Below are 126,641 nucleotides of genomic sequence, written 5' to 3'. Positions count from 1 at the left end.
TTAAAATTTAATCGAAACCTACCTTAGAATTAGGACATTTTTTATTAGTAAACTTGGGATAATGTTTTAGTCTATCATTTCCAAATATTTTCAGTTTCAATTGAATCTCAAAATATTTTTAATATTTTTAATGTTAGTTTTTTGCAAAATATAAAAATTTGGTCGTTCTTATAGAACATAATACTAATACTAAGAGTAAAAATAAGATGGAACATAAACAAATTTGTAGAACATTCAAATTTTATTCTCATAGAAAAATAATAACTTCTGTGTTTCTTTTATAGGGAAAGTCGGCCGATTCTGTAACCGTATGCACTCAGACCCGACAAGATAATGGCCGCGCACGAAACCACTTGCGAACCGACCCTAAAATACCTTCTCCGTTATCTTATCTATATTAAGATACTAACCCTTTAAGATACTAACCCTACCCAAATAACAAGATGTAAATTCTTGACCATTCATTTAGAGCAGAGCTTCAAAGCAGTTCTGCACTTGGTTGGCCGTCCAAGAAAGGCCATTGACAAGGCAAACAGCTTTTTTATATCAGAAAAGTCCTAGCATTGTACGGACAAATCCAATATCACTGTTAGCGGCCGAGATTTTCACAAAAGTAAAACAAAATCAGAGATCCACCAATCATCTCAATCTAACTACAAAACAACAAATCGCCTACAGAGTTGAAGCTCGCAGTACCACACCGATAAAATATTTAAGAAAAAACACACAATTCTTCATTAAACCACAAAGATAATAAGTATCTTCCAAACTGCAAAACTGAACTGAATCAACGCGTTAAAGTAAGAAGCGACGACCTTCGGGTCTGGACTTAGAACAACATGCATGAAAATGAACAAGAACATTGGCCGAATGTTGGTATGTTTTGGTCCTGTTCAACAGTCATGTTGACTGCTAATAGCAGCTTTCCGGCCCAATAGGTTATGAACATCAAGCTTATTGATCTTGGAAGCCAGTATGAAGTCATTTTCAGTCAGTCCACCTGCCCAAAAGCTAATTACGTCAACGCCAATAGCACACAGTTCTAAGTAAGAATATACTTCAACAACTCGGAGGTAAACAAGCCAGGAAACTAGTTTGCTTATGGAAGGAACCAATCCAGAAACAAGCTAGATGAAGAAACCATCGAATGGAGAACGAAAAAAATGTTGATTCTCAGCCCGATTCTAAGATACGAACTGAAGGCTTTTACCCTATTGTTCATTGAAGACTGGCACTAAAAGCTTACATTACTACAGGGAAATTAAAACATTTTTGCTATGTGAAAAATTATTTAAACTTCATTATTATACCATGTTGTTCCAATTGAGGAGTTTTCCCTCCTCCTTTTGCCATTCACAATATGAGAAAAATGTTTCAATATACAGGAACTAGTGATAAAATTTAAGAAAGATGGTCTCTTCACGTTAAAAAACAGGCCATTAAAATTATGAGTGAAACAATTATGTCTATGTTTAATGTTTAGGGGAATTTTATTTATTGCTACATAAACAATAAATCGTACCTACTGCATGTGTCCATATCTCAATTGTTACATTGTTCCATCCAACTAGATGAAGATCAGGGTGATGGCCTGCATTGAATTATAGAACTCAGGTTTATAGTTCACTAAAATTCATATTGCAACGAAATGAATTGTGGCGATTCATGAAAACAGAAACAAGTGCATCATATATTTCGTATATGGAAAGCAAGATACCCTCTGCTTCTGCAACTTCAGCTATAAGTTTAAACAAGTCCATTCCTTTAAGAAAACTCTTCACCTTCAGTGATCGGTTCAACTTCAGCTTACCATCTTCATTAATAAGGTTCCACTCAGCCAGCTATACGAAAATCATAAAATGAAATAAATGAAATGAAATGCATAAGATGATAGTTTTAACAAACAGAGATAATATCGCATACCTCTCGAATCAAATGTTTTGCTGCATCCTCAGTCATTGGACGTAAATCCTTCGAGTTGCAAGGAACACATTTTTTGGTGGACAAATCTGGCACATACAAAATGGTCAATTATGTCACATAAGCAACGATGTATAGGCAAAAAAAGCAGCGTGTTTTAGACATGGGACTGCGAGGAGGCCACCATAAGAAGAGATCCAATGGGTTCCCCTGACAGTGGAAGATATGCTACACGCACCTTCGCCGGTACAAAGCATTCTAAATCCAGAAAGTGGTTTCCTAGTTGATGATAAGCCCATATGCTCCCAACATATCCCAGTAATTCGAGAAATTGAACTGTACATACACAAATTACCTCTGTCTGAATCTAAAACGAAACACATACAGATGAAACTTTAATATTGTATTGCTATTCATACAAACATTACAGCAAGTATCCGTTCATTACTGCAGATCACAGAGAAGACAAGTTTCACGCAAAAATTTCGACTCAAGCAATCAAATGAGCGAGTCAGTCATATATACAAACACCTAGCATGCAATAAATTTTGACACAAAAATTACGATTCACAAAGAGTCGTTCCCTCTGGACTTGGAGATCATCAACATGCCATGAAATGATAAAACAAGAGACGCGTTTGAATTGCGAGAAACAAATTACCGTCCATGAGGCCGACGGATGGTATGAAACAGCGACGGAAATGGGACCTGCAAATTCTGAAATTAGTACGAAATCAGCAGTGGACGGATTAGAAGATTGTGATACGACCTTGGTTTTGAAAATCAAGCGCAGCGGAGAGTGAGAAAACACAAACAGGGTCATTGCGATTTGCAGATCAAAGTGTATCCGAAGTTCCCTCGCACCGCTCCGAACTTCCGACTCAACACGTGCACGGAGGACCCACAAAAGTTGGAATTCATAGCCACGCCCATAATTTATTTATGTATTTATTATTAGCTTAAAATACCATTTTTTTAAATTCTATTTCATTTTCAATCAATTTTTAATAAATCTTAGCAGTAGTTAATATTTTCCAAAACTAGATAAATAATAAGATTTATAAATGAGATATAAGAATATACTCAATTTATAAAATAACATATTTTATAAATTTATAATTGAAAGGCTGGTATGACTATATTTTTTAATTATAATAACTCGAAAAAAAATTATATGATAAATATATATCAATTAGTTGAATATAATTTTAATAACGTCTAAATAACATCTAATTATTAATTAAAACTTCAGACATATTCTACGAGGTGTTTTAATCTTTAAAAAAATATATATTATTTTAAAAATTTTATGAATATTTTTTAAACAAATTATATTTTTATTTTTGAAAAATGAAAGAGTATTTATTGAAATAAAATATAAAATTTTGGTAAATTAAATATCAATATTTGGATAATTTAATGGAAACAAGATGCCAAAAAAAGTGGAACAATATTTGGAATTTGAGGCACGACCTGGAGGTCCGATACGCGCTACAGGGAAAAGGTGGGTCGCGCCACATAAACGCAACCGAGGAAATCTGTAGCCTCGTTTTCGCTCTGCAGCTTATACGAAATTATTGAACTTCAGTTCTACTGACTGCTACCACGATCCTCGAAGCAATGGTAATTTCGCCAATATCACCTTCATGTTGTCGATTCATTTTTAGTGTGTGGAAACCCTGCAGTTTGCGATGTAATCGAATGTTGCTTCAACTTGATTTTACCCTATTTATGCTAATATTTGCTTTTCATTGCTTTGAACCCCGCTTGACCAAATGTGGGTCTCTCCGTTTTGCTTCAGCAATATTTCTTCTGTTCCTAATCGGGGATTGGCTTTTATCTAAGTTGTTTACTTGCTTTTTCCCCCTGCTCGTACAAGAATTCTTCAAGATTAGGATTAGATTAGAAACTGTTAGTCCATTTTCAGGTGAAATATATGAATATATCTATAGACCAGCTCATGCGTACGCTACGCATATAGTAGTTAGTGGTTTTTGGATTTGAAAAAAATTGATTTGATACATTTATGTTCACGCTGCAGTTTGTGCCAAATGAAGCGACATAGGATGTTTTGTTCATGTCTCATTACTGCGTAAGGGTGAGAAGGGTTATATATGTCATGTATGTATGTCAACTTTACTTGTTGGATGTCAAGAATGGTCATTTAAAGGGAGAAAAATCTCTATTTTAGTTAGTTTCTTCCCCCATCATTTTTATTTTGAACAATCAAAAGGTTATTGATTACAATAGAGGACCATTAAAAATCTGTTGCTACAACCTTACCAAGTGATTTCAATCTTATAACTTATAAGTTCGATTGCTTAGCTGCTTATATTATCTAAGTAGCAAGTGCCCATGACTTTCAATTATATTTGGCATCCGATAAACTCTTATCTTTTCTTTTCGTGCCATTTTCTTATCTAAGTTGAGTTTTAAATTGAATAATTGACCCTCATATAGGATGATCCTGAACTAGAAGCCATCAGGCAGAGAAGAATGCAGGAACTCATGGCCCAGCGTGGCGGGGTAAGCTGTAATTTTTTTGTTTACATACGTAGTAACTGCTTACTTGATCGTGGACATCTTTGCTGACTTCTAATGATGATTAGGGAAGCCAAAATAATCCTGAACAACAGAAGGCCCAGGAAGAAGCTAAGAGGTTCTCACTTTTATTTTCATTAGTTTTTAGTTGTTACTTTCATTATTCAAGTCCTGCTTTATTGTGCATATGAATGATAACAATTACTTTCACTTTCAGTGAAGCAGAGGAACGCAGACAAATGATGCTCAGTCAGATTCTGTCAATGCAAGCTAGAGAAAGACGTAAGTATATTCTTCAACTTTGGAGTAAGCTAGTTTCTTATATCTATGTGATCTTTGACTGTCTCCATATGGATTTTTTCCTAGCTATTTTTGTTTGAAACTCTGGACCTAACTCACATCCTAAGTTAATCATGAAATTAATGTAAGTTTACATTTGCGATGCTATTAATGTGTGGTTGAATATTGAATTTATATGGTAACCTATGTGTCGATTTGGAATTTTGAAGCTGCTTCAAGTTCAATCATTTACTGGACTTGAAAGTAAGGGTAGGGTACAACAACTTTGCGGGCTGCTGTTAGTGGGAATTGTGGAAATGAGGTCAGGATTGATATTTCAATACATTTGCAGCTTTCATTTTGTCTGCAAGTGCGAAAGAGTTCTGTTATTTCCCTTCATTTTTAACACGACAGTTGAGATTTGCTGTCATCTTGTCCTCTTGCAGGATTTGGAGGCACAGTCTTAGCCTTTCGTGCTCTCCTTCATGAATACAATTATTGTTTCTGGATTTGACCGTGATTGGAATTCTGTTTACTGCACAAGTACACAAGATGTATCAATATGATAACAATGTTGGCATCAATATGATAACAAGGTTCCAGGAAACCCACCCATGTACTCATTCTTACGCCAATAAAGTTAGAAATGCCGGCAAATCATTTTTCTAACCTTTTGCTTGAGTTGCGTCTGTTAGTTATTTAGGAGAAAGAGAAACTTTTGTTGGCCATGGATTTTAGGAGTGCAAAAGTTTTCTTGTCTCATGCTACCAAGGCCATCGTATTAAGCACTATGACTGGAGAGAACACCCTTTTTTTTCTTTTGAATGAGAAGCGGTGTATGGATTGGGTTGAAGCTTTTAACATAGCTAAGTTTTTTGTTAGTTCAATTTAGATCTACATTGGTATGGAGACTCGGAGAATGGGAGGAAGTGGGTTTTAACCTACACATATAATGCAAAAACTGTTTCTCACAAAAGCACTCTCAAAAGGTCAAGAGAGTGACGAAAACTATCCCTCGCCCTTAGAATAAGGCTCACACTTTGTATTACTCAACCTTAGCGTGCTTGTAGATAGTTTCCTTCTATTGACAAATTGTACTTTTCCTCATCCATCAACCCCACATTGACTCCCCCTCCCTGAAAGAAAGAGAGAAAAAAGATTCTCTGAATTGGATTTAAATCTCATTGGTTCAGTTTAAGGATGAATTTCATTGCATTCTTTCAATTCTCGGACATTCTTCATTATAGACCATCCTCTTGATTAGAATTTTTATGCTGGTCGTAGATAACCTTGTCATTTTTCTAAGTGGTTACTGATCCTCTCTTTTAAATCACCATTCACGATTCTCAATTCTTTTGTATATTATTGTTGCTTAGTTGAAGTTGAATACCTGTCAAGTGTACGTTTTGCAGCTTTGCTTGTGAGTAGATTTGTGGTTTTTTGGGTTGGGTATTTGTGGTTTTTTGCTCGTTTTTCCCTATTCATACTTTGGAAAACTAGGTTATTGGCAGTTTTGCCCTATTCATACTCATTTTTCCCCTGTGCTTTTATGCAGTTGCTCGAATTGCATTGGTTAAACCTGAGAAGGCGAGAGGTGTCGAAGATGTTATACTGAGAGCTGCACAGATGGGCCAAATTGTAGAGAAGGTTCAGTAATATATCATTTTAGTTTCTCTGACAAAATTGTTGCACCTACATTTAATTGAGAATATGGCAACACCAGTGTGTCAATGAAGCAACGGGCCATTTTTTTTCAGGTTTCTGAAGAGAGGCTTATTACATTGCTAGAACAGATTAACAACCAGACCACAAAACAGACGAAAGTTACTGTGAGTTTTCATTGCTTACTTCCGCCTGCTGAATTTTGGTATGTTCATGTCCTGATGGTATTTGTATATTCTCATTATTCTTCAGATACAAAGGCGTCGGAGCGTTCTTGATGATGACGATTAGAAAGTGAGATGGGTTGCACACCTTATATGATATATGATTATACCCGCAGTCTTGGTTGTATGTTTATTGCTTGTGCGGTACAATATCTTCCTTTTTATCTATTTACTTTATCATGATCCCCCTCATATTCTCACCTCAGAATTCAAGAGCTCCTCGCCACTAGCTGGTATTACACCATTGTTAAGGTCAAATTCGCTAAACTATTAATCTGTATGACAGAGTATCAACCTTGAATTATTATTTTTCTTTCTTATTTGTGATTGCTCAGAGAGTGATCCATTGAATATATAGCTCTTGATAAAGGGGTGATTTGGATTGTTGTTTATGAGTTGAAGTACATTTAGTAACCATGTAACAACCCTAATTTCTAAAGGGAACTAGAGTCATTACGAGTTGGTATTAGAACCAGGTTTCAATCCTCGGACTTTTGGGTTATAGACCTACCATGCTTCCGCTGAGCCTCAAAAGAGGTGGACACTGAATGATGTGCCAGCGAAGACGTCGGGCCCCAAACGGGGTGGATTGTGAGATCTCACATTTATTGGAGAGAATAACGAGTGCCAGTAAGAATGTTGGGTCCCAAAGGGGGTAGATTGTGAGATCTCACATTGGTTGGAAAGGAGAACGAATCATTTTTTATAAGAATGTGAAAATTTCTGCGTTTTAAAACCTTGAGAATAAGTCTATATGGAAAAGTCCAGAGATGACAATATACCAGTGGTGACTTGAGGACTTGGACGGTTACAAACCATCTACCGTTTCTGAAACTAACAAGTACAAATCCTTATAACCAGAAAACTTGTAACATATGGTTAGTACTTTAAGGTTGGGCCCAGAGAGCATTTTCCCTTGTCTCTTTGTACAGAGTTTCTGTTCCTATCCATTAGCTTTTGATTTGTTATGTGATGTGTTTATACTGATAATACCAAGTCACATCAATCCATTTATGACTTTGATGTGGAAACTTTTGATTGAAAGCATGGATTTGGATCTCTGTAGATAAAAAGATAAGATGTTTGAAAGGGTTACTCAAAAAATTCCTCACAAAACAAGAATATTCCTGCCTTCCATGTCAACCTTCAGTATTCCTATCCTTTTTGCAATAAATATGAATGTAATTATTGCATATTACAATTATGTGCTTATTTTATAATGTTGTATTTATTTATTTATTTATTTTGATAGAAAAAATAATAATCTTTTCATTGATTGAGAATACAATCTTCAGAAGGAAGAGAAACTCCATCAATTATGGTGTTTTTCTAACCATAAATAATTGTCCTTGTTTATTTATTCATGGATTCATCGTATCTTTTCTTCTTTAATTTTTTTAAAAAAATCAAAATGGGATTTAATATTATGCTGACATCAATATTTTGCATCTTATTTCTGTCCACTATTCAATTTTATTCTATTTGAAACTCATACGTTATTCAATAAATTTTATTCTAGACAGAGACATTGATAAATATTTATTTTACTTTATTAAGGAGGGCCTCTATAATAAAAATTAATGAATTATACAATAGAATCAGAAAGTAAGATAATTTGGAAACTGCATACAGAATATATATATATATACACACTTTTTAGATTAATTTTTTTTATTTATTTACCAAACACTTTATTTTATTTGATAGCTTAAAACATACTTTTTAATATGTGAATATTTATTATCTTCATAAAGTATCATGTGAAGTGTAACAAATTAGATTTCTTAAAATTTTGGCAAGAAATTATAAAAAGTTCTAGTTATCCACATTTAATTCTTTTAAAATTCTCAAATTTATTCCATAGAAATGATTTAATATTTTATCTAATAGATTAATTAACTTTTTTTAAAAAAAAAATTAATTGGTTAACAAGATAGGAAGATGTAAGTTTAAGACCAACATTTATAATTTTAACTTAATAAAAATAAAAAATAAAAATTATTCTAAAAAAAATGTCTGGAATATATATGTGGTTCCGGAGCTTCTGGCTGACAGTTTATGAAGCTATTTCTGAAATGTTGGATAGGTACAAAAAAGAAGGAAGAACAGCAAAGGAGAAGGGAAAAGAAATTCGATTCCAGTTGGGTTGGGTGATCAGCTGTGGATGATCAATGCTCAAGCTCGAGTGAATTGGGTTTCTTTTTCTTCATCGGATCGTGCCTCATTAATCGCTTCTTCGTTAATCCTTCGTCTTCCTCCGTCGTCGCAGTGCGTATGCTGCTACGGCGCTGTGTAATGTAATTATGCCACTGGGTTTCCCCCGTTCTTCACCCTTTTGGAGGCATTCAGTTTCTGGGTCCCAACAGTTTACTCCCATTTGAGCTTTCGCTCTATCTATCCCACGTTTTCTTTGTGACTTGAAATTCATTCACCAAAATCGTTTCCTGGGTTTTCATTTTGACGCGTTCTTCTTCTTGTCCTACGATTGGACCCAACGCTGCTGGTTGCACTGTGGCCTCAGAGGTTAACCAGCATCATATCTGAATGGAGAAAGAGCCTCTTCTTCCGTATATGAGCCCAAGGGGGAAGCCGCTTCCTCCACCTCCTCAATTATTATGTCCACTCCCTGAAAACGATGAAATTACTCTCCCTATGACACCCACGGAGTTCAAAGACCGCCTGATCTTCGGTCCTTCATCGTCTCCGCAAGACACTTCTCCCATATTCGACGCCTTGACGCTCTCCCTTTCCTCCTCAAGACCCTCTGCTTCATCTTCTCTTCAGGACCCATCTACACCTTTGGCCCCAAAATCCCAATCGCCGTCTCAACAGGCATGGCTTGTGGATTCCAATTACTCATGGCACAAAAGCAACCTCCACCGCTCCAAAACCGCACCTGCGATGGCCGTCATCAACGATGTGAACCATTCGCAAGAGCCCAAACCACAATTTGGTAAGCAATCTATTATCCGCCAAGCTGTTGTTCTTCTAATTCTTTACTTATCATTGGGCGTGCTTATCTATTGGATTAATCGTGATAAGTTTTCGGCTCACGAGACTCACCCTGTGGTCGATGCATTGTACTTTTGCATAGTAACTATGTGCACTATTGGGTATGGAGATATCACGCCCAATAGTGCTGCGACGAAGCTGTTCTCCGTATTGTTTGTGTTGGTGGGATTCGGATTTATTGATATATTACTCTCTGGAATGGTCAGTTATGTGCTTGATTTGCAGGAGAGTTATTTGTTAAGGAATGTAAAGAGAGGGGTGCAGCGTGAATCTGGGAAATCCTATATTATTGATGTGAAGAAGGGAAGAATGAGGATTAGAATGAAAGTGGCTCTGGCCTTGGGCGTTGTGATTCTTTGTATAGGACTTGGCATGGGTGTTATGCATTTTGTTGAAAATCTGGGATGGTTGGATTCATTTTATCTTTCAGTTATGTCTGTCACAACAGTTGGATATGGTGATCAGGCATTCAAGTCGATGACTGGTCGTATTTTTGCTTCGATTTGGTTGCTTGTATCGACCCTTGCTGTCGCTCGGGCGTTTCTTTATTTGGCAGAGGCAAGGGTAGATAAGCGGCATAGGATGATGGCAAAGTGGATACTTGGTCAGGATATGACTGTCTCTGAGTTTCTTGCTGCTGATACTGACAACAATGGCTGTGTGAGGTATGTTTTAACATTATTCTTTCAAACTAAGTTTAGAGAAGTAGCTTAGAAAATTGGTCTGGATGTTACTGATTCTGCTTGCTGAGATGTCTTACTTGTCTTGTTTCATGAACACGCATGAGCATTTTTTTGCATAACTTGTATGAAATTGCCTACCCACTTTGCTGTGTTTGAAGAGCCATAGGGGTTAACAGCCCAAACTCACTACCAAACTCACTACCCCTAGCAGAAATTGTCCTCTTTGGACTTTCCTTTCAAGGGCTCCTCAAGGTTTTAAAACGCGTTTGTTGGGGAGAGGTTTCCACACCCCTTTAAGGAATGTTTCGTTCCCCTCTCCAACCGACGTGGGATCTCACAACTCACCCCTCCTTGGGGGCCCAAGATCCTCGCTTGTACACCGTCTAGTGTTTGCCTCTGATACCATTTGTAACAGCTCAAGCCCACTGCTAGCAGATACTGTCTTCTTTGGGCTTTCCCTTCAAGGGCATTCCCTCAAGGTTTTAATACGCGTCTATTAGAGAGGTGTTTTCACACCCCTATAAGAAATGCTTCGTTCCCCTCTCCAACCAATGTGAGATTCCACAATTTCCTATAAGGAATGTTTCGTTCCCCTCTCCAACCAATGTGAGATTCCACAATTTAATACGTGATTTAACTGTTTGGTAGGTAGGTTCAAAAGTCCACGGTTGAATGAATTCTGTGAGTGTAGTTTGTTAGCCTGTAAAGGTTCTGGCTTCTGAATACCAAATAGTTCTTCATTTGATACAAGTTGAAAAAAGACATCTGAGAAATCTCTCTCCCATGGGTCTCTTCTGGCAGGTCTCTCACTTCTTTTCTTTAACACGAAATGCCTCCTCTTTGAAATAATGAAAAAAGAATAAAAGTTCAAGGGAATTGATAGGTCATGTGCTATGAGAATTGGGTGCATGTGCTATGAGAATAGAGAAGAAACTTGGACAAAAAGAAACGAAGTGACTTAGACAAATCTTTTTTATCGATAACCTCAGACCAATCAATCGAATGTTGATTAATACGTAATCGAGCGAACACTACTTGGAAATGAAAATGGCTCTTCTGCTCAGAAATGAAATGTTCCTGGAAATTCTTGCTCCCATTGGACCATTTGTATCTATGTGTTCTGTTATGAGGGTGGGTCATTAGTTAGCTATCGATGCAAGCAGGGCCGAATAAGAATATCGTTAAAAACTTGAATACGCTAGCTTGAGTCGGGTTCTTATTTTTGGCATTAAGTACTGGATTTGGTATCTCGAGAGATGGGAATTCTGGAATTCTTTGCTGACAATGAACCTATTTTCTTATCAACACTAAAAGAGTTCTTCTTCATCCTGATTCTGTACACGTTTCCATTGACGAATTCGTATGCTGTGCACTCCTGCTAAACTTGTTGGAATCTTATTTCATGTCTTAAGTCAACAAGGCATAAGATCTTTGTCTCAACTTTTTTATATCTTCTGGTTTTACTCTGATTGAAACACGCTGCAACTTAGCTCATCCAAAACTGTCCATGATTCTTGTTTGAACATGTCTTTGTTCAATATGTAATTCAATCTCTATTTAGATTTCTAGTACCAGTTTGAGTTCTTTTGTTGAGAAAATCTATGTTAGGCATTCCTTCCCGTCCTGTACGGTTTGGTCCATGTTCTTCTGTCAACTTAAATATCGCAGCCATGTAGGTTTGGCTGGTACCTCAATTGGCACGTAGCTTATTTGGTACACATATCGATCTTGTGAATCAAGTCGAGTAATATAAAACAGAACAACAAAACTGGGTGAGCTGACATTGGGTATTTGATGTTATCCATGTTGCAGTAGGTCAGAGTATGTGCTATACAAGCTGAAGGAGATGGGTAAGGTATCAGAGAAAGATGTGATGCAGATATCTAATAACTTTGATAGACTAGACACTGGCAACTGTGGGAAGATTACACTGGCCGATCTCTTGGAAAGTCATCACTGATATACAAACACGATACCGACAACGATTCCCTCGGCATTTGGATTCGGAAGGATTCGAGTCGTGGATAGAGAGAAAGAGCTTGAATTTCCTACATCATTTGTTTTGCCCCATTCATGTGATGATTCTGTACAAAGTTTTGATAGCATAGGAACTAGGAAGAATCTTCTATAGAAACTAAAAGATAATCGTTTGAGCTTGTTGAACTCTAATTTGTTTATTGGTTTATATCTTTGTATGTGTCCATTGTTCAACACATGACACAATCACTCGTACCCAGAATTCAGATTAGAATTCGGCATGATCACATTACTTACTCCTTGCTTCTAAGAATGAAGACTATTCCCACATACCAACATGAGTACTTTCAGCATGATTTGTCCTCATTCACATGTATCTTAAGAACTTTTTCAAAAGGTCACCTAATGAGTTATTATGATTGAGTCACCGAAAAAGGAAGATAGTAACTTTCAACTCTTATTTTTTTAGTAGCACACTAAGCATCAATCTCCAACCCCAAACATAACTTAACTAGTTAAAAGCATATGTCATCAACTAAGAGGTCAGAGAATTGAATCCTCCTCTTCTCACTAGTTTGTAGATCCAAACGACCGCTATCAAATTAGTCAAACAAAGGACACTTGAGAAAGAAACAAACTAGCACGATCGAACCATCTCCTTTGGGTCCAATCGTTGAGGCTTCTTTCAAAATAAATCCTTACATTTCAACACAAACCTTCCAAAACCATATGCTAAAAAAAGAAGCCATTCAATCTCAAATGACTTGACTAGCATCCTTCATTCCAAGTCAAGCCTATGTCCCTCACATAACTATATATATATATATATATATATATATAAAAAGGAGAAAAATAGAAGACCAAGTAAACTCATAATCATAATGGAAGTCTTTTGAAATTGCTTGGCTGATATTTTTGAATGGATTTGGTGAATTATCATGAAAAAGAGGTCATTTTTTGATGCTGCAGTTTAATAATATAAAAGTTCAGTTGATAATAAGTTCCAGAACTATTTGAATTGGTAAATATATATATATATATATATATATATATATATATATATATATATATATATATATATTTTTTTTTTTTTTTTTTTTTTTTTTTTTTGACTTTTGAGAGAATCTCCTTTTATAAAACCCTTTCACATCTGAAATAACATGGATTGGATCGTGACATTACTGGATTAGAGATAAAATTTATGTTTAATCAGCTTTAATTCTTTAATTTAATCGCCCATTTGAATTTTCCTTAGTGGAGTAGATATGGTTCCTTGTTTTTATATTTTATTCTCTATTTTTAATTTCTTTTAATATTACGTCATGCATACGAAGGCCGAGATTTAAACTAACTAACCCAATACCACTTAATTATATTTTAATATAAATAATTAAAATGACTCGTATTTACTTCTTAGAGTGAAAATATATAAATAAATCAAGACTATAGGAAACTTCAAAATTAATTATTAAGATAAATGTGACAAATTATTATATTAAATAAAATGTTTATTAAAAAAGTACTTATCTTTCTAAAAAATGGGAATAATTTGCTCATCACTATTCTTGCTTATCTTCGAATACAATTTTCTTTAAATGTCAACAATATCAAGCGAATTTGCGTCATATTCACGCTTATTTAAATTAGTTAAATCATCTTTTTTGAAGTAAACGTCGATCTTATTCAAATTTCTCTTTTAAATTGGTAAAATTTGATTCTAATTCAACAAATCAAACAAAATTTATTTGACTCGATACATAATTAGGAGAGGATCATTCATCCCTCTTAAATGTTCTCAAATATACAGTCCAAAATAATAATAATAATAAACCATCATTATTTAGAGAATTTTCTATGAGTTTTCAATATTATGATATCATAGTCTTATAATTATTTAATCCATTTGTATGAGCGAGCTTTGAGGAATATAATACTTATGACGTAGGCAACACCTACTCATGCAGTCATACTATTTTTCTAATACTCTTAATTTTTTAAAAATAATATATTATATACTTTTATTCATAAATTTATTATTACGTGGGTAAGATTATAATTATCTCTTTTAACGAGAGATTTGATAAAATTAGAATATAAATAGTTTAAAAAAAAAAACATGTTGGAAGATAATAGAAATATGTTTGAATGTGTATGAAAGGAGAAAGTTTTGTTGATAAATGGGGTTGGAAAGCAAGTAAATAAAGCCTCATTTTTTGATAGTGTAAAATGGAACACTCTTTTTTCTTGTAATTAATTAAAAAGGCAGCAGCAATTTTAGTGGTCAAAAGTGCATATCTCAACTACTAACAATACCAATTATTTATTAATTTATTTATTTAATTAAACAAAATAGCCATTTTTTTTAGTAAACGCAAAAAGTCCATTCAATTGCATACAAAAGCATGTATTAAAATTTGGGAGTACTTTTATCCAACATTAAAATAAATAAATAAACAAATAAAAAGATGAATTAAAGGTAACAAAAAGCCAGCTAGGTTTGGTCCGAAGACAAACCAGCTTTTTAACCTTTGAATATTCAAATATAATTGGTGTTTTTCTGACCAAGTCAAACCTAGGTGGGCTGCCTTGTCACAATGTCAAACACATTGTCCGATGCCCCCACTATATTATGTTTCCCAACATTTTCTTCTTATTTACTTTATTAAATTAAATTACAAATCTAAATCCATACATTCATACGTATAACACACCTACATTAAAATTAATTCAACCACTCGACATAGGATAAACATACGGAACCTTTACAATCACATTTAATCCAATATATATATAATAAAACTGTCTGTGTATTATTTTGAAATTCAAGTACCAACCCACTAATTATAATTTATTCTTAGCACTAAATTTAAATGGTATAGAATTAAGAATATAAAGAATATATGGTCATATATATACGGAAGATTGAACATATATATTCTAAATCACATTATTCTTTTTGTTTAATAATTGATTATATTTGACGTTATAAAGGTAAAATTTATAGGTTAAAAAATATGTTTTTTAAAGGTTAAATACATAAAATGTTGTTTTAAAATAACTATAATAAATGAACAAAATGTAATTTAAACCAATTAAATATATAATTTTAAATTCTGAAAAAATTATTGAAATAAAAATAGTAGGCACGTTCTGTCGTTTTGGAGAGGCGTGTAAGGAAAGCGGCAGCGGAAAAAGGCTCAGTTAATTTGCCGACATGTAGTTTCATCCACGGTCAAATGACGGTGCCAGTTGGGGCACGTGTAACTCTCAAACTCCATTTTCCCTCAGTTCTTTTTTTTTTTTTTTTTTTTTCTTTTTCCTAAATCAAAAGTTTGAATTATTGACCAAAGACTCGATTTAAAGCCCCTCGTGACTGACTATTACGCATGCCACCCTCATCCACTCGCTCTCCTGCGACGTATATTTCACGCGCTACCTTCCACTTCTGAAATTGTGCCTTTGACCTTTTCAAACTCAAAACTTTCTCCTTTATTCTCCATTTTATCATTTTACATTAAATTACACAATTATTTTTTAATTTTTAAACTTTAAAATTATTCTAAAAATATAATTACAAATTTTTTTATTTATGAATGATATTGTAAATATTGTTTTAATTGAAATCAACAATAGAAATAATTTTAATACTTTATAACAACAATTCATATTCACTCATCCCTACCAAATTAATAATATTTGTTACCATTTAACAAGCTTTGAAAATGTCGATTGGTCCAGCCTTCTAATTTAGGAATTTGCTGACATATTGAAGATATATATATTTTTTTTGTAAGTTAATATTTTTTTAAAAAAAATATTTATAAAATTGAAATATTGCGTTTAAGTAATACTCAATCATTATCAAACATGCTTAAATTATTAAGATATGAAAAAATATATTTAAATTATATATAGAAAAAGGTCAACTATGTTTTTCTTTAAATGAGCCAAATAATATTAATGAAATAAAAAGAGAGAAATTTATTTGTTTGGAAGTTATTAAGTCGAGTTTAAAGTTACATAGGCCTTCTTAGGCGTAATAAAAATTAATTAGTCTTAATTAAATAGCCCTTAATACACCAAACTTTATTTTTCATATCTCTACTCATTAAAATTAAAAATTATTATTATTAATAACAATCGCATATAATAAACTCAAAATAATATGCATATAAATTACATTGCGTGTAATAATTAATTTTGTTAACCTAATTTTAATATTGATTGATATATTAGCAGAGGTTAAAGATTATGATCCATAATACTCTAATTAAAATTAATTAATTTGACTAAACATTATTTTTTTGTTTTCGAAAATGAATATATTTTCAAGACCTTAATAATAATAAGAAGAAGAATATAGTTTTAATTAATTTATTAATAATAGAGTCCAGTTCGTCAAAGGTCTTTATAGAATGATTATTATTGCTAGTCTAATTCAAACCTAAACACTTTTCGTTTTCTAGTTTATTTATATATTTATATTTATATATATATATATATATAACAAGAAGACGATCTAACCCTGAAGCCTGGACCAAAACCCTCAACCTCATAGCTTCTTCTTCGTCTTCTTCTTCTTCTTATACGTCGTCGTTTTGGGTCTTCTTGTTCTTCTTCTGTCTGATTCCATGTCAGATGAAATGTTTAAAGATCTATTTTTGTCGAGCCCTTTTGGATACGGTGGGTTGGGTGATTCAGAAACAGGCTTGGATGAGTACGAGTCTCTAGCCAGAGCTTTTGAGCTGTCCTCGGATTACTCGAATGAAATTTCGGGGACTCCCATGAATTCCTCTGCTTCCTTCTCCTCCTCTGATGCTGGAGCTGACGAGGATGATTCCCTCAAAGACAAGGATAAGCAGATCAAAGACATGGATGACGGCGGAGAGAGCTCCAAGACCGCGTATGTCTTTTTTTTTTTTTTTTTTTCTTTTTTTCTTTTTTTAATTAAATTTAAAGGGTTTAGCTTTTTTTCATTTTTGGTGGGTGGGTGTTCTTACCAACAGGGCTAAATCAAAGAAGAAAGTAGAGAAGAAAGAAAGAGAGCCAAGAGTTGCTTTCATGACCAAGAGCGAGGTCGATCATCTTGAAGATGGGTATCGATGGAGAAAATATGGACAGAAGGCTGTCAAGAACAGCGCTTATCCTAGGTTTGATTTGATTGTTCTTCAAAACTTAAATTAAATTTTGGGTCTAAGGGTTAATTTTAAAATTGTCTGAAATTCATCATGAATTTATAAGTAAGGAATACATGTACGTTATTTGTAGGAGCTATTACTGATGAATTTCATGAGTAAGGAATACATGTATGTTATTTGTAGGAGCTATTACAGATGCACGACGCAGAAATGCGGAGTGAAGAAACGGGTGGAGAGATCGTATGAAGATCCATCCATAGTAATTACGACGTACGAAGGGCAACACAATCACCCAATTCCCGCGACGTTAAGGGGGAACCTGTCGGCAGTGAGCGGCGCGTTTCCGCCGTCCATGTTGGCACCAATGCCGGTGGTCGGTGGCGTGAGGTATCTTCCACAGCTGATGAACAACACTTCCGTCAACAACAACCAGCCCATCGGAGGTGGTGACACCGTTTATTCACAAAGCAGCAGCTTCAATTATCCTTATAACGGACGGCAACAAGACTACGGACTTCTGCAGGACATTTTTCCGACGGCGCCGCCGTTCTTGAACCGACAACCATGAATGAGGTTTTGATGACAATCTCATGTCGTGTACATATGGTCTGATTATCGTTGTTGGGATAAACATAAAAACTGGCAAGATCGATCTTGCATGCATTTTACATACAACAATGGCGCCGTTTAGATTTGGCGTTGTGATCAGAGATAGAAATTAAAGTTTTGACATTTGGCTCTGATGTAGGGTTTTCAATATTATTATTATTATTATTATTATTATCGTTATTATTTATGGCTCTAGTTGAGTTTCATTTTATTTATTTATTTTCTTCAATTTTTTTTAATTTAATTAAGCGGAGGCGTGTGAATTTTTTTTAATAATTAATTAATTGATAGGGGGTGACAAAAAATCTCGTGGATCGGGTCGGGTCTTTGCTCCCACCCATGTAAATTGGAGCCATGGTTGGTGATGGGGAATAATGTTCTTTTTAAACGATTGAATTGAATTCTCCGTCTTTGACTCGATTTTTGGGGATTTTTTATTTTATTTTATTCATTTGTTTAATAAAAAGCCTCTTTTTTTTTTTTTTTTATTTTTTTTTTTTTCTGTTGGATTCCGATTATTATTATTATGTGCGTAGACGATTTAATTGTGTTATTATATATATATATATATATATATATATTAATTATAGGATGATGATAAATTATTTAGTTATTTGATGTAATAAATAGAGAAGTATTAATTTTCTCTTTCCTTTGACATAGTTTAAGATCTAGGGATATGTATTGAGTATCAATTAATTTCTAGATTAAGAGTAATTAAGTGATGGAGATAAAAATAAAAAATATTATTGAAGTTAATAATTAAATTTTTTTTTTTAATGATGAAAACAAAAAAGTTGTGACAAAAAGGTGGGTTAGCTTTTAATATTAAAATATTAATTTCCCATAATTTAATAATAAAGAGCTTATTTTTTCTGATAAGAATATTAAAGAGGCTTAAATGATTAGTTATTCCCTAAATCTTAGATATCTAGCTATGGGTAAGTGGTAACAACATTTCTTGTTTCCTCTCATAGATGGCCATATTAATTTTTTATTAACAAATAAAATTGGATAAAATTCAATAAATGTTCGAACAAAATACGATTTAAATTATTATAAGATGTTGTAATTCATGTCACATAAAAATTTAGAGTTACGGTGTTTCTTTAATGTATTTTAAGACTTTTTATTTACTTCAATACTACATTTACACGATGGCTAATTAAAGTAATAGAATATAAAAATTGTGTTATAGAAAGTCTAGAGTTTTAATTTTGAAGCTCAGTTATATTTGTAATCTCAGTAGTTAGTTATATTTAGAATTAGAATTATTCAAGCATGACATAATCGATCTCACTTTAGTATTATTGTCTTAAAGATTTTTTATCAAACGTTGGGGTGATTACTTATAAGAAAAAAACTTTTAAATTAACGTCAAATTATTATTATTATTATTATTATTTTGGAGGTCAGCCTAAGAATTAATGACTACAATACCCATAAAAGGTGAATCAAAATATAGTTTGATTAGATGGGCATTAATGTGTATTATTAATTTTTGGGGAAAATATTTTATTATTTTTTCCCTACGCAATTAATGCAGCTTATTTGTTATTTTAGTGGCGTCTAAATGAACGGTGCAATTATTGTTGATAAACAAAGGGATAAATGTATAATTCCTAGAATAATGTCTTTATAAAATAATAATAAGAAATTTTAAATTAGATTATTTTTATTTTGATATATGAATATTTAAAAATGTGAGATAACGTGTTAGTATTGACATGATGTTGAATACGATTATTAAGTCAAAAAAATAAAATTATTTAAACATATATTAAAATTAAAGAACTAAATTAGAGGAAACAATAAGTTTAAAATCTTTTATTTTTTTTACATAATTTTTAAAACTATTCGGGCGATTTTTCGCCCTCTTCCTACTTCACTGCGAGGGCTTTTTTTAGAAACGTCAAAAAAAAAAAAAAAAAAAAAAAAAAAAAAAAAAAAAAAGCTCATAAATTACGTTTTTAATCCATTGTCACTTTCTTCGCGAACGTGCGTTCTTGGCTTGTATTGTAGTAACTTAATTCTTAATCTGTAGCCGGAGAAAAAAAAAAAAAGGAACGCCGGCGAGCTTTGTGAAATAGGAATATCAACTGTATAAATTGTCGTCGGAACGGAACCACATCGGGATTGGCGATGACAAGATCTGAGGAAGAGTGAAAACAACCAGCGACCCACTGCAGAACTACCGTCGCAACAACAACAATTACGACCCACCATCGACTTCTCTTTACTCAATCTTGAAGCAAAGACATTCCCTTCTTTTTCTATATCACTGGGGAGTGTTGGATCTTTGCCCCACTAGCCAACTAGGGTTTGTTTTTTTGTTTTGTTTCTCTCTAATTTTATCCTGGATGTGCTAGGCTCTAGTTTCTGCATCTGATTACGCTTGTGTATTTGTGGTATGTGGCATTCTCGATCTGCATTTCCATTTCTTGGTCTCTTATGAATTTTGTTGCTATGTTTGTTGCTTGGAGTTTGGGGTTTTGTATAATTCTATTTCAGGCGATGGGTTCCTTTTTTGATCAATTTGATTTTGGCAGGTTTTAACAGGGATCTCGAATGGAGGATTCGGAGGGAATCAAGCCTGGCCTGGTACAATTTCTCGCCCTGCAACTGTCTTTAATTACTTCGTTATTTACTAGATTAATCGAAGGAACTTTGAGTTTGTTATTTCCGGGTGCTGCTTAGTTGTGTAATTTGTCCATGTATGGTACAGTTGTAATTAATATTATCGGACGGGGAAGTATTTATTGTGTCTTTGGATTGAGTTGGTGGTGATAATAATGTTTGACAATTTGATGTCATAGCTTCGACTTTTTGATTATTGGGAAGTCTCCGCTTAATTTCTTCATATCTCAAATGAAATCAATGTATTTATATCGATCTTGGCGTGAAAATTAGTTTAGATGCCCAATGCAGAAACAACTAATTATGGAAACACTGCAAACTACGCAACATGAACATGCTCTGAAATAAATCCTCATCCTCTCCATATGTTTATGTTGATGTGTTTTTTTTTTTTATCCGCCACTTGCTTTTGTTAGTGATATCAGAAGCTATTGTTCTGTTTCAGGTTTCCTTTTTGTTGGGCGTGATTCCAGTTTTTGTTGCCTGGGTATATTCAGAGTTTCTAGAGTATCAGAAGGCTCGACTGCTTTCTAAAGTGTGAGTAATTTTCTTCGATGCACGCCATGGACGATGATATAAGTTAGTTCATTCATTCTTGAAAAGGCTGAGCTGGAACTTAGTTATTTCTTTGCTCGCCCAATGCATTTGTCAGATCTGCTACTTTTATCAAGTCTTCTGGTCATGGGTCTCTGAACTTGTTGCTTTCTTTGATTACAGTCATTCAGACATTAATCTTGTTGAATTGGGTGAGGAGAAAGGAGATAAAGTTAAAGATGATGAGGCTGCTTTGCTGGAAGGAGGCCTTGCAAGATCAGCCTCGGCAAAGTTGCATAGTTCATCAATTAAAACAAACTTAATCAGGTTATTTTCTATTTCCTGATATATTTCTTTACCTCTTTCTCTCACACACCCTTCAAATACCATCCTTACTTCTCAAACTTTATAACTCAGGTTTTTGACATTAGATGAGTCCTTCTTGCTGGAAAATCGGGCTACATTGAGAGCAATGTAAGTTGTTAATTTAGCATTTCGCAGGTAGTGACACAAAAACTTGTAGCTTACAGTCACATACTTGTCGACCATTGTTTGTAGATCTGAATTTGGGGCAATTCTTGTGTACTTCTACGTATGTGACCGCACAAATATATTGGGAGATTCTAAGAAGGTGCTTGAACTTGATCTTATCTCTTGTCCAATGGCTACCTGTATTTGGATTTTGATTATAATTCATTCTATGTGGCAATCTAAATATTGTTCTGATAGTTTGAGTTTGAGAAGTGCACCGTGTCTTTATTACACTGGTGTAGTGATGTAAGCTTCTTTGCTTTATATTTTCCAACTTCCATAAACTTGGACTAAATGTTATGCAAAAGCTCTTTCAGATTAATTATCAGGGTTTGGCTTTCCAATTCTTTCTTGGCCCTTCCTAGATTGTCTCCTCCCTTCCATCCTGCCTTTTTTCTGTACTTGATGCACATATATTTGCACTATACACAATTAAATAGGGACTTGATTTCAACCACTTGTTTTTGCCACATATCCATATAACTGATAGATTTCTCACATTACCATGTTTCTTAGAGAATAAGAAGGGAAACAATCATACTTACTGATAGATGCTCTTGAATCTCGATGGAATTTAGTTTAGTCAGCTAACTATCGATGGTTTTTTCTTGAGCAGAATTACAATCGGGATCTCTTCCTCTTTCTTTACATCCTTCTCATCATTGTTTCTGCAATGACGTCTTTGAAGAAACACAATGATAAATCAGCATTTTCTGGAAAGGCGATACTTTACCTAAATCGACATCAAACAGAGGAATGGAAAGGGTGGATGCAGGCAAGTTCTCTACAATGAGGATATGACCCGTTAACAAATTACCTTAAGAAACCATGGGTGCAAGTTTAAGTAAGAAGTGTGAGGGGCCGATGCTTTTTGTCATTTCTTTAGCAGTTGTAGCTGTCAAAAGATGTATTTCTTGCCTTAACTGAAGATGTTTTCATATCTCTTATGTACAATGCTTAACCTTTATTAGATAATTTTAAATGTAGTGTTGGGATCTTCTTGGTCAAGACGTTAAGGGACAGGTATATATTGAAGAGAAATTTCCCCGTGATGGAAAAAAATGATATATTCCAAAGAGAAGTTACCATCTGATTTAATTTAATTGATTCTTTGTACTAATTGCAGGACTTAGAGCTTCCATATTTGTTTGATTTTAAGTAACCTTGTCTCTGGGCAATTCTAGCCCGTGCTTGTTGCTCTCTTTTGTATTAATTGTACATATCAATCAGTTTATTGTGCTTCTCAACATTGTGATTGCCTTCATACATTTTTTGGTTTTTGCAGGTTCTATTTTTAATGTACCATTATTTTGCTGCGACGGAAATTTATAATGCCATACGGGTATTTATTGCTGCTTATGTGTGGATGACTGGATTTGGAAACTTCTCCTACTATTATATTCGAAAGGATTTTAGCTTGGCACGCTTTGCTCAGGTGTTTTCCCCCTCTCTCTCTCTCTTTTCTTTTGATAGAAATAACCAGCGCTGCATAATTGTTTCACCCTTCAAGTTTTTCTAGAATTTCTACCCTGAACTTCCAGGATACCAGCAGTGCTTGACTTTTTCTAATTGTTGATGCAGATGATGTGGCGACTAAATTTCTTTGTTGCCTTTTGCTGTATTATTCTTTCCAATGACTACATGCTGTACTACATCTGTCCGATGCATACACTTTTTACTCTCATGGTGTATGGAGCTCTTGGAATTTTTAACAAGTACAATGAGATAAGATCAGTGATGATTGCAAAGATCCTTGCTTGCTTCCTTGTGGTTATTGCAGTTTGGGAAATTCCTGGAGTTTTTGACATCATCTGGAGTCCATTTACATTCCTTTTAGGTTGGTCTTTTTTTTTTTTTTTTTTTTTTTTTTTTTTCATTTTTCCTCCAACGGATGAAGGTAATAATTTGATAGACATCAAGTAGAAAACTGTTCTGAACGTAGTTCCTGTTTTTGTTTTTAAAATTATTTCGAGAAAGGTGTGATTGAATAACTTGCAAAAATTGATGTTTGCACTCATTGAAATTTCTATCCTTAAGTCCGTGATTTTGAAAAGAACGACAACCGCATTCTTAAAAGAAAGGGAGAAAAGAATCTAAAATATGTTATTTATGAGAATACATCCAAAACACGTTTTCCCTTTCCATATATGGCTGGGTTAACTGGTCATTTTCGTGCTTTAGTGTAATTTTATCTAGTGAATTGTGCAACTTATGGAATATGGTTAATTTTGGTGATCCCAAGACAAGTTTATTTGCGAAGTGCTACTTCATCTGCGTATCTGATAATGTGAAGTATAATGATTCTTTTTCTGTTCTTTTTATTGACAGGGTATACTGATCCTGCAAAAGTTGATCTCCCCAAACTGCATGAGTGGCATTTTAGATCTGGTCTAGATCGCTATATATGGATCATCGGCATGATATATGCATACTATCACCCCAATGTAAATTAGTAAACGTTTGATGACATCAGAGTTTCATGGATCTTGCTGTCTTGGTCCTTCAGGTACTGAATTTTGAATTTTCTCAATTTCCAGGTTGAAAAATGGATGGAGAAACTGGAGGAAGCTGAAGCAAGGAAGAGAATTTCGGTCAAGACAAGCATTGTTACTGTTTCTGTTATAGTAAGTGGCATAATTTGGAGTGCTTTTATCTGCTTAGGTTTGATAATCTGTTTTCATACTTTCAGTACAATTGATCTTATTCTAATTTCCATGATTAGGCTGGTTATATGTGGTACGAGTACATTTACAAGCTGGACAAGGTGACTTACAACAAATATCATCCCTACACATCGTGGATTCCTATAACGTGAGTATTGAACATCTTATATTTACATCAATCAATATTATAATCTTTTTTATCCTCCCACACGATGGCTGGCAAAGACGGAATTTGGGTGCATTGAAATTGCAACTATCTTAATGTTTCGTTTGCTTTCTGTGGTTCCAGTGTTTACATTTGCTTACGAAACTTTACTCAGCAATTGCGAAGCTACTCTTTGACCCTCTTTGCGTATGTATTTTCTCGTCTGTCAACTATAAAGCTCAGATTCAATTGCGTTAATCCTCATTTTGCACGTTTTATTTGATCATTGTGTTGTTAGGTGGCTTGGCAAGATAACGTTGGAGACCTATATTTCACAGTTCCATATATGGTTGAGGTATATTAAGATCATTGTATAACTACTCAATCATTTACTTTTTTTACCAAAGTCTAATCTTAATTAAAACCTGGAAGATAAGAATTGTTCTTACATCGTGCTGCCTTCAACTCGCATTTGTTCATAAATTCTTAATTTTAAGCATTTAAGAAGTTACTACCATACTGCTGAAACAATCCTTAGTTTTTTTTTTTTCTCTAAAAATCAACTTGTTCCATGGATAAATATTCTTTTTGGTTTTAGAAAATGTACGTGATGATTTTTAGGGTTTATTATACAAATAGTTTATTGTACTTGCAGTCTAATTTATGCTTGTGGCGTACAGATCGAATGTGTCTAATGGACAGCCAAAGTGGCTTCTCTCGATCATCCCAGAATACCCGATGCTCAACTTCATGCTTACAACTGCCATCTATGTCATAGTAAGAACATTCGCAGTCTAAAATCTTCGAGGGCCTTGCTTAACACTCACGATCGATCTTGCATTATCTATACCTTTTCTGTTTTGCAGGTGTCCCTCCGGATTTTTGAATTAACCAATACACTGAAATCTACCTTTGTACCTACAAAAGATAATAGACGGTTGCTGCATAATCTCCTTGCTGGAGCTGCAATTTCTGTATGTTTATATTGCATCTCGCTGGTCATTCTTTTCATCCCTCATTAAATGGTAAGTCCATATTCTACAATGAGACGAATCCAGAAGGCTTGGAATTTTGATTCACATCATCAATATTTAGAGTATAAAGATTGCAATAATTTTGATTACCACATCATCGTATGTCTCAAAATCAGCAAAGATTAAATAATTTGCTTGCCAGCTGATTGTGATGTGGGAGGGACTCAAGAACTGTTAATTAATTCTACAGCCAAGTGGTGAAGCAAGACTAAAGATAGATATAGAAAGGAATTATGTTGAACCTCTGCTTTTCGACCACTAGGGAAGACTTCTGGAGGGTTGCTATTGCTTCCAGACAGACAGATTATGAAAACAAGAACTCAGGTGGTTGAGGGGAAAACTCCCCCAAGCTGGATGAGTTAGTTGCCAATTGTCTCCCTGGAGTTTGGAAGAGCCCTTTAACTTTACAATATATTTTTTTTTTTGTTGTAATATTCTCATTATGTATCATTTCGTTTTTTTTTTTTTTTGTTATCCCATCCACACTCTCAACTGAGTAAAGAAAATCTGTGCATAGAGATGTGTTATCTGATGATGATCAACTGAACTTGATTGTTATTTCTAATGCATTCATCATTTTCACTTCTTTCTCTTCTAATTTGCAAGCAAGAGAATGGTAGATTCGATTTTGATTTTCGACTTGTTCAAGCTTTCTAAGAGTGAAAGTTTGTATAAAATGTTTATTTTCTCTGCCGATGCCCGACTTGTTTACGGTATGCGCTTCTATGCCTGACTTGTCTGTATAAAGTGTGGTAGGCAAATGCCTTATCTCTATTACTTTACCATCTCTATTTTTCTTGTAGACATTAATTCCAACCTCGACCATCTTGGTGGATGATATATGCTGAAATATCGGTGAGTTCCGCTCAAAATTGATTAATATTAGATAATTAACCTGTAATTTTAGTTCATGAATGAAGAAGAACAATAAGCAGCACAAAATTTCACACAAAAGCACTTAATTCAGTTTCAACTAATGTACACCAATAATGAACTCTCTTTTTTTACATATTTCTCTCACTTTCCAGGGACAAAGTTTGTGGCGTAGGCCCATGCATTGTTGTTGACTGGGTCGGCAAGGTGGTCAGCCAGGTTTTCCAAAGGACCCTTTCCGGTGACAATGGCCTGAACGAAGAATCCAAACATGGAGAACATGGCGAGCCTTCCATTCTTTAGCTCCTTAACCTTCAATTCAGCGAAGGCCTCTGGGTCGTCAGCAAGACCCAACGGGTCGAAGCTTCCACCTGGGTAGATGGGGTCGACGACCTCCCCGAGTGGGCCTCCGGCAATACGGTAGCCCTCGACGGCGCCCATCAACACGACCTGGGTGGCCCAGATGGCCAAAATGCTCTGTGCGTGGATCAAGCTGGGGTTGCCCAAGTAGTCGAGGCCTCCCTCGCTGAAGATCTGAGATCCAGCCTTGAACCAAACAGCCTCGCCGAACTTCACGCCATTGCGGGACAGAAGCTCGGGGAACACACAGCCCAAAGCTCCGAGCATGGCCCATCTGGAGTGGATCACTTCGAGCTCACGGTTCTTGGCGAAGGTCTCGGGGTCGGCTGAAAGTCCAGCAGTGTCCCAGCCGTAGTCACCGGGGAACTCTCCGGTGAGGTAGGACGGTGGCTCGCCGGAGAATGGGCCCAAGTACTTGACACGGTCGGGGCCGTACCATGGGCTGCCAGAGGAAACTGACTTGCTGGCGGTCTTCCTCATGCTGACTCTTGCATTGCCCTGAATGTCAGGGGTGTTGGGGGAGAGCTTCACGGCCTTACCAGCCAGTGATGGAGAAGAAAGAGCCATTGTGGAAGCAGCCATTGTTGGAGTTGGAATGAGCTGTGTGATTAATGGAGGGATGTTTTTGTGGTGGGGAAGTGGTGGGTTTGGTGAATTTATATAGTGAGCAGAGAGAATAGATTCTTATCCATTCGTATCTATATCTTCAATCCCATTGGATTTCAGAGATTTTTGCTCTGTTTTTCTATCCATGCCCACATGGCTCTCTCTCATCCACCAACTGTTTCAGATTCATATCACTATACACTGAATCTAACGTTTAGATAGATCGTCCCTTTCTTTGATGCAAATTATATCTGCAATTTCATGCATTTGGATAGGTGCTATCAACAACCCACATGTCAAAGTTTCATTGGAAGGAAGGTGAGCCCAAGGATTTGCCTAAGATTTTTAGAGCTGTAAAGTGGCACAGGGGAAGCCACCTGGAGCAAGGAAATCAGCCATAGGAACCTCAACCAATGAGGAAGCTGATATTAATTTCCCTGGATAAGGACCCTTCCTCCAAGTTCATGTATATTATGCTCTGTTAAGCCCATCCACCGATATCAGCTTCCCTGCACTTCAAACCCATTTCAGCTTCCTTCTGAATCATACCAATGGCTGCTTCTACAATGGCTCTCTCCTCCCCATCTCTGGCTGGGAATGCCTTGAAGCTCTCCCCCAACGCCCCTGACATTCAGGGCAACGCAAGAGTCAGCATGAGGAAGACCGCCAGCAAGTCAGTTTCCTCCGGCAGCCCATGGTACGGCCCCGACCGTGTCAAGTACTTGGGCCCATTCTCTGGCGAGCCACCGTCCTACCTCACCGGAGAGTTCCCCGGTGACTACGGCTGGGACACTGCTGGACTTTCAGCCGACCCCGAGACCTTCGCCAAGAACCGTGAGCTCGAAGTGATCCACTCCAGATGGGCCATGCTCGGAGCTTTGGGCTGTGTGTTCCCCGAGCTTCTGTCCCGCAATGGCGTGAAGTTCGGCGAGGCTGTTTGGTTCAAGGCTGGATCTCAGATCTTCAGCGAGGGAGGCCTCGACTACTTGGGCAACCCCAGCCTGATCCACGCACAGAGCATTTTGGCCATCTGGGCCACTCAGGTCGTGTTGATGGGCGCCGTCGAGGGCTACCGTATTGCCGGAGGCCCACTCGGGGAGGTCGTCGACCCCATCTACCCAGGTGGAAGCTTCGACCCGTTGGGTCTTGCCGACGACCCAGAGGCCTTCGCTGAATTGAAGGTTAAGGAGCTCAAGAATGGAAGGCTCGCCATGTTCTCCATGTTCGGATTCTTCGTTCAGGCCATTGTCACCGGAAAGGGTCCTTTGGAAAACTTGGCTGACCACCTTGCCGACCCAGTCAACAACAATGCATGGGCGTTCGCCACAAACTTTGTTCCCGGAAAGTGAGAAGTCGCAGGATTGAGAGAGTGAGAAAGGAACATGTGTTTGGTTTAACCATTGATTTGATGGTGATGTAAATTACGGGTTCAAACAATTGAGTGCTTGATTTGAATGGATCTCATTCTGATTCTTTCAGTAATAACAAAGAGATGATCTTTTTAATGGAAGGATGAAGATTTGAATTAAAATAAAATTGGTGTTCAAAGAGATAACTCAGAGTTCATAGTTTGAGTAATTCTGAGTGAAAACAAGAACCTGGAGAGATGAGAGGAAACGAGCCTCTTGGAATCAGAGCCACAGATAATGGCAGGCCAATTGCAGTTATGGTTAAGAGTCCGTCGAAATGGATGGAGTTCTTGAAGGCCTCTCAAGGACCCCCTGGTTCCCGGGCGATAGGCTTTTACGACTACCTCTCCAGCCGTGCCAAAGGCATCATTTGAAAATATATGTGTACAGAAAGACTATGTAAATTAGGATCTTTAGGCTCTCACCCAACACTTATTAGTTCAATCAATCGTACTTCTCAGGGTGGACTGCTCTACATTTAGCCACGCAATCAATTCAATTATTCCATAACACAGCGGGATGGGGTTGGACAGTTGACATGAATTGTAGATAAAATTATTTGTTTATTTATTTTTTTTAAATAAAAAAAAAAGTACAATAAAAAGTAGGGCTCCTACCAGCAGCATGTATAAGGGCCGAAATGAGGGATAAAAAGAAATTATAAAAATACGTATTTTTAAAATTAAGAAACAAAATTATAATTAAAAATACGTAAGCTATATTTTAAAAAAATAATAGTCAAAACCAAAATTAATTTTTTTTCTTTCTTTCTTTCTTAAAATCCCCACACGAGGAGTTGTTTTCAGTTTCACGATACGCACTTGTCAAACCATGTGGACCCCACTGCTCCATCCGATCACGCGTGCTTGATCCAACGGTTCACATAGCATCCCATGATATACGGAAATCATTTCGATCCAACGGCTCTCAGTTCACTGGGTTTGACCATTGTCTGTCTCAATACACGATTCACAGATTCACACAAAAACCCAACTAAAAGTTTTTAAATACTCTCTTACCCCTCGATCCCTCTCTCTCTCTCTCCCTCGATCTCTCTCATCTTCCTGCCAGATCTTTAGCTTGCAGACCAAATCTGGGGACTGATCTACCGAACTCTTACGAAAATCGTCCGATCGTCTTCGTTTTTCTGCCTCATTCAGCTCTGGAATCACGTGGGTGAAATTTTTTGTTTCATATTTTGAGGAAACTTGTTTGTTTTCCGTTTCTTTTAGCTTGCGGTAATGGGGCTAGGGCACGTATACTTCTTTTGGAGTTCGTTTGATTTCTGGATGCGTACTGCGAGAAGTTAATTTTCGAGTGATTTGTACTTTCGACAGATCGTAGTTCTGTTTTGTTTGTTCTTTCTTTACTCTGATCATTGTTAGTGTCTGGCGTTCTCTTGCGATGGAGATTTTCGAAATTTAACCTTAAATTACTATGCTATCGATTCTGTTCTCGTTGATCTGTCATTTTTTTCTCAGTGTTTTTGGGCTGTTTTGCACTTGATTTTTTTTCGTCCCGTGTATGGATAATGAGGAAATTCGGTAAAATGAACGATTTGATGAACTCTTAGGTTCTGTTCAGGGGAGGACGTCTAAACCAGATTAGCGAGTACCTTTATCTTTTAACTTCTAAAAATGTATAAACACGTCGTTTGCTTAACTGGTTTTGTTCACTGGGTGTTCTGTCTAGGGAGTTCATGTTTTTACGTTTGTTAAGTTGTACTGATTGCTTCTCCTTTGTTTGCTTTACCTTTCAGTTTAGGATTGGGTTCGTCTTTATATTAAGTGGAATTGGAGAATAGAATCAAGATGCCGTGGACAGCCTCCTTGGTGAATTACTGCAGCAAGTGTGTTCGCTTGGTGGTCTTCTTTCGTGTCATTCTGTAATTTGATTTGCATTGGTGAGATTTTTGGAACGAATCCAATTATTTTGATTATTACCATAATTGACTAGACATGTAAGAAATTGTCTTGGAGGAAGAATATTTTTCTTTTTGGTAGGTCACATCAATGATCTTTCACTGGCCTTGTATTCACTTGCCAAGGCTAGGAATTTGTTGGGCTCCGCCAGATTTATCTTTTTGAGGATCGCCCATAGAAAAATACGACTGATCTTGTGTACTTGTTAATATTATTATTGTGCTTGTAAATTTTGTGAAGTTTTGAAGTTATTTGCTTATGGCTGTGTGCAGAAGGAAATTAAAACGTTGATTTTGCTGGTCTTACTTTTGCGGCTGTTCCAATATTATATTACTGGTTGGAGGAGTGAGAATGTACATTGGTATTACGGGAAAGAGAAACAGAGCTGTGAAGGAAGTTGGGAAGGTTAACATGAGTGTTGGAATCATTGCCTACTACCAAGTGATGCAAGTTTGTCAGGTAAACCATAACTGTAAATTTTACTCTGCGGTGATTGTTTGTTGTTACAGCTCACACATTTGAAGTGTCTGAAATTTCATATTAGTTGTCTCTTTATTCATCCCAAATCACTATCAACTCTAAATTGATTTCCGAAGTATTGATAAAAGGGGAGTTTTTACTTGCAACCATGTTACAGATAATATGGTGTTTAGTTCCATCTTCTATCTTTTGATTGTTTATTAGCTAAACCAAGGTATTATAGTATCAAACATTAAGTTTATATATGCATTTTTTCATGTTGAAGTTAAGTTTTTTGCTTTCTCCTCTCATCTTCCTGGCTGCCTTGAGATTATGTTTACTGTATCTCAATGAAGTAACTTTGTTTCGTAGCTGTTGTCGTTCCTTCGGAGTTCTGGATTTGTATGAATTTTATATTTTCAAAAATTGGTTACTGGTACATTTTATTGTATGAACTAATAATACATTTTGGATTCACTTGACTGTCTGTACTGCTTTCATTGTTGGACTGTTAAAGGGCATCTTTAAGTGCTTTGTTTTGATGCCTTTCAATTTGTTCATTACAGGCCGAGTATTTTCGCCAATTGCTAAAACCTGTCACGTAGGAGAACATTGCGATAAGCATTTGGACATTGGGGAGTTAGGTGGACTGGCCTCCAGTTGTGCTAGAAGTGAAGAAATGAAATATTTCTTTCCTGTCTGTCTTTAATTTGATATAAAGATCTCGCTTAAATTTACATGGCAACATATAGAGTTGCTGTGTAGTCTTCTCATTAGTTAACATCCCATTTTGATTTTCGTAATACAATAGCAAGCTTTCCTGAGAGAGAAGACACGGTAACTTGAAGTTTGGAGAGTTTCCCGTTTGTTTGTTTCTTTTACATGGACTTTATGCAGAGTGACCTCAACTGTTACCTCAAAAACGCGATGCTTCCAACAGCAAACCAAGGGGGTGATAATCACATGCAGATTCCTCTGTCATCTGCCTTTCCTTCTGTTTTACCTCCTGGGCGAAACAACTTGGGACCTTTCAATACTGTTGAGTTTCAACCTTCTGAAGTTTGTCCCCAAAATTTCATCATCTTCGACCACACTGATAATCGAAGCCAAATCATGTTCCATCCTGCAATTGCCAACAAACTTAGTGGTCCTACTGCGAATATGTGCTCGAAGTACATCCAAAAGAACTTTTACGTCAATGATGAGCATAATGATGATAGTAGAGAAATATCATCTCCTTTGATGGAGGATTTGGATGACATCGATGCATTATTGAGCTTGGAAGATGAAGATCACGAAGACATTGATGGGTCTGAAGATGAAGAGATCAGCACTGCAAGGTCTCATTTGAATTATGGGAATCAATCCCCTGATTCTTCATCCTCCTCTTATAGTTCAAAACCCAGGAAGAATCAGTCATTTAATCCTGTCCACAAGTTGTCAAGCAGTGGAAGAAGCAGCCGCGACAGTGACATGAAACAGTTAAAAGTGAAGAAAATGGTGAGAAAGCTGAGAGAGATTCTACCTGGTGGTTACCAAATGACAACAGTCACCGTTCTCGACGAAGCTGTTAAATACCTGAAATCTCTCAAAGATGAAGTGCAGAAACTCGGAGTCGGGGGCTTGGAGAACTAATGCTCAAAGTAAGCCTTCTGGTGGCATCAGCTGTAGAACTCTGAAGGATTCTCATATCATTTGCTTCTCCTCGCCACCTAGTAAAAAGGTTCTTTGAATGTTTTGAATTTCAAATGCCTGCGGTAGATTTGACTGTGGAACCAATATTTCTTGTCAGGCTCCTGGACTATGTTATTACCTGTTTTGTTCATGTTTTACTTCGGTGTCTGGAAGTTCTGAGATTGATCTGCCGCTTCTATCAGCATCTGTTATCTTTGATTTAAGACTGCACTGTACCTTCTTTTTTGTCTTGAACGTCTATTATCAATCTATTCCAGAATCATTGACTGTAAATGGTATCCTTATCTGTGTCTGGAAATGTGGAAAAATCTCTTAATGTTCTTGTGGTTTCAGAGAATCTAGGTACAGAAGAAATAGAACAGCGCTCTGTTTCGCTTGACCTGGAGAAGATGATTGATTTGATTGTCTTCTTGAAATCATTAGCTCTGGTATGTTTCATTAACACCAACGCTGTTAAATTGATATATTGCACTAAGTCAAATACTTGATCAATAAAGAGGAACTTCTAGACTGATTGATTAAGATGCATAAGGTTTCTAACTCATTTAAGCTGAAGACCAAAATAACCCCTTCATTCCTCCATCCATCCATCTTCAAAATATTTTCTTTCTCAGGAGGCTGCCGCCGGCAATAAGAAGCAAACAAAGGGTCACCAAAATATTGAGATGAAGAAGATAGTAAAAGAAGATGATCGGCTAATAACATTATCAGGTCAGACGTTTACAATATTTTTCCTAGGTTTAAAAAATACTCATAAAATTTTAAAAGTAGCATTAGCATCTCTATCTTTATAAAAAAAAAAAAAAAGTTAAAAAATTCTTACTATATGGACGAAACCTATCTATCGACACCTTATAGATTATTTAGGAACTTTAATGTTATTTTGAAAAGATTATGAGTATTATTTGAAGTGTGGTACTAACCGGAAATATATTTTTAATTTTTTTAAAAAAGTTTTGTTTTTGAAGTTGCATAAGGTATAATTTTTTTTTGCTAGAGGGTGTTTTTTAAAACCATTTTGAAAATTTAAGAGTATTTTTTGAATAATATGTTAACGATTTCTATTCAAAACTAATAATAACGATATTTTTGAACTTTAGAGTTCAACGTTGGTGTATTTTACCATGTCCAAATATTTAATTATATAATTTCATAATTTAGAGATTTTTTCTATAGTAATATATCATATATAAATATCTTCGATTTCAACTAGGACAGATGATCAAGATGGTTCGTTCTTTACCGAAACTATTAAAACCTTTTAAAATATCTTGATAATAACCTTTCAAAAATATCTTAATAATTCAACATTTATATATTTTAGAAATATAAAAAATATATATATATTGAAAATTTTAAATAGACTTGAGATTTGGAATAAAATGCAACTAATTTTTATGTTAGTTAAAAATGGAATTGGTGGTTAACCTTAAAAAAAAAAATGATAATTAATTTATATTTTATATACTAAATCATATTTAGGTTGAGAAATGAAACTTATATAATTTTAAAAGTTTGAAATAATTTTAAGTTCTATAAAATTTAAATCTGTGAAAAATAAAAGCTTAGAATGTGATGTAAATGGAATACTCTATATATAAAACAAGCTGTCACAATTTCCAAAATTCCTCTTCCTTTTCGATATTTTGCATTCGAAGCCTTTTGCAAAAGATATATACTCTCTTTTAATATACAAAATTTCTAACTCTAAATTATTAAAAAATAGTAAACATATGAGGAAAAAAATTATTATTATTTTTTTCCGATTTGTGACTCAAACATTTAACATTAATTGAAGGGATGTGTAAGAGCGCTAGTCTACTGTTAGCCGATATTGTCTGTTACGATTTTAAAACTTGTCCTAGAGATGAGTTTCCACTTCCTTACCCTCTCCCATCAATGTTGGATTGGAGCCTAGCATCCTTACTAACACATAGTTCGGTGTCTAGCTCTGATACCATTTGTAACAATCTTAGCCCACGACTACTAGATAATATGCATTTTAATCAATTGTTTAAGATAGTACGGCTAGAACTAAACATTTGAGTTTAATTTGGTTAAGATAAATATTTTTATTAATAAAATATTAAAAGTTTAAATCTCTCCATGTTAGTTTATCTAAAAGACTATGATATGTAGAAAAATTTTAAAATAAAATAAATTTTGCGTATGGTGGATACCTAAATTTATAATTTTAGAGAATCCGTGAAATTTATAAAATATTAATCCCTAATTTAACCTAAAAGAAATTAACTTGATAATAATAAAATTAATGGGAAAAATGAGAATTAAAAATAAATATGCAAATTGCGAAATTAAGAGGGACAAATTTGGAAATTTCAATATTCATGGACAAACAATTAAAGCAAGGCAGCATAATGTGAAGGCTTTGGCATCGAATCTTTGAAAAAGTAATTGAAAACATTATCTTTTTAGAATATTTATCAAATTGTCTCCCTTTTTCGGCATCCAAACCTCACCTCAATTTCCGATTCGTAAAATTTAAAACAATTATTAATTTTTTGTATTTAAAATTGATTCTAAAATTAAATATATCCTATTAACTATAAATAATAAGAAATATATTATTATTTCTATAAAATGTCTAGTTAATTATTGATTTATTATTATTTTAGTTTAATTTAAACTCTTCGAATTCTAGATCGATAAAATATATCATAATTTTTATTATTTTTGTCTGACCATTATATTAAATCTCTAAATTAAAAAATATATATACTATTCCCTTAACTTCACATAGAACACTTAGTTAGATACCGTCGTTATCATTTAATTAACATGAAGCTAAGATCATAAGGTCCAGATCATTTTTTCTAAAATTAAGATCTCATACTAATGGTTTATTTCTCGATTTCTTTTATTTATATATAATTAAACATATAATTTATTGTATTTATTTATTTTTTTGTTGAGCAAAACATAAAAGTTCAATTATGTTTGGATTAATATCCTAACCACATAATTAAGCTAAATGGTATGAAAAATGTTTTTATAAATAGATTATATGCTTGAAAATGGGAAGACCAGGTCAAATTAATTCAAATTTTTTTAGGAGTTTGGCAGATTATGGTTCGTTAATTAACCATTAACGATAAGAATTAAAATAAAAGATGGAGAAGAGAGAGACAGAGATAAGGAGCAGAAAGAGAGAGGAAGAAGAGAAGGAAAGAGCGAAAGAGAACGGCGGCTAATTGACGATTACGCGCCGCGAAATTAGAAGTTTCTGTCGAAGTCAGCCGTCATCTCATACGAAGTGGATAGGGCCCTACAAATACAATTCTACTCATCCCTCTTTTTCATTATTATTATTATTTATAAATTCAACCATGCATGTAGGTAAGTTTTAATACTCTCACAATTGCACTTTTGATGGCAGCGGACTTGCAATTGTGCGACACTCACTTTCCAACGATAAGTGAGCTAAACCAATTCGTTCTTCCGTCGCCTACGGGCGTGCGATGTACGCTCGAGTCTCTGACCTCGGTTTTAAGAGAAGATTTTAGAAAGCGAGAGAAGAGAGAGATTTTCGAAAGAGACGTTATATAAGCAAGTAAGAGAGAAATAACAACCACTTACAATATATAACCTTGGGTAGAAAGAAGTTGACAACTAGTCATCTCACACTCTTGTAAGGAATGTTTTGCTCTCCCTTTCAATCGATATGAGATTTCACAATCCTTTCAACTAATGTGGAATCTCACAATCTACTCCTGTATGAGTCCAACGTCCTCATTGGCACACTACCCAATATTTAACTCGAATACAATTTGCAGGATCTATATTTAAAAAAATAACCCTAAACTCTAAATTTACATGATTACAATTTTTACATTATTTTATGTTTTATGTCAATTTTAGTGTTAAAAAAAAAATAATTTTAAAGTTGAAGAATAAAGAGGAGACTTGAAAGTCGATCCAATTTTTAATGGTATTTTTTGTTGAATTTAATAAATAATAACGAAACTAGGAGTGGAAGGAGAAAAACTTCACGAGGGTGGAAATAACAAAGTGCCAGTCCTTGTACACGTTTGACCAATCAAAACCGCGGAGACCAACGCAATAACTCGTCCAAGTGTAAAGACCAAAATACCCTCAAAGAATAATTAGAAACCCTTCCAAAATCCAATTTTATTTAGGCGCCTTCCTTACCATTTTCGTTTTCTTTAACAATGGTTGAAATGCTTGATGTTGAGTCGTGAGCCTCAAGCAAGTGGAATTCCCCAATCCTCCTCTGTATAAATAAACGACCGCATACAAACCGAGTCGATACCGAGTCGAAGAAAGAGAAAAAGAAAGAGAGAGAAAGAGCACTGATGGATGATGCAATCGATAGGAAGAAGACGAAGAAGAGGAGAGCATTCAGCATCCAGAGGCTAAGAGATTCGTGGAAGTGGAAATTCCTTAAGGATTTCAAGTGGAAGAGATTGAATCTCCACATCGGTTTCTTAGATGCTATAATCTTCCGAATCGCTTCTCTGTTTGAGGCCATTGCGTTGATAGGCATCGCCGGCTTCTTCTTCCTCTGTTGTGGCGGTTGCCGCTTCTGATCGATTCTGCCAACTCAATCGGTCAATTTCTATGTTCTTCATCCTAACTTCGTAATTAACCGAATTCTGTATGTATTTGTTATATAAGTTTCTTTCCTCTTCAGTTTTTCTTTTCCAGTCGTTCTTAATTTGTTCATTAATTTGTTGTCTCTGGCCAAGCACTGCAACACAAAATGTAGATCGGCTTTCGAATCTCTCTTCTCTATTTGAATCGTTTTCTCTGTGGCTTCGATCTGACGAACTCGTTAATCTAGCAAATTCAATTCATTATAAAATTATATTGAAGAAGTTTGTTGGTATGGTAGATTGGCGAAGGGTAGAACTAAGAAGAATTCATCTGCAAACAAAGGTGCGGACGAATTTAGATTTTGCTTGGAGAATCAATATCATTTTCATGCGAGTGGAGAAATGAATAACTTAGGTCAGAATCTTACTGGAAACAAACTGGCCATCGACGGCTAAGAAGGAAGAGTGACAATCCTGGAAGGATTGAATAATCCTCTTCCAACTGTCTTGAATTATTCGAACATTAGAGCCTTTCACGTTTGTGTCTTCTCTGGCAACATTTACTTCTCTTAATTAATTAACGAATTGAAGAAGGATCGATTTATTCAAAGTCATAACTCTTATTTGGTTTAAATTAATGCTCCAAATTTCATTCCTTAAAGTTTGACCAGCACTTAAGAATAGCTTGCATTATAAGTTCATCGCAATTTGCAATATAATTTTTAATTTCCAAGTACTAACCATTTCTCTATGGCTCTAATTTGTTAAATCAAATACTCAAAACAGGGGAGAATCCACCTAGGCACACCTACGGGTACTCTCACGAAAGCCTAAGTCAGTAATTGAGTAAGATAATTATTCCTACACCGGGGAAGTGCAGTAAGCAATTAGGCCGTGCTTTCATTTGGTTGCTTTAGTGAAATCGTATTCCTCCTACCTGTTCAGGTTGCCAACTTGCAGACTCGTTTCCTTGTCATAGTTCTAGGCTCATTAGACCCTCTTTTTTATGCCAATACTCTCATAATGGACACAAGACCACTAGAAATAGTTAGGAAATTGAACACCTATAATAGTTCAAGTCAGGTCCACATCTGTAATTTAGGGAAGTTAACTCACAGTTTAAAAATGTATATGTTGGGAAGAAGTTTCTAGATTTGAGATATCACAATCCACCCTCCTTAAATGGTATCTCACAAATACACTTAATTAGATCACTCTCTCCGAAATAGAATTTCAAATAGAATTTCAAATCTTCACTTTGAATCTAGGTTTGAACTGGAAGATTATAGCCTTTCAATCAATTAAAACCACATTTCACCTGTAACCTCTCAATCATTTTCCTATTGAATTAGTCCGTAAAAAAAAAAGAAAAAAAAAAAGCACTTTGAACTTCAAAATAATGTTTTGTAAAGAAAGTTCAGGTAAATCTAATTTAACCGTGACAATAAAATACTGTGCATTTTTCGAACTTCAATGCATAAATATCTTCTTTATTCGGAGCAGGTTGAGCAGTAGAAGATAACTGCCGAAGCCACCGTTTTCTTATCCCTTCCCGCCCGCTTCTTCTTCTTCATCATCTTCAACCTCGCCTCCAAAAACCCTTCTACAGAGAAGAGATGCAGACCTCATTCTTCTCCCCATCTTCATCTTCTTCACTTGCCATTTTGAAGCTCAACCAAAACCCTCTTCTGGGCCATATTGTTTCTACGCCGCGTTTGCCCCTTAAAAGAAGACCCACTTCCACCACTCGCGCACTTCTCTCAGCCCACCGACAATCAGTTCTCAAGGATTTTCAGGAGAGACGAGCTCTGAAGGTAAACCTATTTTCATGTTTCATTTGCTGACACTCTCTGTTTAGCCAAAGGACGGAAAATGTTCCCATTTGAGGATTATGCAACCGAAATTGGAATTTGAGAACGATTAACTTTAATTTGGGTATTTCTAGACCAAGAAAAGGCTGCTTCTGGTATTCATGTTGCTCTATTTTGAGTTTGATTACCTCCTTCTCTGCTTAAATCTGTAATGCAATTGCGCTGTATCTATTTCAGATTATTTCAGGTCTGCAGAACCTAGACAGGGAAAATGTGGCTTCAGTAGTCACTGCAGCTGACAAGGTGAGTGATTTTGCCTAATTTAGTCTCTTTTTCATAGTCACTGGATATCACTCAATTATTCCTAATGTACCATAAATTGAGTGATATCCACTTTAAAGGTAACAATTTAAGTGCTGGGATTGATATGATACATTTTATCATCAGATATGGAAGTTCTTGTTTCTTCACCATGTTACTGTAATTTCGTTTCTAGGGGGGAGCGACTCATGTCGATATAGCTTGTGATGCAGAGTTAGTGAAGCTTGCCATTAGTTTAACTTCTCTTCCAGTAAGTTCATATTCTGCAAAACTTTTGTCTCATTCTTCTGAAAACAACTACTCATCCTATTCCTATGTTTGCATGTTATTACAGGTTTGTGTTTCTTCTGTGGATCCAGCAGAGTTCTTACCTGCCGTTGAAGCTGGAGCATTAATGGTTTGACCGCCAATCAGTTGCTTTTATACATACTTCATTTTACAGACGAATTTTCCCCAATCTGATTGAAAATTGCAGGTGGAAATTGGAAACTATGATTCATTCTATGAGGCAGGAATAGTTTTCTCTGCAGATCAGGTACAAGAAATTATGATAGCATTATGAACATGTTCATTGTTCATATTTGAAGCATCGAGAAGCTAATACTGCGTTTAATTGAGACGATTTCCAAGCACGAAAATCTTGAATCATTTGAATCATGTAGATATTGATGTCTGTGATGTAGATATCGAATCTAACAAAAGAGACTAGGAGGTTACTGCCGTCTGTGGTCTTATCAGTCACCGTGCCCCACACACTTGGACTTCCTGATCAGGTTAGAGCAGGGGCTTAATTCAAGTTAGGGAATTTGTCACCATTCTTGTTGTAGTTGTACTAACTTAAGTTTTGAGATATAAACAGGTGAAGCTGGCAGAGTTTCTGGAACAAGAAGGTGCTGATATTATACAAACTGAAGGAGGAAAATGCTCTCATCCTTCAAAATCTGGCGTGCTTGGCTTGATCGAGAAGGTGCGAAGTAGAAATATTGGTCGAGTCATACGAGTTTTATTATACATAGCCTAAATTCACCTTGTTTGAAGACGAATTTGTGGCGAATTTCTCATTGATGTAAATATTGTAACTTGACTCTATTTGATTTTGATAATTACAGGCAGCGCCCACACTAGCAGCAGCATATTCGATCTCGAGGGCTGTTAAGATTCCTGTCATGTGTTCGTCCGGGTTAAGTGCTGTCACAGTGCCAATGGCTATCACGGCTGGAGCTGCAGGCGTGGTATGCCACTTGTTCCCGACCTCTCCCTGTATAGTCTACTCAGTTTGCAATTCTGGGTCTGAGTTAATGTTTCTGTCAAGAGTATAATAATGAAGTTTAGTATTTTGATATCTTCGTCTAACACAGGGTGTAGGATCAGCAGTTAACAAGCTCAATGATGTTGTAGCGATGATTGCAGAGGTCAGGAGCATTGCTGATTCCTTAGCACCATCAGCTGCCCGGCTAAGCAGACCCGATGGCGCATTTTTGAATTTGTAGATTTATGGTTCTCTCGTGCATGTGGGAAACGTTTGCCTTCCTATTAAGATCCTTTTATATGGCTTTCCTCCTATGGTATTAGATACGATAGTTGCATACGATGCTTTAGGCTTTAAAGACGACGACGTGTTTCAAGCCATAAGCTTTTTCGTGTATCAGAGCAAGATAAGAACTCAAACCTTCAAAATCAATCATATTGCTAGATTCCTGTCGAGAAACACATTTGATCAACTGCACTACAAGCAATTACATTCGGTTAACAATAGAAGCGAGTTCGAACGTCTACATATACGTTGAACTCTTTGATGTATATTGTAAGGCCCTGATCTAAATCTAACCAATTATCTATGAATAAAAAAGCTATTTGCAGCAGAAATTTATACAGAAAATAAATATTAGCAGTTCTAAAAAGACAACAAAGGGAACGGGGTAAGAGAAAAACAAAAAACTTGTTGCCCTTGCACAAGCTCTTCCTACATAATACCAGCTATTATTCATCAATCTCCCAATCTTCCTCAGATTCTTGATCTACTCCACTTTCCTGCAATGAGTTGTTCAAAGCTCATTCTCTGTTTTTATCTTCCAAAACATGGAATAATTTTTCTGTTCGCTTTAATCAGCAAATCAAAGCAGAGCTTACCTTCCTCTTCTTATATTCTGCCATGGCTTTATCAAACTCCGCACGTTTCTCTGTAGCAATATCATAATATTGTACTTTTTCCTGATATAAGAAACCAAATACATGGAGCTTTTAGGTTGTTGTTCTTTTTTGGAAAAAGAAAATAGTAATTTAGCTTCTACGATGCCATCAACTTCCATAATGAATATTTCATTTATCGAGTCTTAATTCGAACTAGTAACCTATAATAAGACACCCAGATTAGCAGGCAGCTACGTAGCATACACCGATCATAACCGTTCAGTATTGTAATGAATAGTCAACAGCAGTCACATCATAACGTCTAATTTTAGAAGTGTAAACCAGCTGCATGATATGTATTTTTTTCTTTTGACAGACAATAACCAGCTGCATGATTCTGTGACTTTTCTAACACCGATCCCAAACCATCCCTCAATAAGCCCCCCACCCCCAAAAGGAAGAAGGAAAAAAGTAACAACAAAGTAAAAACCCCATATTCGTGCCTATGTCATTGTCATCTGAAGAAAGCTTGAAGGTAAATCAATGAAAGCTAAATTGCTAGGATTCATAACAATCTAAGTTTTGCATAGAGAATAAATTGAAGTTGTAACAGCCCAAACCCACCGCTAGCCAATATTGTCCTCTTTGAGCTTTCCCTTTTGGGCTTACCCTCAAGGTTTTAAAACGCGTCTGCTACGGAGAGGTTTCCACACCCCTATAAGGAATGTTTCGTTTCCTTCTCCAACCAATGTGGGATCTCACAGAAGTTCTTATCAATCACAAAATTTAGACAAAGTTAAGCATCGACAGAACATTAACCTCATATGTCATTGTTTTCCATTTCTCCCCACATGCCTTGCCAACCTGAGGTATGGAATCAAAAGTATCAAGGTAAGAAGAAAGGATAGACAGATGGGAGGAAACCCAACAAAGCCAGAGGGACTAGCATTCAACTTTCCCAAACTTACATCGCGCATCGACTTGACATCTGGATTCTGTTCTTGAAATTCCTTGCGGAAGTCATCCCTTGAGAATGAAAATACAATTAAGTTCTGTAAGCTGAAGTCCTAAATGGTGCCAGGTTTCATCAAATATGGTACTACAATAAGAGTGCTAAGAAGACTAAAGGAAAACTCTTCTTGCTATCGCAACTGTTGGCCTGCATATGCTGAATATGATAACGGTGAAGTGAAAAGCAACATTGCAAGGCGACACCCAACAAATTAACTACATTTCACGAATCAAGAAGTATGACTAGGACGATTCAATCAATTAAAAAATTTAGAAATCAATAGTGTGCAAAAGATGACTGTTCTCAACTATATAAAATAAAATAAATAAATAAGACTTTAGCTCAATAAGTCACCTCCAATATCCATCATAGAAACTTACAGCAGTAACTGATGCAGTTCTACACGTCCATCTCTTCTACTCAAGACACTACGGACGTTTCAATTAGATTGTCAAAATTACAAGTTCACAAAAGCATGTAAATATCGTTTCTTAGGTGTATACAGAGCAGGACGGCCTCAACCGGCTCAAAACCTCACATTGAAGCTGCAATATCAAACCATATCCACCCAAAAATATACATATGAGGCATGAAAAGTACTCCATTCAGTTCAGACTGAAAGAAGCATTTGGAAGACAACTACAAGAGGATAATCATGATGCTCATAAATACAAAATGAAGAACGAAATGCATTGCGTATAAGCATATGAGCGTTACTCTTACAGATTGCAAGCAGTTCATATTGCAGCCACTTAAAAAGCCAAAAGCCAAAAGCCATACATTCATAACCAAATCAAGTTTGTCATGAAATTTGACGATACCCCTCCATTAACATGTGTGCATTAGAACCATGAAAATGTTTAAGGTTGACTTACGCAATTCAAGTGCCCAACAAAGTAACTTCTTAAATGAGATGACAGTGAGAGAAGGGAACGTACAAAAAGTAAAAGAAAGCCGTAGGTGGCTTCTTCGGCTTATTGACATCAATTTTATCATTTTTCTTCTTCTGATTTGATTTTGGCCTCTTATTTGTCTTCGTACTCTTCTCCGTGCTATTAAATCTGCGAGCTTTTGCTGACCTTTTCATCTCTTCGCTTCTTTTTACACATAATCCCGTATCCCTGAAGATTTCCAAAAAATTTGTAATGAACAACATACTCAGAAATAGAGGGGAGGGGGAACAAATTATGGACCTTGGTAATCATTTTAACAATCACCAATTTTTCATAACTGAATAAACTACAAAAGCCCAACGGGATCGAAATTCACATAACTCATTCCCACAGTTAATATGTTTACCAAACTTCGGAAGGGATAATTGAAAAGTAGCAACTCAGAGTTCAATTCACCGTAACATCAAGAGAGAAAGGAAACACTTGAAAGAGCTAAAGCAAGCAGTCCTGCTCAAGTATTCTAAACAGTATAAGACGTTCAGTGTACTCATTACGCGCTATTACTTTGATTCATGGTTTTTCTTGTTCTTGTAAGCCAAAAGAAAATTCAGAAGGATTGCTCGGAAAACGATGACCGTGAATTTAAAGGAGCAGGGTTTTGGGGCGTAGTATTTACTCTTGTGACGCTTCTTCGAACGCTTCGGAAGAATCGTGCGCGGCGGTTGAAGGTGATTTCTGGGGCTTTTTCGCTTTCGCCATGGATGTGCGCACCGTTCTGCTCGGTCTTCACTTGGTAAGCTCCGGCTCGGCCCGAACTCGATTTTCCTAAGTTCTGAACCGGTTTGGAGTTCTCCAAGCCACTAGAATCTTGTTCGATTGCTCTAGGCCACGTGTGAAGGTTGACCATAAATGAAAAGAAAATCATTTCCTCTTTAATCCCAAAATTTTGGTAGAATTTTTTTTTCATTAATTTAATTTTGAACATTTAGGCAGCCCATGAGATTGGGCCGATGGGCCAACATTAATTTGCGGCCTATGGGCCGATATTAATTTTCGGCCCATGAGTTTGGCCTATGGGCCGATATTAATTTTCGGCCCATGAGTTTGGCCTATGGGCCGATATTAATTTGCGATCCATGAGTTTGGGCCTATAGGCCGATATTAATTTGCAGCCCATGAGTTTGGGCCTATGGGCCGACATTAATTTGCGGCCCGTTGAACTGGACTTGGATGTATGGGCCGTGTAGGAAAATTCCGCCTAAAAACAATTTTCGCGCCAAATCTTAACCTGTCTTGGCAATGGCCAATCGCAAGCGTTTTGTTACTCTATTCAATGTTTTCTCTCACTCGCCGTCTATTTCCGCCGGTTCGTCGACGAAGAAGCTCAGGAGAGGAAAGTCAGGACCAGCGAAATGGACGTTGGTGAAGAAATCAGGGCTGCTCACAAGCGAGACTTTCTGGAATTCCTTGAACAGGATGTGCGTTTTCTTTTCCTAAATCCTCACACACTTCTTCTTCTGTTGCTTTAACGTCTCCTCACAATGTTTGTTTATTTGTTTACTGGTTTGAATCAGGTTGGGAAAGGAATTTACATGGACGAGATCAAAGCCATGATTAATCATAAGCGACATCGCCTCATAATCAACATCTCTGATCTTCTCTCAATTACATTCTTGTTCGATTGGAAATTTACAGTAATATGGATTCTATATAAAATTCTGAAACTAATAAGGTCTAGTTTTCATGCATGATGTGCTCGTGTGATTGCAGAATTTATCTCAACTCAGATATGAAATTGTTTTATTTTAATGAAAATTTAGTTTAGTTGTCTTAAGCTTTAAAACTACAATCACACTGTCCGTTAATTTTGGAATTATCTTCGGTCATATACATGGTGTTGGTTGGTTTAAAATTTTGAAATATCGAATGAAAGAACTTTCTGATTGTATCTCACAATAATTTTGATGTTTGTCTTCTAAATTATTGTGTTCGTTTGATTCGGTGATCACTGGATATAGGTTCTCTTGTTAGACCAAAAGTTGTCAAAAGTGTTCATTTCTGCCCCACAACTAGGAGTTTTACCAGCCATGAATACCGTGACATTACATACAACATGGGCTTGCCCACTGGATCTGTGTATCCCAGAGGGTAAATCACATTAATTGTTTTACAAGTAATTATGCTTCAATACTCAAGAAATTGTGCTGAAATAAATTGTTTTCTCAGGATGAAAATGGCAACTTGTTGATTACCGAGTATGGCTTGTGTGGATATAAAGATCATCAAAACTTATCAATGCAAGAAATGCCTGAGAATTCAGCGCCTGGTCAGCTTCCACGAACAGTGGATGTCAGTTGAAGATGACTTAGTTGACTGTTGCAAGCCAGGTGATCGTGTGACTATTGTAGGAATATATAAAGCTCTTCCAAGAATAACCAAGGGCAGCTTGAACGGAGTGTTCAGGTAGCTTGCAGGATTGTTGTCTAAGAACATTACTATATATCTTGTGACTTCTTGTACAACCTTTCATTTTCTCTATGAAAGTGTGGTGCCGATTAAAAATTAAGGTTTTTATATACATGTTTAACCCTTTTATGACTTCTGGTAGAGAACTAAAGTATGCAATCTTTTTCTCTAGGACTGTTCTTGTAGCTAACAATGTTTCTCTACTAAACACAGTATTATTTTATTCTTCCAGTGATATCAACATGATGATGGTTGGTGATCCTTCTGTTGCCAAGTCTCAACTGTTTCTCTGCCATGGAAATCGACGATCCTCCTACTGAACCTGTACTTGATCTGTCTGCACAAAGGTGTTTTATACTGCTAGCAATCACGCAGCCTTCACCACATCTTATTCTCACTTTTTTAAAGAATTATCTCCATTTTCATTCAAATTCTTTGACCATGATCTTGCAGAATAGAAGCATTCAATTCTTTATTTGGTCAGCACATGCGTGCAAACCACTTGGATGTCAATCTTTTGCAGACATTGAGAATATCGTTAATGCTGCAGCAGATACTCGCTACAGCTGAAATAATGTTGCTCTTGCAGGTAAATAAAAACAATTTTAAATAACGAAGATACTTTGCTTTGAAGTAATTTGATCTAGGCCAGCATCTGTTACTAAGCTTTCTTAATCTTAAATTATATTGTTTGAGGGACTAATTCTTACAGTTTGAAAATTTGCAGAGACTGCAAGATGATAACAGGGTAATGATAGCTGATGGCGTGGTGCATATGATATCATGAATCGTGAGGACTATTTTAAGCAGGAACTTAACATAGGTAAAGCCGTCGTTACTTCAGTTTGTTTTTTTCCCTCCCACCATGAGTGCAGCCTTTAAAATTTGGTAGAACATAAACCAACCACCGAGAAGAGGAATGCAAATTTTAAAATTAATTATTAAATATTTGTTTCAAGATTTCTGTACCGCCCGCCTAGAGTTTGACCTACTCCAGTCCTCGATCAGTAGTACTCTACTTTTACGAGGCCTGGTATAAGTTGAGTAAATAAAGTAAAAAAAGCTTGATCGTGAGTTTCTTTAAGAACCTCACATAAAAAAAAGTATGGTCGTGAATTTCTTTTAAGTTTTCACACTAATATGAGAAAGCATGTATTCATGTCTTAGAATCCCGATTTTTGATGTAGTTGCAATCAAATTATTTTCATTGTTCTCGGGGCAAGATGGCCTACTTTATTTATTTATTTATATATATATATTTTGTTTTTGTTTGGACAAAATCAAAAGTAAGAAAAATTAAGGGAGTGGAAAGTAGGAAAATTAGGGGTGAAAATACTACTTTGTCCCACCCGGTAAATTAGATTTTATTATATACTTTCATTTGTTCAATTTATTTTCAATAAATTTCAATTTTTAAATTGTTGTGGAAATTAGTTAAACAATAATAATAGTATCTATATAGTAAAATACATTGTTGTGAATACTCTGTAATGTCAATTTTAATAAAGACCATTTTTGTTGGAAAAAATTGACAATAAACTACTGTCGGAATTAATTTTAAAATTTATGAAAAATAAATAGACGAAAGAAATCTAAAATGTGAGACTAAAATGCTATTATTTTTAAGGACTCGAATAAAAAATGGGATTACATGGCGCTAGTAGAGCCGCGGGAAGGAGATCTGTGGCTCGGCAATGGCCTTTCTTTCCCTTCCCAACACCATCACTTCTTCCTTCTTCCAATCGAACTCTCAACGTCTCCATTTCTGTCCTCTCTGCAAATCCTTTCTCGCCGTTTCCTCCTCCTCCAAGAAGTTCGCCTCCATCTCCATTCTCAACTCCTACAAGGTAATTCTTGTCCCTATTCTATGCTGGATTTCCATTACTTCGAGTTGTTTAGGGAGTAAAATGTCACTAGCACACTATGAGGACTACTAGACATGAATTTCCTTTTCGCTGCTCGCGTACATGATGTTGCGGAAAGGATATGAAGTCACCAGGCTTTTTTATTTTTAGGTTTTTATGAATTCTAGTGAATTATTCGAAGTTCTATTGCCTATTGGCAGATGGAAGGAAATGAAATTACGGAAGAAGTTGCAGAGAAACAAAGCGAGGACAATTTAAATGTGAAGAAAAAGATTTTTGTGGCTGGTGCATCCGGTAGTACTGGAAAAAGGATTGTGGAGCAGTTGCTGGCAAGGGGCTTCGCAGTCAAGGCCGGGGTTCGAGACGTAAGTAAGGCTAAAACTACTCTCTCCCCAGGCAATCCAGATCTTCAAATTGTAAGTTTGTCCATTAATTTTTTTCGGAATTTCATTGGGAATTTTTTTGAATTATTTCAGTTGCAATTCAATTTTGTTAATCTTATAACAGGTAAGAGCGGATGTGACTGAAGGCTCTGCAAAGTTGGCAGAAGCCATAGGTTCCGATTCTGAAGCTGTAATTTGTGCTACGGGGTTTCGCCGAGGATGGGACTTATTTGCGCCATGGAAGGTTTGCTTTCAATGCCATTCAAATTTCTCGAATATTTGAACTTCAAATCTCAACGCTCAGTGCTTCAGTATTTTTCCTCCTTAACTGCCACGAAAGTTGCGTAGAAAATAGGTGTATTTTAAATTATCTGTTTTTACTTTCTTTTTAATTTTCTTAAAGGCACGCCAAACTGGTCAAATATCACTTCTCCTTCCCACGAGTTCAAAATAAACTGTCTCTCGTCGAAAATTGAAGCTAAATTCAAAAAAAAAAAAAAAAAAAAACAGTTTTGCAATTTTTGTTATAAAAAAATTACTCCTCATTCAAAAGTAACCATTTCAAATAGAAATACATTAGAAATTTTTATGAAAATTGAGACTTGGAAAGGTGGGGCAATGATAGGAAATATTGTGATGGTGTTCGGGTCTCAAATTTCATTCATGTCTCCCTTACACAATTCTAGGTTAGAAATTTTGTCCATTTATCTGATATTTCAAATCAGCATACTAATGCCTAGGACTAAAAATGAAGATCAGAATGTGTGTTACTATCACTCATGAAGGTTGACAATTTTTAAACCACCATGGAATTGGTCTAATAACCGATGAGATCTCATGGTGTTTTTGAAGTCATAAGTGGAGTATGCGACCAACTAAAAATTGAAGATCCAACGAGATTTTCAAAGTCAACATATGGTGTTAGTCCTGTAAATTAGTTGAGGTGTGTAAGTTAAAGCTTGAGCACCCTCGATAATTAGAGATATACATATAAATACATATGCATGCATATATACATACATACACATGTATATATATATGTGAAAAGAAGAAAGTGAACAAATGTGCAGTTATTAGTAACTTTGTAAAATGAACATTCAATGTGGTGTTATTGTTATGTACAAATCTCCGTATCTCTATTTGTTGTATTAAGAAAGGAAAATATTCTCAAAATGTTTGTGTTACTGGCAGGTTGACAATTTTGGCACTGTAAACCTTGTTCAAGCATGCCGTGAGTTGGGCATAAACAGGTTTATTCTGATCAGTTCCATTTTAGTCAATGGAGCTGCAATGGGACAGATTCTCAACCCAGCTTATATCTTTTTAAATGTTTTGGGGCTCACCTTGATTGCAAAGCTTCAGGCGGAGAAGCACATCAGGAAATCGGGTATTAACTACACAATAATAAGGCCTGGAGGCTTGAAAAATGAGCCTCCTACCGGAAATTTAGTCATGACAGCAGAAGTAATCACAGTTTTCTCTTGTTTACCTTGATCGATCATTGCTTCTCTATGACATTTAGGCGCATGACTGAATCTTGGTTGTTTTTAGGATACTCTTTATGAAGGAAGCATATCAAGAGATTTAGTTGCAGAAGTAGCTGTTGAGGCATTGGTTCATTCCCAAGCCTCTTACAAGGTTGTTGAAATTGTCTCTCGAGCCGATGCGCCAAAGCGTTCGTATGAGGATCTCTTTGGCTCCATAAAGCAGAGGTAGTCGTCTTCAGATGCCATCTTATCCTCGGAATTGAAGCACTTGATATCTTGCTTCCTGGTGGCAGTGCCTCATTTTCCAAGCCCCCTTGGGATATTCATGCTATATTTCACTGCATTATAATGTATTGTTTCTGTTAATACATTCATTTGCTAACGTTGATGTGTAGCTTACTTGCTTTTAATGTGAACATAAAGAAAGAATTTAAGAACTGAGAAAGGAAGAAGAAACGCCCTCCAGATCACAAAATTCTGATTTTTCAGCAATAGCCACAATCTTTTTGTTTCGTGACATTGATTTTATATAGAGTGGAGCACAAAGTTAGCTAGTTCCATGACATGTCCAATTTAAAATACAAGGTGAAAATTAAGAAGGTTTGGGAATAGAAAGGCTTTATTTATGGGGACGAAGGTCTGTCTATTAGCTGTCAATGGAAGCAATGTCTCGCTGCTTCCGAGGTAAATTGGTACTAAAGCACTCTATACTTCTCTTCCTCTGTTACGTTTGTCCTGAATTTGATGAAGCCTTCAACTTCTCTATTTGTTTACGGAGATATGCCTGTTTCAATTTCTCACGACGTGCTGCGGCCTGCTCTTGTCTACGAAATTTCAGCTCGGACGCCTTCTCTCTTGCTTGATTTACTTCTTCATGAACCTCCCTGAAGAAAACCAATATCAAAATAATCAATGAGTGAGCCTCATTTCAGAACAATGTTATAATGGAAGCTGCTAGCCAAGGGCTTGTTTGGTATTTGATAATTCCAAAACAGGGGAAAGAGGAGTTTACCTCACAAAGCGCTTATGCTCGTTGTTGTCCACTATTCCAGACGTCCTCCCAAGTCCTGTTGTCTTTGAGTTAAACAAGAACGATGGCTCGGTCTCATCTTCTGGAGTGTCCGTTTCTCCGGGTTCAGAAGCATCATGGTGTTGTGGTAGCTGTGATTCGTCCTGCTCAAGATTCTTGCGGAAAAAATCCACACAATACTTCTCCTGATCTTCCTCATCTGAGAGTTCCCCTTTCACTAGCTTGTCATATATCGCAGCCTTCTTCTCTAGTGCAGCATAGCTTACCGATCCATCCTTAATAGCTTTCAGCTCAAGTTTATCCCTGGATTTTAACAGAAATATATTAGACAACAACTTGTTAGCACAATTGTTTTAGTCTAAACAAGGACATTAAAAAAAAAAACGAATAATACACCAAATAATTGCTGTGGAAAAAACTAAGACATCTCGCATGAGCATAATTTAGCATCGGTTGGCATATACTCCTTCCCTTGAGGTCGGAGGTTCAAATCTCAACACCCATATACCCCTGCACATATTTTTTGTACTAAAAAAAAACGCATGCACTCATCTAGGTAATCTCAGCACTATTACTTGAGTCTGTCAAATAATAAAAAGGCAGGAAGTAATTGAGTCTGTCAGCATTATTACCCCTGCACATACAACTGTTGTCGCTTTCATTCTTCCATTGAGCACTAATTGCCTATTTCTAAGGAAATAATAAAAAGGACAGGAAGTAGGATACGTTTAAAACACCTTAACTTGAGTCTGTCAAAGAATATAATCTGAAGGGATGGAATCCAGAAAAAAAAAAAAAAAAAAAAATTGCCTTCACTCGAAATAGCCATACTACACTGCGGGATAAATGACCTCTTTTGCTAAGAAAACGAAGAGTTCACCTCTCTTCCTTTTTCCTAGGCCAAAAAGCCGATGGAGGGTACCTTACAAACTCTTGAATTCTATCTTCCCCACCCCCATCTTGGGCTAGAATTTGAAATTTGAACTTAGAATTACAAATATAGTGGACGCGTAGACGCCAAATGTCCCACTTCCAAATAATCAGGTTGTGTACGACCTCTTCCTAAGACTGTAACTTGGACTGGGAGCAAGGATACCCAACCTGCCTGTCGTAAAATTTTCCATTTTTTGGGAAATAGGAAAAAGGCATTACATTGATGATATGAAATGTTGCAAAAAAAAAAAAAAAAAAAAAGAGCCAAATCCCTAGTCCAAGGAAGATTACAAGGGAGACAAAAAAAAGACATTTAGACTATACAGCAACGTTTACATCTAGATAGAGCAATACCAAAAACAGTTTCTAGAAAAATATCAAAAAGTTTTATTGTGCCGTTGGAAGTTAATTTTATGTTTGAAAGTTAGGTTGTTCCATGATGTTTACAAAAGACCTTCCCAATTTACAACGAGGGAGGACAATTTACACCAAGATATAGCATGGTAAATCGCATTGTTGAAGAAAGCTATGATGAGGTTTTTTTTATAGCAAGGCTTTTGCATTCTTGAAGGGGTGGTACATTAAAACCGTGTCCAATAAATCCTTTGCCTACCTAGAAAAAGTGAGACGCCATCCGAAAATATTGAGAATTCTTGTCCAAAAATTTTGAACGTATGTGCATTGCATAAATAGGTGGCTTTGTGATTTGTTGTCTTTCTTGCATAATTGGCACCAACTTGGAAATAGAGTCATATAGGACATTCTTTTTTTTGTAGATTTTCACTTATGCTAATGGCTTTATGTGCTATTTCCTAGGAGAAGAACCTCACCTTTTTGGGTGATTTCCTTTCCATATTGTCTTTGCTAGCGTGGAGTTTATTGCTTCTACTTTTTTCCTTATATCCATCATCACAGATATTGTAGAGAGGACCTCATCAACACCGGGAAGCCATGTCAATGAGTTTGCTTCTTTAGACAATACAACTGAGGCAAGAACGAGAATTAATTTGGCTCATTCCATAGCTTCATTATCCTTTAGGTTCCTACTAAGCTTCAGCTCCCAGGAATTGTTAGACATCATTCCATGTTTCTTTGATTGTGGTTGTTTTGTTATGAGACAACCCATACAAAAATGGATACTACAAGGCTAGCATGGTGTTTTCAATCCATGGATCAGCTCAAAAAAAATGTGCTTCCTCCATCACCCCCACTATGGCAAATTTGGATAGTGATGAGGTTTTGATATTTTTTTATGTACTTCCATGGTCCCTTTGCGGAAGTTGGAGAGAGTTGATTTATGGAGTATATTTAGCTTGTATAAGTTTTCTCCACAAGACATTTCCTTTGTGATGTTATCTCCATATCCATTTGGCAAAGACAGCTTTGTTCTTCTCCTTCATTAAAAATAGACCAAATCCTCCCTTGTCTATTGGGAGATTCATGATATTCCATCGGACAGGTGTGAGCCATCTTTCCACATGGTTTCTGAATAATTTTTCTATACCGGTAACAACTTTTTGTGGGGAGGTTGGACAATATGACTTGTATTAGGGTGAGTCTTCTACCTTTGGAAGTATAACATGATGGTCACGTTGATAGCCTTCTTTCTATTTTTTAACAATGGTCTTCCAGAAGGAGAAGGATATGTGGATTCCCTTTAAAGGTAAACCTAGGTACATATTTGGCCATTCACCCTTTTTACAACCGTATTCCATTGGCAATGTCTTCGATAATTTTATGCTAACATTGATGCCCACAATCTCTATTTTCTGGAGATTGATATTTTGTCCAGAGAAGCTTTCGAAGGTTTTTACGATCTTGATCATGTTTTTTATGGAGGAGACATGTGGTAAATTAGAGAAGAGGATTATATCATTCGCAAATTGAAGGTGGTTGATGCTTAACCCTTCATTACCAAACTGAAAGTCCTTCATTTGCCCTTCAAATTCAGCATTGGTGAGTAGGCGATTGAAGCAATCCATTACCAAATTTTTAGCCAAAGAATCCCCATTTTCTTCATAAAAGGATGATGATGCCAAGTCAAGATGGTAGCCAGGATACCATTTAATTTGTTAGGAAGAGTGCCACATGCCAATTTTTTAACAAAAGAACAAAGCAAAATAAGTGACCTTGTGTCTCGGTATCATTCAAAAGACACCAACCTGGAGTGAGGTTGTTTGGATATCTCTCTGGATTATACGTGTGGTGATACTTTCAAGGTTGAACTCCTATAGAAATTTTTTAAATTTTTTTGGGAAATTTACCATTCAATGCAAAGTCCACTAGAGAATGGAAAAGGCCCTAATTTTGTATCAGAATTGAAAAGGGAGCAAACTTAGAACGAGCTGGAAGGCTTGAAGGGCCATTCGGAGATATCTTCCTCAATTAAGGATCTTCGGAAGATGCAATTCCAACTATGAGAGGTGGTTTTCCTAAACTAAACCATATTTCCTCAATCATGATCAGAGTAAATACAGTGGCAAAATCAGATCAAAAAACATCAAATGGGGTTACCTATTACGGAATGTGGCAAGATGAGTACATCAGTCCATCATCCATGTTAAGGACTTGCCTCACATCCTCTAAATATTTGGCTCTAAAATGACAAGTTATTAATGCCATGCATCGATTAAATGTTCAGACACTTTCCCTTGACAGATGAAATTAGGTTACTTTTAGCTCTTCATTCTGCAAACATTCATTTGATTCAGGTATGATCTTTCAGACTCACATGAATCAATTCCATTCTCGCTTAGAATCTAAAGTGAAAAGCTATTAGAAAAACAAATCCAATGCAATCTTCGATGCTCGTAGACCCCAAAACTCCAATGACCAAATCCAAACAGACGCTCACAAATTCAACCACAAAAATTAAAATAGGAACTCATAAAAGAAGAAATCGAAAACATACTTGAGAGCGCGGGCCTCGACGCCTGAATTGTGGGAGGAGAGAAGGTCTTTGGGAGTAATCTTCTTCTTCGCACGGTGGAACTCGACGTCGGGGCCAGCCAATTCCTTGGTCTTTTTGGACTCTTCTTGAGACTTGTAGAGGTGAGCCTTGAGCTCCATGATTGAAGATGCGCCGACACCAGCTATGGCCTTGTGCTTTTTCGGCATGATCGAAGACTCCGTCAGCCATCCCAGCGATTCTACAACCACCCTCTTCTTCTTTCCCTCCTCTCCCATCTTCTCCAGTAATGGTGAAGGAGCAATCGAAGAAAGAAAATGTGAGGAATTCAGATGCCCTACTTGTTTAGATTCTTCTTCTCTGCGAAGTCGGAGATGAAACCGGTCGTGCTCGCCCTTCAATCTGTACCTTCTGTATGTGACTCAATACGGTTTATTGATTGCCGATGATTCGGGCCGGGAGTGGACCTCAAATTAAACCTAACCTGGTTCAATTCGACCCGTGATATTATTATTATTATTATATTATTTTCAAATTATAACACACCTTAATTTTAGAAAAATATGATTTATAATCGTTAGAAGATTAAATTTAATAAAATTATATGAACACAATTATAATTTTAAAATTGTGAATGAGATATTTTTAATCTAAAATTTGGCCAAGAACAATAGATTTGAGAACAATAGATTTAAGCTATTACAAATGACAAAATCTGCTAGACTTGAACTATTACAAAAATGGCATCATAGTCGTCTGCAAAGAATTCTCAACGCGAAAAAGAGACAAAAGGCTGATCTTTGAATAGGAAAAAGAGTGGATCTGCAGGATCCAAAATGAATTGGCTTATTCGAAAAAAGTCTTGTTCGTTGGAAGATCTATCTCGTGTCTGGTACTGCACGGTTCCACTCTGCAAGAACTCCGAATCATTCTCTTCATCAGAAAGGATCCGCTTGCCCCGAAATGACCTAGCCCAATAGGGAAATCCCAATTCATTGGGCCTTTCGATACAATCAAATAGAAAGCCCCAAGGGCGCCATATTCTAAGAGCCCAAACTATGTGATTGAATAAATCGAACATTAGTCCATAAATCTATTGCAACACTAAATCTATGTTGCAATGTTGAACTAAATCAAACAATCATTCAAATGAATATTACAAGATCCCACAAGTTGGTCTTGGGCGATGGGAGTCGCACATAAAACCACAGGATTCCATTACTTGTCATGCATCGATTACCTGATAGCCAACAGTAGGCAACACAAGTATGGAGGGCAATATGACATTCATAGACTAAATAAGGCGCTGATCACTTCCATGAGAAACCAAATGACAAACCCAAAAAATTAATGTCTGATCCCATAATATATAAAAAGAAGAGAAACGTTGAAGAACAGCTGATAAGAAGGTCTCTAACGAAGATTTCAAAATAAGACAACTCTGGTAGCTTTTTCTCATATTCCTTAAACAAGCAAATTACATAAATAAATTGGGCCTTGAAGCCTTGTAAGTGGTCTTCAGCTTTCTGGTGGGTGGCCTAACAGTCCTGAACACCAAGGGGAACTTGATCTTGGAGTCATGGAATTGCTTGGTGCTTTCCCTCTTGCAAAGCTTAGCAGGGACGGTTGCTGTCTTGATGATTTGGATGCAAGGAGACCTGACCCTGTGGCGAGAAGCCATTTCGGTGTACATTGCTTCCACAGCTCCATTTAAGGTGGTATCACGGTACTCCTTGTACATGTTGTGATAACCCGTGCGACTTTGGTAACGCAACCAAATACCATAGTTCTTGATCTTCGTTGGATTCTTCTCAAAGATCTGAAGACAATGACGATTCCATTAGAAAAACCCAACTGAATAATATAGCTAGTGATTCAGTAATATCCATGTTAGAACTCAGCAACCCAACTCCAGAAAATAGCTATGGAACACAACTTGGAGGAAAAAATCACCATTGATGCCAAACTTCGTTACACCAAGACATCCATTGCAATCACAGAGGAAACTTCCCCCATACGGACACATCAAAATCATTCATCAACACGGCTGATAATTTTTTCTCTTGTATTACAAGATTCACGATTCAAAAAGCATCACAAATTCATAGTAGGAAGATTGTATATTGAATCAATGTTACAACAAAACACAAAACAAAACACCCAATTTCTCATCCCACAATAAGTTCTTCACATTTACGCTCACAATGACAATACTTCAAAACAATCCAAAGGATAAAAATCGCCTCCGAGTTTCACTACCGCATCAAAGAGGGATAAAGCACTGAACAACAAGTTAATCATGGCAACAGGTTACAAAGAAGCAAAAGAGCAATAGTTCAGATCGATGCCAGATGAAAGCAGAGCGATCATTCATTTACAATGTGATCGGATAAACATACTCGGCATAACAATTATAGACCCTTCTAACAGGAAGAAGTGCGTGAGGAAAAAAAACACGTTACCTCATTGATGGCGAGCACCTGGCCGTTGCTCTTCTTGACTTTCTTCAGCTTCCTCAGAAAATACCTATGACAAAGCAAGAAAAATAAAAACAAAGAGAGAAATAGGGTTTAGCTAACACTTCAAAATCAGGCATCAAAACTGGATTTTATAAATCCAAAAGAACTTAAATAACACTTCTTCAAACAAGGCCATCAAATAACACGAGAAAACTCACCAGAATTTGGATTTGGCGCGAACTTCATTAGTCGCCCACAGCTTCATTCGGTAAATCTTGGGATGCTCATCTGCTTCGGATGGGAGAGCCCTCCCCACAACCTGATATTGGTGGAACTGCAAAAAAAAAAAAAAATCACCCCAAATTGAACCGCATCAACAAGCCATTTCCTTTCATTGCCTTCAAACGGCTCCATAAATAACAGATACAAAGAGAGCGAGAAGGATAGATGAATTTAACTCGCCTCCATTAACTTATTCTGCGAACCTTATAACTAAAGAAAGATAAAAGAAAGCATTAGATTTCAGACAGGGAAGCTTACCCTGAAAGTAACCATTTGCGACGATTGTAGAGCTCTGGACGCTCCGCCTGGTGCTTTCTCTGAGGAGGAGGATTTCTGCGGCTAAGACAGGAACGAAAACCCTAGTTCCCGTCGTCTTTATATACATTGTAATTTTTGGTGCAATTTGCCCAAAACCCTAATGGATGTTTTAATTGTATTTTCTTTTTTTCTTTTAATTAAACTCTATTTTTAATTGAGTTTCTTTCATGCATAAATTAATTAAAAATAACTTTGACAACATCACAAATTTGGACCAAACTTAGTTATGCGATTGTTTTCATTTAAAATCTTAAAAATTTTGTATTTCGAAAATTATATATATAAAAAATAATAATAATAAATCTTTAAGTAGCACTGATATTTGTGGTATTATTCAATATATAAAATAAAATTCGAAAAATGTAATTGATTAACAAATGTTTAAAATTGTATCAAATTAAACTATTTTTTATTAATTATTTATAATTCCAATGAATCCCGCCGTTTTTTTTTCTGCGTGTCTAGTTAATGGGCCAAACCCTGCGGCCCAAATCACCCAATTCAGGAAGCCCAATATTACCTCTTGGATGAGGCCCATTGGTTGAAGGATATAAGGAGAAAAAAGAGAGGAAAATAGGAAAGAGTTGATTCATAAATTGAAGCATATTAGAGAGAAAAATAGGAGGTGACGAGGTGTAATGTTAATGCAACTTTTGAAAATTGACGGGTATTTTTTTAACGAGCTATAAACGTATTTTTTTACTTTAAAACTTTAAAATTTTAGGAGTATTTTTTAATCTATAAAATTAGTGATAAATATATTTTTTATTTTTATTTTAAGTTTAAAAATATGAATGAAATTTTTAAAAGTTGTAAAATCACAAAATTTAAAAATTAAAATGTAGTATGCAAAAATGTGTAATTTTTATAGCTATTGGGTGTACGGAGGGAGATTATTAGTATATTTGTTTAAATATATATATATATATTAAAAGGAAACTATAAATATATGTTTAATATATAAAAATATTATTAAAAAAAAAAGATATTTACTGTTGGCATGTGCAATGGATACTAATTGCCAACTTTTAGTTAAACTGAAGACATCTTTTTAATAAATAAAAAGGAAAATAAAGATTTGAATCTTGGTTGAATTAGTTGTTTACTTACTAACTGACAAACTCCAAAAAAAAAAAAAAAAACTTATTTCATGTTTTAGAAAAACCTTACAATAATGTCTTACAGTTTTATTATAAAACTAGTGATCATTTTTTTAAATAATAATTAATTAATTAATTTCAAATATATATATATATATATATATCTATCTGCCCCTCTTTATTCCTCCCTCGCTGATAAGTCTTTTTAAAATTGACTATTTATTCATTTATTAGAGGTATTCGGTAATGAAATAAATGAGATAATATTCTAATAATAATAATAATAAATGTATAGAGTGACGTAATACATACCATAAAAAACAAAGTAAAATGCATTGGACAACCAACAGCCTCCCAATAATGATGATCATAAGGATAATATATAAGCTAACAACTTTGATGGACGCCATAAATAATTAATAACAAATATCTTCTTCATCCATTAATTTTCTATTCAATAAATTATTTATTAAAAATTTAATTTTATGTCTAATAAATTTAATTTTAGAACTCTATTGGATATAAAATTTAATTTTATTTATCATAAACTAGTTACTTTCTACCCGATTAATTTAAATAAGAATGGGCGAATTATTTTTTAAAAATAACTTTATTATTAGTAAAACAGTATGGGAAATTTTCTAACTATAAAGTCGGATTTTTTTTTTATTTACACTAAATATATTCTATAAATATTTGGTAGTATTGAAAAATGATCCAAAAATGACATTTACATCACCATCTCATCTGAGAGGGTCCCATAAACACAAAAATGGTCAAACCCCTCTAGTGTAGGCTTTAAGGCTTTAATCAACTGATCTGATACTTGAAAGGCAACGTCGGAAATCGAATTTCCATGCAAAGAAATATCGACATGAACCAAAAATCATTGCGTAATTACATTTAGGAAATGAGAGAATATATCTAACCCAAAATAATAAAATTATTAAGTAGTGATGAGATAAGTGGATGGACAGATGGCCGGCCCATCCACGTGAAGCTGATTTGTTAACTAGAAAGGACAAGTCATCGCCAGGCCAGCATCCTCCTTTTAAATCCAAATCGACAGCTCCAATAATCAAATCAACGAAAAACACACACATTCCCCCTCTCCCCCCAAAGAATCCCAGCCGTTCGTTTTTCCACGCAGATACAAATATGAAAAAAGAACTATAAAAAAAAAAAAAAAAAAAAAAAAAAAGAATACAGTGCAGCAACTACAGAGAAGAGAAGAGAAGAGGAAGAGGGCAATTTGGAGATTTGGAAAATAACTAAAGCGAGAGATTGGGGAATCGAGGGCACCGCCGGGAGATGGAGACCATGCAGTCATCTTTGGGACAGATAGTGGGATTGAAGGCGATTTCATCACAGCCGTCAGATCTGTGCCGCTTGAAATCAAGCAGCGAACAAAACATGGCGATGAAGAGAACCAGTTGGTTGAAGGCGTACCGTTGCCCAACACACTGGTGGGACCCAGCACCGAATGCCAGAAAGTTTCTTTTGAAAATTCGGTCCTCTTGCCTTTCCTCCGAGAACCGGTCCGGATCGAACCGCTCCGGTTCGATGAAACCCTGGAAGCTCGACTCGTACGCAGATGGGAACACGATTGCGCCTTTTGGAATCGTGTATGAATCGGTCAACGGGAACTCCGCCGCCGCCACGTGCGGCACCACGGTTGCCGGAGCGCGGTACCGGACCACTTCACGGGCCACTGCCTGAGTGTACTTCATTTCCAGAAGCTGCTCTGATGAGATCAGTGAGTCAGATTCCGGCGACCAGATTGATTTGACTTCGTCCCGAACTTTGGCGACCACCTCGGGATGCGAGTCGAGGAGACTGACGGCCCACAGAAGCGACGAAGTTGAAGCGTCTTGAGCGGCGAAGAGGAAATCGAAGAGATACAGCCCGAGCTCGTAGTTACTGGTGTGAACAGGCTCCGCCTCGCCAGCCGCCGCTGCAGCCTCGAGTTCCTTCACGGTGTCCTGCATCCAAAAGTCTATCAAACACGACGGCTCTTCTTCTCTTTTCATCTTCACCTTGCTCTTCTCAGCGCAGTCGGCAAGGACCTCCACCAGCCGGTTGACGGCGAGTCTCGCGTTTCTAAAACCTGTTCCAGGCAAGTCGATTGGAAGTTTCATCAGGCCGACATTGAAGAGGTTGTAATCGACTCTGAACTTCTCGCGAACCTTTTCGCCTAAATACGGCCCGACGAACACCATCTGAGAGGTTTCGAGGTTAAGATCTCGAGCCAGAAACCTCAAGGGAATCGGCTTCGGCGAGGACTCCGACGACTTCTGATCCCAAAGTTTCAAATGCTTTAGAATAATGATCTGCTGAAGCGCGGTGTATGTGGTGAGCGCTTTGGGCGTGAAATTAGGAGCGATTCGACGGCGCAGATCCTTGTGCTTTTGGCCTAACATGTAAATCAGATTATCCTCACCGAATAGCTTCTTCCCGAAGGGATGACCGACGAGGTTCATAGCGTCGGAACGCACATTGGCGAAAATCTTGTGAGAGAGCTCAGTGTCGCGAATGAAGACGATGAAGTTTCCGGCTATGTAGTTGACAGAGAAGCCAACGCCGGAGGATTTAGCCAAAGAGGCCTGAATCTCCCAGAAACGGGCAGGGTTCCTAACCAGAGGAATTGCGTTGCCGACGAAGGGGAAAACGAGAGGAGGACCAGGAACAGAGCGCTTCTTCTTCAGATAAGAGATCTGCTCGAGAAAGAGGAGCAGAAACACAAGAGAGGCCACGAACGGAAGCAGTGGCGAAAGAAAAGCCAGAAGCGAATTCATCGTTTCTTCTCCCGAAAGGAATCTGTGCGAGAGAGAATGCAGAAAAGAAGAGAGTTAAATAAGGGAATGAGAGGGAGAAATTGATTAGGACGCCATCGAAGCGTTGAAGGTGAGAGCTCAGTGAGGTGTCTGAAGAAGATATCAAGACTGCGATCTTGGCAGACTGGACTCTCCCCCTTCATTTTCATTTTTATATTATTTTCTATTTCTATAATCAACTTCCAGGTTAAATATTTATTCGACAGATAACAAATTTGGGCATGTGGATCGATTTTTCATTAATACAATAATTGAACTAAAAAACAAAAAAAAAAACAACTGAATTTTTAATTCATCATAGGCTAAATTACACCATTCTCTTAAATGAATGTTTCTTTATTCTCTCCAACACATTTCACAATCCACTCCTTTAAAGCTTCACCTGCATTTTTGACATACAGCCTCATAACACAACAGCCTCATAACACAACAAATTTCACAATCCACTCCTTAAAGCTTCATCGGTTTTGCTCTGATACCATTTAGTTATCACAACAAAAGCTTTCGGAAACCCGTGAGGGAAAGCTTAAAAGAAAATATCGGTTACCTAGCTGGACCTAGGTTGTTACAAATATGTATAGAAATTCTTAAAATAAAATAAAATCTTTAAAGATTTAGGTAAGAAAATTGATTTGAAAACTAATGTTCAGAAATAAAAAAGCATAAGTGATATCATTTATTATTTAATTATAACTACCATTCATTTTTTTTTTTTTTTCATTTAGAGTACTATTGTGTCATTTTCATTTACAATATTATTCCCAACATCAAGTTTCAGATTCGAGAGTTCACATCAATCTACACTAATGTGGTTATAGCTTCAAAGCTAAGCACTTATACAATTAAACATTTACTCCTTAGATTAAACAAATTAACAACAAAGGCATATAGTATTTTTATGCGAACCATATATGAATTAAAGAAAAAAAAAATTGAAAAAAAAATTGGATGATAATTTGAGACTTTGTTAGATTAGAAACATTAAAGCAAGTAGACTTTACAACTCATCTCACAACAAAGGTCTTATTCTTTTTTCCTTTTCTAAAATCATAGTCGACAGAGATTCCCTCTAAAATGTTCTTTTGGTAGTTGAAACCACCCATTGACCAAAATGGATACACAGCATAGAATTAGCTTTCCTGCCCTACCATTTGCTTCATCAAAAAAAGGACGATGAGTGTGAACACACACACACACACACACACAAGTAACAATAGAAATGCATTGAAATTCATGACGTGAAACATTTTTCATGTTCGAGTTTGATAGGTTAAAATCACTAAATTTTAACTTACCATACAAGTGAACACTATATATATATAATATACCATTTCCTTTAGACCCGAGGTTAGACTTGGAAGAAGATACACATTATGCGGACCTACTCAAAACATATACCCGGGCGCATTATACCACGCGTTAAATTCAACCCTAAACGACATCGAAAGTGATATTTCTACTAACCCATTTGATAAAATTTCTCACTATGAGCTTGACGTTAGAGGTCGTCCACGCCCCATCGTGAACCCCCGAGTTCCATCAGGCATTTTCGGGCCGGGAGGTGGCTTTGAAAGTTCAATGTGATGAGCAGAAGTTGTAGTTCCATGACCTAGAAGAGAGCAAAAGATTAGCAGGCTAAAATTTCTTAATAACATCAAATCTGCAATGACGTGATCAGATCAGTACCGGTTCCATTGACACTCTTGTACTTTTGTCTTCTAGTTCGTCCTTGATTTCGACCTCTATGTCCATGTTTGTCCTTGTGTTGATGATCGCCCTCCTAAAATTGGCAAAGTTGATATTGTTATCATGACAAGCTTTTTCATGAAATCCTATCTGATAGAAATTTTCACGGTTTGGGTAAACATGTGTGGCTAATAAAACGCGCTCAGAAAAAGAAAGTATACGAGAGACATTAACCTCTTCATCAGGAACATCATCATGATGCTCAGTTATGTCCTGAATTTCTTCATCCCCATTCTGATCAGTTATTCGCCCACTACTGTTCTTGTCGGGACCATTCTGATCAGCTATTCTCCCGGTGCAGTTCTTGTCGGGATCATGTCCTCTCCAGTGTTGCTTCCTCTGGCCATGCTTACTCTGAAGTTGAGGACTGTATTGTAAATACAATCAAGTGGATATGTAAGTGAAATGAGATACAGTACCAGATGCTTGAGAGGCTTAACCCGCATGCCATTTCTCCAATCGTGTTCATCATTTAAAGTAGCCACCTTATGAACCACCAGATAAACGACTATCCATATCAAATCAAACACAGAAAAATTATCAAGTTGAAGTAAATAAAGCATGGAGATGATCACTCACAGCCTTCTCAGATGCCTCCAGAGACTCATACTCTACAAGAGCATGCAACTATACATAGCAACCAAGAAAAATTGGTCAATTGAATGAGTACATCAAGAAGTCTGAGACAAAGCATAGCTACATCACTTAACTACTATATAACAAAAACATAGCATCAAAATCTAAAAACAAATCAGTGGACATTGTTGCTTTCTTCTCTTGGCTTTTATAACAAGGAACAGAATAAGACACTCAGAAGTTCAATCAACATACTACATTGAACACCACATATATCACCACAATGTCCCTTTAATAAAAACCGAAAATTGAATTTCTAGCAGTTGGTTACACAGTTTACCTTATTACTGATCAGCACATCACCCTTGCTGCTTTTCCCCAATTTGTCTACCATATGTGGGTCGTAAACGGTGATACTTCTTATGCTAAAAAATCCAAAAACAACTTTTCATCCAGTGAAGTGTGAACGGAAAAATATTTTCACGAAAACATAGTTTTGTAAACAGGAAGAGCATACTGTCCAGCTGCTCCAAAAATTCTTTTGATATTCTCCTCTGAATGATCTTCAGGTAGATTTTCTACCAAAATAGTAAATACCTATACTCCACATAGAAATGTCATAAATTAACCATATGTTACACATCAATTGTTGATTTCATAAGTACACGAGCAAATACCTTAGGATCCCTAGTCTCAGGCAACGGAATAGGATGGAGACGCTTGACTTTCTTCCCATTAGGACTTACGACCTGCAATTGGCAGGTAAATTAACATGTGCTCATGGCATCATGCAAAAAGAAGCCTTGGTTGCTACATTCTAAAAGGTCGCACGTAGTATCTTACAAGAACAGAGGATTCCCTCAGTGCAGCAGTGATAAATGTATGATCTTGAGTAAGTTTTTTCATTCTCTTGAAGGCAGCAATAATAGCTATGGGAACTAGACAAACAAAGAGAAAATGAATTTCAACTTTACGCATTGGTAACAGTACAATTAGTTACTACAAGATGTTAGGGAAAATCAGATCCACCGACAATAAAAAAGAATATATAGAGAGAGAATAACAAAAACAAAGAAGATAAAATTGGAAAATAGGACATGAACAGTCTTATTTTCATTCATCAAATATATATAAAGATACAAGTACGAGAATATGAGCAAACAAATGGTAGAATCTGGTAGGGAGTATGCAATTTTTACATACTTCATCTTTAATTCGAGATATTTAGATTTATTGTATGTAACAACAATGCTAGGGAAAGAATCCATGCAGTCGACATCAAAAAATCAGCAAAGACTAGAACCATTAGAAGATTAATTGTAGTTCGTTTGTTCTAGTACTTTACATGAAAAATGTTCAACACATGTCAAAGGCCATAATATCATGAATAGAGAAGCGAACGATCAGCAATCAACCATACTTAATTCAGAACAGTCCATGAAATTCATCACAGACGAATCTAGCTGCACAAGGAAGTGCCTACATGGCTCATTAAATTCTTCGAAAGCCTTCTGAAATTATTACTTATATTGCTTACTTGTTCATAGTTAATAGTTTGATAAAAATCCAAAAAAGCAAATTATCTCACGACTTATAATGCATATTCAACCCTTTGAAGGAGGTCAATACTACTGGGAGTATTCATTTCCATTGAAAGATAATAAAATCTCCAAAAATTTGAAGAATAGCCAAGCAACATACCAAAACCATCCTTGTTCTTTTTTATTAATCCCAACAAGTGTTTATCGGTGGGTAAGTTTTCATCGCTGAAGTAGTACTCTACCTGCGAAGACATTTTGACCAATCATAAAGACCGACGATGCTACAAAATTATATTCAAAAAAGAAAAAATGAATGAATTGGAATCCAAATTATCATAATCTAAATGCTCTCTTCAGGTCTTGCATCAAAAGACTATACAAATAGTAGCGTAACAAACCACCAAGTTTATGATATCACGGCGGCCAAATAGCTCCCCTTGCAGTTGATATCCTAACCATAAGCTTCCTAACGTTCTAATGTTTGCACCAAGCGGTGCAAGTGGATATATAAAAACTTACACAAATAAAGTGAAATGCATGTGAAAGAGGAAATCCCATTGACATACTGATTCTCTATCCTGGAAGAAAACTTCGGAACTCCCATTCAAGCCAGTGGCTTGAGATTAATACATAAATAATCCGAAAACTTACAAAACAATCCAGATAGAGAATTGAAAGACCGCATACCACGCCAAACCTAACGAAGAGAAGAAATTCGAGGTCCAATACGAAGCGCGGTGGAGAGTGGGGAAGGCAGAGGCGGTAGAGTTACCTGCTTAATGATCCTGCGTTTCAGATCCTCAGAGAGAACAGCGGCTTTAACTTCGTGATCGTGATGCTCCCTGAGTCCCTGGTCATGATCGTCTTCGGAAGCCAATGATTGAATCTCAGGCACGTCGCGACTGGGTGATCCGGCAGGATCTTGCCGTGGAGGCGACGGAATGGACTCAGAGACGGAGGAAGAGATTACGTCAGGGGAGGACGATATCGGAGGCTCATCGCCGGCCATAGTGAGTAGGAGAAATGCGTTAGGCAGTAAGAACCCAAAGTACCTTCACGCCCTCCGTTTCTCCTACTTCGATTGGTTTTTCCGCGGACCTTTTTATATCAGTAGGAGACAATACCCTCCTCTGTTGAGGGCAATTTGGACATTTCGCTTGATCCTTTTATTAAGACATTTTGAATTCCGTCCTTTGCCCCCAATTTCTCGGCGCCAGTATTATGTTACGCGCTCTGTTCAGTATGACCTTAAACGGGCAGGGCCGGTTTGGATTATTGGACTTAATTTCAAACTGGAACAATAACCGTTCCATCAGTTCTTAGCAGTTATATTTCAAGCTCAGACCTAATTATATTTCATAGAATGTTTAAAATTTTAATTTCAATAAAAAAAATTAACGATAGTTTCTATTTATTAATTGATAGTGTTGAAAGGTAAGATAATTGATAAGATTTAGTTAATAACAGTTTAGTTTTAAAAGAAAAGAGTAGAAACAAAATAATGATAGTGCTACAAAATAATGATAGTGCTGAGAATCATTTAGTGGAACATCATCGGTTTATAAGTGAGGAATCTATTTCCATTCGTATGAGGTCTTTTGGAGAAACTCAAAGCAAAACCATGAGAGCTTATGCTCAAAGTGGACAATATCATATCAGTCCGAGACTCTCATAATTTATCACATTTTTAAATTCTAAAGCAAAGCACGTAATACAAACTAGAGCGAGCTTTTGGGTAGAGAGTGGTTCTTGTCATGCCAGAACTCCAAGCCCATACACGTGGGAAGCCGACAATTCCGCGGAACCCAAAATGAGGCTTAAACCAAGGCCCAAGCAAGTAACCAAAGCCCAAGTCCAACTCCGAAAGCCCAATTTCCAGGCCCATTTCTGCGAGAGGAAGAAAACCAAACCCTGACATCATCGACGACCGGGCCACAGAGGGAGCTCATATCGTCGGTCCTTGTATTGTAATAAACACTGTAGAAGGCAATCCTGGTCCTGTCGGCCTTGGCCGTGAAGTTGAGGTTCACGCTTTGAAACGAAGAGTTGGAATCGGGGCCGGTGTAGTGGAAGTTCTGAGCCTGATCTCCGGCGAACGCCATCACGGCAAGTGGCTGCTTGCACTTGTCGCCGGCCTGGCCTAGAGAGAACGTCATGGTGTACGGCTTTTCCGGGGTCGTTTCCACCATTTGAGAAATTATGCCTTCTTTCCCTGAAAGCAATTCGATGGCTCGTTTGCCTTGTGGGACGTTGAAATGGTACGAGTCGATATATCGGACCGCCCGGTTTGATTCCACGATCCAACCCGGCAACGACGACGTTTCTTCGTCCAGATTAGTCGGGATCAAGACCCCCAGTGAACCGTTTCTAAACATCCATGGACCGGACTCGAAATCTCCATTGTTCACCGCATTGTCTGCGTCGAAAAAACAATAATTATTAATCACAAATTTGCTTTGCACCACATTTAGAAATCACTTGGGAAGAATGTAAAATACCTTTAGGTCTATCAGGAATAAAAACTTTCTTGATAGCAATATCGTCAATGATGGGGCCACAGGTGGGGTCATCCTCCATGCCAGGGTTGCGGAAGACCAAACGCACCGTTTCATCATCGGGTTCGAAAGCGTAAGTGTAAGGGTCCCACCCCTGGACGCTGTACAAAGTCTGAAGGTCTATGGTCTGTGATGCAGGTGGCACCGACACGTTGAGGGACTCGAGCTGGGCGCACGTGCGAGCAGCACTGAAGGTGACTGAATACAGTGCCCCTTTCTCCACTTTCAGCTCTTGGCTTATTTCGGCGTCGTTCCCTAATCTCACTGCGTGTCTTCCTTCCGGTACAATGAGGATCATCCCACCTTGTTTTTGCCCAGACTCAACTAGCTCAACGGTGCCGTTTAGTGTCCAGCTTGGAATCGAGGTGGGCCCTTCTATTTCTCCATCCGTTGGGAACCCGCCTGATGGGAGTGTTTCGAAATCCCCGTTTGCCACCAACCCTGACCACCACGTCGACAAGGCCATTGTAATGTGAAATTTTAATAATGATAAAATAAGAAATAAAACGAGGTCGTTTAGAAGGAAGGTAAAGATGAAAGGAATCTCTTGATCGAGGGCGCCCATATCAATTAAAGAAAATGACTGGGTGGGCGCCCACGTACGGGAATTGAAGAAGGGACTTCAATACGACAATTAGTGAAGAGCAAATTAACGCGTGGGGCCCAACCCTCTCTTTGGGTCCAGCTCATTTCCACATTGATTCTCCCAAACGAAAATTTTAAATAAAAAAATAATAATAATAATAATAATGGTCTCTCCCACCGCCGGGAAATCAAGACATACAGTGTGAAATGACGAAAATCGCTCGGGATCAATTCTCTTTATACGGAAAGGATGAAGCCCTTTCTTTTGTCAGATCAAGAAGAAAGCGACAAATTCCTGGCGGGAAAATGTCTATTCTGGTCATTTTGTCTTTCTAAAAAGAAGAAAAATATGAAAACCCGTAGGCCCACTTGATAATCAATAAAATTGCCTTAAAAAAATAGCCTTACACATTACCTAAGTAATTATATATAAAATTCGAACTCAATTAATTACTATAAATTTTAATGACTCATTTGGGACTAAAAAATTTATATTTATAAATTTATACACAATAAGAAATATAAAGAAAAACATTGGAAATGAGTACGGGGTTGATATCAAGACTGATATCTCTGCAGCACAGTGGTGGAGACAGGGAATATCTTTGAAATGGTCAGATCGGAACGGCGAGTTATTCCTTTCACGAATATAGTAACCACCGGTATGGCCGCCCTCTGCAGCGGCGGTTTTGCGGCAATGGGCGGTGTTTATAAGCGATTAATGCCTTTCTATTTTAGCTAAAATAGTTCGTGGGATTCATAAACAACTTGACCGAAGCTAACAAGTTTGAAGAAAATTAATTCCTCCGAAAGAAAATTCCAATCCAAGAAAATGTTTATGCAGAAACATGATTTGGAATAAACTACGAAATTAGAAACAAAATGAACGGAAAATTACGAGGAAATGAGACTATGAGATCTTATGAGCATTTAATGGAAAAATGAAGAACAAGGAAATGAAGAGAGAAAAACAGAGAGAAGCGTACCATCTTCAGCCACGATTTCAGAAGCCAAATGAGCAAAAACAAGCAGAATAAGAGACGCCCATTTGCGAAATTTAGGGCTATCCGCCATTTTCTTCCCCAAATCTCTCTCTCTCTCTCTCTCTCTCTCTCTCTCTCTCTCACCTCAGTAACAGTGGCTTTGCTCTGACCTCTCTATGCTGTTTGGTAGAGTGGGCGAGTGAGAGTGAAAGTGAGTGTGTCACTTACCAAAAGATTCTACTTATAACGTCCAACAAATAACATTGAAATATATATTTATTTATACAAATTTAAAAAACATTAAGTTCTTTTAAAATTGTTCTATTACTATTTTTTTATTTTTTTATTTTACTAGTTTTAGAACTAGTTTCCAGTAAAATTATTTATAATTTTGAACCGAAATTAAAATTTAAAAATATGGTGGTAAAGTGGGGTATTTTTCTTTTTCTTTTTCTTTTTAGATTTCGAGAAGGTGAAAAAGAAAAAGGTGAGTGGGTTGGGTTTAGTGTCGTGTTCCCACTAGAGGAGACGTTTTTGGTATGAACCTCTTTTTTCCAACCCTTTTGTTAAAGTACTCATCTCTTTTGCGTGTTTTGAGAACTGTGGTCTCATCTATTCTCAGAGCGGGTCCCATCCACCGCCGAGACCTCCGTGGGGCTCGCAGACGGTCTCCACTTTTCAATTCTTTTTAGTCATTTTTTACTATATGCTTTGGAGGAAGCTTCGACTCCTTTTCTTCTAGAATCATTTATTTGACATTTGAGAATTTATCAATTTATTGACATGACTAAGTTTAGGACATGACCCTCTATGGAGAAAGTTTTTGCACCCTTATAAAATGTGTTTTGTTCTTCTCTCACAATCAATGTGGGACATCACAATCCACCTCCCATCGGGGCCCAGCGTCCTCGCTGTCGCTCGTTCCTTTTTCTAATTAATGTGGGTCTTTCATCCAACCGTTACGACCCAATTTTCGAGATTTCAATAAATTGAATCGTGACAAATTGGTATCATAGCTAGGTTACCAGACGGTGCACTAATCAAATTTGAACTAAACTCTATTTATAATAAACATATTTTAAAAATCTTAAAGAAAAGCTCGAAAAGATAATATTTGCTCGGAGTAATTTTCACCGTCACATATCTAATATAAATAAATAAAAATTTTAAGTGAGTTTACAAAAAAAAATAATAATAATAATAAATAAATGAAACAGGTCCACTTGTATTTGGTGCTGCTCGTAGGCCATATTCTCGCACGTTAAGGCTCCATGATGAAGAGTAGGGGATCCACCCATATTTAAGTCTTGTCGTAGCCATTTTTCAAGATTTTAATATTATATTATTTCAAGTAAAACAAAGTGCCTAGAGACATGGACCTTTAATTTTTTAGAAAATAATAATATTAATTTCCGTTCAATTATATTCATTTTGAATGAGTAAAAAAAATATAATATTTTGAAAACTAAGACGATTATACTAAAAAAAAATTATAGGTTATGGTCAAGTAATACTCCCTTTTATATTTCTAATTATGCATTAAAATATATATTAATTTGCAGCTCAAAATTATTTAGTTGTAAAATAAAAAATTCAGAAAGTAGAGGTAGAAAAGAGAATTCTTAGACATACTTGAAAGTTATTGATTAAATAAATATAGTTATAAGCTTGAAGATTAAATTCATAATTTAATTTTAATTTTGATAGAAATTGATTAAATAGTAATAACAATAATTTAATTACAAAAAAGACATGATGCAAATACATTTTCTAAGTATGTAATGGAAAAATTAATAAAAGCTAATTTTATTCTCAAATTACTAAAATATTTTAAAGATTTGTTGAAAATCTATGAATTTAATTTAAATATTTCTGGATTAAAATATAATAAATATTAAAAAGAATACACTTAAAAAATTAAATTATAGGAAATAAATTATTTTCACATTACAACCTAAAATTTAATATGTGTATATCGTTTGTCTGACATGTAACTTTCTGAAAATAAGCATATTATAAAACAAATAAAATTATACAATAATTTCTATGTATTTATTTAAATAAAGACTTATTTTAATTAACAAATCTATTAAAAGTGATAGAATCTCAAGGGTTTAACATATTTAATAAACTAATGATAAGCGTTTTATTTCATGAATTATATTGAATCGACAAAAAAAAATAATAATAATAATAAATAAATAGACCACCGTTGAAAATTAATAAGTAATTTAAGGTAAAATATCATTTTATATGTATTTTTATTTATCTAATATTAGCAAATCTATTCAACCTTAGTTGAATTTTTATAATATAGATTATTTATTTATTTAACGTATGATTATAAAAAAAAGATAAAATAAAATAAAAAACTGTGGTAATTACGTTATTATTCTTATAATATAATATCTCATATGGCGCATATTAAATAATGCTCACATAAAGTTGAATGTTTTAGGACAAAAATTGAACGAAGGGTAGAAATCAAAATTGGATTAAAAAAAAAAAAAAAAAAATCGCGCATTTACGAAAATATCCCCAAATGCCAGTCTTGAATTGGGGCGATTTTGGGGCTTGTGAGATCAGCCGTATATAAATCGTTATTGTACTATTTGCCGCGAGGGACGTATATCGTACCAGTTGTTATTGTTCCGACGAAGGAAGGCGAAGAAAGAAGCCGAAGCAACGAAGTTTCAGAATGAGCTACAGCGAGATCTTAAGATGAAAGGCAGAGATCTTAGAAAGTTTCAGAAAGGCAAGCATCGTCACTAAGATTCTGCTCGCGCATTTCTGTAATTACATTTTCATTCCCTCAAATTCCACTATTCCACGATTCTACGCATTTTCTTGTGCAAATTTTTGTTTGAAGATCTGGTGCATGATTCGAAATTCTGATTTGGTGAATGATTTGCCAGGCCTTGCGAAGAATTACTAAGCAAGAGCGAAGTGTGATACAGAGCTATGTGAAAACGAGTCTGCTTTCAAGGTCATAACATTTCTTCACTCAACTTACGCCTTATCTCTACTTCTTGCCTGGTTTATGAGAACTTAAAAGTGAATATGAATCTGTCTGAAGTTGTATGCATTTCTTCTCAAATCTTTTCGTGTTCGACTTTGCTTCACGTCTGTGTTATTTGAGTCGTTTTTCCGAGTCTCTTAGGTAACACTGAATTGATAATAAAGAGCGACATCAATTAAATTCTATTTCGGAATACATTATCTTGCTTCTACTGTATTCTACTGATCAAGAAGGGCGCTGTTGTCGTCGTCAAGTCCGAGATCGATTGTTATATGGCGTGTAAGCCTTTTATTTTTAATTCTTGCATTCTTTCGTGGCGTTATGCAGGAGTTGGATTTGCTGCAAGAGGATGCAACTGTTTACAAATTAGTTGGCCATATTCTTGTGAAGCAAGATCTATCAGAGCCAAATGAAAATGTTCGGATGAGACTTGGTTATCTCGCTGATGAATAGTATGTTTCTGTCTCAATTACTTTCAGTATGTCGTGGATTTACGTTGCGCTAACATTCTTCAGCATCGAAGTTGCTTGGTTCCTTGCTATCTCTGATCTAATTTTAAGATTCATTTACCTAATCCGGCCGACAGCAACTTTGTGTCGATCTGGAGGATTTTATCCATCGCTTAGGACAAGCAATGAGTTACTAGTGCGCCGTTCAGGAAAAAATGGTCCATTATAATTGCAGCTAAACGATCCCTTAGGATTGTTCTGGCGAGAGGCCATCTGGATTTAGTTAAGAGGAGGGAGTGGGGATGTTCAAATCACATAATTGGAAAAAAAAAAAAAAAAAAATCAAATAGGTGAAAGGAGAATTTCAATTTCAAAACTGGTATCCTAGCTAATTGGTGACATTCTTATCTTGACTTTTGTTTGAGTAGTTGTCAAATGCATATATCCAAATGTTTATTTGAAATCTGAACCCCTTGCCCCGGGAGGTAGTGTAGGAGCTGTTACCACGGAAAAATATAACATCATCTAATTCGAGCAATGCAATGTTGATGAAGTGTATAGCATGTGATTAACATTAATAATTACCAGCACGAACTTCTGCATTGTCTTATTCTTATCAATCTAACAATTCTCTTAATGCTGGTATTCGTGCTTGCATTCCTGCATATTTGGTGTTCTTGAAATATTTTTCATTTCTACGTCTTAGTGGATTCATTCATCGTAGGCTGACATACCTGTGCGCAATAGTTGTAGTTATGAGTGCGCGTTATCTCTGACCACAATAATTCCAAGTTTTCATTACAGGAAACGCACTGATGCAATTATCGAAGATTTGGAAGAGAAGCAGATGAGCAAAAGAGAGAAGGTTAGCATTTATTTATCATGCATTTAGATATAAGACATGCCTTCAGATCGAATTCGACGATTTGCCCCGATTTTTATGAGTCGGTGATGAAATTTTCTGAACTCAAATTCTTGCATTACGAAGTTCAAGTATTGATGATCACTTTATTATTTCTGTTTTTTTTTTTTGGAAAGAGAGGAAGTTAGCATTGCTTTAACATGCATTTGGACATAATAGTAATTTACAATTAGTGCTTTATCTTTTTGGTTGGTATATGACGATTTGCCCCGATTCTTATGGATCGTTGATGAAATTTTCTGAATTCAAATCCTTGCATTACGAGACGAGGTTCAAATATTGATGGTCACTTTGTTTTGTTCTTTTTGAAAAAGGAAATTAGTAATCTATGCTTTATCATGCATGCGTATTATATTTATTCACGCCTTTTTCTACATAATACGGTATAGCATTTGAATCAGTCATAAAGTGCTTCTAATAATTTCTTGATCGGCTGCGATCTTGGGGAGACGAACTCATAGTATGTCTCCCTTTTCACTCTATTCCTATCTGGTTTCAGAATTCTTTGTTCCAAAATATGTGTCTATCTCTAGCGACCTCTTATTAGCCATATTCTTAGGTGGTTTTTGTTAGACGAACACAACCCTACACAATAATGATATTGTCTACTCTGAGCATAAGCTTTGGACTTCTCCAAAATGCCTCATACCAATGGAGATAGTATTCCTTGATTATAAACTCATCATCATTCCCTAAATTAGTGATGTGGGACTTTCATCCACCAACACCTCCCCTCGAAGAAAGTATGCGAGAAGCCTCGATTCCTTTTCTTTTGGAGTCCTTTGTTCGACATTTGAGGATTCTATTGGCATGACTAAGTTTAGGGCGTAACTCTGATATCATGTTAGACGAACACAACCCTCCACAAAGGTATGATATTGTCCACTTTGAGCATAAGCTTTCATGGCTTTGCTTTGGGTTCCCAAAAAGTCTCATATCAATGGAGATACTATTATTTGATTATAATCCCATATAAATTAGCATTGAGATAGTATTATTTGATTATAAACTCATAATCATTCTTTAAATTATTAGGGGATGTGGTACTTCCATCCACCAAAGTAATAGTTTTAAAACTGTTTTAATAGTTTTAATAGAGAAAGAATCGAAAATTTGGTTTTGCTCATCAGTGCAGATGTAACTGTTGGGAACTTTTGTCCCTTCGCACCATTTTAGGAGATTAAATGCATTATTATCGATAAAATAATTTGCCGTAGGATAATTTACGATTCACATACTCTAAAATACGTTATTCGTTTAATTTTTTATTTAATAAAAGAAAGAGAAAAAAATGTTCGGGATTGTGAGTAGAATAGCTGAATCTCTCTCTCTCTCTTTTTATTATTATTATATTAACATTATGTGGAATTTATATTTCAGGTACAAAAGAATGCAGTCAATGATTACGTCGTGCAAATCAATTACATTTGGTTAGTAATTTTTTAACTCAAATTAACTGGTGTTCAACATTCTAGATATCATGTGTTTCTCAACTTATAATCATCAGAGGATTTCCATTCTATAAACCCTGGCGTTTGATTGAAAAACGAATCCATTTCTGAACTTGTCGAGGTAATTTTTAAATTAGCTGGTGTTCAACATTCTAGATATTAAAACTATTTTTTCAAGTAATTTAAAAAAAAAAAAAACAAGACTAAATTCAAAATTTTAATTATGAACGCAAATGATTCCAAAATTCTTTAATGAAAACATAAATTCAATTTATTTTCCGGAATGGTATAGTGAACTGGTTTCAGATGAGACCACCGATGTTTCTGGAATGGTATAGTAAACTGGTTTCAGATGAGACCACCGATGACAGAGACATTGAAGCTGCTCTGAGTGTAAACAAATGGAAACAATTAGCTACCGTGGTACAAGTTCGTACTCATATTCAACTTAGTATTCTAAAGCAATTATTCTATGAGAAAACTGGGAAAAATGGTTACATGTGCACAAATTTAATCACGGTCCAAAATTTTTCTGTAAGATAAGACTGATGCAGAGACTAGAAAATACTAATGCTAATAATAAAAATAATATTTCCATTTCCAGTAAAAGGAGGTAAATTACCGACAAACCTGTTACTGCTAATGTGAATTGGCAAGTTATGCCTTCTCTCCCATTCTACCATGACAGGCTTCCGTAAGCTATAACGTGGAACTATTAGTTGCCGACCTAATTTAGATAAAATATTTTAAAATTATAACTTAAACAATAATCATAGATATTGTAAAAATTAATCACTATATTCGATATCAAGATTAAATATCAATCGCTCACAAAAATGAAAAATATTTACTATGGCTACTAAACTTTATTAAACAAAGCATTATTCACATTTTTAAAAAGAAATAATCAAAATTACTTAGTTTAAATAATATTTTTTTGTACTCTTTAAAAAGTGACCATTTTGATCATTATTAGCAAGAAATTTAATAAAGTTTTATGACAACAAAAGAATATTAGTGAATGAAGCGTCTAAGTTAAAATTAAATGAAGGAAGCAAAATGATCACTTTTTAAGAATACAAATATCAAGATTTTTTAAAAGTACGAGAACAAAAACAAACCAAAGCGACCAAAATAATATTTAAACTTGATTACTATTTATTTTTAATATAAAAAATATGAATTTGCAAATATTTTGAAGAATAGAAGAAATTTACCTTACCGTCCGACGCAAATTTGGTATCATTTCATCGGAGCATTGCCTTCAATTGGTAGCGGATGTGCTTCAGAATTGAACACATATTTATCCAATGGAATCGCGGAACTATCCCCAAATAGTAAGTACAAATACTTGAGAGTCTCCCCCAGAAAGAATGTCTCCATTTTGTCCCTTCTCCGGGGCGGAATTGAAGTAACATCATCTAGTGATGTATATCCACCACTACTAACCTTAGTATGCCTCTCGAATGCTTCAAAAATCTGCCAGCCCCATGCACGGTACCTGCGGTACGTTCACATAAGCATCCATTTTTATTTCCATCCCATGTGAATATAAAACATGGTTAGTTGTAGAAGCCATACTTTGGGTTGCCCGTGATACGATACAGGACGAACAATGACTCGACTGTTTCAGGCCGCAACAGATTATGACGATCCAGTGACTTGATTATTATGTCATCGATATATTTCGATTTTTTATTTCCACCACCGAGACCTTGTTCGGAATATTCCTGGACAAATAATGAGCCAAGGGTCTTAAGATTCATGGACAGCATGACAATTGGGGAAAGAAAAGATATTGGGAACAAATTTACAATATATAATATAGACTATGGAACCGACCTCAGTATGGAAATAAGCTATTTCTGGGGCAAGACCGGTTGAGGTTACTTCATACATCTCAAAGCAAGTTTTTGCTAGATCCTCTGCCAGTTTTAGATTTTCCAGATCGTCAAAGCTCAACAAGCTTTCTCTCATTGCTTCGTCCCTGCTCATTCCCTTGGTGGCACCAAGAGCAAGGGTGCCTGGTAAGAAACATACCTAAAACAGGCAAAAGTTTATCAGTCCAGTACTTTTCCAAAACGAAACGAGGATTACTATGCTGTTTATGTCACATTGCTTTACTCAGATTACCAATGATCTGAAGGATCAAAGTATTAACTCATCGAGTTCGTGAATAAAATTAAGTCTTGAAGAAAAAATCACATCACAATAACGTAGATAATTCATGGAAAGAAAATATGAATGCTTAGTTAACTCATCAACTAAATACTAAAATAGTTACCAAATCCAAACGAATATATAAAGAGATGAGGAGATTTCATTGAATGAAATGTTTAAAAAAAAAAAGAAAAAAGAGAGAAGATAAAATGTGCAAAGCACAATTACCTTAAAACGTTAAAATGTGGACGTGTGGGATGCCAGCTAACGGTTACTTTAATTCTTATTTACTCGTGCCATTCCACGCCCCCCCCCCCCCCCCCCCCCCCCCCCCCCCCCCTTCTACCACTATTTGTATCAAACAAACTTTCTCCCTAAGGTAAATTGTGATGTGGGCCTTCCCTAATACTTACCAATATTCAGCCCCTTCGTAAATAAACTCAACAGTCTCCCTCCCACATATCATGTTTTCAGTTGTATCTCATCTTTGCATAAACTCACCAATGGGACTTGCTTGTGACAAATGGGGGTTCTCTCCCCAAAAACTAACTTAAGAGGCGAAACTTTTCCTCAGTACTTGAAAACCGACATCTGTCCTTTTTCATAATTGATGTACAATAAAGCAAGATTTACACCCAACCCTCCTTGCATTTATTCAAGGGAACAGGAAGATATATTTATGCAGGCAATGGCATTTACATTCCCCAACTTTCTTTCCAGTAACATGACACTTCGGCTCAATCAAATAACACAGCATTCAAAGAAGTGTTCAATGATTCAAATAAATGGCAACACTGCACACATAAAACGAAAAGAAGCTCTAAAGCATAAACTTTTTCTCACGGCATAGAAACAGATGAAATGGCCAATCGTGAACAGAGCAGTGGAGCAAGAGATTTGTATAATGTACTTGAGAAAGTGAAACTGTATTCAACACAATTTCTAACATCCTAAATCTGTAACAAAAACACGAGGACTATTGCACATGAAGTACTATATAACAGGTTTCAAGATAATGGAACTGTTTCCATTGATAAACTACAGAAATAATGATCTTGAGGGTGAATGAAAGATAAGTATATAGCCCTAGACTATGTCAACAATCTTATATAATATTTCTAAACATCCAGAGACATTTCAAAGTTGAATAACTTAGATGGATTGATTTGCAGAAAAATCAATCAACTCCCATATTTGGGGAATAATCTTCCAAATTACTTCTCAGTTTGAGCCAGTGTTCCTTGATATATAGCCATATGACTATACCATAAGCTCGTCTACCAGATAAGTGAATATTACATACAGGAGGAAATAACGCATACCAGGTGGTCCATTTTCGGACTAAAAGCAGCATTTGATCCATAAGGCAATTCTCCAACAAAAACCAACCCATTTGGAACAGACTTCCGAACAAGAAGATGCTTAACACCTTTCATGGCTTCATCATACATATCATGTAGATAAGTGAAATTATTGTTTTCTCTCATTCCCTTCTGAATCCACACTTTGAGTAGATACTCATAGTAGCTATCACCTCGAGATCCCAGTCTTATGGTTTCTCCAATAAAATCGCCAGTATCAGGGCTGCAATTGAGATGAAAATTACGTGAAAATAAGTAATTTAGTCATCACCATATCCTCAAAATTAAAGGAATCTTTCAAAACCCAAAAGGCCCAGGGAGATTTAGAATGCGGAAGGAACCACATTCTACATAGTAATAAAAAAGCTAACGGTGTGATTGAACTACCAAAACTCAAAAGTTAAATGTGAAATACAAAGTGAACCATTTCAGGATTAATGCTCGAAGAGGACAAACTGCCACAAGACCAAATGTTCCTGAAAAAATAAAATAAAACTAATACGACAATAACCATTTATGAATGTTTCATAGATCTTTTAACCCATGGAATTTACATGTTCACTTTTGGCTTCAGAAGAATAACCTCTCATGACTCGAAATAGAGTTTTGCCAACATGCCAAAAAGTTCAATCGAAGGCGTATCTTAGACACTGCAAAGCATGGATGGGCATGCTAACAAGACAGTCAATTTTTTTTAAAAAGAATGGAATCCATTTTACTGACTGTACAAAAAATGTGAACATTAAAAAAAAATGAAAAAAAGGGAGGAGAGCTAAACCCAAAGCTCCAAATCAAGGAAGATCACAACAAAGCTTTCTAGTTGGCCAAAAGAACATTAAGATTATAATTCACAAAGAGATATTTGTTATGACACATTATTTAAATATGTATATTTTGACACATCTCAATGATTTTGATGCGAAAAAATTTGCATTTCAAATAATGTTTTCATTCATTCGCAATGAGAAAACATGAACGGATAAATATATAAGTAATAGAAGGAAATAGAATGTTCAACGTCGAATTTATATCTGTTTCTCAGGCATCCATAGATCATAGCAAAAAATGCATAAAAGAAGTAACTATGCTTATAGCTAGATGTAAAAGCTCCATACCTAATATAGATGGGAACCAAACCTTCCACTTTCGGAAGGCTCTTCATGTGTTCTAAGACCTTCATGGCAGCAACTGAATACTTTGGGTCGCCTGAAACAGTACTAAGATAATTAAATTCCAGCTGCAAAGTAGAAACTTCGGATGTACTACTTAATCCACCAGGAGCTGCATAAGCCGAGAAATTTTGTAAAACAACATCAGAGAGAGGAATAGAGGTTCGGCTGGAGGTAAAAGCACTTAGCAAACGATCAGCCAAGTTCTTAGCGGTTTCTAGATAAACAGCTGGCTTAGGTCCTTCATTTTCAAAGTTCTTCCCATATTCTCCTGCTCTCAAGTGGTATGCACTTAGAAGACCACCTAAAACACGTATGGTAGTTTCAAATAAATTGACTTGACCTTTTTCCTTAATTCTATCCAGAAGGTGTTTTTCAACCCATGAGCCTGCCTCAGAGACAATATCACTAGCACCCATAATCATGGCAGTGTCAAGGGCATCCACAATTGTAGCACCTAAACCTCCTAACCCGTCCGTTCCTGTCTGGCTCAGTGGCATGAGTTCATCATTCCCCATTGCATACCTTTTATAGCCGGACCATGCATGGATAAAAGCATCCTTCACTTTCTGTTGCCTTGAAATCCATAAAGACTCAGAGACTAGCATGTTTGGATCAATATGATAGCTAGTATTGCTACCTTTTTCATCCGGTGGTAATCGAGGAGGAAGCCTAGGAGCTCTCCTCCATAAGTTCTTGAAGTTGATGCCACCATTAATCTTGAACTCTCCTTTCTCATTACTCTCACTTACTTTGGCCACTTGATTGGGAACATGGACAGGAGTACTTGTCAAAAACAGATATGCCAAGCCAAAGACCAAAAGTAATACTAGAAACTTCCCCGTGCTACAACTTAGACATTCGCGTTTTCTGCTACCAGTGAGTAAATTCTGAGTCATCACCTGATAAAACGAGATGATAACTTTGAGTCATAACTCAGAACAAACAATTTCACCCCATATCGAATAACTAAAGCTTGGGGTGACATTGTCTAGGGTATGACACGATAAATAAAAATAAATAAATAATTAGTCACTATATTCAGTGTTGGAAAAATTGAAACTATATACAATTCACAGGTTTAACAATAATAATTATCTCAAAACAACATGAGAGAAGTATTCTAGGGATAAGTTGCACGTCTGAGGTGCTAGATAAGCAGTTCAACACAGAATTTTGGAGGGAGAAATTTCTAGACACTAAAAATGTAGTGTAGAGTCTATTTCAGACATGTGAAAAAGAGATGTAAACTTATTCTTCCCTGAAAAATCTGGAATGTACTTTTAGCTAAATTATCTTCTCTGTTTTTCTCATATTGTTTGGGAAGTCATCCAAAAGTATTGGCGAGTCTGAAATTTACAGAAGAAGATCCACCAACGCAGATTATACGTTTATGAACGTAGTATAATTTCACATCAATCACAAAGGATCAAACATCCATCATGCTACAGATGAAAGGTTGGTCACAACAAACCAACAGCTAAGCATAGAATCTAAACTGGCAACATAGCCCCTGATTAATTCGCAAAACGCAAAATATCCTCAATCTGGCATTTCTATGATAATTTTCACTAATTATGCATGCAATTCCAACGAAAATGACTATTCAAACAGATCCAGATGATCAATACCGTCGAGTTTCTAACCTCCCCCAGGCCGTCTCCATTCCAGAAGCAACATCACATTCTTAAATAAAGTACATGACATCAGTAAGAACAATTACACATGGAGAATGTAAAGTTGTTCAAGGCACAATCGAAGTTCAAGAACGAATAAGAAACAAGAAATACTCGTTGCAGAATGTAACTAGAAAGCTACCAATTCTTCCAAACGTTAACCGAATAATAAATCGCACAAACGCAGTGCCTGTTATGCAATCAGATTTCATGAAATTGAAATGGAGGAAGAAGTCAAGATCTAGCATAGAAAGACCTTCAAGTAGGATCTCTGTCGAAACTTAGCATTGTCATAATGAACATCCTTCACAGAGTACGGTAGAGAACTAGACATGTTCAATCGGATCTCCGTCTAGGGCTTGCGTACGGTTGGCCTCCTCTCCGCTCCGCTCGGAGGCCTGAGTCGCAAGGAGAGAGAGAGAGACACGGAGATTTAAAAATGGCGACGGATTCCTATTGCTCTTCTTACATCGTCCGATCGATGATTACCGGTAGAGATGATCGGAAAATATTGAGCGGGAACTGGATTGGCAGCAATTGTACGTATGGATTGATACACAAGAACAGGTGAAGGTCTATGCGTCGTAGACAGAGAGAGACGAGGAGAGGAAGAAGGTGTGCGAAATTTAAACCGAATAATCATTATTCCGCGAACATCACAACAATTCGACATTTAAGTACGAAATGAGAAGGGAACAGTTTTTATTTATTATTATTTTTTTAAAATTTATTTATTTCACTCGTAATTCTAAACTCATATTATTTAATTAAATCCATTTAAATAACCAATAACAGTTCCTCAGAGTTAGTTGAAGGAATCGAACCAAAGTAATCAATTCAACCATTCATGGTTTGATTTATACACATTTTTTTTTAACCGAACCTCGACTTTTCCTTCAAATCGAATTAAAGTTCATCTCTTCTAATGAATAATTTACTTGATTCACTCGGATGTTAAATAAATTTTTTTTATATTAGTCCAACAAAAAATTAGATATTGTCACAATATAACTGTCAATTTATAATAAAAATAAAATATATTACTAATAATACATCTAATCTAATAGTTATCCGAACAAATAATTTTTTATTCCTGCCTCGCAAAATAGACTTTTATTTATTTATTTATTTATTTTTAATAAGGGAAATGTGGTTGACTAAGAGCAAATTACAACATTAATTAAACTCATTTCTCATGCATCAAATAATACAAAAACTATTAACGTAATTATTATTATTATCTATTGAAAATTTACATTATTATTATTATTATTATTATTATTATTATTACTACTACGAACCTCCCTCAATTTATATTTATCCGCACTCAAGTTTTCTCAAACGTGAAATGGGTTTCAAGATTCAATCCCCATTCTTCCAAATCTCTCTCTCTAATTCTCTTCTTTCTATTAATCTCCTCTTCCTCCTCCGCAAAACTCCTTCCCTACAGATCAGACGTACAACTCCGCCGTCACCGGACCACCCTCCACGGCGGCGCACCCACCACACCATTCTTGCTAAACCCACAGCGAGCAGTAGATCAGTACAAAGCCAACAAATTACAAATGGCGATAAAAAAGAAGAGCAAGAAGAAAAAGAAGAAGACGACAGCCAGGTTTGAAAGCAATGGCAATAACAATAACAAGGGAAGAGTTTTCTCCGTGATGCTCCCAAAGGGCTTTGTCCCTCCCTCTGGCTCGTCTCCTTGCCACAACCAAAACCCTCAGTCATCATCTCCCGCCTTTTACTGCCATCTCTCTGCTGCCACCCACCGCCCTTGAGGTCGGTTCCACCTTTCTTCCTCTTTTTTCTGCTATTATAAAACTTCCCCCTTCTTGAAAATGTGACACATTAAAGACTATAATATATGCTCTATTTATATATATAGAAGAAGCTTCTTTTTTGTTGCATTTTTTAGGACAAGATTAATAAATAAGTGATTTTCGAGATGTCTGTGTGAATATTTTGTTTGCTTAATATGCCCGAAATTAGGAAAGAAAGCATGTGAAGTTGCTTAGCTTAATGGAATTTTATTATTCATGCATGCGAGCCTTTGTACCTCTAGTCTCGTCACCTCTGTTATCTTTAGTTAGATAAACACCTCTGTTATCTTTGGTTAGATAAACATGACTCCATAATGGTATGATATTTTCCACTTTAAGCAGAAGCTTTCATAACTTTGCTTTGGGCTTCCCCAAAAGGTCTCCCCAAGATGGACAAAGTATTCTTTGATTATAAACCCAGGATCATTCCCTAAATTAATAGATGTGGGACTTTTATCATCCATTAGCGACGATAAGAAGAGAGAAAAATTCAAATGGGTAAAAGAAATAAAATTTCACGGTAGGGATTCATCAACATCTCGATTAATATTTATTATGAGATCCCACATTGATCGTAGAGGAGAACGAAACAGTTTTTATAAAGATGTGAAAACATCTCCCTACAAGACCTGTTTTAAAAATGTTGAAGGGAATCTCGAAAATGAAAGCACAAAGAGAAGAATATCTGCTAGTAGTGGTCATTCGTTAGTTTCTTATTCACGGAGAGGGCGGAGGTGGCGCTCTTCGATGACAAAGGCGGTGACCTCAGTGTCGTACATGACAGTTCGTCCAATGGCGGCGAACCGGCGCTCCTTTTTCTTTTGCTGCTTGAGCCAAATGAAACCGGATGTCCGATTGTAGCCAACCGCAACGATGTCGTTTAAGGGGAGAAGGCCTCGAGGAAGAAAGAATCGACCGAGAAGTTCTTGAGATTTTTGCTTGAAGAGAGCGTCGCCGTTGGTAGATCTCGGCGTCTGCTCTGTCCGTCGCAAACTGCGTTGTCATTCTTCCGGTGTCTTGATTTGGTAATTCCCAGTTTTCCGATTATGGAATAAAAATGAATTAGTTAGAATGTTAAATAAAAATTAAAACATAAAATTAGGTGACCGAATAATATAAAGAAAATTATTATTGTAAATAAGAAAATCATAGATCACGGGTCTCCATTTTCTTTGTTTTATTTTCTTCCCATTCAAACCCTTGTAACCTATCATTATCCGTACGGCAGTTGGTCGGGGATACTTGTTCTTTCATTCTAAAAAGAGGCCCAATAAAAATGTGTACGATAAAATATAATAATAATAATAATTAATAATTAATAAAAAAATCAAACAAAAAAAAATGGATTTAACCATTTTAATTGTTATTTTTATAAATCCATATTCCTTAAAAGAAATATCCTCAAATTAGTTTGCCTTTTTATCCAAAAACTTTATTATGTCATATAATTGAAAGGTCACTCAAACTAAATGTTGGCTTTTTTTATTTTTTATTTTTTATTTATTTTTTTTTTTTTGTTCTAAAAAATTATATTTATTTTCTCTCAATTTTCTTGTTATTCGTTTTCACTAAAGTCATGAAATATGGTATAAAGTCTGTGTATTAGAAAAAAGGTCCAACCTTCAATCTTTTCATTCCAAAATTAAAATTTAAAAAAATCTAAAATGATGAAATAAACCCAACATTGGACATTGATTTTCACTAACTTGTCCCCCAAGCAAATAAAAATGACCTAATTTATGTTTTGCTGGCTGCACACCAATAACCCAATGTTGACCGCCGTTGGATTCAAAGCTTCTTTATTATTGTTTAATCTACAAATTCACTTATTTTTTTTCATTTCGGGCCCAATTCTTGCTTGTCCTCGACGCTTCATTTTATTTTCTTGTCTTCGTCGAGTTGATATCAAGATTTGAATCTGTAATCTCACAATACAAAATAAAAAATATATTTATTGATATTTAGATCCGAAATGATTTTCTAACAAAATTAAAATCATTCAACTTATTTATAATTATGAAATTTATGCTAATATTTTAATCAATTAAATTTATCTAATTTTAAAAAATAAAAATAAATTCATTTGTTATAAAAATGTTTAGTTCAGTTTGACGATAAAAACATATGAAGACGCGGAAATTTTCATATGAATTGTAGCCAAAAAGTTATTATGTAGAGGAGAGGTTTGTCTTGTTTGATAAAAGCTCATATTGAATCTCTTAGACCATAGTTTCCAATGTATTCAGTTTCTTTGGAGAAGTCAATATTAACTGTAAAGCATGCAACCATAGACATTGTTATTATTGTTTTTTTTTTTTTTTTTTTAAATGGGATATTGACAGCAAAATCACACCCAATTTTTAAAAATTAATTGCAATTCATACATTTTAATTATCATTTATCATTTATTTTTTTAAAAATGAAATTTATAAAAACATTATTTATAGATTATTATGTTTGTTAAAAAAACACAACCATAATTAAAAATTTGAAAAGAAAAAAAAAACAATTTTTTTTTTTTATCTCACGACCTAAAAAATCTCCTCTAATTGACCTTTTGATTTTCCGTTATAATATCAATGATTGGACGCATTTTCCTTTTTTTTTTTTTTTTTTTTTTTTTTTTTGCAATAATTGCAATATCGCTCTCTTGTGAAAATTGAAAATAAAAAAATTCCACGCATTAAAAAATTATAACCATTTACAGCTATTTAGGAGCACACGTAAAATAACAAACAACGAGATTGAAATAATAATAGAATTCTTGTTTTTGGGTAATATGTTTTAAAATAGAACCTTATAGTTAAATAAATAAAAAAACAAATAAGAACAAATAATGTTTTACACATTCTAAAAAACGTGACAATACGAATGGGAAAATATACGGCTCCAATAAAAATAATATTAATTTTATTAATTCTAATTTTTGATTGGTCAAGAAAGATTAAATTATTGATGGTTTGCGAAAGGAAGGTAGAGGCAGAGTCCCCATCGAAGGTATAAATAACGAAGGACATGAAGTGTTTAAGTTCATAACGCTTTGATTCTATAAGCCGCCATGGTTGTTCTATCTCAGCCAGCGTTGGATTTGGAGAAATATTCTCTTCTCCGATCAACGGGCAAACCCGCCGCCTCCGCCGCCGATATTCCGGAAATTGACCTTTCAGACCCCAACGCTAAGTCCCACGTCGTCAAAGCCTGTGAAGAATTCGGGTTCTTCAAGCTGGTAAACCACCGTGTTCCCGTTGAGTTGATGACCAAACTCGAAGATGAATCCCTCTGTTTTTTCAAGCTTTCTCAGTCCGAGAAAGATAAAGCTCGCCCGCCTGACCCTTTGGGCTATGGCTCCAAAAATATCGGCTCTAATGGCGATAAGGGCTGGATCGAATATCTCCTTCTCAACGCTAATCCTCTCCCCCTTTTCTCCCAACAGTCCGATTCCTTCCTGTGAGTTGCCAAAATTTAAAGCGATCTGTTTCGGAATTACAGAGTTCAAGCCTCTGTTCTTAGCCTTTTTAAGATTTTGATTTTGGTTCTGATAATTTTAATGTTGTTGTAGCTCTGTGGCGGCGGAGTATGTGACGGCGGTGAAGAAATTGAGCGGCGAAGTGGTGGAATTAATAACAGAAGGATTAAAAATCGAGCCAAAAAATGCGATAAGCAGGCTTATAAACGACGAGAAAGCTGATTGTTATTTCAGAGTGAATCACTACCCGTGGTGTCCAGAAATGCAAGATGTTGGAGGACGAAACATGATCGGATTCGGGGAACATACAGACCCACAAATCATATCTTTGTTAAGATCAAACAACTCAACCGGCTTGCAAATCTGCCGGAGAGACGGCGTGTGGGTCTCAGTGCCGCCAGATACGACGGCGTTCTTTGTCAATGTCGGCGATGCGCTGCAGGTGATGACCAACGGGAGATTCAAAAGCGTGAAGCACAAAGTGGTGGCGGATTCCGACAAAGAGAGGGTTTCGATGATTTACTTTGGGGGGCCGCCGTTGAGTGAAAAGATTCAGCCATTGTCGCAGGTTTTAGCAGAGGGGGAAGAAAGCTTGTACAAGGAATTCACCTGGTGGGAATACAAAACGGCGGCGTTTAAGACCAGATTGGCTGAGAACAGGCTCGGTGCGTTTGAAAAGAGTCAAAATTCTGCGTTTTAAACTTGTTTCGTTGACCTAACTATATAAATCTGTTCCATAAATGGCAACTCAAGCTTTTTTTCTTGTTGACGAAGGAACTCTTCGATGACGTTCTGGTCCGTAATAATATTATTTATATAACCCAACCTCTAGTAATCAAATACGTAATAATTATTATTGAACTACGCTCATTAAATTCTTTTGTTAAGTGAAAAAAAGAAAATTATGTTTAAGTTTGATTTAGTTCTATAATTAAAATAAGATAATTTTATAATTTAATACAACATTAGTAATAACAATACATATATTCAAAGTTCCTCTACTTATTTAAGCGAAAATTGAGATGAGAAATATAAAATTTAAATATTTGAAAGTATATGAACTAAAATAAAATAAAATTAATCCGTCCCTTGTATTTTAATGACAAAATTATATTTATATTCACATATGTTGGTCAGACTCTTAGTTCAACCTGCAAATAAATGAAAAATCGTATTATTTTTTATTTTTTGTTGAACTTATTATTATTTTTATTGATATAATATTACTATTATTATAACAACCAAGTATGAGAGTCGGAGACAACCTAGTCCTCTCCAACTTAGTTACGATTCTTACCAAACCTTGTCATCAATGTTGTTCTACCTTCAATCTGAACTAAAATAGGGTAGGATATGACTCTTGACAATAATTTGGCTTTTATTTATTTATTTATATTTTTAAATGTTGTTCCCTTGATTTTATTTAAGTAATATGATTTCGATTTTCCTAAAAATAATTTTATTTTTAGTATTTAAAATATTAGTTTAAATTAAAAAATTAGGTAACAAAGCTCGGTAGAATTATTGTTTAAGCTTAATTAAAAAAAAAACAAAAACAAAGGTTTTGTGGTAATCCTTTTTAAAACAAACATATTCGTTGTTGTTGTTTTTTTTTTAGAAAAACAAATTTCTTATTAATTTCTATATTTGGTTTATCTACTATTTAGATTTCGTTTTCTCATATCCCACCTAACTTTTCAATACTAAATATGTTTTTTTTAACTGACAAGTTCTATGGTGTTTCGGATAAGGAATAAAACAAATAATTTCTGGATATAACTTTTAAAATCTTTGAATAAATTAAAAAAAAAAATTATAAGAAATTAAAAGGAAATCATTGTGAAACAGTCCAGATTATTTTTGTTTCCACAGGCTAATTGAAATTTTAGAAATATTTAAAAACGTAGATAATTTCAGAAAATTGTTAGTAAATCAAATTAAAATTGAAGACAACTAGATTATAAATTTACAAAAAAAAAAAAAAAAACAAACAAACAAACAAATATTTTGAAGAAATTGCTAGAAGTTTAATTATTTCATATAAATAAAACCAGGACCAAACCAGTTTTTAGGTTATCCTTTAACATCAACAATTTGTAACCATTTAAAAAATTCCATACTTATTTTTTCTCCACCTAAATGCACCAAATTATAATGGTAGCATTCTCCTACTCTGACCAAACTCGTCTTAATAATCATCAATAAAATTATTCTTTGGAATAAAAATGAATAAATATGAATAAAAGAAGGAAGAGAAAAAGACAGGTTTTGACGACAGAGAAACCAAGACTGGTGCATGTGAATTCTTATTATAGGCTGTGTTGTTCTTGGTCAATCTATTTGTGTGGGGAACCATCTTTGTTCTTCAGAAACAGCCTTTTAAGCAACTTGTCTCTGCCTTCAAATATCATACAAAATATTAGGGTTCTCGGTCCACTGAATCTTTAAATTGTTAAAATTATTTTACTTTCATAAAAGAAATTTTCAATTTTGAAATATGAAAACTATATAATCTGTTCCAAACCTAGCCTAACAATTTTTTTGCTAATTTTTCAGACATCATTCAGACATGTCCCCTGACCGAGGTTTTTGTTTAATATATTATTATGGGAAATTTTAATGAATTTTAAACTAAAATAAAATAATTATAAATGATGAGAAAAAGCTCTTGCGTTTGAGTTTGTATATATATATATATATATTTATTTATTTATTTATTTATTTACTAAATGTCGCGTCGATATTATTTATCAATTTACTTTCTTTTTTTCTCTGGCACAACGTGTCAACGATACAAGGGTAAATGTTGACAAAATTCAATACACCATATCTAATTTAAAATTCATTTCGCCAACAAAAAATAAAGAAAAAACATCAAATCAAAAATCTAAAAGAAAAACAATGTCACATCAAAATTAAATACCAATTAATTTTGTAGAATCAGATTAAATAATTGAATTATTTATTATACTCTTTTTATTTTAGTTAGAAATTCGTCGGATTTGATGGAGTGTCTTGTAATCTGTTATTGACTAGTCTTAATAAAATTATGAGTGTTTTCTACAAAAGAGTTGTGTTTCAATAATTTAATATTAGAGTCGTACTCTTAACTGAACCATGTCAATAGAATCTCAAATTGTCGAATAAATAAGTTGCAAGTATTGAAAGTCTAATCAAGCGACTCAATTGTGAAGCAAATTCAGGGGCTCCAAAGAGAAGGAGGGCCTAATGGGAGACTCCATACTGTACTTTGTTCAAGGGGAGAATTTCGATATCTATTGGTATAAAGCATTTTGGAAAAATCAAAAGTAAAGTCAGGAAAACTTATATTCAAAGTAGATAACTCAAGCCCACTGCTAGCATATAATGTTTGTTTTGGCCCATTACGTGTCACCGCTAGCCTCGATTTTAAAACGCGTCTATTATGAAGTTTTTCTCACCCTTATAAGAAATGTTTCCACCATCCACTCTCCTAGGGGCTAATGTTCTCGCTAGCACGTTGTCCGGTGTTTAACTTTGATACTATTTGTAACAATTTAAACCAACCCTTAGCAGATATTATCCGCTTTAGTCTATTACGTACCCATGTAAGTCTCACGATTTCAAAACACGTCTGGTGGAGAGAGATTTCGGCACCATAATAAAGATGAAGAGACACGTCTGGTGGAGTGCGTGTAGGATGGGACTTTTGATCAATGGGAAAAAGGCACGTGGTTGTAGAAGAGAAGCTTGAAGACCCGAAATTAAATTGGAATAACACGACATTTTTATCTTTCACATCAATGTCTGATTGGTTTGGTTGTATAAAATTTACAAAAATCTGGACATTTATGGTACCTATTTTTACGTACATTTGCTATTTTTTGTTGTTTTACAACTATTGACCATTTTCATTGCATCCCTTTTTTGCTCTGTATATCCGTACTCTAATTCTGCCTCACCTATTTCTACCTTCTTTAAATGCATTATTCACATCTAAATTTTACATTTTAAATAAAAATAAATAATTTCTCGCTATTTATTTATGGTTATATATGGTTCGATGCCGACGTTAAATAATGCCAAACCAAAAGAAACACCATCAAACATCACATACTCAAAAAGGGCATGAATCCAAAGCATGGTATGGCCGTTTCCTTTAAATGGCCTATGAGCATATCTACACAACGTGACATACAAAAATACTCCGTATATACTAATAATTATAATGCGACATTACCAAACAAAATAATAAAGTACCGTCACATCGAAGGCCCGGTTTTATTTGTCTTTTTTTTTTTTCTGGTTAATATCAACGCATAGTTCGTTACGTTAAATATATTGTTTCTTCTATTTAAAATCAAAACTTTACCACAATGTGAGATCTCATATCGGTTGGAGAGTAAAACGAAACATTTCTTATAAAGTGTGAAAGTCTCTCTCTAACAAACGCATTTTAAAACAGTGAGACTAATAGTTATATGTAACGAGTTATAACGGACAATATTTGCTAACAGTAGCCTTTGATTACTACAAATTTAATTTTGGTCTTATAAACACATAATTCCTAAATCTTTGTCGATAGCTTTTTACACGTAAAATGTCCTTTTCAAACACAACTAATAATAGAATATTATTTATGTTTGTCAAAAAATTCAACATGTTTTGATATCTTTCAAGGAGTAGGTAACCAAACCTTAATCTTATTTTTCTTTTTAAAGATAGAATTTGGTCTCCACATATTAAAAAAATGTAACGATTTGATGTTCATAATCTTAAATTTATAGTGATTTAATTTTTTAATTATAATATCTTGACGATTATTGATATATAAAAAATAAAATAAAGTTAGAAGAAAGGGTCAATTCCGGTTTCATTTAAAATAATTAAATCATATTTAATTTACGTTGAAATTAGCGCACAATCTTTTTGCAAATTTCTGCACCAACTCCCATTAATTACATAAATTTTTCTTAAACTAATCGAAAAAACATTCCATTTGCTGACTTTGTTGATTTTTGTGAGGTCATGAAGTTGAAGGCAGTAAAAAAAACAGCCCCTTCTGTCTGCCAGTTTCGTAAACTTGGGGGTACTTTTGCTTCATTTACTAACCATTTTCAGGAACATAAGCTTAGCTCCACATCCCATTGATACTCAACCCTTTAACCTAAAAAATTAATTTAAGTTAATTGTATGACGTATACTTTTATGTCCACTTTGAGCGGATGGCTTTGTTTTGGGCTTTCCCAAAAAACCTCATACTAATGAAGATAGTATTATTCCCTTATAAATCCATGATCATTCCCTAAATTAACCAATGTGGGACTCACTCTCAATAATCTGCATATTATAGGGTTCAATGTGACTATTGTCACTTCGGCCAACACACAAGATGAGACTTTACCACCGTGGAGCGGCTTTTTGCAAAAAGATGAGGGGGAAACTCAGTAAGAGGAGAGATGGTGTGGTAGTCAGATGTCTGACTTGGCTGAGGCGGACAAGAATGAGAGAGAAGTGGGTTTTTTTACGGTCTTGGCCTGAGTGATCTCGGAAACTGAAAGCTTTTCGACTGAAAAGTGACCCATTAGGTCAGTAGCAGCCTGACGAGCTGGGATAAGTAGGTAGCTGATAGACGCAGACGCGTTTTAAAGAAGGAAGCTAAAAAATGAAAGCCTAAAGAAGACAATATGTGTGATAGAACTAAAATTTTCGAGTGAATCGGAAAAATGCAGTCCTATTAGATAATGGGCCGTATGAACTATGAAGTGAATGGCCCAAACAATCACATCTGGGCTATGCTGGCTTCGGCCGTCATATATGATTGAAGGCCCAAAACTTCCACATTTGGGCCGCACGGCCAGACTAATGTAGCCTTCGGGTTTAGTGTTTGTAATTTCTTTAATTAATCGTGAACAAATATTTTCATAGGAAAATTTCAAAACTGTATTCAAACTCTAATTAATCGAGTGTTTATGGAATTAATTAGGTCTAGTTATTAGCTATAGCCATAATTTATGATTTATTATTATTATTATTCAATATATTTAATACAAGTTTTAAAGCTCGGTAATGGTGGAAGAAACTAGTTCTGTCATTCAAATTGAATTTTGTATATTTGTATTAGAAAATAAAATTTATTAAATTATTTTATTTTAGCGATATTAAATATATTTTAACTTTCAATTAAATTCTTATTTATATATATTGATATAAGGGTTAGATTCTTATTAAATAACAATAATTATAATTTAAGTTGTTTAATACCACATTATTGATTAGTTCATAATTTAAAAAATTAATTTAATAATTGTGACAACAAAATCGCCTAATAATTTATAATGGAAGTTAGACTTTCTGAGCTGTTAATCAACGCTTATTGGTGAGTGTGAACTAAATTTTATATTTATTTATTTGTTAAGAAAAAATTATTTAACAAGCGAGCAACAATTCGTCCTCTGAGAGTCCAACCGAATTATTTAAAAATAATTAACTAATTTTATGTTTAATATGATTTAAACATTTAATTTAATTATTGTCTAATAACTGCATAGGTAAAACTTGTTTTTTACCGCCACAATTATCTGAAAAAACCGCGACAATCCCCTGTAATTACAGTTTACTTTTAAGTGAGAAAAGCCGCGGGGTTGGGTTGAGGGGGAGGGACTGTTCCTCCATTGTTGCAGCATTCGAATCTCTCCTCTTTCACCTTATCGGAATCAATTGCAGCAATGGCCGGCGAGGACGATGCTGCTGCTGCTGCAACTCGTTGGACGTTCCAGGCATTGCTTACCTTCCTCTTTTAACTAATTTGTTTTGCTGCTTAGGAGGAAAAAGACAGAAATCAGTGAATAATGTGTTGATCCAGAGGTTGTAGGAGCTGTATTTTGCTTAATTTTTAATTCAGCCTCAGGTCTAGACTGGCCTTGTGTGTCTTGGTTGAGGAAGTCTTAGATTTAGAAAAAGGAAGTCAAAGCTGTTCTACCTTCCCTAGTTTCCTCATCGGTTTTAATTTTACTTTTGATCATTTCTAATCGGTTTGTGTCAGGCATGTGGTGCAACCGCTGCTGTGTATTGTTCTTTCTTCTTCTTTTTTGGCTGGAGTAGAATCTGAATTTTGGCGAACTGTGTATAATATTGGTAAACTAAACGTTCTTCTTGTAGGATTTCAAGAGGTTCTATGATTCCACATTTGGGAGAAAGAAGGAGTCGAAGTCCCGGAATGGTGAAGCCTCTGATGCGGCTTTGAAAAACGAGAGTACATTGGGCACAGCGGCAAATGGAACTGCGCATGGGCCTGAATTGGCCATATACGAGCAGTTCCGGTTGCAGGTAATGCATTTGACTATTCAGTTGTGACAATAGTTGACTGATCTGGGATGCATGGGTTGGTAAAGTGCTGATGATTCCATCAAATTGTCCTCGTCAATTGTTTTGTAGCAGAGTGGCTCAAGTTCGGCTCCTGGTGCTGTGCCCAACCGTAATACGGTGACTATGTGAGTTGTCTCTATCAATTTCTTTAGCAGTTATATTATTCTTTTCACTGTGGAAAACACATTAGCTTAGTTGTGTCGAGGATTGTTGGAGTCCCACATGGCCAATTAAGGAGAAGATCATGAGTATACAAGGGACACTATCTCTATTGGCATGAGGCATTTTGGAAGAATCAAAAGCAAAGACATGAGAATTTAAGCTTAAAGTGAACAATATCATATAATTGTGGAGGTTTCTTCTTCCAATTAGTGGTATCAGAGCCCTGCCCTTATCTTAACTTAGTTATGTCAATAGAATCCTCAAGTGTCGAACAAAAAAGTTGTGAGCGTCCAAGGTGTAGTCATAGTGAAGATCTATAGTACTTCAACACAAAGTTTCTTTGTGAATTAGCTGGAGTAAATGTTCATTCACCAAAATTATACCAGAATTGCATATTTGAATTGAAATGTGTTTTTGTCTTAAGGATTAGTTATTTCCTGTGATTTTGTAGCGTACCTAATCATCATCATTATTATTTTTTACCTTGTCAGACAGAAGCCTTTGCTTCCTCCATTGGAATCTACAGAAATGCGCAACTTAGCTGAAAGCATTGCTAGGTAACTGACAAAGTGCTATACATCAATTGAGATTATCTTTAATGATTGAAAACATATGGATTTCTTAGCCAATACATTATCATTATATCAACAATTTTTTCAGGCCTCCTTACTGTCCTACACTGCTTTATTCAGGGATATAATACGTGGAAATCCAGATATTAAGTGGGAAAGCATCAAGGGTTTAGAACATGCCAAATGCTTACTTAAGGAAGCAGTGGTCATGCCAATAAAATACCCCAAGTGAGTTTTTTTTTCAATACTATGGATTATTTGATCATAGTTTAGCATCTACTCTTTCACTTGAGGTGGAAGGTTCAAGTTCTCATCCTTACTACTGTTGTAAAGAAAAACATTTGTTGAACTAAGAAAATAATTATATATAGACATTGGGCTTTCCTATTTACTGCTCTACTGATGGTTGATATAAATTTGTTGGTTGTAACGTTGAACCAAAAAACATATACCTTGTATGGAATTTACGAATGCAATTTTGCACTACAACCCTTTGGTATGATATTGTCCACTTTGAGCATAAGCTCTCATGGCTTTTCTTTGGGCTTCCCCAAAAGACCTCATACCAATGGAGATGTATCCCATGATCATTCCCTAAATTAGCCAAGGTGGGACTCAATCCCAACAATCCCTTTTGGTACTTTTTTTTTTTTTTTTTTTTTTTTTTTTTTTTTTTTTTTTTTTTTTTTTTTGCATGTATTGCATTTCTACTAAAATCGTCTCGTGAGCCATTCTTAAACTCACATATCTCCTTCATAGATATTTTCGGGGTCTTCTATCTCCATGGAAAGGCATCCTCCTCTTTGGCCCTCCTGGAACGGGAAAGGTATGTAGGTTTTAGTTGAAATATTTTGTTTTAAAAGCTAAGTCTAATATTCGGCTGTAGTCATTGTCAGTACAATTGAGATGATACTTCAGTAAAAATCTGTTCCTTTATAAATTCCCATAAACACAAATGAACTATCCATAAAGTTATTGCTTTGCGGAAATCCATGTTTCTGCGAATCATTATCTAATACAAGCTTTGTGAATTAGCTTGTAAAATCATTTTTTTGGCATTCTGCAATGGAAGCTTAAACAGCCTTCCTTGTAATTCCTCGAGAAATTTTGGATATTTCTTGTAAGTTGAGAGAAAGTGTATTCCAGTGTTCGTCACTTTTTCAGTTTTTTTTTTGTTATGGTCACCTTATCATTTTTTTTTTTGGAGTTTTCGTATATTGCTAATTGAGCTGTAATGAAGGTCTTATGGTCTATTTTTCCTTATTTAGATAACCTTTCATGTTCATTATTCAGACCATGCTTGCAAAAGCTGTTGCAACTGAGTGCAAGACAACATTTTTCAATATTTCAGCATCATCTGTGGTGAGCAAGTGGCGAGGTAGGAGTACATCCATGAATATGTTTTATTCTTTCTCAGTTTCTATAGTCAACATTTGAACTTGTAATAAATTTGAAACACGTGATCTGTCTCCTTTTGAATCAAATAAACATAATATTCTTTTACGTGTTTAAACTATCAACATCCTGTACTTACAAGTCTTCGGAAATAAAGATTAGCCATTGTCGTGGCCATAACTTTTTTTTAAATGGTAAAATCAAAGTCTCATTAATGGTCCAGCATCATTCTCTTTTAGGAGCGGTGTCATTTAATTTCATTGCTCTGCTATTAATTTCTGAAATTGAACTGATGATCTTCTTTCTTAATCACTTGCTTTGTTTCATAAATTTCTCTGCTTCAATTTCTTTAATAGGTGATTCGGAGAAATCCATCAAGGTCTTATTTGAGCTTGCTAGGCATCATGCACCATCTACTATATTTCTAGATGAAATTGATGCAATTATTAGTCATCGTGGTGAAGGACGCAGTGAACATGAAGCTAGTAGGCGTCTGAAAACAGAGTTGCTTATCCAGGTCCTATCTTTGTTCAATAGAATAATATCATAAGCAGTTATTCTGTGTAGCATCCCTGATCGTTATACTTCTTTCAAAGAGAGTTCATGTGATATCACACATCAGTTGGAGAGAGGAACGAAACATTCCTTATAAAATGTGTGGAAATCTCTCCCTAGAGGACACTTTTTAAAACCTTTGGACTTGGGCTGTTACAAATGGTATCAGAGTCAAGTTACCGGGCGGTGTGCCAGCGAGGATGCTCGACCCTCAAGGGCAGGTGGATTATAAGATCCCACATCGGTTGGAGAGGGGAACGAAACATTCCTTGTAAGGGTGTGAAAACCTCTTCCTGGAGGACGCATTTTAAAACCTTGAGAGAGCCCAAAGAAGCAAAAATCCAAAAGGACAATGTTTGCTGGCTGTGACTTGGGCTGATACAGTTCACATGCTCATATTTGAACCCTTCCCAAGTTTGGGTTCTTGCTCAAGAACGATAACTTAGCTGTTTGTTATTTATTAAAATACTATTACTTAAATGATCACAAGTTAACTCTGTAGCTTCCATTTGTTATGTAAGCCAACCGTATTGGAATTCTTTTGCATCTTTTATCATCGTTTCCCAATGCATACCAAGATTCCAGCCATCTTATTGTAGAAATCTGTGTAGTCAACCTGTTTAGAAATCACGTTAGTCTTTTCTGTCTAATTGTGACCCATCCAAATATTGATTGTCCGATTGGATTGCAGATGGATGGGTTGATGCAGACAGATGAACTAGTCTTCGTTTTGGCGGCGACGAATCTTCCCTGGGAACTGGATGCAGCCATGCTTCGTCGTTTAGAAAAGAGAGTATCCTCTTATCATTGCAGTCTTTGTTTTGATAGAATAATTAGAACAGTGGTCAATAGCTTATAGTGTCTTTACGATGATAGAACTGATTACCAACCGCTTCTTGAGTCACAGCCCCAAAAAAGTCGTTAATTCTGCTCACTGCCATCTATATCACAATTCCTCAAAATTTAAGTCATTTTATGGCTACTCGTAAGAGAAGAGTTTTACACCACAAATTTTTGCTTTTGGAACTTAGGTCTTGAGTTTTTTCCCCTGAACGAAACAATGAGATTATCTATGTTCTTTCCAAACTCAAAAATTGCATATATGCTTCATTATGAAAAGAACCATAATCATATTGCCTCTTTTTATGCATGCTTCGACATTCCATAACTTGGTAAAAGGAGCTTGAATCTAGGGGAAAAAATCAGTAACTTGAATAAAAGGATTTTGATTCAGAAACTGCTACAATATTCTAATTTAAGACTTATTTTGGCTTAGAACTTCCATCTGCATGATAGCTTGATGAGTATCAACCGCATTTGAATGATTATATCCCCAAGTGATTCTCCTTTGACCCTTGTATAAAAGATACTTGTGCCTCTGCCAGAACCAGAAGCTAGAAAAGCTATGTTTGAAGAACTTCTTCCTCAATCTGGAGTTGAGGAACTTCCTTATGATATATTGATGGAAAGAACAGAAGGCTATTCAGGTTCTGATATTCGATTAGTGTGCAAAGAGGCTGCTATGCAGCCACTACGCCGCTTAATGGCTCAACTTGAGGAACAGCAAAAAGAGTTGCCCGAAGAACAACAGGGAGTAGTGCCTGAAGAAGGTATTGAACATTTTAAACGCATCGCTATTTTTTTTCTTATTCGGTTCATTGCATGGATCTATTCTTTCAAAAGTCCCCTTCTGTAGACTTCTCTAGTAACCTTGATATTCTCCTTGAATCTATGGAGGAAGCCGTCCAAGCCTTTGGCTCCTGCAATCTCGATTATCAGAATTCTCAGTGTAATCTATAAATTAAAATCCAATGAAATACATTTAAGCACCATGGTCTTGAACATGGGTTGATCAGTTCTCTTCTCTGTACCATCCTGCAAACAACTGACATAATAACTCTTCATGACCGCAGAGTTGCCAAAAATTGGACCAATCACAGCCTCCGACATAGAGATTGCCTTACGAAACACGCGGCCATCTGCTCATTTGGATGCTCCCCGGTATGAAAAGTTCAATGCCGACTATGGAAGTCAATTACGGCATTGAAGGTACACACAAGTGCCCCACTTATCCCTCTCAGCAGCCTTCTTCTTATATGTGTATGCTTGTTTGGTGTGTTGTGCTACAAGAAAAAGTATTGAATTGTGTTCCACTCAACAATTTATAACTTACTGGTACCATAGTAGATTAAATTGATCAACAACCTTTGGCCCCATAAAAATTCCGTGCTCAGTTCAAGGTCTCATTATCATTGAATTCTCAGAGACTTGAGTGTGGAAAGCTGTGCTTAGTAATGAGTAGATGTGAGACTGATGATGAACTACTTTTTATTAATGAAATTGTTCTTGATATCTGATAGATGTGGGAGATTTACATTTCTGTCAAATCAAAATGCAGAACTGATGTGACAAGTATCTATTGTGGATAGATGTGAGATTTGACAGACACCTATTATTGATGGATAAAAGGCACGCATGAGCAAGTAGCATTATCATGATCATGTCTTAGCAATAACAATAAGATAGAAAAGATGAGGAATGTGATGACAAATTTAAGTTTCTTAAAGCACAAAGAAGTTGTCGATTTCTGTCATCTTCATGCTCTTGCTGCTGTGATGTTTCTTGATTTCCAGGTATGAGTGTGTTCTTTCTGACGCTGCTTTTGGACATCAGCTCTAATCTGCTAGCTGTGCAATTATATTTTTAGGGTATTTTATTTCAAGGTGGGGTGAGTTTGTGTTGGCTTCTCATTATAGTGCTTTTTAAGATTTCTTTTTTGGGCTAGTACCAATATATACTTCTATTATTGAGAGGGAAGAATGAAACGTTCTTTGTTAAGGGTGTGTAAACTTCTCCCTAGCAAACCCATTTTAAAACTGTGAGGCTGATGACGATACATAACGGACTAAAACAGACAATATCTGTTAGTGGTGGGCTTGAGCTATTATAAATGATATTAGAGTCGGACACCGAGCAGTGTGCTAACGAGGATGCTGGGTCCTCAAGGGGAGTGGATTGTGAGATCCTACATCGGTTGGAGAGGGGAACGAAGCATTCCTTATAAGGGTGTAGAAACCTCTATCTATAGAAACGAAGTGAAATCAACCGTACGGTTAAATGGTAAGTCTAGTTTCTCAATCGTTAGGGTTGCTTTTTTTTTATGTCTCTATACTTAAAATTTTATCTTTAATCTTTAAATTTTGTATTTAATAGACATTTGTTAAATTGAGTCGATAATTTCCTTTAAAAAAGTGGGCTGTGTGCACTAAAAAAAAAACTTAAATAGGCTATAAATAACACTTAAATAGTAAAAAGTAAACAGCAATACCTATTAGGATTAGATTACAAGCTTCCTTTTGTGAAAGATAATATCACTTTTTCTCCATCTAATTATGCCGATTACAGGCATAATTAAAGACGAAAGCAACGTCTAATCATGATTTACTATACTCAAACCATCATCATATTGGAAATCCATACATTTATACATAAAAGAATGATTATAAATAAAGTATAATACAACTACTTACAATATACATCGATATATATCATCGATTATTTCAACCTAAATAAAATTTAAAAATAATGTGACGTGTTTTTGAAAAAGGTTATCCAATAAATTATTAATTTTTTTATATTGCCACCACCTACTTCGAAAGCAAATTTGAATAATAACACGAGACTCACGAATATTTAATATATAATATAATAAATAAATAAAATGATATTATAAGATTTTGAAATCCAAAACTCTAATTATTTTTAGTTGATTTGATATTTGAATTAACAAACTCTAGCTCCAACTCCCTATTAATTAAATAAAAAGTAAATTGAAAAACATAAAATAGAATAAATTCCAATTTTATTTAAAAACACACAATTTTTTTTCTTCTTCATTAAAAAAAAAAAAAATGGAAGATTTTTCCTTGTCATCATGAATAACCTTTTCCCTTTTGCTAGTTTCAGTTAGTGTATATAATATTTTATGTTTCAAGATATTGGAGGCAAACCCCCTCCCCTCCCCACTCAAAAATAATAATTAATTAATTAAAAAAAACTTTAATTATTAGTTCAACACCGTCATATATCCACCTCTATGCCTCTATTTAACTATCATTAACGTCGCACAAACACATCTTCATTAATTTAATTCATAATGTTTCCTTTTCTTTATCTTTTCATCATCAAAAAGAATAAAATGGGTCTAAACAAATATTAAAATTTATTGTAAATCATGATCGCTAAGGCATTATCACGGAACGGTTAGTTGGCCTCAAATCCTAAAAATTTCGATCAAATTGGAATGCTTTGTTAGAAACCACGACCCTTTACAAACTATGTGACTACCCTTCACTTGAACAAAGTATACTATAGAATCTCCTCTTAAAACTTCTTTCTCTAGAGCACTCGAACAATTTTAAAAACTTTGGTCCGAGCTAAATATTGAAAAGCTTAACATGATGGTCGTGTTGGAGTGGCAATGACTGTATTTGGCACCGCCTGAATCTTTCTCTCTCTCTCTCTAAAACGTACACAGAAGCACATGCTGATTTGTGTAAAAATGGGACCCCAAAATCTGACGCTACAATCCACTAGGATGACTCATCAGCTACTTGAAAATCCAATTTTTTTCTTTTTTTTTTTTTAAAAAAAAGAAAAGTCTCTCACAACCTCCCTTTTTTGAATGTCTTTTTCATCGTAAAAAAAAAAAAAAAAACAATAATATCTTTATTGGGAATCTTCTGTCATAGTGGTAAAAGAAATAAATAAATAAATAAATAAAATAAAATAAAATAAAAAAGGGTTCCTTTTTTGTGTGTTTTTTTTTGAACCAATTGGTAATGGGGTGTTCACAAAGGAGAGGTTTTTATACAAATTGAGAAAAGAAAAAGATACCCAAAATGAACCCTTGCTGACGGTTAGGGTTTGCCAAAGAAACAAACCTTTGGCCGACCATTTGTCTGCTCAAGATAATAAAAACTGACAAATCAAATTTTTTAACTTTACACTTTAATTGTTTGTTTGTTTTTTTTTTTTTTTATAAATAAAATTAATACCTTATAGTCTACGCGCATTCTATCCCGACCGATTATTTAATAAGATGATACAGTGTACGTATAACGACATCACCCATTACATCAGATATACGAGAAACATTTTTAATGATATTTTAAGTACAAATTTTGAACGAACGTCGAATCATTTATCATCTTATCATCGAGAAAGAGGAAGGAAAAGTAAGCGACCCAAGTGCATGTGGATTCCTTGTCATTTCTTTTCTTATCTTTTCCAAAATTAATTATTCTTTGTGTAAGACAAAAGATGTGAGGAAAACAAGGTTGTAATATTACTAAATAATATAACATTCAACGAGTGGCATGGAATTACAAAGCCTTTGTGGTTTTTACGTACATAAGATAGAGAGCTATACAATGAACAGTTTAATTTATAGCTACACATGAATCAAATCGACACTAATAAACTAAAGCTAATCAAATGGTTGATGGGTTTTAATTATCTTGCTTCAATAATCAATGGGTTTAATTTTCACGTTCAAATTCAATCGTTGACACTGCTTTTATCACTGATCTAATTCGTCTAAAATAGTTGTCTCGTAAGAATAGTCTTGAAGCTGATCAGCAAATACACGAACATCCAATAAACAAGGCTTTTGAATTCGGTCGTTGTTGTCTGAAAAAAAGAAAAAATGAAACATTACAAAAGAAAAAGTTTTTAGCTTTCTTTCTTTATTTTTCCTATGGTAAAGGAATGAATCAAGTAGAAAACGTAAGGAAAGTTATCGTCTTTTTTACTTTATTGATACGAAATCTTTTGGATGAAACTTGAAGAAAAGTACCTTGGTGGCTGAAGAAGACAGGGAGATGGACGCGGAAGAGGTAGAAGAGGAGCTCAGCAACGCGGAGAGGCCGACATTGTAAGCCATGGTTCCATCAGGTTGGTAGAGACCATAGTTTCGTTCAGAGGTTGGTCCAGGCTTCATGTCTTCATTAAAGAGAGCAAAAAGGTAGACTTCGAGTCTCATATTTGGCCTAAGAGGGGTTCCTTCATTGGCCAATTGTCTTCTAAGCAAGTTCCTATTGTAAATGGCTGCATTTTGAGCTGTGGCTCCAATTTCATCGAGGTCTCCTTTTGAAGGCCATCCTGTCTCTGAAACCCTAACCTCAATCCCATCAAAACCAAGCCTTGCCATGGCGAAGATCACAGCATCTACTTGAGCATACAGCATGTTGTCATAATTAAGCCTAGTGGAAGGGTCAACCATGTAAGACATGGGGTTTAAAAGAGCATAATCCAATGATATTTTATCAGGGTTATCTTTATAAGCGAAATATGGGTATGCATTGATCCAAAACGGGGCTTTTGTGCTTGACAAGAACTGCAAAAACTGTGAAATGTAGGTTGCCACTTGTGATTTGAAGCTCCCAGCTGACGGCGGGAAGGACTCCTCAAGAACAGCCAAGGATGTTGGAGTTGACACATGAACATATGAGCCTAGCCCTAGTTGAGCTAAAGCTCCATGAATGCTGATCATTGCTGGGACTAGGTTCGCCATTAGAGCGGTGTCGTTTCCGGTGAATATCTCGTTTCCGACTGCGATTCCGGTGATCCTGGCTGCTGGGAAGTATGGCTTGATGTGGGTTGCTACCCATTGGACTGCTTGTTGAGGATCCATGAGTTGGGTTAGCATCTCGTTTTCTATGGTGACTATAAGCTCTGTTTTGGAGTTGGCAAATGTAGCCAATATTTGAGGGTTTGTGTCATAAATTCTCACTTTTGAGATCTTAAGTGAAGTTAAGAGCTGAAGAACTTTATCTGGGGGTGGCAAATTATCGCCAACTTGCCCATAATTAATGCCTAAACATTCAACTCCTGCCATTAGAAACGATGCTAAGATCAATATACAAACGAATAACAAAGAGAAAAAGAGTGGAAGATTACACATTGACGTTGAAATACCTGAGGCTGTGAGAGAGAATAGAAGAAAAATTAGGATCATGGCAATGTGTGTGAGAGAGAGGGCTTTGTGGGAATGCTTTTGTGCAGAAGATTTGCATTGGGAATATGGGTTACAATTTGGGTGTGGAAATGGGTACTATATAGAATTGGGAAGTGTCTCTTTTCAACTTTCTCCCGTCATCAACACGCCCAATAATGGACCCTTCTTTCTTCACATACAAGCAATTAACAAAAAGGGGACACCCCTTGTTCTTTTAATACATATCAATATATAAATTAAACCCAATACAAAATTTTCGTTCTCCCTAACATTTTTGTCATGTAACGGGCCAAAACGGACAATATCTATTAACCGTGGGCTTGGGCCATTACAAATGGTATCAGAGCTAGACACTGGGCGGTGAGTTTGGATTGTTATAAATGGTATTAGAGTCAGACATTGGGCTCTCAAGGGACGTGGATTGTGAGATCCCATGTGGGTTTGGGCCGTAACAAATGATATCAATGTTAGACACTAGACAGCATGTCAGTGAAAACGCTGAGCCCCTAAGGGAGGTGGATAGTGAGATCCCACGTGGGTTTGGGCTGTTACAAATGGTATCAGAGCTAGACATCGGTGGTGTGTCAGCGAGGACACTGGACTCCCAGTCCAAGCGGCATGTGAAGGGACGTGGATTGTGAGATCCCACGTGGGTTTGGACGGTAACAAATGATATCAATGTTAGACACTAGACGGCATGTCAGTGAAAACGTTGAGCCCCTAAGGGAGGTGGATTGTGAGATCCCACATGGGTTTGGGCTGTTATAAATGGTATCAAAGCTAGACACCATCGGTGAGTCAGCGAGGATGCTGGACTCTCAAGGGAGGTCGATTGTGTGATCCCACATTGGTTGGAGAGGGAAAAGAAGACGACGATATGTAACATGTTAAAACAAACAATATCTACTAACGATGACGTTGAAGGAGTATATAAAAATCTTTGATTTGAGGGGGGAAAAAGAAAAGCACAATATATTTAAATAATTTTGTGGAAATGATTCAATCTCCATAAAGAAGAGATTATGTAATATTTGATGAATAAAATGATTCCTCATTACTATAGTTGACTTACTTTAATATTGGTAGCATTTAAAATTTGAGGAGAGAAAGAGATTGGAGTTGTTGTTGTTGTCATCATTCAATTTCATGCCCATCACATGGAAAAGGAATAGGGATATTTATTAATGTCACATATCTTAACCATATATTATAAACATTAATTATTTATTTCTTAATTTATTTTAGTGCTTATATATTTTAAATATTTATGATTTTTAAGTAATGAGGAAGTGAAATTGAATTTGTATTTTAATCAAAGGAAGAAAGTGGGACGAAAGTAATTAACTTTTAATTAGCTTTGGATATTTGGATAAGGATGTGGAAATTACTAGCCAAAACGGATGTGGAAAGTCCTCCAATTTTTGGAACATAAATTAAATTTCATAGGGTCAAATAAAGTGGGCTTATTATATTTGTCACGTGTAGAATTACATTATCTTCGTATTAAATAAATTGAGAAATAATCAAGTTATTAATTGGGATTAAGGTTTTATATAACTTGATTTATTTTTATTTTTTTATAGAATTAAAAGGGCAAATTGGCCAGCAAAGATTTTATTATTGATGTTGGGGTAAAGTTAAATATATGGTGCAAATTGACATTGACCCATTCCCACCCAACCCATCTACTTGCTTCAACTAAGAAAGTGAGAGAGACGTTCTTGAAGACTATGTGTGCAGTCAATTTGAGTATAGCTTAATAGATAAGAATTAAGAGTAAATAAGGGATATATGGATGAACTAATACCACATCTGAAAAATAGGCGATATTAATTTAAATTTTCAAAATTTCATATTTCTCACTTTTTAGGGTATTAATAATAAATAAATTATTATTTTATTAATGTGAATGCCAATTTCCCTTTTAACCAAATAAATAAATAAATAAAAATATATTTATAAAGTTTCCATATTTGGGTTTAGAAATTAGTGAAAGTGTGGGAAGAGAAAATTTGCCTAATTATTTTAGGGCTTTAGGTATATGATGATAAGATAAGCTAATGTAAAAGGGGATTGAAAAGCAAGATTGGTTATTTTAGCCAATAAAGTTATTTATTTATTTATTTATTTATTTATTTTGTTGATAAGAATACAACCTCCCAATTTCCATTACTCTTTTTTAAAGTTGCCACGTGGGAGCCACGTCATTAGCCCAATTGAATTGTAATTAATAAGTCTAGAGGAATTGAATTTAATACACAAAAGGAGATTGAATTTAGAAGGTCAATTTTGACGGTGGAGGAAGGAAACCCCACATAATATATAATTTATAAATTAAGAGAGAAAAAAAATTGAATAAATAATGGATAAAGTATTGAAATGGGCCTTATTTGGGCCTGGGCCTTACGATAGAATGGACCCACAATCCACTGTAGTCCATGATGGATATTAGTCAGTCGGCCCAAATCCAGTTGAGATCCTCCATGGCAGGGAGGTGGAGGTTGAGGAAGCGATCCAAGTCCTTAAACGAGGCGCTGTGCAGAAACGACGCCGTCCGGTTCACATAACTTTTCTCAACCTCCACTCGCGGCCTCTTCCTGCAGGTCCCTCCACCGCCCTCGACGGCGGAGGAATGCTTGCCGGTGAGGGTCTGAACGACGGATTTGAAGTTGGAGACGTCGGTGTGAATATGGTGGTACTCAATTAGCACCACCTTCACTCCTCCTGCCGGCGTGTTCTTGGAGTCGGCCATTGTCTTGTGCTTGTGCTTGTGCTAGTGCATCGGTGTGTGTTATTATTATATGTGGAGATAAAGAGCGTATGAAAAAGTGGAGGGCGTTTAGTGATGAGTCAAAGGAAGCATGCGAAGAACGTTGAATTAATGAATTTTGAGTCATTCAGGGAGAGTGTTGCGTCGTAGGAAGATACGAAAGCAAAATGCAACCATTTGGCATCTTCATAGCCTAATAAATGTAGTTTTGAGTTGAATGAGCAGAGTTTTTCAAAGTCAAAACACACCCTACGTGCTTTTGTCTTCTCGTCAAGGAAGGAGGATGATAGGCTTCGCACTTTGGTAGGCCGCTTGTGTTTAAGGTACACGAAATTTATACTTTATGCACATGATGGGCTTGCCCAAGTAGCTGCCTCCAACACGGCTGTGTAGGGCTTCCGGCCATAACTTCAGATGTTGGAGTTTCGATATGAGTTTCGACCTGTGGCTCGAGAATTAAGTCCGTCTATATAAAATATGAAAGCTTACTGTACGTTGCTTGCTAAAAAGACATCTATTTGACAAGGATTGGAAATGCCTCAAAATTACCTGGACGAGGCATGATGTTGGTTATTGTTAAGAATATTTAATACTAAATTATAGTTTAGCATATTAGGTACGTTTCCATTTATTGTTATTTCCATTTATTACTCTTTCCATATCCTTGTAATTTATTTGATTATAAATAAGATAACTTTCACATCATTTAGGTCTAGTGGAACATTCTTAGTTATCCACCACCCCTCAACCCTGCGACCTAAACGAGCTATCCTACAACACATGTGTGTGTCACAGGAGTGTCACGGGACGAGCGTCTTCCTTTGAAAAGGATCTTTTGAAGACAATACCGGACATAACATATGTGTCAATATTGCGCCCTAGCCCATGTGTCAGAGATTGGATTATGCACCTGCTATCTGAAACGTATGTTGTAAATGGTTCAGCATGGACACAAGAGAGTCTAATGCTCGAGTGAACTCAGATAGATGGATGTTCGGATGTCTTGAAGAGATGATTGACGCATAAGTCAATTCCTAACAAATGTGTCCGAGCAAGCCAGGATGACTGATGTGCCCCTAGACATGGGACGAGATCATGATGCATGGTCATGTTGTTGGGAATCGAGAATACAATGAGATGTGACATTGTTGTGTCGCAACAATTTAACATGCATGCACAAACAAAGTGTGTGGTCGAACAAATTTGGATTCCACACCTGCGATGTTCGGCTACGTCAACGATTCGACGAAGCTACAAAGCTGGACGAAAAATGTGAATGGGGCTGGAATCCTCCTTAAAGTTTGTCGTCAGTCAAGATCAGGACAGTTGTTCTCCCTTTTTGACAGTCAGAAGGGTTTGGTTCCATTTAAGCTTTGAACTCAGCTCCAATTAAATTCGTCACTCAAGCTTTGTGAGAAGAGAAGCTCACAAGAAATTCATCTCAACCTCTGCCATCAACTCTGATTTGCCAATCATAATTGTAACGCAGTTATGAAACTATCGCCTAAATCATTCAGCAAGCAACATGAAAAGAAAGAAACATAACCATTCATTTAAAACAACAATGATCCAGACCGAGACATCCCTCCAAACGCAGTGCACAATCAAGCTCCATCTCGTTACATTACAATATACTATAAAAACATTTCTACATTCCGAAGTTCTGAATCTCTCTATTCCGTTTTTCTAGTAACCAAACAATTTCAAGACATCCAAACACGAAACAAATGCAAGCAAAACAGAACAATAGATTTTTACATTGTTACCTGTTGACCATTCTTGAAGTGGCAATTCAAGAGCCGGCGATCAGCAGACAAATTCCAAAGCGAAATCATCAACACGAACCAAAGAATCTAAATATCCAGAATTCGATTCACAAGAACAAACAGCCTTTATCTTCAACAAGAAAATGCTATTATCCGTTAAATACAGAAACTTAGAGGGTGAAATTAGGGCATGAAATGAAATCAAACGCCCTTGACGACCTCAGAAGTGGTCGAAGATGGATGAGAAGCCTTTACAACATCAAGATCTGGACTCAAATCAGCGTTGGGATTCAGAGGAGCGCGTATATCGGAAACGTCATCGTCAGGATCGTAATCCGGATTGAGAGAGCGATCAATGGCCTCGCGACCTTTCTCGAGGCAAGGCTTGCAAGCTGTCTCGATGGTGATCCATCCAAGAATCACCGCTCCGATGGCTATCACCGCCGTCGTTATTGCCCCCATTCCGATTCCGATTTCGATTCCGCCCTCTACACGATCTCTTCGCGAGGAAAAACAAACAAATGTTCCATAATTCGGTCTGCCCCGTGAAACAGCAAACCGACAACTTCTTTTTGGGCTAATGCCATCGGAGGCCCATAACTTGCTTTACCCAATAATTGGGCTTTGATCTTATTAACCCTTTTCACCTGTCGGCCCAAAGTGCAATAAAGCCCATTTCAATTCACATGTCGGCCCAAAGTGCAGTAGAGCCCATTTCAATTCACGTGTCGGCCCAAAGTGCAGTAGAGCCATCAAAAGGACTGTTTTATGAGTCGATCAATGGGCCAATTTGATACGTTTTTACAAAAAGGGATAGAAATCTTTCAATTAAAACAACTTTTTCCTCAATATCTCTAATCAGTAAACCGAATCCGATAATGAAATAAAAATAATCTTTATATTAATTGATTGATATTGGAGAGCGTACACACGAGTTCATACCAATAAAGATGTGTTTCTTACTTATAAACAAATATTATTTCCTTAATTAGCCAATGTGGGACTTCCTCCTAACAATCTTAAAAAATTAAGAACAAAATCGTTATCAATAGAAGCCTAAGTTAATATGAGACGGGATTCGGTCAAATAATTTCTTGAATTTAGGGAAAATGCATGCACGAGGTGTTCTTATTGGATTTATGCTCAAACACTGATTAAGATGGTTTTCACACTTTGTCACAAAAATTATTTTTTGAGTACCAAACTCCCATTTTCCCATCCTTTTTCGTCACGCAAATTACACAAGATTTTCATAATTGACACTTTTGGTCTTTGGCCAAAAACATCAAACACTTTGATTTCGACAACTACATGCATATTTATCACAATTTCAATTTCGATTGTCTTTTTTTCCTTCCACTCACCGTTCAATCTTATAGACTCGTTCAAAGTTGGTATGTGAATGACATCGATTCATTCACGCACTTGTTTTAAATGTTGTACGTACAAAAATAGCTTTTTCACATTTTAATATTAAGACTAAAAGATAACTATCGATTATATTAAGGATGAAAGTGGACCTATAACAAAATATGAAAAAAGCGAGCGAGGGTGGGGTTTGTTGTTCATTCCCTAAACCGTAATTTATTGCATTCGAGCTCTTGTAAGCTCATGTGGCACGTATTCACACACCGAGTTTAGGGTTTCTTCGTTTTCTAGGTTATTCTCATGCCGAATGTTTCGTTTCGTAGATTATTGGCGTTGGAAGATGTTTTAGGTAAAATGAAAAAGTGGGTATTTTTTTTGGTTGAATTTTTTAGGAGAGAATGAATTGATAAAGAGAAAAGCATAGAATATTTAGCGTAAACGTATGTCATTACATCACCAATTAGGCTTAAAACAGGAAGCAATTAAAAAGCATTGGACAAAGAAAGTGGAAATATGAGTTGGAGTTAGTTTTATATTTTGTATATATGAGTTTGTGGGGATTCATTTCACCAAATACAACCACCAAAATTTGAATAAAAAAGCTTAGTAATGATGCACTTTGGGGGTGGGTTTTGACTGTTTTTGGAAGCTTAAATATCCAAAATTCCTCATATCATATGCTATTTAAGTTGACGTTTCTTGCAACTTGCTTGTTCCATAGACCTTGGCACCCAATTAATCTCTTCTTTTTTCTATGAATTCTAATTCGCTTTTGACTCTCAACTTGTGGGGTTCCTTTTTTCGGGTAAAAGCTTCGATTTTGAAGTCATAATCTTGAGTTTGGTACACCGTCCATTTGCACTATATGCACAATTTTTCTTGCAATTCCAAGTTGGCCCGTTTATGCTTACTAATTTTCTACCTATAATCTCATTCTTTTGCTGTTCTTTTAGCTCAATCAATCCGTTTAAGAAAAGGAGAATACTTAGAGAGTTAGTAACAATGAAATAAAGTCGTACTTAAGATTACCCAAGTCAGAGATTCGAATGCTCTTGTTGAACTCAAAAAAATAAAAGTTGGGTTCATTTAGAATTATGTTCTAATCATGAATAAAACACTAACGATTGAACTCGGGTGGAATCATTGTTTTTCAAGGTGTAGACACCATGAAAAGTTGGAAGAAACTAATGTTTTCTTAGAAAGTTTTAGAAATATTTTGTGAGATCGCATATCGGTGGGTTGTTACAAATGGTATCAGAGACAGACACGAGACGATATGCCAGCAAGAACACTGGACCCTAAAAAAAGTGAATTGTGAGATTTTACATTGGTGGGCTATTACAAATGGCATCAGAATTAGATACTGAACGGTGTGTGAGCGAGGACGTTGGGCCCTTAAAGAATAGATTGCAAGATCCTATATATGCGAGTTTGTTATATATTTAGTTTTTTAATTTTAATTATTGGAATTATTTTTTCATTCCAAAAACCTTAAATTATCAAAAAAAAAAAAAAAGAAAAAAAAAACCACCTTAAAAGATGAATTATATTGTCACCTCGTATTAGTTAGGATATGTTTATAATGTCTAAATATCTGTTTAAATCAAAACTTTAATAAAATCATCACTTTAGACTATACATACACACATATATATATATATAATTAAATTGAAAAATAGGTAATTTTTTAAGTAATCCATGGAGCATGTGCAAACAAAACAAAATCTCATCAGAATCTGGCTGGTCTTTAATTTGTTTGATTGAATGGCGGTCGTGTTTTTTTTGGGACACAAGTCTTAATTCGGATGGATCCTTTCAATTTTTGTAATAAAATTTGGTCAAATTTAACGCTTTTTTATACCTAACTCTTGGAATTACATGCAAATAAAATAAATAAATAAATAAATAAATAAATAAATAAAAATATTCCCTTCTTTTTCTACAGCAAATCCACTCCCACCATTCCCATATTATATATAATTAATTTAATCACACATACATACCTAGTTAGCTAATTAGCCAGGTAGGTTAAAATTAGTGATGAATATTAATTAATTATTAATTAGTGGGTTAATTAATGGGTGTGGCAGTTGGTAGTTGATTTCTGGTCAGTCAAATTCAGTTAGGCATCCCCTTCCAATTATTAAACCATTTTTAATTAAATATTTGTAATATAGAAATAAAGAGATTAGGACAACACATGATTTGCATCCCAATACCCATACATCGTCTTTCAATTATAATTCACCCATAAATATATATAATATTTAACTCTATTTTATATTCAATTTACCTAACTAACTATGGGTTTTTTTCACTTAATTACCTCCCCATACCATCTAAACATTAAAATAATATTATTTATTGGATGCTAAGCTTAAACCGCGTACTAACCACATATCCTACGTAAACAAAATGCGAACTACTTCATCTTAATTTATTAGAACGATCGGAGTCGAAATAAATAGACAAGATTTTGCATATATTCTCTTCATGTGCGACCCAAATCGACAAGAGAAAAGACAATAATTAAGTTGTTAATAAGATCTTAATCACCAAAACCCCCATGTTACTTAAGATTACGAGAATCTCACATGTATATACATATATGTGTAGTAGGAAGCACATGTACTATTGTTGTTCATCAATAATTATTGTGTTTAATTATGACCAACTTTATTTTAAATTTTGGTCGATCATATCTCTGTCAAATAATTTTAAAATTTAGGATGTAATATAAAATTAAAACTTTGGACTAATCAAAATTTAGCATATTCTATGAAAAGGAATTATATGATTGAAGATATTGCATTATTTTGGTGACCATATACATTGTAATTCAAATTTTTTATATATATTTCAGATATTCATCCCTTTCTTCCAAATCTTGCTTTAAATCATGAATCTTTATACTTACTTTTTTTTTTTTTTTGGTATTTATGGATAGTTTTCACAAAATAAATAAACCCGGCAAAATTATAGTTTAACCTAAAATATTAACACTTAAAGATGTCCATTTTATCTGGGTTCTCGAATAAAGAGGAGATTCCCTGTTTAGACAAGAAATAGGGGAGAGAGTGGAGAACATTTTTTCTCTGTTAAATAAATAGGGCCAGAGACCGGATTACATTTCTTGTTCCTATCCTTGCCTCAGTTAAACATAAATATAATTTTAACACATAAAAAAAAAATAGTTAATTGTAAGACTCTAAGTCTAAGATTTAGACTAAAATTACTGATTTATTAAGATTTTTTTTTTAATTTTTTTAAATAAAAATTATATTAAAAAAGAAAATTTTATAATAACTATTTCAAAGATATAATAATAAATAAAAAAAATTACTGTCGAGAACTTAATCACCACAAAATAAATGAGGAATTTTGCTGATATGGAGAATGGAATAGATGGCGGGGATAAAGATGAAGAAGGCTTCTCGGTCTCCATCCTACCCTATAAACATCTCTATTAACACCCTTAAATTAAATTATCTAAGATGAACGCGTATACCTAAATGTTTTAATTTTATGAACTATCGATTTTATTTTAGGTTCCAACTGATGTTCGACATAAATTGTTTTTTTTTTTTTTTTTTTTTTTGGTGGAAGGATAAATGTATTAATTTTGGAAGGCATGGTGCAGTCCATGTGCGCCAACGGCTAACAACCACAATAACCACCATCTAAACATATTTAATTAAACTTAACTTTTTGATTACTTCATCAATGAGAACATCCATTTAGTTAATATTAAATCTCTCCTTTTTTTTTTCTTTTTTATTAAAATAATATTTATAGTTTAAATTAAGATTATGAGTGCAAATCATGTGCTACTTTTGGGCGTGTAGGTCATGAACACATACATTTATGTTGTGTCGTTTATCCATTTCTATTAATATTATAACTCAATTTTTAGCCTTATCCATGCTAGTGGCTTAAGCATTAAATACAATTTCCCCCTCCATAATGCTAAAATTATTCATATAAATAAAAAAAAAAAAAAACCCCCGAAAACCCTAATCTTGCTTAACAAATTAGCACTACTTCAAATTGGTTCCAAGTGTCGATAAGGGACATTTGTTTCAATTTTATTGGAGCTTTTTTTAAAAGATATACATAAATATAATCGAAGAATTATGCAAAAATGGTTGTTTTAATTATTTGTTTTTTTTGTCGAGGACGTGTCGTTTCCACTCACGGAGATTAATATTAACATTAGTGGGAACTGTCGCTGTTTTTTTTGTTCATTTCCTTAACCAATGAAAAAAAATGGGTGTCTCCAATTCCTGCGTGTTTATTCAACAGAAGATAATTAAGGTTAAAAGTATATAAAGTCTAACAACACACGTGTCAAATGTTAAGTGACGTTAATTTCACACGTACCGAAACAAAATATACAGTTATGATTTATTTTACGTAATTATTAGATTTATTTATGTTATGATCGTACTATAAATTTCTCTCTTTATCTTGTCTTTAATGTCTACAAAATTTTGTGATATTTGTTGTCTTTTAATGTCTATGAAATGACAAAATATGTTTTTGGGTAAATATTTACTTTGCGCGATTATTCAATTATTCTTTCTACCATTTTCCATTTATCGTTGACCAAACGATGTGAAAATGTCTTGTTCTCTTTAAGAACGTGTGTTAAAAAAGAAGATGGAAAGAAACTGAAGCTCAATGTCGAATGATGACAAAGGAGTGGGTGACCGAAGTATTATTGTTACTAAGAAAATCACATGTTTGGAACAGTTAGTGTTATGGATATCTAGCCTTCTAGTGGTTTATAACATGTATCATATTTGACCTAATATCTGAGATTGATTCAAACCAAGTTGGTGAAACAAGAGTTCCAACCCAACATGTCTAAATTTCCAAGTAGAGAGAGAAGTTGGTTTTTTCAAAGAAGACAATGGGAGGGAGAAAGCTCGTTGAAAATAAGAAGATTTAGAAGTCATCAGAATATTTACTAAAACCATCACACATGAACGAGGGTGAGAGTTCTATATTTATAATCATTTACAGAATCAACTAAAATGAATGCACGATATTAGCCTATGATGAATGGTCAAATATGATACATATGGTAAATCGAAAGACTAAATATCTGGAACAAGACATGGTTAAAAGGAGGAGGAATGATTGAGAAAACGAGGTGGGGCTGGTTGAACACATGGGCTTTGCATCCAAACTCACAACTTGTCTCTTCTCTTATCATCACTTCATCACCAAAACACTTAACTTTTGTTAATACTCATTTATGGGTTTAAGATAAACACTTGTAAATCACAATTAGGGCAATAATTAGATGGAGAGAGAGGCGTGGAACGAAGCTTGTAAAGATCATATGGGGTGCCGAAATGTGCCCCCAAAAAGAAATAAAATAAAAAATAAAAAAAAGTTCAAAGATTTTATTAATGTTGAATCTAAAAGAAAAGGAAAAAGTAGTTGGATTCCAATTATTTGATAATATTGGTTCTTAAAGACAGAGATGAACAGATGGCTGTGCTTAAGAATGTCGGATTGTTTAAAGCTTAATCGGACGGCTCAAAATCAAAAGCATATCATTTTCAAACCCCCAATCCATTCTTCTTTTAAATTCATGATAATGATGATGACCATTAATTTCTTTATATATATCCCATAATAAATAATAATTATTATAATTATTATTATTATTATGGAAAATGTAGAATTGGACCTGTCCTCGACCTTCTTTGGCATATTCGCTCCTTCTTATCACAAACTTAGGAAGAGATGGAAAATGTGAAATAATTAACTAAAAAATATCTTTTATTCAATTTTTAAATTAAGAGGGACCGAACCTTCCAATACTTTACTTTATTTTTAATTAATAATTTCATTTAAATAAAACCCAACCCTTCATCCATTTATTTATTCACTTATTAAATTAATGTATAATAACCCAATAATCATTTCACACGTTACCAAATTAAAACAATAATCTCTAACTAATAACATCATAATCATTGATTTTTCGTTTTTATTTTATTTTATTTTATTTTTGTCTTCTTATTTTGCAATATTTTTTCATAAAATATATTTAATTTATCGCTATAAATTTATTAAACTAAAATAATTGTTTTCAGATTTTGTTCAGTAAAAAAAAAAAAAAAAAAAAAAAATATCCCTACAATTGCGGCTTACATTGCAATAAAAGTTGAACCAAAATTGATGAGAGGTAGATAGATATCAAAGCCAAATAGCCAATCACTTTCATTCTTTCGGTCCGGCCGCCGTAGGCAGCGGTGCCGTCCGTTTAGTGGTGGACCACGGCGGAAGACTGGCCAACCGCAAAAAACATTTTTGTTTTGTTGTTTTTTTTTTCCTTGTCAAAATTGTAGACAATAGGAATTAGGGGACTCGAGAGAAGATCAACTTGAAGGTCATAAATTTCGACGCAAATTGTTTATAATTAATATTCGTGAAAATTACGGTTCATAAAAATCTTTTAGATTTCTCTCTCAATATAAATTAATAAAAAGAACAAATTAAATTCTCGACCCTTTTATGTTTTGACATCGACACAAAAAGGTTATACTTGCTCATATATACAATTTAATTAATTTCTCCATTTCTTTAAAAATAATAACTAACCTAAGGTTCTCTCTTTTTAACTTCACTACTTAAACATTAAAAAATATATATTTATAATTAATAAATTATAATAAAAATGAGTGTGAGAAAATGAAAGAAATAATTGTAAAGAAAATGGAGAGGAAGAGGATTAGTTAAATTAATATTATTTGGGGTTATTTTGTTATAATTAATTAATTAATTAATTATTAATAATAAGTAAAGGTGGGTCCGTAGGGGCACAGTGATGTGACCAAGATTTCGTGGTTGAAAGGCACCCAGAAAACGGCCACGTGGGTTGGTTGTGACGCCTTTGAGGACCGAACGCGGGATTTCTTGGGCTATGAAAACGACGTTATTGCAGGAACAAAATGAAAATAAATGCGTAATAATAAAAATAATAATAATAATTATGATAATTATTATTAGTTAGCGTATTTTGTTGTGGTGCCTTTTCCAGAAAACAACCACGTGGTGTTGTGTAAGATGTCTGAAGTGGACCTCTTCATTTCTCTTTCTATCACCGCCCCACTCTCTATTTATACCTCATTTTCTCTCCCTTTCCTCTCCAAAACTTCTTTTTTTTTTTTTTTTAATTTTTAATTTTTTTTTTTTTTTAATTTTATTTCCTTTCTCAATTTCAATTTCTATTTAATTTGGACTCACTCACTCACTCACATCTTTAAACCCATGGCGGCTTCTTCCCCTTCTCCTCCTTGTCTCGATTACTTGGGGTTTCACAATTCCACGAAATCAATTAATGGTTTCAAGAATGTTAACCACATCAGGCAACCTTCCAATCACAACGCCCTTATTCACTCCGCTCTTCACTCCCCTTCTGTTCTTCATTTCCCCAATCATTCTCCTAATTTTCACGACAATCTCATTAAATCCCCTAATTCCAACTGGAATTTCCTTCAGAAATCCGCTTCAATCGCCCTCGACATGGCGGAATCCGCCTTGCTTTCTCACGAGCTCCGCCACCCACTCCCTAAAACCGCCGACCCACGTGTCCAAATCTCCGGCAACTTCGCTCCCGTCCCCGAACAACCTGTCAAACATAACCTCCCTGTCACCGGAACCATCCCGGATTGCATTAACGGTGTCTACCTCCGCAACGGTGCTAATCCACTCTTTGAACCCACCGCCGGTCATCACCTATTCGACGGCGATGGTATGGTCCACGCCGTCACCATCAATGACGGCTCTGCTAGCTATGCCTGCCGGTTCACGCAGACACAACGTCTGGCTCAAGAACAACAGCTCGGACGACCGATTTTCCCTAAAGCGATTGGCGAACTCCATGGGCACTCCGGAATTGCTCGGCTGTTACTATTCTACGCGCGAGGGATGTTCGGGCTGGTGGACCATAAGAAGGGAACCGGAGTGGCGAACGCCGGTTTGGTGTATTTTAACGACCGGCTTTTGGCGATGTCAGAAGACGATTTGCCGTACCACGTGCGTATCACGCCGTCAGGAGACCTTGAAACTGTAGGCCGTTACGATTTCAACACACAGCTTGATTCCACAATGATCGCACACCCGAAAGTGGACCCAGTCTCCAGAGGGCTCTACGCCTTAAGCTACGACGTCGTTCGGAAGCCGTATCTCAAGTACTTCCGATTCTCCCCCGACGGAATCAAATCCCAAGACGTTGAAATCCCTCTTCAAACTCCGACCATGATGCACGATTTCGCCATCACCGAGAATTTCGTTGTAATCCCCGACCAGCAAGTCGTGTTCAAGCTTCAAGAAATGCTCAAGGGCGGATCTCCGGTGATTTACGACAAGAACAAGAAATCCCGATTTGGAATTCTCCCAAAAAATGCCACAAATTCCGATGATTTAATCTGGGTGGAATCGCCGGACACCTTCTGCTTCCATTTGTGGAATGCTTGGGAGGAGCCGGAGACAGAGGAGGTCGTGGTTATTGGGTCTTGCATGACGCCGCCGGATTCCATTTTCAACGAGTGCGATGAGAATTTAAAAAGCGTACTGTCGGAAATTCGGCTGAATTTGAGAACGGGGAAATCCACGCGCCGCCCAATTATCAGCGATGAGAAGGAGCAGGTGAATCTAGAAGCCGGAATGGTGAATAGAAACCGTCTGGGGCGGAAAACCCGATATGCGTATCTTGCGATAGCAGAGCCATGGCCGAAGGTTTCGGGATTCGCGAAGGTTGATCTAGTAACAGGGGAGGTAAAAAAGCATATTTACGGCGGTAGAAAATTCGGAGGAGAGCCGTTTTTTTTACAGAAAGAGGGTAATTCAGGGGAGAAGGAAGACGAAGGGTACATTTTAGCGTTCGTCCACGATGAAAGGACATGGAAATCAGAGCTCCAGATAGTGAACGCCATGGACTTGAAAGTGGAAGCTACAGTGAAGCTGCCATCCAGAGTACCCTATGGCTTCCACGGGACATTCGTCGACGCAAAACACTTGCAAAATCAAGCTTAATTGATTCAAAAAAATCAAAAGAAAGTGATTTTCTTAGGCGAAAAAGTGAGAAATTACCAGAGGGATGACATTGAGACAGGTCCCCGGATTCTCCGTATTCGCATTAAAAACCCAATTACCTTTTTGTTTCTGTTCCTTTTTATTTGGTTTTTTTTTTTTTTTTTTTTTGGTTTATTGAGTGATTTGACGAGGAAGCCCAGCTTGTAGCTTTTGGACAGTTCAGTAGATTTCGAGCTCAGCTGGTTTCTGTTTATTTTCTGTAAAAAAAAAAAAAAATTAATAATAATAATATTTATCGTATTTACGCTCCTTTCTGAGTGATTTGAATTTTTTTTCAAAATTTAAAAAAACAAAAAAAATTGGAGCAGATAATATTAAGAAGATAGAGAGAGAATAATATTGGGTATGAGGGTGTGGGGCCCAGGTGATTCAGAAAATATGGCTGTTAGGGTAAATTTGTTAAAATAAACAAAAAAGCAATCGACATGGAATTAATATAACCCCCTAACATAATTATTAAAGTGAAACCATATTGGTCGGTTGGTTAATTAAATTCCACATTTGGAAATCATGCGACACTAAAAAAACCTTATCACTTTTACTAAAATTATGATATTATTTTAGCATCGATTCATTTAATCGAAAAAAATCAACTTTAAAGATTAGCCATAAGTTGAACGACTAGAATTTTCATCGGTAGGGAACATAAATAACACTTCCACTTGCCCTTCGTCCTAGGTTGTCTAGCTACTCTACAAAAACCTCCCTTTCTTTTCCTTTTTTTATAAATAATATTAATTAAAAAAATGAAAATGAATAAAAGGGTGCTGAATTGAGGCAGCAGCGAGTAGAAAGTCAATGTTTGACTCAATTATAAAAAAAAAAATTATAAAAAATAAAAAAAGTACTTTTTGCAGAAGTTGGAATTTGGAAAGGGAAGTATCTGTGTTTCTTCAATCCCAATAACTTAACCTTTATTTATTATTATATTTCTTTTGTGTGTACAAATTTTCACCCACACATTTATCCATCATCTAGTTAGCCAAATCAAATCACAACTTAGAGCGTTTGTTATTCGGATTATTATAATCAAATCCCCATATCATTTTTAAAAATAATTCTTAGAAATTATGCATGCAATAAAGTAATCAAGATTTTTACAATGTTACCAGTATTATAAATTAAGTTATGGGAGATAAAAAAAATGAAATTGAAAAGATTATATTAAAAGGAAATTAGGATTGGTAGGAGAGGGAAGGAGACATCCCCAAAATATGTATGGTGATCAGGTTCAATGTCATGAGAGGCAACCACACAACCAACGGCAGTTATATAAAAAAAATATAAGGCAGCCCACAGAGGCAGAGCCTGGGTGTGCGTGCGCCCTCCGTGTCCATCCGCTTGCGGCGCCATATGGCTTCTTTCTTCTGCTTTTTCACCTTTCACTCTTCTCTTCTTCTATATTTTTTTTATTTATATTATTGCATTTATTGCCAACAAATCTGCAATTGAAGGCCGAAAAACGCCTCCCCCACCCATCTCTCCCTCTTTTAATAATACCCACAAAAAAAAAAGAAAAAAAATCTCATACAAGTAGAATGATATCAAAGCTAGACATAGACGGATGTGTCAGTGAAGAGGTGGTTTAAGAGGTAGAAGTGTTAAACGTCTCTCTAGTATTCGCGTTTTTAAAATTGAGATTGGTAGTGATATGTAACGGACTAAAATGAACCATATCTATTAGTGGTGAGTTTGAGCTATTATGTGATACTAGAATTTTATATTCTCAAATAATATCTAGATGTCGGGAGGTGACGTATTATCTAGATGTTGGGAAGCGACGTATTAGTTAGAAAATAAAAAGGAAAAAGGAAGGAGGCCCTTGAGAAATTGAAGAGTTGTGTAAGTGTTTGTGTGGGTATGGAGTGCCTACAGTTTTGGGTATAAGACGATTGCATAGATAATTGGTAACAACGTCATCCTTTAGACCAAAATAATAATAAAATAACTATTATTCTTCCCACATTACTGCTAACTCTGTGACTCACGCAGCTTCATTTTCCCGCTGCTGTCGCTTCCCAATCCCTATATTTACGCATCTCATCATAAATGTCTATCATTTCCTCTGCCATTCCTTCATGGATTATCACTCTTTTTTATCTTTTATTTTTCTTTCTAAACTCCGATATTAAATTATTTATATATTCACATAACATCGTAGACTCTTCAAGATCTTCCAAATAAAAAGGTGATGAAAATATTTTCTTTTGTCGGGTAAGACTCGATTGCTGAAATGACCAAATTACCCTCGCCCCGAAAGACGGAATATAAAAAGAAAAAATTTAGACGGAGCAAAAAGAAACGCCAATTTAGTTGCTTTCATGCCAACATGTTACTAATTTCATTTTGTGTTGATGTGTGGGCCCATTCCCCCCTTCCCCTTCATCTCTTCCTATTGTAAATTCCTCATCCACCATTTCATACATAACCGGTAATCTACGCACATCCACACGCATACACTAGGGCTTTTAAGGTCATTTTCACTCTTATCCAAACGTCGGTTTTTCGATAGCCTTCTTAACACTTCTACATACTATTTCAAATACGTCTATTTAACGTAATATCCAAGTCATCATTTCCCTTTCAGGTCGAACTTTGTCTCGATTGACTTCCAATCATTACTTCGTTATTATACCTATACTCACTTGTTACTACTATAGGAACGAAGTCAAAAGTCGGGATAATTACTACTTAAAATATTACCTTTAATTTTTTTTAATACATAAAGTAACCCTAAGTAACAAGATTGTTTTAAACTCACCCCACTTCTTAAAAATCTCAAAAGGTTTGAAGGGTAGGATGGGTAATTACTATGAACAAGATGCACCGACCAATGAAGGTTTGCCGGAAAAGTGGTCGGCCGACAATATATATAAGAAAAAGGCCCCATTTTGATAATACAGTTGGGCAATTCGCCCTTGAATTTGTTGCTCTACAGGATCATCCATCAACGTCATTTCGTTCACAACAGGCTTTTACATGTTCTCGACACATCATGAACATTGTCTCTCAATTACCATTCATTTGCCTGTTTGTGTCTTTGGACACACCAATTTCCTCGTTTTTTGATTGATCCACTTGCCCGAACAGGCTTCAACTTGCATGTGTATGCCCGAAAGCAATCGGCCCCAAGATACTGACTTAAAACCTGTTTGGAATAACTTTTTAAAGCGTTTAAAGTTCATCATTATGGTATAGTAGGTCGAGACTAACCTAACCTAATAATTCTCGATTAAATTTTATAGTTTCAATCAGTTTTTTTATTAGCTTTAATTTAATGATCTATATAGTTTAATTTAATTGTGTGAATATTTAGACTTAGAAAATAAGAAATAGAAAATGATTAATACGTGGGTAAAAAATAGCGTATGATTTTGGGTTGTTTTATCATTCCTTCTTTTAAAAGCCGGTTTTGGGCCGTATGTTTTAATTGGGCTTGATATATGGTGTGGGCCGACCGAGCATTTTCAGTTATGGGCTTTCCTTTATAAAAGCCTACAAAATGTTGGTCTTGGTTTGTAACGTGGGTCGTTGGCGTTGACTTTTTTAGATTTATGTTGTAATTTTAGTTCCTGATAATATTTTTTTTAATAAGCACCTAACACAAATCTTTTTTTTATTATTATTTTGTCTCTCTTAATTTTTTAACTTTTTACCTAATAAATTAGTAATTTATTTAACACTTAAAAAAAAAAAAAAAGATTTAAGACATCAAAAGCTCGAAATTTTTCTGGTAAATTTGTAAGAAATGTGGTTGGCGCCATTTTAATTAATTAGTTATATATATATATATATATATATATATATATATATATATATATATGCAAAAAGGTAATTGGTGGAGGGAGAAAATGGAAGCGCTTTATCTTTTGGGCACCATTGTCAGTACCTTCCTCACCTCTCTCATCCTCTCCCTTCTCCTCCACTTCCGATGCTTTCTCGGCCGTCTTTTCTTCCGTACCACTGCTCCGGCCTGTTCCGGAACAGGAGAAGATTCCGTCACTTTATATGAAGGTATTGTTTGGCACCAGCGAAGGCGCCCTGTCCACCATTCTTTCAGGTACGCTGTTCGCTATGCCCTAATTGACCTCGACCTCTCGCCTTCCCCTCCGGCTAATCATCTCTCTGCCGACGATGCTCGCCGAGTAGCTGCTACCTCTGGACCTGTGTAATTGCTTGATTCCTCTCATCTTCTTAATTCGAAAACATTCCATTGTTTACTTACTATGTTTAAGTATGTTTATGGATTGAATTGAAGCTTCGTTTCATTAATGTTACTTTCAGTTCTCTTCTGACGATTCCATCCAGTGTGGGATATGAACAAAATCCGTTGAGTTTGTATTACTGCTACGAAATCGAAGGCTCCGCGCAGCAGTTGAAGAAATGCATAGCTGAGGCATCTTCTTTTCTTTCTTTTATATGTTTTACATATATTAAGTATAAGCCATGTTTGAAAATGCATAGAAGAAATTGAAGTCAAACAGATGCTTGTTTTGTTTAGGTAACTAATACGCCATGGGGTGAGAGAGTCATCTTTGTTTTCAATCCAAATTCTGATTTAATCGCTAAGCCGTTGCATGTCAGTCCTTTTATGGTAAGTCTTGCTGGTTCTGTTCCCTTTCTTTGACATTCCATTTGAAAATTTATGTTCAATTATAACTATAGCCATTTTCTTCTAGCTGCCCTTTGCATATAGATGCGCGAGTTCCCAATCTCCATGACACTTGCAATCAATTGGTTTACTGTGGTTTTATTTTCCGTTACATGTTCATAATTTCAGGACATGCTTGGGAATTGGAGTATCAAAGCAAGTGCTCCTGGTGAGTATTTATCTGTGGCAATCTCAGTTCAGCACCCGGAACTTGGTGACTACTTTACTGCCACTTTGAAAGTAAAAAGGGTGTCCCAATCTTTTGGATCTAGTCACTCGATGTTCTTCTATCTGATGCCTCACAAAGTTGCTATATGGATATATTGGCATGTAAGTGGAATTGGGTAACTTTTGAACTTGTTATTAGTTGTCTTCTTCAACAGCTTAGTGTTCATGTCGTATTCCAGATCAAGTGATTAAACCTATTATCTAGAACCATTTGATTAAATGCATCATTTCATCTTTATCTAAATGATTAGGAGATGCTTTTCGCTGGTCTAGGGTAAGTTTAAATGCAAAAAGCCCATATTCCTATCAAGAGTTTGCAAGAAATCACTCCAATTATAGTTAATTGCAAAAGAAGAATGGTTTCAAAACGATTTTGAAAGAAAGCACCAAGAAGAACAATGAAACTTTGCCAAACCATGAATTTCCTCCCTTCATCCATTGTCAACATTAGATTTCTCTTCTTCACATTATCAATACCTATAGCTTCTCTGGATGGACGAAAAGTAACTGCTCTGGTCGACCAAATGGCTATACCTTTCCCACCTCGCTACACAGAAAATTTTTCTTACCATGTATTTCACTGCCTCAAAATTCAGATTGGTTCACAAATTGACGACTTCAAGAAAAGATTCCCAATCTTTGTAGGATAATTTGTAAACTATGAGTGGGTTAAATGGATAATGTCTTTACGTACTTAGTAATCTTCTTTTTATTTCAATAACACTAAGGTGTGGAGATTCAAACTTTGAACCTCTTAAGCAGTTGAACTATGCTTTGGTTGGCTTAAAGCCATGGATGGAGAGAAATGGAGTCTCTGTTGGGATATGGAGCTTAATGGGTAGATCTGATTTAGAAGATATCATAAATATGATACAGATATATGTGGTTGATATTTGGTAAAGGTTTGATAGAGATATATTTGTTAGATTATATGTTTTAGGGTTAAATCTTTGGAAGCTATATTTAGTAAATTGAAATTGAAACCATATATATACTAGTGGAATGCACTGTCATCAATAAAATCTTTGGCCAATATTCTTTCTTGAATTTTCTCTCTGGTTCTTTGTGTTCATATTGATCTGAGTGTGCACGTTGTTGAGCGATCCTAACCGTCTCAAGCCTTCAGGATAGAAAAAATCCTCCTTTTAGGCTTCTCTTAGAGAAAGACCAAGAGTCTTGAGTTTGACCACATTAACCACTTGGAGGCAAATCTTGTTCTTTTTATTTCTTGAAAGAAAATCCCGATGCCATTTCCAAGTCTAGTTTGAAAATCCAACCTCATTTCTTCTCCTTTCCCCCGCTACTCGACCCCTTGGAACCAGAACAGATTCCACTATGGCTCTTCCTCCAATAAAAGCTATCTGCTTCATATGATGAATCCCTGCCAATATCTCAATCTCAAGGCCGTACTATTTATCTGGCTCCTTGTTGAGAATATCCTCTCTATTTTAAGGTTGCCACGGCCTTGTATGATGTTCGTGCTTTAGGGACATACAGACTTCGAAGCACTGAGTGAGGCCTTCATTGTTTCATTGTCATGTCATCACATATGAGAGCCTGAATAGGTTATATTTGCACTATATGATCCTCTCACTTCTTTCCATGTCTAATAATAGTGCTTGAATTTTCACTTTTTAACGCTTGTGAGACTTGGGAAATGTTTACAACCATACCCCAAGTAGGTCACCTGCAAGGTTTTGAACCCTTAACCATTTGGCTGAATGCTGGCTCTGTCTTCTACTATGCCCAACATTTGGTCAGTTTACCTCTATTATCTTCTTGATTCTGACTGAGGTTTGTTTCTGATCCCCAGGCTTTCAAGCTATGGTGGAAAGGTGTACAATTTCTTCAACATCCAAGGTATACCAACCCTTCATACAAGACAGATGCTACAATTCGTGATCAACAACTTCAATGCTGCCAGGGAATTGGATCAGACGAAAATAAACATCAAGAGCTGAAAAGAGGGAATGACATAGACCATTGTGACAGTGAGAATGCAGCTCGTGAGTTCATTTGGACAAAGGCCAAGTGGCCTTGGGCTTAATACTACTGCTCTGCTGGTATATAGTTACATAGCTCGTGAGTTCATTCTCCACTACATTTTCAATATAACAGTGAAATAATCTCCCTTGTCTCTCATCCTCCCAACACCCACCCATTCTTTGATGGAAACAATGAGCCATTTGTTTAATTACAAATTTGATCGCTGAATTTTAATTCAGTTTATTGGCTTTAATTCGACCTCTTTCGTTGGGTTGTCATTTTTTACTTAACTCGTCTTTGTAATACAATCGAACCGTACTCCTAGTTTATTGTCTTATGTATAGAAATGTACTGCGTATTTAAGATTACAATGTCTTTTAGTGATAGGACAATTTGTGAGGTTTTGTTAGATCGAACTTCAAGGACGACATTGAAATTTTTAAATTATAGGAATCAAATTAAAATCAAATAAACATTGAAATTTTTAAAATTATAGGAATCAAATTAA

The 126,641-nt window shown here is 35.6% G+C and overlaps 23 protein-coding genes and 1 long non-coding RNA gene across 41 annotated transcripts; 13 read left to right on the top strand and 11 right to left on the bottom strand.

The window, feature by feature from the left end:
* Window positions 1-631: 631 nt before the first annotated feature.
* Window positions 632-2,844, bottom strand: LOC111803220 (pterin-4-alpha-carbinolamine dehydratase 2, mitochondrial). 2 transcript variants are annotated; one of them, XM_023687530.2, is made up of 7 exons: window positions 2,690-2,844; window positions 2,582-2,628; window positions 2,159-2,256; window positions 1,924-2,009; window positions 1,718-1,841; window positions 1,523-1,591; window positions 632-1,000 (listed from the first exon to the last, which is right to left on the bottom strand). In XM_023687530.2, exons 1-7 carry the CDS (start codon window positions 2,741-2,743, stop codon window positions 894-896), a joined length of 585 nt encoding a protein of 194 aa, XP_023543298.1. In that variant the 5' UTR covers window positions 2,744-2,844; the 3' UTR covers window positions 632-893. The 2 variants fall into 2 exon arrangements, with proteins under 2 accessions (XP_023543298.1, XP_023543299.1); XM_023687531.2 differs by lacking the exon at window positions 2,690-2,844 and having other exon boundaries at window positions 2,159-2,287; window positions 2,582-2,678.
* Window positions 2,845-3,363: 519 nt separating this feature from the next.
* LOC111803117 (uncharacterized protein C23C4.09c) lies at window positions 3,364-7,010 on the top strand. 2 transcript variants are annotated; one of them, XM_087127366.1, is made up of 8 exons: window positions 3,364-3,543; window positions 3,962-4,018; window positions 4,381-4,446; window positions 4,530-4,579; window positions 4,679-4,743; window positions 6,296-6,387; window positions 6,498-6,569; window positions 6,655-7,010. In XM_087127366.1, the coding sequence occupies exons 2-8, from the start codon at window positions 3,998-4,000 to the stop codon at window positions 6,691-6,693; spliced, it is 405 nt and encodes a 134-aa protein (XP_086983492.1). In that variant the 5' UTR covers window positions 3,364-3,543; window positions 3,962-3,997; the 3' UTR covers window positions 6,694-7,010. The 2 variants fall into 2 exon arrangements, with proteins under 2 accessions (XP_086983492.1, XP_023543163.1); XM_023687395.2 differs by lacking the exon at window positions 3,962-4,018 and having other exon boundaries at window positions 3,366-3,543.
* A 1,624-nt stretch (window positions 7,011-8,634) lies between these two features.
* LOC111804145 (two-pore potassium channel 3) lies at window positions 8,635-12,516 on the top strand. Its single transcript, XM_023688850.2, has 2 exons — window positions 8,635-10,303; window positions 12,134-12,516. The coding sequence occupies exons 1-2, from the start codon at window positions 9,171-9,173 to the stop codon at window positions 12,279-12,281; spliced, it is 1,281 nt and encodes a 426-aa protein (XP_023544618.1). The 5' UTR covers window positions 8,635-9,170; the 3' UTR covers window positions 12,282-12,516.
* A 4,298-nt stretch (window positions 12,517-16,814) lies between these two features.
* LOC111804258 (WRKY transcription factor 71) lies at window positions 16,815-18,240 on the top strand. Of its 2 annotated transcripts, none has more exons than XM_087127763.1 (3): window positions 16,815-17,201; window positions 17,305-17,448; window positions 17,632-18,240. In XM_087127763.1, exons 1-3 carry the CDS (start codon window positions 16,930-16,932, stop codon window positions 18,002-18,004), a joined length of 789 nt encoding a protein of 262 aa, XP_086983889.1. In that variant the 5' UTR covers window positions 16,815-16,929; the 3' UTR covers window positions 18,005-18,240. The 2 variants fall into 2 exon arrangements, with proteins under 2 accessions (XP_086983889.1, XP_023544762.1); XM_023688994.2 differs by having other exon boundaries at window positions 16,816-17,201; window positions 17,620-18,240.
* Window positions 18,241-20,027: 1,787 nt separating this feature from the next.
* Window positions 20,028-26,171, top strand: RWA3 (O-acetyltransferase family protein). Of its 4 annotated transcripts, XM_023689398.2 has the most exons (16): window positions 20,028-20,365; window positions 20,595-20,646; window positions 21,128-21,219; window positions 21,400-21,543; window positions 21,634-21,690; window positions 21,775-21,847; window positions 22,364-22,522; window positions 23,033-23,182; window positions 23,329-23,584; window positions 24,076-24,191; window positions 24,285-24,371; window positions 24,470-24,558; window positions 24,700-24,762; window positions 24,854-24,910; window positions 25,236-25,332; window positions 25,422-26,171. In XM_023689398.2, exons 2-16 carry the CDS (start codon window positions 20,614-20,616, stop codon window positions 25,575-25,577), a joined length of 1,629 nt encoding a protein of 542 aa, XP_023545166.1. In that variant the 5' UTR covers window positions 20,028-20,365; window positions 20,595-20,613; the 3' UTR covers window positions 25,578-26,171. The 4 variants fall into 4 exon arrangements, with proteins under 4 accessions (XP_023545166.1, XP_023545169.2, XP_023545168.2 ...); XM_023689401.2 differs by lacking the exons at window positions 20,028-20,365; window positions 20,595-20,646; window positions 21,128-21,219; ... (3 more) ...; window positions 22,364-22,522; window positions 23,033-23,182 and having other exon boundaries at window positions 23,311-23,584; window positions 25,422-25,580; window positions 25,780-26,171; XM_023689400.2 differs by lacking the exons at window positions 20,028-20,365; window positions 20,595-20,646; window positions 21,128-21,219; ... (3 more) ...; window positions 22,364-22,522; window positions 23,033-23,182 and having other exon boundaries at window positions 23,311-23,584; window positions 25,422-25,580; window positions 25,732-26,171.
* Window positions 26,172-26,531: 360 nt separating this feature from the next.
* Window positions 26,532-27,466, bottom strand: LOC111804550 (chlorophyll a-b binding protein of LHCII type I, chloroplastic-like). The gene has a single exon (XM_023689402.2). It carries the CDS (start codon window positions 27,402-27,404, stop codon window positions 26,607-26,609), a length of 798 nt encoding a protein of 265 aa, XP_023545170.1. The 5' UTR covers window positions 27,405-27,466; the 3' UTR covers window positions 26,532-26,606.
* A 443-nt stretch (window positions 27,467-27,909) lies between these two features.
* LOC111804551 (chlorophyll a-b binding protein of LHCII type I, chloroplastic-like) lies at window positions 27,910-28,938 on the top strand. The gene has a single exon (XM_023689403.2). It carries the CDS (start codon window positions 27,980-27,982, stop codon window positions 28,775-28,777), a length of 798 nt encoding a protein of 265 aa, XP_023545171.1. The 5' UTR covers window positions 27,910-27,979; the 3' UTR covers window positions 28,778-28,938.
* An 890-nt stretch (window positions 28,939-29,828) lies between these two features.
* Window positions 29,829-33,186, top strand: LOC111803829 (transcription factor bHLH144). Its single transcript, XM_087127764.1, has 4 exons — window positions 29,829-30,009; window positions 30,597-30,740; window positions 31,032-31,218; window positions 32,116-33,186. The coding sequence occupies exons 3-4, from the start codon at window positions 31,111-31,113 to the stop codon at window positions 32,851-32,853; spliced, it is 846 nt and encodes a 281-aa protein (XP_086983890.1). The 5' UTR covers window positions 29,829-30,009; window positions 30,597-30,740; window positions 31,032-31,110; the 3' UTR covers window positions 32,854-33,186.
* Window positions 33,187-38,976: 5,790 nt separating this feature from the next.
* Window positions 38,977-41,327, top strand: LOC111804011 (uncharacterized protein ycf23). Its single transcript, XM_023688656.2, has 9 exons — window positions 38,977-39,301; window positions 39,536-39,601; window positions 39,795-39,869; window positions 39,954-40,016; window positions 40,095-40,154; window positions 40,303-40,392; window positions 40,479-40,586; window positions 40,729-40,851; window positions 40,978-41,327. The coding sequence occupies exons 1-9, from the start codon at window positions 39,104-39,106 to the stop codon at window positions 41,107-41,109; spliced, it is 915 nt and encodes a 304-aa protein (XP_023544424.1). The 5' UTR covers window positions 38,977-39,103; the 3' UTR covers window positions 41,110-41,327.
* LOC111804013 (HMG-box (high mobility group) DNA-binding family protein) lies at window positions 41,278-44,518 on the bottom strand. Its single transcript, XM_023688657.2, has 6 exons — window positions 44,331-44,518; window positions 43,700-43,882; window positions 42,718-42,775; window positions 42,569-42,613; window positions 41,750-41,830; window positions 41,278-41,650 (listed from the first exon to the last, which is right to left on the bottom strand). Exons 1-6 carry the CDS (start codon window positions 44,411-44,413, stop codon window positions 41,600-41,602), a joined length of 501 nt encoding a protein of 166 aa, XP_023544425.1. The 5' UTR covers window positions 44,414-44,518; the 3' UTR covers window positions 41,278-41,599.
* Window positions 44,519-45,590: 1,072 nt separating this feature from the next.
* LOC111803953 (uncharacterized protein At2g34460, chloroplastic) lies at window positions 45,591-50,292 on the top strand. The gene is made up of 10 exons (XM_023688576.2): window positions 45,591-45,802; window positions 45,881-46,117; window positions 46,353-46,467; window positions 46,574-46,709; window positions 46,848-46,943; window positions 47,748-47,967; window positions 48,186-48,401; window positions 48,493-48,612; window positions 49,560-49,832; window positions 49,920-50,292. The coding sequence occupies exons 6-10, from the start codon at window positions 47,815-47,817 to the stop codon at window positions 50,082-50,084; spliced, it is 927 nt and encodes a 308-aa protein (XP_023544344.1). The 5' UTR covers window positions 45,591-45,802; window positions 45,881-46,117; window positions 46,353-46,467; window positions 46,574-46,709; window positions 46,848-46,943; window positions 47,748-47,814; the 3' UTR covers window positions 50,085-50,292.
* Window positions 50,293-50,322: 30 nt separating this feature from the next.
* Window positions 50,323-55,157, bottom strand: LOC111803954 (uncharacterized protein At4g18257-like). Its single transcript, XM_023688577.2, has 3 exons — window positions 54,730-55,157; window positions 50,868-51,188; window positions 50,323-50,739 (listed from the first exon to the last, which is right to left on the bottom strand). The coding sequence occupies exons 1-3, from the start codon at window positions 55,002-55,004 to the stop codon at window positions 50,580-50,582; spliced, it is 756 nt and encodes a 251-aa protein (XP_023544345.1). The 5' UTR covers window positions 55,005-55,157; the 3' UTR covers window positions 50,323-50,579.
* A 900-nt stretch (window positions 55,158-56,057) lies between these two features.
* LOC111803383 (large ribosomal subunit protein eL20) lies at window positions 56,058-57,875 on the bottom strand. Its single transcript, XM_023687750.2, has 4 exons — window positions 57,726-57,875; window positions 57,404-57,519; window positions 57,189-57,252; window positions 56,058-56,545 (listed from the first exon to the last, which is right to left on the bottom strand). Exons 1-4 carry the CDS (start codon window positions 57,738-57,740, stop codon window positions 56,204-56,206), a joined length of 537 nt encoding a protein of 178 aa, XP_023543518.1. The 5' UTR covers window positions 57,741-57,875; the 3' UTR covers window positions 56,058-56,203.
* Window positions 57,876-59,810: 1,935 nt separating this feature from the next.
* Window positions 59,811-61,906, bottom strand: LOC111803380 (cytochrome P450 710A11). The gene has a single exon (XM_023687747.2). The coding sequence runs from the start codon at window positions 61,678-61,680 to the stop codon at window positions 60,157-60,159; it is 1,524 nt and encodes a 507-aa protein (XP_023543515.1). The 5' UTR covers window positions 61,681-61,906; the 3' UTR covers window positions 59,811-60,156.
* A 1,021-nt stretch (window positions 61,907-62,927) lies between these two features.
* LOC111803382 (la-related protein 6A) lies at window positions 62,928-66,673 on the bottom strand. The gene is made up of 11 exons (XM_023687749.2): window positions 66,355-66,673; window positions 65,743-65,824; window positions 64,885-64,979; window positions 64,719-64,790; window positions 64,559-64,638; window positions 64,382-64,466; window positions 64,045-64,092; window positions 63,885-63,950; window positions 63,640-63,819; window positions 63,406-63,499; window positions 62,928-63,328 (listed from the first exon to the last, which is right to left on the bottom strand). Exons 1-11 carry the CDS (start codon window positions 66,589-66,591, stop codon window positions 63,204-63,206), a joined length of 1,164 nt encoding a protein of 387 aa, XP_023543517.1. The 5' UTR covers window positions 66,592-66,673; the 3' UTR covers window positions 62,928-63,203.
* Window positions 66,674-67,121: 448 nt separating this feature from the next.
* On the bottom strand, window positions 67,122-69,819 carry LOC111803381 (choice-of-anchor C domain protein, putative (Protein of unknown function, DUF642)). Its single transcript, XM_023687748.2, has 3 exons — window positions 69,709-69,819; window positions 68,081-68,578; window positions 67,122-67,998 (listed from the first exon to the last, which is right to left on the bottom strand). Exons 1-3 carry the CDS (start codon window positions 69,794-69,796, stop codon window positions 67,400-67,402), a joined length of 1,185 nt encoding a protein of 394 aa, XP_023543516.1. The 5' UTR covers window positions 69,797-69,819; the 3' UTR covers window positions 67,122-67,399.
* Window positions 69,820-72,307: 2,488 nt separating this feature from the next.
* On the top strand, window positions 72,308-75,679 carry LOC111804181 (uncharacterized). Of its 2 annotated transcripts, none has more exons than XR_002816474.2 (5): window positions 72,308-72,497; window positions 72,621-72,691; window positions 73,052-73,176; window positions 73,978-74,038; window positions 75,476-75,679. It is a non-coding gene; the product is annotated as an uncharacterized LOC111804181 (long non-coding RNA). The 2 variants fall into 2 exon arrangements; XR_015422736.1 differs by having other exon boundaries at window positions 72,309-72,460.
* Window positions 75,680-75,746: 67 nt separating this feature from the next.
* Window positions 75,747-82,561, bottom strand: LOC111804180 (mannosyl-oligosaccharide 1,2-alpha-mannosidase MNS3). 10 transcript variants are annotated; one of them, XR_002816472.2, is made up of 8 exons: window positions 82,169-82,561; window positions 80,183-81,138; window positions 79,029-79,290; window positions 77,389-77,586; window positions 77,128-77,276; window positions 76,764-77,047; window positions 76,169-76,273; window positions 75,747-75,933 (listed from the first exon to the last, which is right to left on the bottom strand). XR_002816472.2 is itself a non-coding variant. In XM_023688896.2 (7 exons), the coding sequence occupies exons 1-6, from the start codon at window positions 82,244-82,246 to the stop codon at window positions 76,789-76,791; spliced, it is 1,902 nt and encodes a 633-aa protein (XP_023544664.1). In that variant the 5' UTR covers window positions 82,247-82,561; the 3' UTR covers window positions 75,963-76,273; window positions 76,764-76,788. The 10 variants fall into 10 exon arrangements, 2 of the variants coding, with proteins under 2 accessions (XP_023544664.1, XP_023544667.1); XR_002816471.2 differs by having other exon boundaries at window positions 75,747-75,928; XR_002816469.2 differs by having other exon boundaries at window positions 76,177-76,273.
* A 4,083-nt stretch (window positions 82,562-86,644) lies between these two features.
* ATGA2OX3 (gibberellin 2-oxidase 3) lies at window positions 86,645-87,970 on the top strand. Its single transcript, XM_023689303.2, has 2 exons — window positions 86,645-87,182; window positions 87,295-87,970. The coding sequence occupies exons 1-2, from the start codon at window positions 86,794-86,796 to the stop codon at window positions 87,899-87,901; spliced, it is 996 nt and encodes a 331-aa protein (XP_023545071.1). The 5' UTR covers window positions 86,645-86,793; the 3' UTR covers window positions 87,902-87,970.
* A 5,831-nt stretch (window positions 87,971-93,801) lies between these two features.
* CCP1 (P-loop containing nucleoside triphosphate hydrolases superfamily protein) lies at window positions 93,802-99,591 on the top strand. Of its 2 annotated transcripts, none has more exons than XM_023689171.2 (11): window positions 93,802-93,959; window positions 94,342-94,509; window positions 94,621-94,673; window positions 95,202-95,267; window positions 95,403-95,510; window positions 96,042-96,108; window positions 96,576-96,660; window positions 97,034-97,194; window positions 97,924-98,025; window positions 98,599-98,842; window positions 99,146-99,591. In XM_023689171.2, the coding sequence occupies exons 1-11, from the start codon at window positions 93,909-93,911 to the stop codon at window positions 99,277-99,279; spliced, it is 1,239 nt and encodes a 412-aa protein (XP_023544939.1). In that variant the 5' UTR covers window positions 93,802-93,908; the 3' UTR covers window positions 99,280-99,591. The 2 variants fall into 2 exon arrangements, with proteins under 2 accessions (XP_023544939.1, XP_023544938.1); XM_023689170.2 differs by having other exon boundaries at window positions 94,618-94,673.
* A 2,971-nt stretch (window positions 99,592-102,562) lies between these two features.
* LOC111804146 (glucan endo-1,3-beta-glucosidase 11) lies at window positions 102,563-104,314 on the bottom strand. Its single transcript, XM_023688851.2, has 3 exons — window positions 104,211-104,314; window positions 103,090-104,123; window positions 102,563-102,923 (listed from the first exon to the last, which is right to left on the bottom strand). The coding sequence occupies exons 1-3, from the start codon at window positions 104,248-104,250 to the stop codon at window positions 102,831-102,833; spliced, it is 1,167 nt and encodes a 388-aa protein (XP_023544619.1). The 5' UTR covers window positions 104,251-104,314; the 3' UTR covers window positions 102,563-102,830.
* Window positions 104,315-108,546: 4,232 nt separating this feature from the next.
* Window positions 108,547-109,329, bottom strand: LOC111803204 (uncharacterized). The gene has a single exon (XM_023687509.2). The coding sequence runs from the start codon at window positions 109,246-109,248 to the stop codon at window positions 108,988-108,990; it is 261 nt and encodes an 86-aa protein (XP_023543277.1). The 5' UTR covers window positions 109,249-109,329; the 3' UTR covers window positions 108,547-108,987.
* A 7,848-nt stretch (window positions 109,330-117,177) lies between these two features.
* LOC111803113 (9-cis-epoxycarotenoid dioxygenase NCED2, chloroplastic) lies at window positions 117,178-119,518 on the top strand. Its single transcript, XM_023687388.2, has one exon. The coding sequence runs from the start codon at window positions 117,442-117,444 to the stop codon at window positions 119,206-119,208; it is 1,767 nt and encodes a 588-aa protein (XP_023543156.1). The 5' UTR covers window positions 117,178-117,441; the 3' UTR covers window positions 119,209-119,518.
* A 3,587-nt stretch (window positions 119,519-123,105) lies between these two features.
* Window positions 123,106-126,386, top strand: LOC111803106 (DUF1365 family protein). Its single transcript, XM_023687380.2, has 5 exons — window positions 123,106-123,436; window positions 123,553-123,664; window positions 123,770-123,862; window positions 124,049-124,249; window positions 125,961-126,386. The coding sequence occupies exons 1-5, from the start codon at window positions 123,120-123,122 to the stop codon at window positions 126,192-126,194; spliced, it is 957 nt and encodes a 318-aa protein (XP_023543148.2). The 5' UTR covers window positions 123,106-123,119; the 3' UTR covers window positions 126,195-126,386.
* Window positions 126,387-126,641: the final 255 nt, after the last annotated feature.

Source organism: Cucurbita pepo, chromosome 10 (genome assembly GCF_057944985.1).
Source record: "Cucurbita pepo subsp. pepo isolate OVF chromosome 10, ASM5794498v1, whole genome shotgun sequence".
In the NCBI taxonomy this organism is placed as follows: domain Eukaryota; kingdom Viridiplantae; phylum Streptophyta; class Magnoliopsida; order Cucurbitales; family Cucurbitaceae; genus Cucurbita; species Cucurbita pepo.
Note: the sequence above shows the minus strand (reverse complement) of the source record. Positions and strands in the feature narration are given on the sequence as shown.

Coding starts and splice junctions, on each gene's coding strand:
- LOC111803954 (XM_023688577.2), bottom strand. CDS start 55,004: ATGGGAGAGGAGGGAAAGAAGAAGAGGGTGGTTGTAGAATCGCTGGGA. Junction 51,189..54,729: donor GTCGAGGCCCGCGCTCTCAA/GTATGTTTTCGA, acceptor GTTAAAATCCAG/GGATAAACTTGAGCTGAAAG. Junction 50,740..50,867: donor GAGCATAAGCGCTTTGTGAG/GTAAACTCCTCT, acceptor GGTTTTCTTCAG/GGAGGTTCATGAAGAAGTAA.
- ATGA2OX3 (XM_023689303.2), top strand. CDS start 86,794: ATGGTTGTTCTATCTCAGCCAGCGTTGGATTTGGAGAAATATTCTCTT. Junction 87,183..87,294: donor CAACAGTCCGATTCCTTCCT/GTGAGTTGCCAA, acceptor ATGTTGTTGTAG/CTCTGTGGCGGCGGAGTATG.
- LOC111803383 (XM_023687750.2), bottom strand. Junction 57,253..57,403: donor CGCGCCAAATCCAAATTCTG/GTGAGTTTTCTC, acceptor GCTTTGTCATAG/GTATTTTCTGAGGAAGCTGA. Junction 56,546..57,188: donor AGGTGCTCGCCATCAATGAG/GTAACGTGTTTT, acceptor CATTGTCTTCAG/ATCTTTGAGAAGAATCCAAC.
- LOC111804011 (XM_023688656.2), top strand. CDS start 39,104: ATGCAGACCTCATTCTTCTCCCCATCTTCATCTTCTTCACTTGCCATT. Junction 39,870..39,953: donor TTAGTTTAACTTCTCTTCCA/GTAAGTTCATAT, acceptor ATGTTATTACAG/GTTTGTGTTTCTTCTGTGGA. Junction 40,155..40,302: donor TAGTTTTCTCTGCAGATCAG/GTACAAGAAATT, acceptor TCTGTGATGTAG/ATATCGAATCTAACAAAAGA.
- RWA3 (XM_023689398.2), top strand. CDS start 20,614: ATGGAGGATTCGGAGGGAATCAAGCCTGGCCTG. Junction 21,544..21,633: donor ATTAAAACAAACTTAATCAG/GTTATTTTCTAT, acceptor TTTATAACTCAG/GTTTTTGACATTAGATGAGT. Junction 21,691..21,774: donor CGGGCTACATTGAGAGCAAT/GTAAGTTGTTAA, acceptor CATTGTTTGTAG/ATCTGAATTTGGGGCAATTC.
- LOC111803829 (XM_087127764.1), top strand. CDS start 31,111: ATGTACATTGGTATTACGGGAAAGAGAAACAGAGCTGTGAAGGAAGTT. Junction 31,219..32,115: donor AAGTGATGCAAGTTTGTCAG/GTAAACCATAAC, acceptor GACTTTATGCAG/AGTGACCTCAACTGTTACCT.
- LOC111804551 (XM_023689403.2), top strand. CDS start 27,980: ATGGCTGCTTCTACAATGGCTCTCTCCTCCCCATCTCTGGCTGGGAAT.
- LOC111804013 (XM_023688657.2), bottom strand. CDS start 44,413: ATGGCGAAAGCGAAAAAGCCCCAGAAATCACCTTCAACCGCCGCGCAC. Junction 42,776..43,699: donor ACGGCTTTCTTTTACTTTTT/GTACGTTCCCTT, acceptor TTCATTCTCAAG/GGATGACTTCCGCAAGGAAT. Junction 41,651..41,749: donor CAGAATATAAGAAGAGGAAG/GTAAGCTCTGCT, acceptor AACTCATTGCAG/GAAAGTGGAGTAGATCAAGA.
- CCP1 (XM_023689170.2), top strand. CDS start 93,909: ATGGCCGGCGAGGACGATGCTGCTGCTGCTGCAACTCGTTGGACGTTC. Junction 95,511..96,041: donor ATGCCAATAAAATACCCCAA/GTGAGTTTTTTT, acceptor TCTCCTTCATAG/ATATTTTCGGGGTCTTCTAT. Junction 98,026..98,598: donor TTCGTCGTTTAGAAAAGAGA/GTATCCTCTTAT, acceptor CTTGTATAAAAG/ATACTTGTGCCTCTGCCAGA.
- LOC111804258 (XM_023688994.2), top strand. CDS start 16,930: ATGTCAGATGAAATGTTTAAAGATCTATTTTTGTCGAGCCCTTTTGGA. Junction 17,202..17,304: donor GGAGAGAGCTCCAAGACCGC/GTATGTCTTTTT, acceptor TCTTACCAACAG/GGCTAAATCAAAGAAGAAAG. Junction 17,449..17,619: donor AAGAACAGCGCTTATCCTAG/GTTTGATTTGAT, acceptor TGTTATTTGTAG/GAGCTATTACAGATGCACGA.
- LOC111804145 (XM_023688850.2), top strand. CDS start 9,171: ATGGAGAAAGAGCCTCTTCTTCCGTATATGAGCCCAAGGGGGAAGCCG. Junction 10,304..12,133: donor GACAACAATGGCTGTGTGAG/GTATGTTTTAAC, acceptor TCCATGTTGCAG/TAGGTCAGAGTATGTGCTAT.
- LOC111803381 (XM_023687748.2), bottom strand. CDS start 69,796: ATGGCGGATAGCCCTAAATTTCGCAAATGGGCGTCTCTTATTCTGCTT. Junction 68,579..69,708: donor TGAAATCGTGGCTGAAGATG/GTACGCTTCTCT, acceptor CGTGGTGGTCAG/GGTTGGTGGCAAACGGGGAT. Junction 67,999..68,080: donor TATTCCTGATAGACCTAAAG/GTATTTTACATT, acceptor TTTTCGACGCAG/ACAATGCGGTGAACAATGGA.
- LOC111803204 (XM_023687509.2), bottom strand. CDS start 109,248: ATGGGGGCAATAACGACGGCGGTGATAGCCATCGGAGCGGTGATTCTT.
- LOC111803117 (XM_087127366.1), top strand. CDS start 3,998: ATGTCTCATTACTGCGTAAGG. Junction 4,019..4,380: donor TGTCTCATTACTGCGTAAGG/GTGAGAAGGGTT, acceptor ACCCTCATATAG/GATGATCCTGAACTAGAAGC. Junction 4,447..4,529: donor TCATGGCCCAGCGTGGCGGG/GTAAGCTGTAAT, acceptor AATGATGATTAG/GGAAGCCAAAATAATCCTGA.
- LOC111803382 (XM_023687749.2), bottom strand. CDS start 66,591: ATGGCCGGCGATGAGCCTCCGATATCGTCCTCCCCTGACGTAATCTCT. Junction 64,791..64,884: donor TGAGGGAATCCTCTGTTCTT/GTAAGATACTAC, acceptor TGCCAATTGCAG/GTCGTAAGTCCTAATGGGAA. Junction 63,820..63,884: donor TTAAGCCTCTCAAGCATCTG/GTACTGTATCTC, acceptor CCTCAACTTCAG/AGTAAGCATGGCCAGAGGAA.
- LOC111803380 (XM_023687747.2), bottom strand. CDS start 61,680: ATGAATTCGCTTCTGGCTTTTCTTTCGCCACTGCTTCCGTTCGTGGCC.
- LOC111803953 (XM_023688576.2), top strand. CDS start 47,815: ATGGCCTTTCTTTCCCTTCCCAACACCATCACTTCTTCCTTCTTCCAA. Junction 48,402..48,492: donor GCAATCCAGATCTTCAAATT/GTAAGTTTGTCC, acceptor ATCTTATAACAG/GTAAGAGCGGATGTGACTGA. Junction 48,613..49,559: donor ACTTATTTGCGCCATGGAAG/GTTTGCTTTCAA, acceptor TGTTACTGGCAG/GTTGACAATTTTGGCACTGT.
- LOC111804146 (XM_023688851.2), bottom strand. CDS start 104,250: ATGATCCTAATTTTTCTTCTATTCTCTCTCACAGCCTCAG. Junction 104,124..104,210: donor ATTCTCTCTCACAGCCTCAG/GTATTTCAACGT, acceptor TTCTAATGGCAG/GAGTTGAATGTTTAGGCATT. Junction 102,924..103,089: donor TGTCTTCTTCAGCCACCAAG/GTACTTTTCTTC, acceptor TCTTTTTTTCAG/ACAACAACGACCGAATTCAA.
- LOC111804180 (XM_023688896.2), bottom strand. CDS start 82,246: ATGTCTAGTTCTCTACCGTACTCTGTGAAGGATGTTCATTATGACAAT. Junction 79,291..80,182: donor TTGGTTCCCATCTATATTAG/GTATGGAGCTTT, acceptor TCTCAATTGCAG/CCCTGATACTGGCGATTTTA. Junction 77,277..77,388: donor TAGCTTATTTCCATACTGAG/GTCGGTTCCATA, acceptor TTATTTGTCCAG/GAATATTCCGAACAAGGTCT.
- LOC111803106 (XM_023687380.2), top strand. CDS start 123,120: ATGGAAGCGCTTTATCTTTTGGGCACCATTGTCAGTACCTTCCTCACC. Junction 123,665..123,769: donor TGAAGAAATGCATAGCTGAG/GCATCTTCTTTT, acceptor TGTTTTGTTTAG/GTAACTAATACGCCATGGGG. Junction 123,863..124,048: donor TGCATGTCAGTCCTTTTATG/GTAAGTCTTGCT, acceptor TCATAATTTCAG/GACATGCTTGGGAATTGGAG.
- LOC111803113 (XM_023687388.2), top strand. CDS start 117,442: ATGGCGGCTTCTTCCCCTTCTCCTCCTTGTCTCGATTACTTGGGGTTT.
- LOC111804550 (XM_023689402.2), bottom strand. CDS start 27,404: ATGGCTGCTTCCACAATGGCTCTTTCTTCTCCATCACTGGCTGGTAAG.
- LOC111803220 (XM_023687530.2), bottom strand. CDS start 2,743: ATGACCCTGTTTGTGTTTTCTCACTCTCCGCTGCGCTTGATTTTCAAA. Junction 2,629..2,689: donor GCTTGATTTTCAAAACCAAG/GTCGTATCACAA, acceptor CAGAATTTGCAG/GTCCCATTTCCGTCGCTGTT. Junction 2,010..2,158: donor AATGCTTTGTACCGGCGAAG/GTGCGTGTAGCA, acceptor TGTATGTGCCAG/ATTTGTCCACCAAAAAATGT.